The following is a 144,179-nucleotide window of genomic DNA, read 5'->3' as shown; positions in this document are numbered from 1 at the left end:
AAAACTGCTGAAATGAGCTCCCTCCATAGGGCTGCTGGACTCAGCCTTATCATTAAGGTGATAAGCTCCATCATCAAGGGGGAGCTCGGAGTAGAGCTGCTGCTCCTCTGTGTTTAAAGGAGTCATTTGAGGTGGCTCGGGCATCTGATTAGAATGTCTCCTTAATGGCTCCATTTGGAGGTTTGCAGACATGTCCCACTTGTAGACCTTGGGGTAGACCCAGAACTCACCGGAGGGATTTTGTATCTTCTCTGGCACCTTGGGACAAGCCAGAAAGAGCTGGAGAGAGGGATGTCAGGGTTTCCCTTCTAAACCCATTGCCACCGCATCCCAATCACTGATAAGCAGCAGAAAATGGATGACTGGGTGAGAATACAACCTCACTATAGTGTTTTATTTAAACTGTCACAAAATGAGTGATTGCATTAGCAGGTGAAAAGATCTGAGGCTTTGTAGTGAAGTTCCTCAACTCGTTTTTATTTGTGTCTACACAATTACAGTCAAGCTGAGTAACTCAACTATACAACATTTAATGTATATATTTGAATGAATGAATGTGTGTACAGTATTTGTTTTTACATAACACTAGACATTAAAATAAATAGTGTTGTTGGAAGGATGGTAGCTGCTGCTGGTCTGATATACCATCATCCTGTTCTCAGACTGTAAAAGGAAAATCAAAACTGCAGTTGTTCAAATGTCATTTTTTCACATCTTGTGTTTTGAACCATGTATAAACTCCTTGTGACTGTGTTTCATGTGAGAAGTTTCTGGTCTGCTGCCTGTCAAAGATGATCTGTTTCCACCTAAAGAGGTTTTCCTCTCCTTGGCTTTAGGAGCCAATTAAACATTCATGCCACTGGGTTAACCAGACAAACATGCAACATAGTAAGCAACAGTCTCATCACGTCCAAAAGTAAATCAACCCTTCCAGCATACTGAATGAAGATAGGAAACTTTGTTTTTTACGTGGCTTTTATACACAGGGATATCCATTTCAATCACTTATTATCCATTCATCTATCAATCAATCTTGCTGTGGCGACAACCCACTGAAGGGAGCAGACAAAAATAAAAAAAACAGAGAAAACCCATGCAAACTCCAAACAGAACGACCCAGTTGAAAGTCAAACCCAGGACCTTCTTGCTGTGAGAAAACGGGGCTAACCACTGCACTTCTGTGCCATTCTGGGTGATCATTTTACAAGTTTTAAATAACTAACAAAGCATGTGAGCAGGTGTTTAACTTCTGCCACACCTGACACATACTAGAAACATACATTTACACTGAAGACGTCTGTGCATGTGATGTTATCAACACATAACCATTGTTGCACGACAGAACACTGCACTGTCAAGATTCTAGGTCGTCTAAGCTGAATAATTTCACACATCAAAATACGAACAGACATCTATGTGATTTTCTCTTTGAACATTCAACTAACAGATTCATTATCAGCGTTTTACTCATTTGATGTGGTCTCATTTTGCAGATAATGACTGTAATATTACTGAACATGAATTATGTTAAAACTCCAGTTTCCTCCCACAGTTCATGAATATGCATGCTAGGTATATTTGTGATTTTGAATTTTAAATGAAGTGAGTGTGCTAAATTGTCTGTAGTGTCTGTCTCTGTGTTGGTCTTGCAGTGGACTGGTGACCAGTCTCAGGTGTGCCCCAATTCTCACTTGATGACTTCTGTAGCTTGACAACAACTCCCAGCAACCTTGATCAGAATAAAGCAGTTTCAGGAAATAGTGAGAAAGTGAGTAATGTTTGAGAATGTGGTTGTTAAATTATACACATTGAGTTTGGACAAAGAAAAGATGACACGCAGTGTGTCTTTTAAGACAATGTGTTGGTTGTGCTGTGATCAATTATCCACCCAGAGGGCCCCCAACACCAATATAAAAAGCGCATAAGTTGAGTAATTACAGTAAAAGCATTGCAAATAGAAGTATGTCAGTGTAAAACTAATGGATGAGATATTAGATCAGCAGCATAACCACACAACGATGCGTGGTGAAAGCTGCATGAAATTAAATTTCAAGGAGGTAGCTTCAGTGAAAGTGACTGACTGCAGACAGAGAATTTGGCAAAGAAGAAAAACATGAAGAACTACCACTATTAACATTAAAAGCATTTAAAGGTTTTGTCTGCTTGGACCTTAAAAGGTTTCAGTCTTAGATTTTTTTATTTGCATTTTGGATCATGTTGGCTTGTTAAAAGATTTTAAGACTTCTATAAACTTGACTGATTTAATGCAAAATAGATTATCACAGAATCATCAAACAAAACAATATCCAAACCTCTGATAAGTGGTCAAATGTCTGAGTGTTGGTACTGCACACCATGAACGTCTAGTAGCACAAATGAACCAACTGCTAATGGATAGGACTCACCCAAGGCCAGACAGTCCTGATCTTGAAAGACCCCCAAGAAAGGGGCAATTGTTACCAAATACCAATCATTCACCTGCCTCTGTACAACATGGAAGCTCCTGTCAGGCATCATAGTGGCTAAGATGAATAGGCTCATGGGTAAATACATGAGTGAGGTACAGAAGAGAATTGACAGTAGCATCAAAGGAGCACAGCACCACCTACTGGTCAACAAAACTGTAAGACCAGACACACAAACCTGTGCACCGCCTGGATTGACGACAATCAACTGACTACAATGACTTGATGCCACACAGGGATCTTGGAGAGCTTGAAACTGTATAACATCAACAGGATCCTAAGAGCCTTTATTGAGAACTCAACGGGAATGTGGAAGATAAATCTAGAGGCCAATTTCAAGCCAACTGCACAAGTCTGCATCAAGTGCGGCATATACCAAGGTTATGCTCTGTCCCCATTCTGTTCTGCCTAAACCCCCTCAGCCAAATCACAATGGGAGGCTATGGATACCGGTTCCAAAGTGGAACAGTCATCAGTCACCTCCTCTACATGGACATCAAGCTGTAAGCCAAAAATGAACAAAACAGCAGCTCACAACAAAAACATTCAAACTGGATAAATGTGGACAAATGGTATCCTGGAGAGGCAAAGTGGCCCCAACTGAGCTATCTTAAGGCAACATTGCAGATGTTCAGGACAGCCACAACTACCTTGGAATCCCACAGGCAAATGGCGACCATGACGAGACCGCAAGGAAGTCAGCGCCAATCAAATACCTACAGAGAGTAAAGCAGGTCAGGATCAGCTGAATGGTAAGAACAAAGTCCAGGCCGTCAACATGTATAACAGGTTTTCCAAAGGAGGAGATAGAAATTACTCATAACAAATTATTTCAGTTGAATTTAATTAAATATAGTGTTAAATATAAAACACCAGAGTTAACAGACTTTATTATATTTATATATAATTCTGCTTATTTTGATTTTTTTTTCTTTGTAAATTAACATTCAGTGCCTGAAAACTAACTAAGTTATTGGCCTCTTTTGTGAGTCTACAGCAGGGTGTATATTTCACATGTTAACATGCTAACTCTTGCAGCTTGTTGCAAACATTTATTTTAAAACACAAAAAGAGAGACATGTTGCTCTTCTGGGAGACAAGCCATGACTGACTGAGTTATCCACCTGAAAAAAAAAATGTACAACCAACTGACTACTTCTTTATTTAACAAGCTCTAACGTTTTGGGGGGATTCTCTCCTCAGCTACCATATGCAACTGATTGATAGCTTAGAGCTAAACAGGAACAAAACAACTATTATGTCCTGAAGGCCAAGGACTCTGCAGACTTCGAGGCAGGATCAAGTCGGAGTATAAAACTGACAGGTCTGGTGCTCAGCACATAGGGCCTGATAACTGTGAGATGAACAAAGTTTAGAAACATTCACACTATTTATGGTTTGAAATGAGTCAGTCAAACAGAAGTTGATAATTCTTCTACCAACGATGGCAAACCATTTAAAAGCAGAACCTGAAACTCAGATCTTCCACAGAAAGGATAAGAACTGTCATGCCCAGTCGTGCAAAACTTTAAAGCTGCAAATGCTAGCAAAATGTTCAGGCAAAAAGTTATACTACTAATAATAATTATAGTATAATAATAATAATAATAATAATAATAATAATAATAATAATAATAATAATAATAATAATAATAATAATAATAATATGATAATACTGCTTGAATTACTGAGTGTAAACTAACAAAAAATGATAAATTCACAAATTTTGAATTTCAAGCTGTGAAAAAAGGAAAGAAATCTAATTAATTTCTAAGATATATATATTTTTTTTTTATTTCCAGAATTTTAGGCTAAGTATACATCATATGTGTTGTATATGCTTATGGTAGTTGTTGTCTATGCTGTTAACTACAGAAATTGACAGTCCATAAATTAATTGTGTGTTTGTTGCCAACTTTAATGAAGTGAATTGCTTTCACACCCACAAGCTAAACAAACACTATTGAGCTCTGTTTATAATGTCAGAAGCCATTAATTTGCTGCCAGCTTTATATTGAATGTGTTATCAGACACCTGGCAAGCAGGAGAGTGAAGACAAAATGAGCCAATTTAATCGTGTTTCACAGAAGACATCACATTTCAGTCCTGGCTGGATTTTTGTCTGTTCACAAATCTCTGAACTGAATGTGTTCCTCTTCATTCTGTGGAGGTGTTTGCACCTGTGTCTGAATATTATCTACACAGCTTCTATTAGTGCCCCATGATGCAGAACTGCTGTGCGTATTGGATAATTTTCTGTTTTCTGACAAGGAAGCTCATTGTCTGTTAACACTAGGCAATTATAAACAACAACTTTGATTTCAGCTCAGCAGCTACGTGCCCTGCATTTTATTATTATTATTATTTTTCAATTTATTAGGAGCAGGAGCGGGAGAAAGAAGGTTATTCACATGAGTGATCTGAAATAATCTACATTCTGCATTTTGCTCATGTTTCTTATTTATTTATGCTAAGCATTTATTTTGTTTGAACTCTGCAGGTTCTACAGATTAGGTGCCAATCAGAGAAGGCAGTTAATTCAGTTATTTCTTGGATGAACAACTTGTTTTCCTCAGATCCTCTTCACTAGTTTTTAAAAGATTTATAGCAACAAAGACATAGATTTCTGCAATCAAAAAATACTCAAACTTTAAGAAAAAAGTTTTGACTAATTCCTTATTCTTTGCTTAAACCAGGGACTTACTTATCGTGCAAACGGTTCTTCATTAGCCTGAGCTCCTAACGGTGTCTTTTCAAAGCAATCATTTTCCTTGTAAACACAGCACCATTTCTTGAATTTTCTTCATCCACACAGAAACAGAAAATTATGTGGTGCTATAAAGCTGCCACAAAAACACACCAGGAACAGGAAAGAAGGTGTGTGTGAAGCAGATACTCCAAACTGTAAAGACAAGAAGAAAAAGAAAGAGGATGGCGAATACAGGAGGAAAACAGAATCCTTTTTTGCGGACTGATGAGGGAGTCGAACTAATCCTTTGTGTCACATTAAACCCCTATTGACTGAAAGTTGTGTCAATACATGGACATAATGAATGATTTCAGGCCCAGTATCCACAGCAACGGCTGGCTAATTATACACAAGCGTCAGTCTTTTAAAACTATTCCCATTTCCCATATTTTTAAATGTATACCTGGTGTATATTGTCTTTTTTTCTGCAACATTAGTTTTTTGTGTTGTTGACAGTTCACTCCAGTGATTAAAACTTTTTTGACTTGGATTATTTGGTGTAATAATTAGGTTTTTTATGCTCTGCTCTGTATAAGACTGTTTTACTATTCATCAGCCTTGTCTGTGTTCCTCACTCATCTTCCACTGAAAAAAACCCCACTTAGTATCCACAAAATGCCGTTCTTTATGGATAGGTCTCATTATTTATTATGTTGCTGTTACATTGTCACTTATAAATTTGCCAAAATGATGGTTCAGATATCAGTTCCCAAAACTTTAACCTGTTGTAGAACATGCTCAGTGACCAGATGTAGCAGTAATTGGTGAGAGAAAAAAAAAAACGTATATAAGGCTGCACATTTTAGGACAGTATCTGTGAATTTGACTGAGTTATAGCTGCTTTTGTGTCAGCTAATGTCTATTAGCTATGAATCTTGAATTAAGTTTACTTTAAAAGTTAATCAGTTGTAGATGTACATCCAGGGATTACAGTCTGTGATTACACACAGACATGGGCAACAACATTATCACCCTTTCACCTTTGGGTGATAATAAAAGTAGAAGTATGGATGTTAAAAACTACATAAAAAGTACAAAGCACACAAAAATGCTGCTCAATTACAGTAACACGAGTAAATGTAATTAGTGACCTTCTACCTCTGGCTCAGAGACACATGAACTTTGACCTCTCTGTTCCAAGCACTCTTTATAACAAACAGGATGGCTATGTCTACTGCAATCCTTCTAGCAATGTCTTGTGTGAAATTTAAAAAAAAAAAAAGCTCAGTGTGGAAAATTAAAGTTTAAGTATCGTGCCTTGGAGCAGATAATCCCCCTCTTATAAATAATGACATGTAAGAGGATTCCGCCACTTTTAGTTGACCCAGACATTGGCCAGTTGTGTTTACATACAGCAACAAGAGCGAGAAAGTGTTGGGTTCTTAGGTTTACACAGTGAATGCATTTCTGTTCTGTTCTGTCGCCATTATTACTTTTTGTCAGTAAAGGGCGCTGCTGTGGCAGCTTAGGACAGAGACTGTGTTAAAGAAAATAAGATAAGATACAGGAGGGGTGGGACAACACTGTGATCTGTAACAGCATCTGGCGCAGTTAGTGTAATAAAGTTCATGGGTTTAATTGTCCTATTTTCATTACAACCACCACAACAGAAAGCATCAGTGTAAATACTGTGTCCTAAAACTAATCAACCCACTCAGCAACTATTGATTCCATGTGAGAGTCAAATGGAGACACTTCGTTCTGACTGTATTTACCATTTTACAAACTTCCATCAGAGAAAGCTTAGATCATCAGATGAACTGCAGTTACAGGCCATTCTCTCCCTCCCATCAGGACATCCTCCTGTTTAGTCCAAATGAACTAAAATTGCTTGACTCCTTTCATACAACAAGGAGGTCAGGGTTACAATGACAAGAGCAAATTACTCTTTAAAAAACATAAAAGCCTCCTGCATGACTCTCAGCTTCGACCACACCAAATTTAAACTCAGAATCTGTAAAACTCAATGTTGCAGCCATTTTGAATTTAGTTTATTCCAAAAGGTAATTTGTTGTAAATGTACATCCAGTAATTACTTTCTGAGAGTTTCTGTGACATCTGGCTAGTGGTTTATGAGATAATTTGCTAAAAAAAAACTTACAGGTTTAGTCCAACAATTATCACTAAGGTTTTAAGCAAAGATGTCCTGCATTGTGATGTGCTGAAGTATGTGTTGGGGATGATTTTCAGCTACTGCCATACCAAATTTTTGCTCAGTATCTGTAAAATTGGCTAAGTTATAGCCATGTTTTCAAAGGTCAGTTGACTGTGGTGGCCATCTTGAATTAATTCCAAAATGTAATCAGTTGGAGATATCAATTTAATTTTTATTTCGTTAATATTCATTCATTGATTTACAAGATGTTTTACTAAACAAACTTAGTTATTTCCTGTAGTTATGAGCAAAGTTTAAAGCACAGAGCTCAGTTAGTGCTCAGAATGTAAGTTGCAGATTAGTCTCAGCAACTACTTCACCACTGTTTAATTCAGCATCTGTAATTTGTATTTTAGCTGAAGCTGTCTGAAGTGTAGTTTATTAGTCTCACTGCAGCAGAATTTACAGAACTTATTTCAATCTTTCATAATAAGAGTCTCAAACACAACTGACCTCCAAAAACTCTTTTTTTATTGTCTAGCCTGCTGTGTTTGTCTTACTGAAGAACAATAATGGAAGCTATTTTCATAGCTTCAGATGTTTAGAAGCAGTTTTTTGTGGTTAGCACTCAGTGTATGTGTTTGTGGCTCTTATTTTGAAGATTTTAAATAGGTTATGTTAGTCCCACTGCAGTCGGAGTAAGAAACTGCTCCTCAAACTGCTTCAACTAAAAAAAATATTACTATTTGGTAGTTAACCCGGTAAAAGTGTGCCCATTAGTGTCATATGCAAAAATAAAAACAAATGATCAAATACAGTTGATTTCAGGAGCACAGCAGGGTTCCGCTGGTTTGAAAGACTTTGTTTTGTTTGGTTTGGTTTGGTTTTTCAAAAATTCAACTTTTTTCTGTGGGCTGAACATTGTTGAACCAAGTAAGAACTATAGAAGTCTATTTTGGACCCCCATCTGATCATTGTCCATGTATCTGACCACGACCTACAGTCATGGGGAAAAAAAAGTCCACCCTCTTTCAGTTTTTACATTTCAGGAAAGGTTATAATGACTTTAATCTAACCTCAATTGTACAAAAACACACAGCAGATTTCACCATGCCATCATTCATTAAACAAGACTTAAGCTAAATGCCATGTGTAAAAAACCTGAGTCCAGCTTTGCTGCTTGTACATGATTTATAGCAAAAGTATCAGCCAGGTCCTGGTGATCAAATGTATTGATTAACTGATCAACATCAATGGGATCACCGCTACAAAAACAGGAGTTGTGTCAGTTTGCTACTATGGAGCATCCAGGTTTGTGTTAACACAACGCCAAGATGAAAAGACATCAGACATCAGCAATGACCTTAGAAAAGCAACTGGTGCTGCACATCAATGTGGGAAGGGTCAAAGGTCATTTTCAAATGATTTGGAGTCCATCACTCTACAGACAGAAAGTATATTCACAAGTAAAAAAACATTTAGGACAGCTGCCAAACTTGCCAGGAAAGGATGTTCCAGCAAAATCACCCTTAGGCCAGACCATGCAATGTTCAGAGAAATGAGCTCCAAACCACAATCTACAGCCCCCAGTTAGAAGGTTAAAGGTCAAAGTATTGTGGGGATGCTTTATTTTATTTCATTTGTCTAATAATGGTTTCTTGCTGTGTGCATTTAGCTGTGACCCATACAGAGGGAAAGAGGAGTTTTATGTTTTATGACTGGCACTTTGCTTACCTCATCCTGTCACTGTGTGACCATACTGTAAGCAAAACAGGATGGGCCGATAGCCACAGGATGTCTTGAAGCAGTTTTCTGTAAGATAAAGGGGAGCTAACAGTATTGTTTATGCCCATATATAAATGAAAATGCAACTATTCCTCATGTCAGAGAGAAAGGGTCTGTCACAGTTTGTATTAGAAGTTGGACCCAGGAACACAGACAAACACAATGCTTTGAAATTAAACTTAAAGTTTTATTAAAGAAAACAAAGAGCTGATACGGCAGCAATTACAAGAAAGCAAACTGAAATTTGAGATGACATTGAGGAGAACCGGACAAGCATGTATGAAGCACAATGCCAAACTGATGAGTAAGAGCTAAGGGAATAAATGGACTGGGGCTGATGAGGTGACTAGAGACAGCTGATTTAATGGCAACAGGGAACAGGTGTAGGTGGGTGGGGCAGGACAAAGGAGCACAAACTAACTGAGGAAAAGTACTGGGAAATGACAGGATACACAAGGAAGTACAGGAAACAAACTGAACACAAAGAAAATAGAAAATAAACATCACAGGAAATAAACACTAAGAATAAATCTTAAAAGATAAACAAAATGAAATACAAAGAACAGCAACATAAAAAAACTAAACTAAATCCTTAAAACTCAAGAAACACAAAGAACCCATGATCTTGACAGGGTCTTTAATCGTAGTTTAATGTGTCTTTGATTTATTCTTATCCAAGGTTTATGTCAGGAACTCGAGTGTTTCTGTCCAGAGAGCGAAACCAAAACCACACACGGAGACGAGGATAACGGTAAGTGAGTTTATTTACATGTGAAGCTATATACAGTGGTCGGAGTCTGGAGGAGTCTGCAAGATAAGGAGAACTGGGTGAGTCTCGGGTACAATCCTGTTCCAAGATGGTAGCTAGGATTTCAAAGTGTCTTTGTTTGCTTACAGGTCCTGAAGGAGGTTGCGGCGTCGAGAAGGAGAGGTGCGATTCCAGTGTTTCCAGGATACGAGCCAGTTGCAGCAAGGTAAGTGTCCGCGATTTTCCAGGTAAGTAGGTCCGTAGTCGTGGCGTGGCAAGAAACCTGAGTCGTAGGCACAAACAGAGATCGTGATTAGCATAAGGAGCATAAATTAGGTTAGACACTGAGGCGGAGAATCTAACCCAGAAGGTTCGATGCTCCAGCGAAGATTTGATCCCCGCCTGCTGCTTAAGTACTGGCTGGTCTAATCAGTGGGAAACTGGAACACCTGTAGAAGAATGATTAGTGGCTCTACCCACAAGGCGGAGCCAAACCCAGATCCTCACAGTTTAGTAAAGAAATAATCACACAACAGCACAAACACTTCATACCAACTATCGACACGGTGGTGGAGGGGTGATGGATTGGGCTCCAAGCAGTCACTGAGTCGACCATGAACTCTTCTTTCAACCAAAGAATTCCAGAGTCAAATCTGAGGCCATCTGTCCGACACCTGAAGCTTGAACAGATCTGGGTCATGACGCAAAGGTCAGTGATCTCAAACACAGCAGCTGATCTACAACAGAATGGCTCAAAAAGAAAATAATCAAGCCGCTGCGACAGTCCAGTCAAAGTCCAAAACCTCAGCCTGACTGAAATGCTGTGGAGGGACCTTCAGAGAGCTGAACAGAAACCAATGTTTTACAAACCTCAATGAACTGAAGCAACATTGAAAGGACAAGTGGGTCAAAATTTCTCTAAACATGTGAGAGACTGATAAAAGCCGACAGAAAACCAATGCTGAGAGGTATTGCTGCTGAAGGAGGTTCTACAAGCTGCTAGATTGGGGGCTGGACACAGTTTTTCACACACAACCTTTCCATTGGTTTCCGTTTTGCTTACTAAACAATGACATGGTGAAATCTGCTCTCTGTGTTAGATTGGATCATTTTAGAACCTGGTAAAGACCAGATAATTTTTATTGTTACAATGTAGAAAACCCTAGAACTGAATGAGGGAGGACTTTCTTTTTCCAGTGACTGTGTGTAGTATGCATAACAGCTGGGTTACAATAAAAAAATGTTATTGTGTCTTTTTTTTTTTTTTTGCTAAAAAAAGCCTTAAAACCTAAAAAAAAGTTGTGAAATGAGAGTAAAATGATTTAGTTCATTGATTTTGGACTCCTTGGGGGAGTGGATCATTCTTTCTGCACTAATCCAGATATCTGCATATGGGCACATTCTAAATTTGGAAACATCTGGTTTGACTCCAGACATGTGAACATCAGTTAATAAAGTGGGTTAGTGACCTTATTCTATTAATGAGCAGCCAAGCCAGCAGATGATAAAGTTGTTTGCAGGTTAGACACAAAGAAAACCTCACCTTCTTGCTTTCAACTACTAATTAAATATTCCCTTTTCCTACACTACACCTCATATTTTACAGAACAGCTTTCCTCATTTTCCACTCTTCAGGTCTTTTTGCTGCTAAAGGTCAGCTCTGTCACCATGTTGTTCATCAACGCTGTCTAATGGAAGTTCCCAAAGCTTTCACAAAAAAGCCATTTATTGATTCATGTCCTGGAACAAATGCTCTTGCCTTTTCTGAACAAATGCACACAAATTTCTGCTAAGACAAATTTAGACACAAAAAGAAGTGAGGGTGGGCTTTAAATACAAAAACAGGGTTGAGGAGTTTGGTATTGAGGTATGGACATGACAAACAGAAAAGCTAAGTTTCATTCTGTCACAACCAGTCAATTCTACTTTTTATTTTTACACCTTAGTTTGACTTTCAGTCATTATTCAGTTAAGTTTAGCCTACAAAACTCTCTATTTATTACAACAAACCAGGACTGCATCATTGAAAGTGCTGCCCCAATCCATCTGTCAGTCTCCTGCTCCATCCTACCTCGATTCAAGAACAAGATGGTACTTGATCATCGGATACTTGATGTCTTTTACTATGGGTAGTCACTCACACCCAGTCCGAAGGTGACAATCCATTCTCTTTTGGTTGGGGTCCTTGGCTTCAGATTTGAAGGTACTGATTCTTGCCTTGGCTGCTTCACACTCAGCTGCAAACTGCTCAGGTCAGCAGGACCACACCACCAACACAAAGCTACACCGAGATACCTAGAGGTGGAAACTAGAGGTGGATTAAGGCCTCTGCCGGATTTGATGTTTGGGTGTATGGTGTCCCAACCCTTTGCTCAAATGTGGTGTTTGTTTTGGACAAACTCATTAATACAGAACTCCAACGTCACCACTCTGGTTCAGATCAAGCAGACTGTTACTCATGATCACGCCACAGGTCATGTTGTCATTGCCCGCATGACTATTGAAGTTTCCCAATAGGACTATGTAGTGAATAGACAGAGCAGACTTCAGCACTTCTCCCAAAGACTCCAAAAAGGCTGGGTACCCTGAACTGTTGCAATCAGAAACCTTTCCCCCCCACTGGAAGACTTAGAGGAGCCACCTCATCATCCACTCGGAAAAACTAAAACAATTACAGAAAAACTAACAAAAACAAGGAGCTTTAAGTAAACCCCTCCCTTTTCACCTACTTTCACCCAGGGTAACTAAGATTGAAATAGAGCCCAGCCCCTTTCCAAAAGGTTTGTTCCAAAAACCCACGCTGTGTGTGGAGGTGAGTTCCACTATATGTAGCTATAGTATATATTTTGCTAATTACTAAAAGTAAAAAGTTATCTGTCTAAGGAAGCCAGAAGATTGCGTTGTATCCTCACTTCAGTGCAATCCCTCACCCTGAGCAGCAAGGTGAGGATTTTTGCAGTAAAATACGTGTATAAATTATGTGTTTTTTTTTTTTTTTTTTCGATTATTTCTTTTTCCTTTGTGTTCAAATATATGTTTTGTTCCTGAAAACATTCCTCAGAATACACTACAGACCTCTAGCATTACAGCCAGTAGTTCTTGGTTTTATCTGAATGAACACAAGTGGCACTGTTCCAGCCAAATATTTGATGTTGTAAATATTAAAAAATATTTCCAATCTTTTCATTTAAATTTTTGAATAATTTTCTGAAAACCTGCCAAGTTTCAGTGTCCTAGAAAATGTACACAAAATGTACTTTAGATATTTGTTCTGATTCAAATGTATTTTATTTATGGAGGACAAATCTATTTTACAATCTATTGCAGAAATATATAAATATATACAGTCATAAAAAATAAGAAGAAGATAAAAAACACAAGTTACAAGGAAAAGTAATCTTTTAGGATTAAACCTACATAAACCTATTTATACCTCCTATCTTTATTAGTCATTGTACATGTGTATATTGTTTCCAAATGTAGGCAGTTTCAAGACAACAGATCATATGACCTAGAAAAGTGTGATTGTTGTGCATTTAATGAATGTTTATATGTAGTTCTGCTACAATTGCAAACCATTATTTTTATTAAATCCTTTTTTTTTTTTTTTTTTTTAACGAAGCTCTTGCTCATTTCAGAATGACCACTTCCTGCACAACAAAAAAGTGCTAAACTGACTCACAATCACCCCCTGGAAACTTTCTAAATTAAAAAAAAAACCCTGAACTGCACATTAGGTGAAATTCTGTACGGACCAATAGATGACTCGGCCCAGTGGTAAACATGCTTCTGTGCAAATGTTTTTAAAATGTGTTGCTCTAAAAAGATTATTTAAGTTTGAATTAAATAAAAACTTCAAGGAATATCAGATATTCTTTTTTTTTATGTTGTGCTCTGACTCTTGTGAGTGACTTCATTTAGCTACGTAAATTTTCCAAGATATAAAACTTTGACAACAGCTAATTTCTATAAGCTAGTTAGTTTAATGCTGTCATGATCTGTGTTTAGTATTTAGTTTTCTGTTTTAAGGTTCATGTTTCATTTCCTATGATGTTTATTTCTTTCTTGTGCCTTCCTGTGTTTTGGATCTGCTTTCATTTCTTTTCCATGGTCAGCCTTCAATCACTTACACCTGTTCCTTGTTGTCATTAAACCAGATGTCTCCTATCTCATTAGCCCCAGTCCATCCAGTCCACATGTGTCAAACTCCATTCCTCGGGGACCGCTCTCCTGCATGTTTTAGATGTGTCCTTGTTTTACAACACCTGCTTTAAATGAATGACTTCTGCTTCTGCTTCTGGAGAACTTGATTTGGTGAGGAGGTGATTAAACCATTTGAATTAGGTGTGTTGGAGCAGAAAAACCTAAAACTCCCAGGACAGCGGCCCTCGAGGCCTGAAGTCTGACACCCCTGATCTAGTCTCACAGTCTTTATCTGACCTTCAGTCCGTCATTGTGTGCTTCATGCTTCATTTCCTGTCTGTTGCTTAAGTTTCTTTGGTTATTTTGTTTTTGTGCTGCCATGTCAGCCTTTTGTTTTATCAGTTAATAAATCTTTTAGTTTTTAGCTCCCAATGTTTGGTCTGCATTCTTTGGTCTATCTCTCCACAAAACCATGACAGAGTGACAAACTCAGCACAGGACCCAACAGAGTGCCAGGGCCTCTCTGACTTGTCATCTGATGACTTTTTTAAGCTCCACGTGGTCATTAAGCCCTATATCAATGTGGCAGCCACCTACTCTGATATTTGGGCCAGACACTGAGCTGTTGGAGGTGTTTTCTCACCACTGAAAGATTTAACAAAGATGACTGAGATATTTGTGGAGACCAAAATGGACCAAGCCATTTGCCGCACCCTCCTTCTCCAAAGGATCCAGTTCAAGAACCTTTGAGTCCAGCCTTCCCAGGGCCGAGCCACTCTCCAGCGCTGAGCCATCTAAAGCCACGCCAACGCCTTGGCCAACCGAAGACTTGCTTTGTGGATGCATCAAGCACCATGCACACACCTGAGCTCGTCTTCACCGGCCACCTCTGAGAGGGTCCAGGAGGACCCTCCTTCCTGTTCAAGCCCAAAATGTTCAGCCCAATAGTGCAGAGTTCTGATGACAGAGAGTTTGTTTTCCAGTGGGCAGTGAGAGTCAAACAGAAGGTACTGATCTGGTGGGCTGGTTTCCTGTAAACCTCAATGTTGAAGCTTCCACCTCTTTCCATGTGCACCAAACAGTCCAAAAAATGCAGCTTGTCATCATTCACATCCTCTCTGGTAAACTTGATATTGTTGTCAACAGAGTTGGCATTTCTAGTTAACACTTCTACTTGGATTTTGACCCAGGTGTCGTCTGCATATAGAAACAGAAAAGGAAAGGGAACAGAAACACATCGTAAAAGCTCTCCAAAAATGGATATCCTAACTGGGCTTTTGTCAAGTCAGCAAGGAAATCTAAAAAAACACTCCACAGAACAAAACAGGGGGAGGAAGAAAAACAAGATTTCAGCTTTTCAAGACCTATGATGGAGCATTAAGCTTGATACCCAGTCATTTTCACTCTAATCAACACCTTCATTTAAGGGAACAAAGCATCTTGTTTGTGAGTTAGACAAACAAAGACCCCAACGACTCTCCCCTGTGAGGGGAGCGAGCGCAACCTGCACGTGAATCTAGTTTACATAACGAGCATTTAAAAGCTTGGAACGCCACACTGAATTGAGAAATCTCTCTGCAAGGGAAACAAAACGTCTTCAGCTACAGGACAGAAGTCCAGTTGTTTTGTTTTTGGCCTTTTTTCAGATTTGCTGTGTCCCGCACGACTACGCCAGCATACTCATTTCCATGGCAACACCAGAAGTCGACGGGTACTCCGTTTTGGTAACTCGTTCTTATACTTTGTATGGTTTGATATTTTCGTAAAACGCTTATTTTTCGAAAAAGCTTATGCTGTAAGTTACATGAATGAGTCAAAATGTTTTTTTTTCCTACTGGCTTCTCAACTCTCCTGTCCTCATACAGATTTTTGCTGCCCTTACTGTGACCAAATGTGTTTATTAAACAGACTGAGTTGCCAGTGTCTCCATGCCATCTTTTCAGGTTCATGGTTCCTAAGTTTTGGAACAGTTGTAAAGACAACTGTATTTTCGAACAGCAGAAGCAAAATGACTCCATTAAAGCTCACCGGCTTGTCTGCATAAACACATAAACAATAACACAATAACTTCTGACACAATACGTGACTCAAAACCCTGTGAGAAACAGTTCGACTGGGGCTTTGAGTCGAAAAGTGGTGGACGAAGCTGCTACGCGGACAAAATGACACAATTTTTGTCACGCAACCACGTGACTGAGAGCCGACTTTGTGACTTTGCATGGAGTATGGACTGGCCTTTAGATACCTGCCTGTTCCCTGCATACTCCTCGTTGTTTTATTCTGAGTTTTGTTTTTGCCCTGTCGGCCACTTATTTTTGCCATTAAAATCCAAGTTTATTCTGTAGCCCTTGTGTTCTTGTCTGCATACTTGGGTCCATCCAAAACCTCTTTCTGACGACAGCAACAGCACGTCCTTTGACAAGCATCAAACCTTTACACATTGTTCTCCTTCATTTTTTTTTCTTTCAGGAAACAAACCAATTTCAAAACTTTATACAAGCCGTCAGTCCATCACGCCTACATAAGAGCAATGTAGAATGACAGATTAATGTTTTTTGGAGAGGATCTGCCAGCTTAATTTGAGTCAGTATGGGAAACTCACCCAGCCTGGACATGGAGTAGACTGACAAACTGATAGCTGTTTCCAGATTCTGTGGGTGGTGTTGGATGTCTGCTCTTTGATGGGGATTTGTCTAGTTGGACTTTTTTATGTAATCAGAAAACAACTTTCTAGGTACGCTGTTCAGCTTCTTTTAAACACATTTTAAATACATTTTCCAGTAGTCGATGACAAATAGACAAGTATTGCCGGGGATACTCCCTTCCCCAGGATCAATTCTCACCCCAAGCTGCACTCAAAAACCAGTTCTGTGGTCTTTCAGGAACTCTAAGTCCTCCAGGAGGATCAGGTGGCAATTAAAAAAGATTCCCACTGGAATACTATTTTTTTTAAGTTAGCCTTTCAGCAACTTTGATTTTTGAACTAATATTTACTTTGTGTGTGAGTGGATCCAGTCTGGAATATATATTGCACATTTCAGCCTGGCAAACTTTAGCATTGTGGTAAAAGTTAAACTGATGATGATCTAAGGATGGATGTTTGTGTTTCCATGCATACATCCAGCTGAATGCATCCTGTGGATACTGCCAGGCTGGGGCTGCTGCAGGTGCCACTAATGTGCTGCGTTTACCCTGCGGACTGTGCGGGAAAGGTAAAAAGTGGTAAACACTGAGCAAATGCCAAATGCCGCCATGTTTACATTAGCATAGCTCAGGGCAGCATGCTAACTGAGCCGAGCCTCTTGCAGCTCACAGCATGCTGCAGAGCCTTCCTCATTCTGATCTAACGCCTTAGTTTAATGATACCAAAATACACACAAGACCTGTTGTTTAAATCACGCCTTATAAAAAACAAAAAAGCAATTCACTTATCAGTAGGTTATCTAAATTTATCAGCAGAACTGTGTTTATTTTTCCACCTAGATGATATAAATTGGTGAAAAGCCCTAAATGTATGCTCATATTTTGATGCACACATGAGCAAGGTGCCATTTAGGTTTAACTAAGCCGCAGGAGGAATATGGAAACACAAATATGGAGGAGGCTGTAGAGACAAAGAGATGAGAGATCGAAGGGAGAAACTGTACAGCTGATGCTTACACTGAACAATAATGTATTAAAGATGACCAAACTGATACAGAAGGAAGAGGTGGATAAAAGAAGAGGAGTTTTATTGTGCTGTTCCTTTCCTTTTTTTTTTTTGCATGAATGGAATCAGTCAGGATAACAAATGTGTGGCGTTTGAGGCGATGACTTCTATTCAGGGAAATTATGAGCATGTGTGGCTCCCAAAAGAAGGCATTTGAGCTGGATGAGATTCTCACACTCTCCACCTTTTACTGGGTCAGTGAGCATGGTGCTTCAAGTGACGGCAGCTGGACCCAGAGCTCCTCCCAGTGACCAGAGGCGGGCACTGCAGCTCTCTGAGCCCTGCGGGTACACAATAAAGCAAATGCTTGGGAGTTTTTATCCTTTTTTTTCTGTAATATCTTTGGAGAAAAAAACTGAAAGTAAAGAGGCTGGGGACACAGACCAAATAATATTGAAGTGGACAAATAGAAAACTGTAGCTTTTGTTTCACTTGCTTAAAGTTTTTTTTTTTTTTTTCCCCATTCAGTGATTTGCAAAGAACTGATAGTTGAACTGATGAAGATGTGCAGCAACAATGTGGAGCCTGCAGTGAGGGTCTTGACTGATCTTTAGAGGCTGAGATGTTTACTGAGCAGGACTTCAGCCAGAAATTGTTTAATTCTCTGAAAGAAAATTAACTTTTTTGTATGTCTTAAAAAAGAAATTGGTGTGAGCTTTTTTTAATAAGGTATGCACCTCTCAAAACACCTCACATGTTTAAAGAGCTTTCCAGAATTATCTGTCTGTTATTGCTACTGTTATGTGCAATGTGCTGCAAATCAGTTGTGATAATTGCAGTTCTCGTTTTGTACAGTTTAATCACGTATTGGAGTGCAGCCCAGCGTTGAACATTTCCTGATTTTGTGTGTGAGGATTGTTCAGTCACTCTTGTTGTTGATGTCCTTGTGCTAAAAGGGACATAAAGTTATTTTAAAGCTAGCCTCTCACATTTTTCAAGGTGTTTTTGTTGTTGAAATGTAACAAAAGGATTTTACATGTTAGCAAACGCCTCCAATATATCACCACCAGCCGTCACTTGTGAAATGCTAAAAGATGCCAGTGCAAATACAGCCCAACATTTCAAAATAACTTTGCAATAATCTGAGCCTAAAAAAAAAGCCTATATTTTGATGGATATGCTGTAGAAGAAGTGTAAAGAAAACTAATATCAAAAGAAATGTTAAAGCTGCTGCTCGGTCAGTTTTATAGAAATTACTGAACTGAAATCTGGTGTGGTAGTAGCTGAGCATTGTCTCCAATACATACTCTGAATGCTCATATATCTCACAAGCAGGGCCGGAGCGGGACTCGTTTTCAGCCCGGGACTTTTGCCTCAGACTGGCCCCACTTGAGTTTGTCACTTTATTAGGTACCTGCTCAATTGCTCATTAACACAAAAAGCTAATTAGTCAATCACATGGCAGCAACTTAATGCCTTTAGGCATGTAGATGTGGTGAAGACAACTTGCTCAAGTTCAAAATGGGCATCAAAATGAGGGGAAAAAAGGGGGATTTAAGTTACTTTGGATGTGGTGTTGTTGTTGGTCAGATGAGCTCCACAGCCGTCAGATCTCCATCCAACCTTGTGGCAAAAAGAAAGATTCACATCTTGGACGTGCAGCTGACAAATCTGCTGCAACTGTATGTTATTATGTCAATGTGGACCGGAATCTCTGAGGAATGTTTCCAGCATCTTGTTGAATCTATGCTACAAAGAATTAAGGCAGTTCTGAAGGTAGAGGGAGTCCATCCTAGTCATAACAAGGTGTACTGAATAAAGTGCCCCATGCGTGTACATGTATACAGTCCATGCTTTGACCAGAGGTGCTGAAGGACACAAAGAAAACAGAGACAGAATGAACACATGATGTAGCTTTACAGTGAGGGAGAGAAGGGACACCTGCAGCCTTTTTCCTGTTGTTTTCATCTGCACTTCCATCTTCCTCCACGAGAGGGCAGCACAAGTCTGCAGCTCTGCTGTGAACAAGCAAACAAACAAAGTCCTCATCACCTTCCACAGCAGGAACAAAAAGGTAAGGCGACTAAACTTTAAAAAATATTAAGTTCAATATAGTTTGTCTCTGAAAGGTTCGGGGGCTTCTTCATGTTTGTGACTATTCGTTGTATAAATGTGTCATTATGTTTTATTTACCTGACAGGAAATAAACGTCCCTAAACGGTGTATGTGGCTGCCCTCATTCCATTTGTAAAAGTGTAAAAAATAAATAAATAAAAATTTAAATGAGTATATTTTAATTTACGCTTATGCGACGTCAGAAGTACGTCATCAACATGCGCCGCACGAGTTAACGTAGGAGGACGAAGCTGCGGAGGGAGAGTCGCGTGTCCACGTGAAAACCAGCGAGCATGGCGTCTGTTCAGGAGCCAGAGGTTTTTCTGGCTCAGAGACTAGCCTCCAATGAGAAGACCATCCGGACCAGAACCATCAGGAAGCTGAGGAAGTATATCAGTGTCCGATCCCTGAAAGCGTCAGGTAACTTAGCTGTTAGCCTGCTAAGCTAACACCTTCCGAACCCTGCTCACATCTTAAATACTGACTGAACTGCAGGAACATGGCTGCTAAAGTAATACGAGGTTAACAAGTTCAATTTGACCTCTCAGACCTTAAATAATAAGTTAGAGGAGGTGAAAGGGAAATGTGAGAGGTGGTTAGTGTGTGCTTAATGTTGTGGAATAGAATGTAAATCCCAGATTAGACAGGTACTGTGATGGAATTACATAATCAGGGATCTGATTTGAGCCCCGTCTTGTCTGCAGCGGTGATGGACAGGTTGACAGATGAGGTCAGCTGGAGTTCACATGAACTGTGATGTTCACAGACATGTGTAGTGAGAATAGGGAAGAGAGGCTTGAGAAGTATGCGCTGGATAGATGAGGTTTGAAAGTCAGAAGAAGTTAGACAAAATCCACATTTGTGAATGAGAGGGAGACTGGTTTAACAGTGAATCTCCAAAGAGTAGAGGTACTGAAGAGGGGGGGATTTTAAGTGCCATCCAATGTTATAGCGTCTGAGATGGTTGGGACATGTGCAGAGGAGGGACAGTGGGCATACTGACTGAAGGATGATTAACAGATGAGTTCAGATGATGTCATGTGACTTATTTCAGACTGTGTCCTGTTGTTTCAGGTGGATTCACAGAAGATGAACTTCTCAAACTGTGGAAGGGTCTTTTCTACTGCCTTTGGATGCAGGACAAACCACTGCTGCAGGTGTGTGAGAACAGACAACATGCACCGGTGTCGTGGAAACAAGATAAGGAAGACGGGAAGACCCAGTTTGTTGATTTTTAACAATTACAAAAAAAAGAACATTAAAAAGTCAAACAGAATATGTATAGATGAGACAGATCCAAGCAGTAGCGTCTATCTAACGTCAGACTGTCAGCGCTCATTTGAACAATATTCATCAGTCCGACATAACGCCACCAATCTCATTATAACTGAAAGGTCGTCTCACTGGGCGGGTAGCGTGAGCTAACGTTGAATTGTGAACAGACTGTCAGACACTGTGTACAGTGGTGGAACAGTATTCTTCCCGCCAGGGTCTCCACTCCAGCCCTGCAGCTGCCCTTTCACCTTCACAAATCGGTCATGAAGATATCACCACCGTTTATTCTGACTGGGGGCAAAACACAGGACACGGTCTCAGCGGGAGTTGCGAGTAGAAAAATGCACAATTTTCGTCACACATCAACATCAGCAAGATGCGACTTTCCTTCAGTTTTCTAGTTCATTAGTTCTATTTTTATACTTGTACCCTGACATGCTCCAGAGAAGTTAAACATTTCAGATTAAAAAAAAAAATCAAATGTTCTTATTCATATCGTATATCATTCATATTCTTATACCCATCTCCCTAAAAAAAAATATGTGCTTAAAACTCTTATTTTTATTTTCTATTTTTACACCAAGATTCTTAATCATTCGGTGTACAGATGCAGAATAAAATCCTACTCTCTGTGCACGTTCAGTTTCTTTTATATTTAAGTTAATGCCATTCCTACTGTTTATTTTTGTTGTTTTGTTTTAATAAGGAAGAGCTGTCCAACCACATCGCCTCCTTGATCCACGGCTTTCATGACATCGACAAACGTAAGTCACCCACATGCAGAGTACTTTTCATTAATGTAGGTGAATCTGAATGTTCTGTGTTTGGTAACAAAGCTGGTTCTCTCTGCAGAGCTGATGTACCTGGAAAGCTTCCTGCAGACCTTAAAAAGAGAGTGGAACGGTATTGACAGGCTGCGGATGGACAAGTTCTACCAGGTTAGTGGGAGGAGACGGCCGAGGGACCAGCTCCTGCACAAAGATGCTTCACAGCCGAATCAGACTTTTCACTCTGAACCCAAACACAGCATTAAACAGTTTGATGACAAACATTTCACATGAGCAAACTGATTCTACGACTTTGGATTTCAAACCATATTTCTTTTCTTTTCCATAACAACCAAATCATTGCACTTCTTTGACTCTCAGCAGTTAATGTTTCCTAACCAACATCAGCAGCCTGTCAGTCGTTACGTTCAGATTTGATGAATTACTATGATCTTGTGCATTTATTTGTAATGTTAAAGGTTTAGATTAAATAAGTTATCAGCTGACAAATCCTACATGAACTGCTACCTTAAACCCTTCCCACTAACAAGAGTGGTTTGATTTTCTGCCTCTACTTCTAAAAAAGTTGTTTTTAAAAAAGAAACATACACACACACACACTTGCATTCAGCATTTGTTTCTCTTTACTGTTGTTACTGTTTACTGAACTGTGATCCTTTGGTACCTAGGTACGAACCAAACCTAGAATTAGGCAGACCGTTACACCCCTGAGACTAAAATGTTCTTGTAAATGGAGACCATTGATTGAAAGTGACATTCTTGGCCTGATGAGGAGATTCGTATTAATGATTAATGTTTGAACCAGTTTGACAGTAAACTTCTAAATGTCTAGAAAACCTAAATAAATGTGATCAATTTCTCCCAGCTGGTTCGCTTCATGTTCAGACAAACCTTTGAGGTGCTGAAGAGGAAGAACTGGGAGACAAGGTGAGGGAAAACTGTTTTTTTTAATTGTTTTTTTTTTCCACTTTGATGGCAACTTGTTTAAAATGAATAACTCTTTACTCTGTCTTCTTAGCGCGGTGGTCAAGTTTCTGCAGCTGCTGACCTCCGACCTCCTGCAGAACGACACCAAGGCTCCGTCCGGGCTGCAGTTCCACATCCTGAACCTTTACCTGACCGAACTGGCAGCTGTCGGTTCTGCAGAGGTACAGAACCACTCTGTTTATCACAGCTGTTGGTGAAACAGATGTTTCCAGACAAAACTCAAACTTCTAAGCTTTGACTCAGAACAGGTTACTTCCTCCATCATAAATAAGAGTATTTTGTGGTAAACCCTTGGATTTTTACGTCTTTAGTAGTGTGGATATTGTCGTGTTGTAAGGGGGGGAAATGTATCTAAAACAAGAAAGTTGGTGTTAACTGCATGTACAGACTTTCACGTTAACTTTTGCTCTGACATCTCTAAACCTAACTCATGCTCCCTTCCCAAAATAAATAAACAAAAATCTATTTCTCATAAAATCTATCCATCTCATTTCTTTACCTGCTTTTCAGTGTAGGGGAGCTGGTGGCTTTTTATTTGAGCTTTAATGGCAACAAAACGAGTCACGACTCTCTGATTATAAACTTTAAACTGAAAACAACGCCTGCACGTTGAAACCTAAAAACCCTGCATGTCGACTACAGGAGAAAAATAATTCCTCAGCTTCTGATTGATTTTGTGGTGAAACATTTTCTCGTTTTATTATCAGTGTATCTGTTGATGTTGTGAATCTATCAGCTACCTTGAATATTAACATCTCTGACTGCTGCATGTTTTAATTGTTTGTTGTGACATAAATCAAAATCTTTGTTGCACTTTTTGTGTATTTTAGCTTTTTGTCGTCAGAAGATACAAACCTTGTTCTGCTGTTTTCAAGATAAAAACCTCTGTTCCCTTCATTTTGTTATTTATTAAAAATAGACCAGTTAAGCATCATAATAACAGCTTACAGATTTTAATGTGTAATTTGTCATGTTTTTATCTGTCAGGAGGCTGTCTCAGATTATTGTGATCCACATCTGGATCCAAAGGAAACCCTGTTCTACTCCTGATGCTCGTCTTAAATAACATTCTGCTTTGTTTTTGTTTTTTTTTTGTTTGTTTTGTTTTTACAGCTCACTGCCGATCAGAACTTGGTGTTCATTGAACCCTTCTGCACAACAGCAGCCAAAACCAAGAAGTAAGTTTTCATCAGCACCGGTTTTTCTGTATGATTTATGGTACGGCAGTTTAGCTAACCGGATCCATATTCTGTAAGTAAGGAGGTCTGTCTGACCTGCATCATTAGGCTACAAAAACTACCTTTTATGAGTTTAATGCCTCATGTGTTCTTTCTTTTAAAGACTTTCCCACTAAAATCAGTGAAATGGTTATTTCATGCTCAGCTATAGGCTGTATGATTCCAATCTGTGCATCCAGACACTTGCATTGAACTATTTGTACACGCAGAAACCTTTTTGGATGTCAAAACTATCAGATGTAACAAAAATACATTTAAAAAAAAAACAAGAACTGTGAGCAGTTATAACCTCCCTGAAGCCTCTGAGTACTTGGTGAACCAAGTCCAAGGACAGAAAAAGGTTTAATTTTTAGAATAACATGATTATTAAATTTATATCAGGGTAAAGATACGATCTACTAGTTTTAGTAGGAAAAATATCAATAAATGTCCCAAAAAAAATCCATCAGTACATCATCTATGATGTTTAGTAATAGGTAATTTGGGGTGTTATGTCTTAAAGTGCTCAACTTATGCCACATTATCAAGTTTACAAAGTATTAAAAACTCCAAAGGTCCATTTCTAAGATATGATTGTTGCAGTTTTAGCGCCACCTAGTAGCCAAACGTTGCTCAGCTTTGTTACGGGGCTTTTAACTCTCTCAATGAAGTGGAAAAGTTCTAAGCTAATAGAAATCATAGTTGCAGAGGTGACAGTGTCAAGTCTCTACCTACGCTGTTCGCTTCAAGTTTTAACATAAAACATCACCTGCAGTGATTGTTCAGCTAACAGTTTTAGCATAAATCAATGGCATTTTCAATAGTAAACATTAGCATAGCTGTTAGCACCAGTTATGTCAGCATTTCAGCACAGGATCAGAACGGGAAAGGAAAATGCTGTAATTTTTGGCTCCTACGATGAGCAACCCATCTCTGTCCAGGCTGTTTTCACTGTAAGGTTTCACATAGAGTACCTATAAAAAGTATTCACCCCTTGGATGTTATTGCTGTCGTAAATCAGTCATGGTCAGTATAAATTGTTCAGTCTCAAAGGGAAATTTAATTTCTACAGAGTAATACCAATTAAATAAAACTATGTAATATAAAATAAGTGATTGCATAAATAAATTGACTGTCATAAATCTACACAAAGAAGAGATTATTGAAAAAGTACTTGTACTTTTCAGTCAGAGGATGGATGCTAAAGGATTTCCAAGGTCCTAAACATCCCCAGGACTTCTGGTAAATCCATCATCGGGGAAATGGAGGGAATATAGGACAAACACACATTCTATTTAACTGCATTTTGCTAGCAGCCCCGACAGAGAAGAATCATAAAGAGATCTTTTTTTAAACACTACACAAAGCATAGCTGGTTCAGAAGCAAACCCCTGCATGTTTAATTCAAATCAGCTGTGTGGGGAAAACCTCAGTGTTGGTTGGCTGTTGCTCAGACTCGTGTGAGAAGGCTGATGGTTGTTGTTGCCCTTGCAGGAAATAAGAAGTGAACTCGGTCAGGTCTGTTGCAGCCAAGGTTAATCAGCGAGCCTCCGCTGACTTCGAGGCTGGGAAAAGGTTGATAGTCCAGCGCACGGTTGAGTCTTTGCGCTGGCGTGGGAAGAGAGGCAGCTGATGTTGTTTTAACAGCATATTGCCTCGAGAGGAGATGGTGGACGAGGTCCGATAAACTCATCCAGTTTAGGGCTTGGGTTTACCTAGAACAGCCTATAACTTTGTCCAGGTTCTGCTGGTTTTGAGTGAAATGGTGTCAGAAACAAGCGATAAACCCTAAATAGAAGTGAAGACCACTTGAGTGCCTCATGCTCCGCTTAACATAAAGCAGCTGGATATTGATCCAAAAATGGCCGTTTCATCATGCTGCCCATTAATTTTTTTTGTTTGAGCTTGTAAAATTGTTTTCTACGTGCACAGATTGTTTAATATGTGTATGTAGATTACAACACACTCTTGCAATGGACCCAGATTTCCAAACGCGTTGTTCTACACATTTATAAATGATGTAATACAGGTTTATGATTATTAAGGATCTAATTTTCCTTTGTAAGATTCTGCCACTAAGTGATGCAGCTCTCATGTTCTTCTCATGCACTGTTTGATTGGACCACCTCTGTTGTCTAAAGAATGTCTTTAATCAGCCCGTGACCATGTTAACACTTAGATCTGCTCATCCCGTTAACCGTCCCATCTCTCATCTCCAGTCGAACGCTGTTCAGTGCCATCTGCAGCAACATCTTCAGCACCATCATCGACCAGGCTCCATTTGCTGTTGAAGATCTGATGAAGGAGATGAAAGCCTCGGACTCTGATTCAGGACAGGAATCTGAGGAGGAGGACGAGGACGGCTTACATGAAGAAGATAAAACGAGGAGTAAAACAGCCTGCAAGAAATCAGCAGGAAGACAGATCAATGGTACACGTCCATCAGTTACAAACAGAACGAGATAAAAATCACAATCCTGACAGGATTTTAAGGAACTTAAACATATTTTTTCCCCTCCCTGCATAATACACAGTACAAGTCACTGCAGCAAACCTGTTTATTTATTTCAAAGCTAGAATGTGCAGAGTTGCAAACTTTGAGTTGTCAAAACTCCTGAAATTAGAAGTGAACCATCTTCAACTGCAGAAAATAAGTCCAATTGTTTTGATGTTAAACATTTACAATTTGACTTTTTTTTTTAATGTGTACTGGAAAGTTCTGCATTAAACGTAAATTAAAACAAATATTTTTATGACCCAACTGAATTCCTGCTGTAATACAATCTGTGAACCACTGCTGCTCAAATGAGACCAAGATTTGAAATAGTTTGATGAAAAGAATCAGTAAAATTGAAAGTCATTATAAATGGTGTTCTATCTTGAAACGGTAATTAGTTAATATAATTATTGTTATTACAAGTTCATTCTTTGAAATAGTAAAGAGCTTTTTTTGCTTCCAGGCAGGAAACCAAGCGAAGAAGATGATGATGAAGATGATCCGTTTCATTCGGAGGACTCTGACTCTGAGATGCCACGTGATGACATGGGACCGGTTTTACAGGTGACTGGATTTTTCTTCCTAATGACCATTTATAAGCTGAATGTGTAGCCTGTGTACATCAGTGATAAAGCTGTTTGCTGTAATGACAGGCTGTGGTGGGACTAGACATACACCGATAACTGGTTTCAGTGTATATCATGGTGTCCAAAACACTAAAGTTTTTCTCACACCATTCCTACACTTGAAATGCATTAAAACAAGATAACAGAGGCGGTGCAGTCGTTTAATTGTATATGGTAGTCGAAGGGGGACGTCTCTTAAATTTTAATGCTCATTTTAAAAGATGTGCATTTATTCTAATGGATAACCCCGTCAGTCATGGCTTGTCTTCCAGGGAAGCAATATTCGTCTCTTTTTTTTTTTTTTTTTTCAAGGTGACGCTGTTTTGAAACAGATATTTGCAACAAGCTACAAGAGTTAGCAGGTGAAATCTGCTATGGAGGCTAATAACCAGCTAATTAAAATTTAAAACAGCCTGCTGATTTTTCAATACTAGTAAATACATTTTAAAAATTGCCTAGATATTACAAAATAAAGTATTATAAATAAAAAGGCTGACCACAAATTGGTTTAAAATCTGCCCCAAGTGCAGAAAAAAGACGACACACCGATTTTATTTTATTCGTTCAACCAACAATAAACAAACACCCTTATCCCAGCACCTACCTCAACAAACAAAAAGAAGAAAAATAAATAAATTAAAAAAAAATAAAACATAATAAATAATACAGGGTAAAAAAAAATCCATAAATACACATAAACGTCCAGACACGTTAAACATATGGGTATATACACACATCACAACATATCACTGTGGTGCTCAGTACAGGATGATCTGAAGTCCTTAAACATGGGACAAGAAGGGATTTCAGGATATTTCAAATTATCCAGCTTAAGTCAGCTTGGGTTTTTTCCAGTTTAAGACAATAAAGGACCTCTTTAATCCAGCTTGTATATGTAGATGGAGCTGCAGATTTCCAGTTTAGTTGTGTTAAGCAGCAAAGTTGAAGCTACGCCCTGAGACCCAATCGTGTGTGTTGCCTCCTCTGTGCAAAACTGGTTTTGCGCTGCACCGAGCTTTGTGCTGCACTTGCTCAGTGAAGAGCTGAACTTACAGTTCTAATTCAACAAAGTTGAATTTGGTTGAACTTTGGCCACAAAGACGTACATCCAGTAATCGCATCACACTGCTCCCCGCTGAGCCGAAATAAAATTTAATAGCCAAAAGCGAAAGCAGCGAGTCCATCAACATAATACCTGGAGGAGGAAGAGGAGCTTTGTCCATCTTCTTACATGGATGAGCAGGTCACTGTGAAACGAAGCCTCTTCACCAGCCTGAATTCTCCACACCCCACGGCTCTCTGGATCACTCAATCCACATGTGCACTTCAGCTGCTGCATCACTTTCAAAAGGAGCTGAGGACTTGTCGCTTTTTAGATTAAGGGCTCCTTTAGTCTGCAGGCCAGCAGAGTTGTGAAAACTATTGTCCTTTTTAGCAGGAGAGAGATCAAGTGAAGTAGGCCACACCCTTCTGTCCGTCACACGTTTAATGGAGCAGAACGTAGCCGAGTTCTGATGCTCGCTTCATTAAGTGAGAATTGAAAGGAAAAGCTTGCAAACTAAGACACATGACTTAATCCTCTGTAAAACAAAACAAAAAAAAGTAATAACATATGCATTCATTGTCAATGGCATTAAAAAGCATTGAATTTGATTGGCTGATTTCTGCAGAAACCCTGATTAAATATTAATACATATTAAAAAGCAATATTTGATTATATTTAGGCAGCTGTAGTAATAGTATTTGCATTTCTTTTAATAAAATCAAATCATTCATGCTTTTAAATTATTTTGTTTTAATATTTTGCTTAAGGTTATGATGGGGTCAGAATCTCGTACCCGCTAGGTGGGACTGAAAACATGTATTTTATTTTCACAAACATGATCTTTAGAAAGTATGAAGAGAATAACAGTACTTATTCATATTTTATAGTTCAGCCATTTTATTGGCAGCACTTGGTTTCAAGCACACTCCCTAAAAAAATTAAGCACTTGTGAAAATGTGTTAAAAGTTCGGACACGGTGCTGGTGGTCCAGTGTCAGCAGGCAGTCATGGCACAAGATCTCATTGCTGCCCTAGTAAGACGGAGCTCTTCAAGCTGTAGCTTTTCAGCAATTATTGTTAAACAAATATGTTTTTAAAAACAGTTCTTTAAATTTAAACATGGCTTCCTTTCTGTAAACCAAATAGTTGATTAAACAGCTCAGTTTTACAATGGTGACAAGAATTTTTTTTTAATCATAAACCCAAAGAAATTTAAGTCTACTGACTCGTAATTGGTGCTTGAGTTTGAAAAGTGTTTACAATCGTGTAAAAAGGCATTTGTACATTAGGCAAAAGTTTTAAATCCAGACAGTGAAGACAGATTATAATTTAATTACATCCCAGGCTCTAATTTTCAATTAGCTTTGATCTGAGAAAACATTTTCTTGTTTTAGAGAAATGATGTGTATTTCCGTCTGGTGACTATAATGTGTGCAGTTTTAGTCTCCTGATGAAGTATTTTTGTCTTCATCAGTTTGATTATTCTGCTGTGGCTGACAAACTCTTCGAGCTGGCAAGTCGCAACAGCACATCGGGATACAACCGGCAGAAACTCTACAAAATAATCAAAGTGTGAGTAAAAGTGCTGCGTGTGATCGTCGAGGTTTTATATCTGTTGTACTGGATATGCAAAAATAAAGAATCTGAATCTTCTTCTGGTTTTGTTTCATAAGTCAGGCTCACTCTGAGTAAAGAGAATAAAATCAAAGTGTGTGTGAGGCTTAAAAACCTCATGGTAAAGTTCTTTTTAGAACCAAATTAAAGAATAATGTTAATTTCTGCGTTTTGTGATTTAATCGATTATCCAAACTAATGATTGTGATGTTTTCCTGTTGGATTTCAGGCTGCGTGACCTCAGTGAAGGTAAGAAAAAGGGCTTCTTTCCTCTAACTTTCCTCTAAAACACAAAAAGAATAGTTGGTGGGGGGTTTTCTGCCTGACTTCATCCCAGATCGCTCTGGCTTTCCCGTGTCTTCTCTTCTCAGGGATCTTTCCCGGTTATGAGGAGGAGGAGGAGGTCTCCACAGATGAGGATGATGACATGTTCTGCAGCAGGAAGAGGATGAAGAGACCAGCTCGTATGGACAATGATGAGGAGGAGGCACCAACAAAAAAGAAGAGGAAAGATGAGCCAGGTTTGGAGTTTATTCAGGTCGTAAAAGTTTTGTTAATTAAATGCAAAGTTGGGTTAGAGGGGCAGTCTGGATGAACGTCAGGGCACAATGATTTCCTGGATGTGGGGAAAATGACAGAAAATCATGGAAATGGACACTAAAAATCCAGAATGTCACAGAATGTGTTAATATATGGAGGATTTCTTTGTTTTTTTATGTTTTTGTACTTTTTATGTGCAGAATAACTGTTTTGACCCGTGTAGCCTCCTGCCTGTAGCTGCCTGTGACCACCAACATTAATATAACCAGAAACAAAACCGGAAGCTTAAAGTTAAAACCACAAAGGACAAACGCTCCCTAGTGGGTAGCTTCAGAACAGTTTTTAAGTGCACCACTCCATCTAAACCACAGGTGTCAAACTCCATTCCTCGGGGGGCCGCTCTCCTGCATGTTTTAGGTGTGTTCTTGCTTTAAAACACCTGCTTTAAATGGATGACTTGTTGCCGTGCTCCTGGAGAACTTGATGATTTGTTGAGGAGGTAATTAAACCATTTGAATCAGGTGTGTTGGAGCAGAAAAACCTAAAACTCCCAGGACAGTGGCCCCTGAGGCCTGGAGTTTGACACCCCTGATCTAAACCAAAGGGACATTTTTCTGACAAAAAACATCTGAGGATTATTTTTTAAACTGTTGATTTTTGTCAATTCCAGTAGTTCTTCCCATGCTGTATGTTCAAATGTGCAGTTATTAAATAGGTTTAGTTTCAGTCAGTTATTTGAAGCTTAAAAGTTAAAATGTTAAACTGTTATTGACAGCACCACAGCCTGTTAGCAGGACTTTAGTTTTTTGTTTTTTTTGTCTGGTTCTTGTTCCCGAGAACCAGACATGAGTGATTGCCTAAAGAGTAATCACCTGTTTCTGCTTCTTCAGGGAAGAAAAAGGAGGAGCTGAACAAACAAAACCAGAACACTGATTCTGTAGATGGGCCGGTTCATAATGAAAAGAAGAAGAAGAAAAGGAAGAAGAAGAAGAAGAAGAAGAACGCTGAAAACAAGGAGCAGAGCTCTGTTCAAGTTGAGAGTAACAATAAGGAGACTTGTTCAGAAGATTTACCAGAAACGGTTCAGCTGCAGAACTCCTCCTCAGAAACCCCGGAGGTCCCAGCAGGAGCTCTGCTCCTCGAGGCAACAAAGCAGCCTGAAGTCACAGAAGAAGGCCGACCAGAGTCTCAGCCCTCCGAGAGTAAGAATCAGTCTAAGAAGAAGAAGAAAAAAGGAAACCTGCGTGATTCTACACCTGGTGTCACAGATGTAGAGGAGCAGACCTTCACTTCAACTGAGGCATCCTCTGAAGCAGAAGCTTTAGTACAAGTGAAGAAGAAGAAGGGCCTGAAAGCTGGTGATTGCATGCAGATCAGATGTGAGACAACAGCATCCCCTAAGGTGGGTGATAAAACCCCTGCCAAGAACAAAAAGAAGAGTCAAAAGGCTAAAGTGGATCCTGCATCAGTGAACGGTGTGAGTTTATCAGCCGAGGTCACATCAGAAGACCGTCTAGACTCTGGGTTTGAGCTCACGCCTCAGGGTGCAACGTCAACCAAGAAGAAGCACAAAAAGAAGAGTCAAAAAACCGAGAAGGTTGCAGCTGATGTAGGGAGCACCGTGGATGAAATCACATGTGGAGCATCAGAGCACAACAGCACAGTGCAACCTAAAAAGATGAGAAAGAAGAAGAGCAAACAGGAAGTGAAGCTTACCCCAGAGGAGGAGAGTGGTCAGACGCATGAAGAGTCGGCAGCTGCAGATGATCATGCTCCAACACCATCGAAGAAGAAGAAGAATAAAAAAGGATCCACATCTGCAGAGGAAGAAGAAACACAAAGTCCTCTGATGGATGCTCAAACAGGACTACAAACATCAACAAAAAAGAAGAAGAAGAAGATTTTGAAGCAGACAGCAGGCCAGAATCAAGATGGCAGCCAGCTGCAGGTGGATCTTGGTGAAGACACAGACAATGACACCATTATGTCAACTGGGAAACCAGCAAAGAAGAAGAAGAGGAAGATCCCTGTAGAGTTCGAGTATGAAGCAGATGAGGTGGAGGGGATGACGACACCAATCAGCTTGGTTACAGGAGCGAAGACCAAACGAGGCAGTGTGAGTATTTTTTATTCTGTTCCCTTTTAGTTGTTCAGTTTCCTGAAGCAGAAGCCTCTTGTGCTCTAAAACCCGACTGGACTCTTTAGATATTAATATATACCCTTTTAATAGTGACCCTGCAGTTCTGTTATTAGTCACAGAGCACCTACAATGTAAAACCAAAGAAATAAAACTAACACATGAAGCTTTTAAATCCCAACAGAATTCCTTTTATGTATATTTCAGGATGTCAGTGAGCGCTCCACTCCTCTGAGCCTAAAAAAGTCACAAAAGGGGAAGAGCATCAAATCAGACTTTATCACCTTTCAGAGCAAAACTCGTGTCCCACAGCCTCTGTTCTGTAAGACCAGCAGGAGCCCAAATACACCACTTTCCTCCAAAAAGGTAAGCAAATGTTTCAACTTGAACCATCAGTTATCCAGCTAATTGTAAGTTTTAAAAACGGCATCTGACCTTCTGTTTTCACAGTTAAACGTGTTTCACTTCTCATCCAAGGGTTTTTTTAAATCAAAGCTGCATTTGCCTTTTTTAAAACTCTTAAGAAGGTGAACAATCGGAAATGTATGGCTTATTGATTGGCTGCAAGGGTTTAAGTGTTTTTACCGATCATCTTATGACCTGTTTGTAATGTTTAAATATTTTAATTTTAATGCAATTTCATTTAACATAAAAAAAAAAATCAAGACATGAACATGAGCATTTTAGTAACTCTGTGGTTATATATTTATATATTCCTGGGATTAACCTTTGACCTTTTGTGTGTGCCTTTGTGTGGTTTCTGCAGAAAAGGTTTACTCCCATGTCAGAATCAAAGAAGGTGACTTTTGGACTCAAGAATAATAAAACAGCCGGTAAGAAATTCATGTAAATTAAAGAATTTAAAGTTTCAAAGCATTATTGATTTTAGCTGCCTCTTTAAAACTAAATAAAATAATTCAGCAGTATTTGATAGTGGTAAAAAATAAAAAAACATTTTTCTCCCATTTTGCTACTTTATTATACTATTTCGGTCTATCCTATAACATCCCAGTAAATTACTTTTAAGTTTGTGGTTGTACTGTGACTATAAAGACTTTTTAAAGGCACTGTAGACAGAGGCAGTCCTGTTTGTTAGAAAGATGGCCCAGATCAATAAGAGATTTTTATTTTTACTGTATTTCTTCAATTGAACAACATTCGCATCGATGAATGTATGAAACAAAATAAATAACTGTTTCCACTAAAACAAAAAAAAGAAACTGACCTGTTTGTTTCCTGTGTCACCCAGAGTTTAAGAAGACCGATCGCAGTTTACTGCTGAGTCCAGACGGGACGTCACGAGTGCCCTTTGACCCACAGCAGAAACCAAAGTTTGGGGTCTTAAAGTCTCCCATCACCCCCAGCAGCACCAAGAAGACCTGCTCCAGTACGCCAAGAAACAAAGCTAAAAGAAGACCCATGGCAGCCGACTTCTTCTAATTTACCTTCTGACAAAATGTAATTACTTTATTACACTGATTTTTAAAGAAAAGAAGACGTGACTATTTTATGTTTATCTGATATCATTTGATTTGTTTCAGTGATTCAAAGGTTTAATAAAGTGACTCAGTTTAGGTTTCCTGGCTTTTTTTTTTTTTTTTTGGTTACATGATACGTTTGTTCAAAAATAGAAATGGGTTACCTGGATTATGTTTGGGAGTCATCCAGCATCTCCCTGTTTGAGTTGGATACCTGCCATCAGTTCTGATACTACAGCTGGCTGACAGCCTAGGAGGAAATGTCACAAATATATTTTCTATTGTTCTTAATAAAAGACTGAAAAGTTAAAATCCTGAAAATCTCTTTATTCTTTGATTGTAACTTGTCCATGTGGCATTAGATGGACAAAACCCACACTGTTGGGGAAACATCTCTGTTCTGCTGAGAATGGGGTTTTTGTCAGCATCCAGTCAAATTTTCCCTGTGGGTTCTGTTTAAACCCATGAGGGTATAATAAACTCCAAAATAACACGTATCAATCATAACTCCATTCACAATAGACACTTGTTAGAGAGTAATTCCAACAGGACAATAAAATGATAAGATATGATTCGGCAGCAGCAGTCAGGCCAAACACAGGTGTCATCTTGCCAAAGACGAGTTCAATAAAAGCTCAACGTTACGACAGTTCCTCTTCAAATTTAGAGGACAAAGTAGACCAAAGAGTACACTGCCGTGGTCACTGACATGTACATCCTTTACACAGATTTACAAGATTTAAACCTAGGGAGAAGACGAGGCATAGGGTGTGTCCCACCCTGGACCTTGAACAAAGGCTTCTTTGGCAGGATAACACCTGTTTGGCCGGACTACTGCTGCCAGATCATATGTCGTCTCTTATCTTTTTTATTGTCCTGTCGGCATAACTAACAATTATGTCTACAGTGCATGGGATTATGATTGATATGTTTTGTATTATAAAGTTTATGGAGGAACTTTTTCACAGTTCCCACCCCCATTTGAGTGATCTTCCTCCTTACCAGAGTATCTGCTTCTGTTTACCCTTTGGGGTCCTAGCACTCTTAACAAGAGAAAGAGGAAAAAAAGGGTGTAGAGCTGGAATCTGAATTGGACAAAACTGTCTTTCCAGACAGGGGAACTTCCGCCATGTTGTGTGATGTTTGGAACCTGTTTTCCCCCAGAAAACGACCCTACCTTAGCTCATCAACCCCAGCTTTTTGTGCTCCGTGGACGAGACCCTTTTTTGTGCAGTTGGAGACCACAGAACCGCGACAGGCGTTTGCCATCTGTCTCACTAAAACCAGCTCTTGAGGACGCTATCTCGCTGATTCAGTTTCTTGCTCAACACTTTCCCCATCTCAAATAAATCCTTCCTTCTTCACCTGACAGAATATGGATTTTATCATTCACAGAAACATGACAATGAGAGTGGGAGTTTAAATGAACTCCGGCCTGTGCCACGCCAGGTAAGCGTGCCAAGTTTTACATCAAGGTGAATACTCAAGCAGAATTGGCAACAGTGACAGTTTCTCCTCTTTTGAATCACTGGTGTTAAATGTTGGTTTTACTAATGCATTTACTGTTAACTTACAACCATCCTGGCCCTGCAAGCATTTCTCACTGATTTTGACCTCTGCTCTAAAGTTAATGTCTTCTTATCCTCCGTTATCAAACTGCAGAAAGTTTTAATTGTTGGGGTTTTTACTTTTCATGTCAATGATGTCATCTATAATGTAGTTATTGATGATTTTATTTAATTTCTTTTAATCCATCACTGACTCCTAATTTCAAATAATATGTTTATGGACCCCACACATATAGCCTAAATGAGGCCATCTTGTGCCTTGTCTTTTCCCTAGGTTTAAATCTTGTAAATCTGTGTGGAGGATGTACATGTCAGTGACCACAGCTGTGTTCTCTTTGATCTACTTTTTCCTCTAAATTTGAAACTGTCGTAAGATTGAGGATTTATGGAACTAAAGTAAACTATAGATTCATAGACTTCAGCTTAAGGATTTCCTTAAAAGACACTATTAGAAATGCTTTATTAGGTTGATATTTGATGAATAAAGCTGGCATGAGAATTGCATGCTGGTCAGTGAGACTGAAGTGTTTCCAATACGACCTGCAGTACCGACCGGGGAGTCAGAACATCATGGCAAACTGCCTCACGTGATCCCGTGTGAACCTCTAATACAGCTGCAGATCCTGAACATGATTTGATCTTAGAGATAGCTGGAATATCTCCTATCCTATCCTCACTGAACTCTCACTTGCTGATTTTAAAGCTGAATGTGCCGTCTGTCCTGATATAAAGCTGTGACAAATCATCCACTCAGGATGGCCTAAACTGAAGAAGCCGCCTCTGGAAGAGGTCAAGCCTTACTTCTTTCTGTGTCATGAACTGGCTACAGAGACACCACTGATATTTAGTGGAATATGTCTGGTAGTTCCCAAATCGGTGCGAAAAGGCTGTGGCACCTGGCTCATGCAGGACACCGAGGTGTGGTTCGCACTAAACACAAGCCTTAAAGAACTTTACTGGTAGCCATAAATGGACGATTTGATGTTCACAGTCCTGTCATCGTGTACCATCTGTCAGGCATGTGACAAAACCCCTTGTGCTTCACCTGCCCCATTACAACCTGTCAAGTTTCCAGAGGGTCCATTTCAACACATTGCTGTCGACATTGTACATGGAGTTTAGGACTGCAGGTTTGCCATCACCCTTGTTGATTATTTCAACATATGGCCTGAAGAAACAAACACTGTCATGGCTCTCCTAACTTGTTTTTCTTGCATCACAACTGATATTGAACCACAGTTTGCATCTTATGCTTTTGCTGAAAGCAAGTGTAGACCATCCTCAGATGCGCCGAGCGCTTTATTATAGCGCTAAAAGACTTCATTGAAGCCAGTGAGAAGTGTGTCCCTTTTGGCTTGCCATAGTGGCGTGCCCTCGCCGCGTGCCAGTGTGTTTAATCGTGTCGCGGTGTGTGCGCTCAGTGTGGCTGTGAGGTGACAGTTGCTAACAAGGAAGTGGGTCCTGTTTCATTGGTTCCGGTCCTCCGAGCAAACAGAACCGGTTGGCTTTTTTAGATACATACATTTGAGGTGAGTTCGTCCTCGGGATCCACGGTAAGAACGTGATTCTGTGGTGAATTTTGTTCTCGGCGGAATTCAGAGCCGCGGTTCCGATTAAAGACTCGGTTTAGCTAGCTGCTTTCGGACGGCGGCGAACATCGGAAGAAACGCGTCGTTTTTTCTGCCTTTCTTGTCTCTTTTGGATTTGTTATAAATTAATGAGGGGATTGATCATTTCGCTGAGTGATACGGGCTCTGAGAGTAAAGGTTGGAGGATGTTTCGCCTGCGGTGAACGCGGATACGGATGTTGTTCACGCCTGAAAAACCTGATGTCCTCCTGTCTCCTGTTGTCCCAAACAACAACTGAACCGATACTCCATTCAGGTTTGTCTCGGGATCTGGTTCGGGACATCTGAACCGTCAGGACCGTCTGACAACCCGGGTTTTTAAGGGTTAAACTGGGAACAGCCATAACATTATGACCACTGACAGGTGCAGACTTTAGGTGTTAAATGTGTTGGTAACACAGGAAAAAATAGCAGCATTTTGTTTGTTTGAAAGACTGCTTTAGGTCACACTGTTAAAAATGAAATTCTGGTTCTGATAGGAAAGTTTCAGAACCAGCAGAGCATCTCAGGTTGTTGTTGTGTTTGGGTATGCAGATCAGGGCGGCCCCATGCTGGATCATGGAGGCATGAGAGGATGTCTGATAGCCAGGTAATGTGGATGTTTGAGTCTGTGTGGGTCTCCTCCTGGAGTGGGAGGGACACAGCACCAGGATGGGTTCTGTAAAGAGGGTGAGCTGGTGGGGGCAGTGAGGTGAAGATATCTTTAATGGGAAGGTCCTGTGGTTCATGTGGATGAACCTCTTAGATCCTACCTGGTGTAAATGCTGCTCTCTCCTTCCTGTGTCCGCTCGCTGCATTACCTCCAAAGGTTCTGACCCGAAGCAGCCGCTCAGTTTGATGTTTCTGCAACAATCTATTCACGCAAAAACTGGTGACAAAGTGTCCCTTTTTTTTTCTACAGTGCTGCTTATTAAACCGAGCCAACCCTTCCAGTGTTACCTGTTTCAGTATGTTGTGATGACACTGCAAGGAGGAAATACATTTTGTACAACCAGTCAGATCTTAAACGGCCCTACTTTTATGACGGAGTAAAGGCAAAGACAAGTATTGGTTTATGTCTCTTTTATGAAAAATTCAGTTAAATAAATAAAACCTTGACCTTTAAGGCAGATTTCTTTCCTCCCTTGGAAGTGAATGCAGTATAGCTCACTTTATCTTGCAGCACAGATGTGGCTCTTTTCCGTCGGCTCGACTCGTCCCTACTCGGGTAGACCCAGAACCCACGACCTGTGCTGCATCTGAAAAGCTGCTCTCAGAAAGCTGTTGAATCAAATCCTGTAAACATGACATTTTTTACATTCGTCAGGAGAGCAGCATTGAGCAGCAGGGCGTGTTAAACTTTTAGCGCTGACTAAGATTCTCTGTTTTCTTTGACTTTAATTATCTCAATTATCTCTGTTAAAGTGTCAGCCTCTTTTTCTTCTTCTTCCTCACACTTTACCCTCCTCTGTTTTCAGACACCTGACTCCTCCATCCACCTGCACGGCTCCAGAGTCAGCGATGGCTCAGCTTCCCGTTGGTGGCCCCGGGTGTGGGCTGAGATCCAGATGAGCCCTGCCATGTCTGAGCGTTTCCCTTCAGCCTGAGACCACTCTGTTAATCTGCACTTTGATTCAGGCATGGCTCCTGTTCCTCCGGGGATCCGCCTGCTGACGTCCTTCAACAGGGACCAATGGTGAGTCTGAGACAGATTCTGGAGGACTGTCTGCCCTCTTTTGGCGTGAGGCCGCAACTACACCACCAGTTGTCATTTTAGACAATAATCAGTCTATAAACTGTACATTGTGAAATTGTTTCATTCCTATTTTTAATGCGTTTTCTCTGTAGCCTAGGTGATCCTTGAGACAAGTTTATTAACATCTTATCTGATTTTCAAATGGAAATGTTAAAAAAAAATTTATATTAATCACATTTTCTAAGGCACGTACAAGAGCCGATATTTTAAAATAAAATCCTTTAATTTCATATCTGTAATATTTTTCTTACAAAGGCAAACGGCTAAATCATCTTCCTCTAAAGCAGTAATCAACAGTGGTCATCAGTGATCCACGTGCCACAACCAGAACTTTATATTTTAAAATAAAAAAAACAGGGCAAATTATTCTAGTCAACTCAAAATTTAAAAAAGCACAGCTAATGTCATCTGTGTGTGACACTATAAAACTCCTTCAGAGATAAAGATGATAGAGAGGAACATTGGTTTGGGAGAGGTCTAAAGGAAGCCATCTTTGTGAAGAGAACCTGTCCATCATTAAACGGATGCGGAGGCCTCCGTGTCCAACTGTCTCCATCCTACAATGCTGCTATTGCGAGTATCGCTCAGCCCTCTGGGAATAGCAAGCGGCCCCTAGGCGGTCGTTAGGCTGATGATCCTCTTTTGCATGTGAACAACTAGCTTTGGGTGTCACACCCAGCTGGTTGATTCACCATGGGAAGATGCTGATTATAAGGCTAAATTTGCTTGCCGTTCCTCAGACTGAGGAAGTCTTTTGAATAAAAGACGAAACATTTAAGAAGTAATCGTCCAGAGGACCTGACTCAACCTTGTTAGATTTTTCTACTTGGATTACTGAGCATGCATCAGGATAATTTGTGTATTATAGTAGTTTTATTACAAAAAAGACATGATGTTGTACTAAAATGTGTGATGAAGTCCATACAGTCATGAGGAACACAGGTAAAAAAGTGGTATGTTGTTTTCTGTTGTCCTTTTTCTGTATCCAAGTATATTTATGGCAGGAACTGGAAATACTTGTTCTTAAAATAGCCTAAATATCAATTGGGACATCTGAAAGTTTGAGTCAGGAACTTTGAAATCTGTATAAACATCTAAATGCTTTAAACCATCTTTTTGTTTTACATATGAAATTGTCTCTGTGATGCAATCTCTGCGAATACAAAACTATGGGAGATAATTACTGTAATGAACTTGATTTGTAGCATTTTTCTTTTCCCAAGGACCAACTTTTTCTGTGTGAAACCAACACAAAGCTCCCTCATTCCTTTTTTTTCTTTTTGTTAGTTTCAGTTCACAGTAATGACAGTGATGTTGTGCTTGTTCTGCAGGTACAGAGCTCTGACCTTTGCCCTCACCTTCCTGCTCTACACCAGCTTCCACCTCTCCAGGAAACCTATTAGCATCGTCAAGGTAACGTAGGTTAGACTTGCTGTATTTGTTGTACACTGGTTCTTCTAGGTGTATCTGAGCCGTGAATCTGACTCGGTTCACGTTTTAAACTGGGTGACGCTCTGAGCCGTGCTGCTCTGTGCGATCACTAAACAGTTTATGTGAGGGGTGTTTTTCTTTGGAAGAGAACAAAAGCAAAGCGCTGAGTTTACACTAAATGTGATGACAACACAGACGTTTCATATTTAGTGTAAAAAAAGGGTGTAGGTTTACACTGAATCTGATTTTGTCACTTCCCGGGGTTAACTGACTGGTGCTTCTCTGTGACAGAGCGAGCTTCATAAGAACTGCTCATCGGCCAATGAACTAGCCACTGTTGGGTCAGGCGGCAGCGGGAGCCAGGAGCCCCCCCCACCATCACTTCACACCAACACGGACTGCAGCTGGAAACCTTTTGGTTGGTATCTGCTCCTCTCTTCATCTGTGAGGGGTTTATAGTTCGAGGTTTTAGTCTAAAGTAGCATGTGACTGTTGTTCTGCTTTCCTTATTGGTTTTATCCACATGTCACACTCACATTTCATTCACATTCATCTAAACAGGAATCAAAGCATATCTGAAACAATAAGAGCAAAGTTTACTTAAGCCACAAGCAAGTTCAGTAAGGTTGGGCTTTGTTTCCGTAGCCATGCTTGACGAAACCTAAGACCTTCACTAAGCGATAACCGGTTCAGCAACCCAGGTTTTGACGTTGTTTCTGTGCACATACGTACGAAAAGGGGGGGTTCACACATCATTTGATGCTTTTAGTACTATAAACCTCATCAATGAAACAAATAAAGTTATAAAAAATTGAAATAATGGAAAGTGAAGAATCTAAAAATTGTGACAGAAAAGCACGGCTGGATCAGAACCAGAGAGGAATGTCACAGAAAACTTATAGTTTTGTAAATCGATACATTCATACCTGCTGCTGTTTAGGTCAGGACAGAAAGGAGATCGGAGATTGAAGTCCACCGGATAAAGGATTTTTAACTTTATTTTAGCTAGCTTAAATCTCCTTTTCAAGAGTTTTGACTCGTAAACGACTGTATAACTCAAACTCAAACACAATGTAATACACCCTGATCCTGTGCGGTCCACCTCATTTATTTCCAGCAGCAACGTCTGTAATCTTCAGTCAGGTGTCGGTCCGATCCGCCGTCCAAAGCCTTTATTTGTATTAATTAGCAACGATTTCTGTCAAAATGACCAATGACAGGATGTGGTTAAAAGTTGTTTTTAAGGGAAAAATTGTTTTAAGAAAAATCACACAAGTCAGTAAGCAGCTGCGTAAAGAACCAAGGAAAAAAAAAAAGAACAATCATCACTCCTTTGTTGATTAGAACAACTCCCTAATGACTTTAAATGTGAGATATGGACTCTGGCATCATTTTAATTCCAACCAAAGCATAAAATTCAGGAGCATAAAAGAAAAAATTATGTACAAATTTTTTTTTATTAAAACACGATTTCAGCTTGTGGTTAAGATGCACTTTTTCAGTCGCCTGATTTATGTCTTGTCACAGACAACAGCCGAATATGATACAACAGACCATATTTGTTGTAAGAGCCAGATAAATTGAAGCTCCCCTGTGGTTCAGAGTTCCTCCTTATAGGCGGTTATTCATCGCAGTGACGCGTCATGGCAGCTGTTTCACAATCATCTCTCATCTGGTAAACACAGACTTTCTGACTAATTAAACAAAAAGACTTGTTTTAATTATGTATTTAATTACAGTTATCAGTGACAGCTGCCTGTGGCAACTTCCTCTTGCGTCCTGCAGCGCTCACAACATACAACAATGGAGAGGCTTTATGGGTTTAAGGCCTCATTTTCTCAATCGGCGCTTATTCAATTATTTTTGCATTAAGGTTTTGTCCAAAACGATGAAGCCGAGGCTGGTTAAGGTTTCTAACTGAACTAACAATATTTGCTGCAGTTTGTCAGGAAAATAAGCTGTTTAAAGACTTTTTTTTTTTTCTTGCAGGTTCCAGCTTTCAAAAATATCTCTTGTTTGGGCAATAAGGACATGTTAGAAGTTACCCACATGTCCGTTCTTAGCGTTATAAATGTGTCTGCAGCTTTTAATTTCAGCCCAGAGCTGGCTGCTCAGATCTCTCCTTATTTTAAAACCAAAGTAATAAGTGACGGGTTTTTTTGTTTTTTTTTCTTCTTTGGCCACAAACAGCTGGTTTCCACAGTTGAACGGAGATTGCCTGGTCCGCCCTTCCTTAAAAGAGGGGAAAAAAAGGCTTAAAAGTCACATGTGCGAATCGAGTTAGGCCAAAACTTTTCCTTTGGCCATCATTAGTCTATCTCCCAACCCTACTGTCTCCAAAAGTCCCAGGGAGGTCAGGGTACCCTGCCCCCCCTTTAGATAATCCTAAAAACAAATAAAAATTTCACTCCCCTCAAGACTACAATCATAAAGGACGGCATGTTATATGAATGGAAAGTGAAGAATATGAAGATTTTAACAGGAAAACATTGTTAGAATTGGAATATGAGAGGAATATTCCTCATATGTTGCTGAAAAGTTTTAGTTATAAATCAAAATATACAGCCTGCTTTTGTTTAGGTCACATCAGAAAGATCTAAAATTTTTAACTCCACAATCAAAAGGTTCATTTAACCCAGACACAGTTTTATATTGGGCTTCATGGATCAAATCAAATCTGTTATTTATTAAATATTCTTTGATATACGTTACTAACACATTAAATCTAATAACTGTTTAATAGACGTTTCAGCAAATCCAGACAGAATATTTATTGTTCATCACCAGCATGTTACACAATCCAGACATTTTTGTTTTCTAGCTGCAGCTTTTAGTGGCGCACATCAGGAAATCAGTCTTACGAGTGTATTCGAGTTTCCAAGCATACTTTTCAGCTTTTTCTTCTGCTGAACATCATGTGAGGTGATTTTAAAAGCTTCTGGTCAAATAGGAAGATTTGTATTAAAGATTAGAATCCTTAGAATATTTTTTTTATTAGACTGAACAATTAAATGAAAATATATCTCTGAATAAACACCTAAATGTGGGACACGGACTCAAGAAGATAGCAGAATTTTTTGATTTTGTGTTATTTGACCATATGATTGTTTTAAATTTTGCATCTCCGGGCAGAACTGCGATGACATGAATGCCCTTACAGTTTGATTTTTTCTGTAGAATCAGTCAATGAGCTGAGCTACAAATCTACCCAAAACTCTTAGTTCATCACCTGGATGATGAGTTCAGCCTCTGTTACCACTGTGGTCCAGCCGCATTTCCTCGTTTGTGTTACAGAAAACTTTGACTTTCAGCGTAGGGTTAGCTGTTTAAGCAGGAAATCTTTTGTTGTGGTGTTCCTGTCAAGTCCATGAAAACTGTTGCATATTCAGTGACTTTGTGTTTATTATACAATTTAAAAAAAAAAAAAAAAAAATCTCAACACATCAGAAAAGTAGAGTTTTCACTTGCTGAAACAAGGTCTTTTCTTGTAACGTGTCAGTGCACAGCTGTTCCACACGAAGGTTTGTGTCATCACCACTCTGAAGGTCGAGTTGGTCGGTGAATCAGAAATAACTACACCTAATACAAACTCACTGATTGAACACTTTCCTGTTCTCAGATAAAAGCAACTACAAACAGCTGCTGGGAGCCATGGACTACTCCTTCCTCTGTGCGTACGCCGTTGGGATGTACGTCAGGTGAGATGGGAGCTCGGACGCAGTGGTTCTGCTGGGTCCAACAGGAACTTCAGCTCATGTAAAACAGGTTCAAAATATGAGGAGAGGAAAAACTCTTAAAGTGCTCTAAACTGTGGTTAAATAAGCCCGATGCAGGCGAGGCATTTACCTTTCATCACTGTGTTACATGGTTTTTAAAACATTACAAATCATATATGTCAAAATATGTGATTTTTCAATGTTTTTGATTACAATTTTTATGATAAAATAACCACTAAATATGCGTATATCACTGCCAAACGTCTACAACATAATTTGTAATAAATGAGCGAAACAGGCATAGTTATGTTTTGTTGCCAATAATTATGAGCCGTCTGTTTTCATTCAAACATTGATGAGTTCACTTCGGAGAGATCATTGGATTTAGTTGTAAACAAAGGCGAGGAATATTTTACTACCTTCTACTTCAATTTTTACAAAGTCCCTGATATGTTTGAGTTAAATTTTCCTCCAAACAGTCATTTAATGAGATAGAAATTATTATCAGCATAGAAGTTTAAATCAAGAACTGTGAAAATTTGCATTTTTGGCCGCTATTATGGCTTTAACCATTAAATCCAACTATTAGCTTTGTCTTATTTACCCAAATTCACCTACTTCTCTAAAGCTCTTTCATCTACAGTCTGATCTATTTAAAATTTTATTGTTGCAGATGATGAATTTTCAACATTTTTTAATAATTTATCAAACTACACAGACCACAGGTAAGATTTAAAAGAGAACTATGAAGTTCATTCAACTCTTCCTACATTTAATATCTTCACATTAAAAAAATCTGTCTGTACAGAATTAAAGTAGCACTTTATTTTTGGTAATTAAAGGGAGTTTTCAATTTTTTTTTTAGAGTTAGGAAAGTGTCTTTTCAGTCAAGCAAATATTAATTGTTTTGTCTGTCTGGATCATGATGCCTCTATAAACTAATCTGTGAACTTTGTCCTTGTTTATCTTTGACTTGACTGTGGGATTTTTCATCTTCAGTCATGGTAAAAGTTAATTACCTCCACCCTCTGTTGGATTAGAAAGGTATATGTATCAGAACGTACAAGCATCTGGTCCTAAAATTACAGTCAGACAAGCAGCACGAGAGAGATTTTAGCTTTTACACACTTCTTCCTCAGACATTAGGAGTGTAACTATTACCAGCAGGTGCTGCTGATGAATTGATCATCATCAGTCTGACCACCTCCATAAAATTAGGAGTTTGCTGGAGGTGCAGGTGTGTGTTAACACAACACAATGACCTTAGAAAAGCAACTGTTGCTGATTACTGATGTGTTTGGAGAAAACCAAACGCCTCATACCAGCTGTCAGCACCGGCAGGAAGAGCTGCTGATTTGGCCTTTTTGTCTGCATTTGTTCATCTGAAGCTGTTTTTACATCAATCAAGACCAGATGAGTTTTTAATGTAGTCATACCCTTAGAATTTAAATAGTGAGCTCCTTGGTTTTAACTTATTTGTACATGTGATCTATATTAGTGTCCAACAAATTTAAAACATTTTTAGCAACTTTCCTTTCCATAAGATACTGAAGCCTCCTTAGAGTCCTTCCACTCCAAGTTATCATCACCCTGTAAGGTTTTTACCCTAAAATGACTGGATTACCTCTTTAAACTAATACCATATTCTTTGGCGTTTAGTGGCATCATTGGAGAGCGGCTGCCCATTCGGCTTTATCTCACTGTGGGAATGCTGACCAGCGGACTCTTCACTTGTCTGTTTGGGCTGGGCTACGTCTACAACGTTCACAACCTGGGCTTCTACATCTTTGTCCAGGTGAGCTGTCGCAACAGGACCTGTAGTTGGAAACCAGTCGTGTAAGGAAAACATGAAGCGAACATTAGGGGTGTAACGAGGTCTAATGGCACAAGATCTCACAATAATTGAGTGTTTTAAAGCAGAGGTCACACAGTATTTTGTATACTTTGAAGCTAAGAAAATAAAGTTTGAACCTCTTAATTTGTTTGAGTTGAGAGAGTCAGTCCAGCTCTGAGGAGAAGTAGAAATGTATTCATGTCTCTAAATATTTGAGGTTCTAAATTTCCTTGTGTGAGCCTCAGAGGATTGGCAGTCTTGTCGCTTGAATTTTGACCATGTTCGGAAAACTTGTGCCACAAATTTTCTCTTAAAATAGTCTTAGTTGTCGCGGGTGTCTCCAACCCATCGCAAGAACGTGAGAGCTGCATGTTTACACCTGCAGGTTTAGCCTCAGGTCTAAAAACCAGACTAATGCTAATTAATTATTGAAAAAGTGGTCAAAATCTGCCTGAATTCATTTAAAAAGTGTACTTAAGTAAATTGAATCATAACTGTGAGGGTGGCTGCCAGTGTGGGTACAAATTGGGCAGAGTTGTACTAAATGAAGGTGGAGGAAGGCAACAAATTAATGTGCATGGCCTAGAATACAGTTTAAACCACAATATTCAAAAACTGGCTTTGCAAAATGTGTCTGCACGGGTCGCTGGTCGCAAACACATAATTCAGTGATACTGCAACTAGAAATTTGCCCTTTTTTTGTCATCAAAGTGTTAAAGTACTAAAACCTTGTCCTTGTCAGGGTGTATCGATACACCCCTGTTAAACTCACAACACCTTCTCACTCTTGTGTTGGTGAATGTCTTTAAAAGTTTCCATTGGAGGCAGAAGATCAATGATGTGTGTATTTACTCTCGGGTATAGATTGCTTTGCAGGTTAAATGTGAGTTTAAAGTGTTGATGCCCTTTGTGATGTTGTAGGTGGCCAATGGCTTGGTTCAGACCACTGGCTGGCCCAGTGTGGTGACCTGCATAGGGAACTGGTTTGGAAAGGGAAGGTAAGGAGGAGTTATTCAATACTGTAATGGGTTTTCTACCAGCAGTTTCATCAAAAACTGACATAAAGTCAGAAGATGAGGAATGAGTCCAGCTGCTAACAGATGTTTTGTTGTGTTGCTGCCTCCTGGTCGTCCTGTCAGACGTGGACTCATCATGGGCCTGTGGAACTCCCACACCTCAGTAGGAAACATCCTGGGCTCTCTGATCGCTGGCTACTGGGTCTCTTCTAACTGGGGCCTTTCCTTCATTGTACCAGGCCTTATTATCGCAGCCATGGGCGTGATCTGCTTCCTCTTCCTCATTGAACGTAAGCAAAGCTATTCTATGTATTTTTTTTTTCATTTATTGTCCTTTTAAAATGTTTTTCTTGTTTTGGAAAGGGCAGTCATTGATAAAGAAATGTTTTAGGCTGTTGGTTTCTTGGTCCACAGCTGAAAACGGACGAGTTTCAGATTTCACATCTCTTTTTTCCCTCCAGATCCTAATGACCTGAAAAGTGTGTATGCTCAGAATCTGTCTCCGACTAAGAGCGTGAGTACAAGTGCTTAGTTCTAAAATGTGATTGTTCCCATGGATTTATGTGTAATTTGTAACAATTTGTTTTTATCAGGTTTCATTTAAGAGCTGGAATGGAGCAAATGGACACTCTGAGGTTTATCTGCAGTACAAGGACAACAAATACCAGGTGTGTTTGTCTCACTGTGTGAATCGGTGTGAAAGTGTTGTCCATGTGATGACGATGCTGCTTCTTCTCATTTAGTACCGACATGAACACAGGTGGATTATATTTCTGTGAAAATATTACAGGAACAAGATTAAAGTGAAGCTGTAGCCTGCTGAAGGAACTTATTACTGGGGTGGTCACGATTTAAAAAATGCATCTAAACTTGGTGCAGATACTAAAAAATATCCATGTTAGTACCATTTTGGGCACTGCTGGGGGAAGAAAAACTAAATTAAAAAGCCATGAAGTTCTAATAAGAAAGATCAGAACAATAAAACAAGCAACAACAATATTTTTAGATTGTTTTAATTGCCTTAGATTGTCATACACCTCATGTTTACTTGTTAATTTCCATTCACTTTCCCTATGGCAGGTAAACAAACAATTCAAACACATTAAATCTGTTAAAAATACAAAATGAAAACATTTTCTTTCATAAGGAATTAGCCACGTGTTGTATTTTCACTGAAGCTTAATTCAAAATGTCATCCCTAAATCATAATTTGCTTTTGGTTTAAAACTTAAAGTTATTTTTCTCTTATCGACTAGTTTATTGTTTTTGATTTATTAGAAAATAACCGCGGTGTTGTCGGTGTCTGTCTGTTTTTATGTTTCCCCCTCCTGGTTCAGAGCTCTGACACAGAGCTGCTGTTGCCTCGGGACTCGGTGTGTGTTCCTGTGCAGCCCGTCGTCGTGGTGAAGAGCGAGTCGGAACCATCCGCCATCAGCTTCATGGGAGCTCTACGAATACCCGTCAGTTCTCCATCTCTCTGACATTTAAAACCACGTCTCAGTTGTCTCATACTAATGCGAGGAAATTTTATTGCCCTCTGCTTAAACCAAAGGGGCGGTTACGTTTTTGCCAGTGTGTGTTTGTTTGTTAGTAAAATATCTCATAAACCACTGGATGAATTTTAATAAAACGCTCAAAGTAATCATTGTATGTACATCTAAAACTCATTAACCTTTGAGGTTATCCCAAATTTTGATGGCCACCACAACTAATTGACCTTAGCAAACACAAAAATGGTCATAATTCAGTTTAGCCTACAATTATTGGGCTAAAATTTGTCATGTTAGTCATCCTTAACTCATACTAGTGCTAACACATCTTGTCATCTACAAGGTTGAACCAAAACCAAAAATTTCTCAACATAAGATGATCTTAGTCCATTCTTGCGAGTGATTTGCCTTCATTTAAGGAAGGTTACATCTTTAATTTAAGCTAGATATTTAGCATACATTTTTGTTGAACTTGGTTAATTATTATGTAACTGTTTTTCAGGCAACTTTCTAACAAAGAGATTTCTTTCTTGCAGGGAGTGATTGAGTTCTCTCTCTGTCTGCTGTTTGCCAAGCTGGTCAGTTACACTTTCCTCTTCTGGCTGCCTCTTTACATCACCAAAGCAGGTGAGGAACAAACTGAAAACACTGTCAGCTCCTTACAAACGATACTACCTTTAATATACATCAGTGGTCGGACTAATGTCCAAAAATATGTCAAGTGTAGATCCGATAACGGAGAGGTTTGAAACCAAACAAGCTGTTTTAGCTGAACTGAAGCTCAAATTCTACAATCCTCTCCACTGGGTTGTTTCAACACTGATTCAGACTTTCTTCTTCAGACTCCATGCTCATGAAATGATCTTTATTCGGCACAGAGAACTCTGACCTCCTGATACAAATGATTAGATTATCATCTTGATCTGTCTGCTCTCTATAGTTATTCAGAGAAGCAGATTGATCTCAGTCACTCAGGTCTTGAGTTAGATCAAAACTGATTTTATTCTGTTTGTATTTCTCAGCTCATCTGGATGCAAAGAAAGCTGGAGATCTCTCCACACTGTTTGATGTTGGAGGAATCGTGGGTAGGACCCTTTTTTCTTTTACTCCTCTCATCTTGAGACGTGCAGTTGAACACTTTGTCCTGAATTTTCCCTCTTTCAGTATGACTTGTGCATCGAGAGTACTGATAGAATGAGTCTGTTTACTGACTTTGTCTCTATTTTATTGTAGATAAGTGTGCCTATGTTTACTATTAGAGTTAGCTCACAATCATTTGGGTACAATACATAAATGGGTGATAATAAAGGTGTGTTTTTGTGTGTATGTCATGTTAAAACAGGGGGGATCTTGGCTGGAGTGATCTCTGATAAACTGGGGAAGAGAGCTACTACATGTGCAATCATGTTACTGCTGGCTGCTCCCATGGTGAGTTCCCACGGTGTTTCTGGATGAAGGTAGTATCTCACTGGGTTGTAATGGCTGGAGACTCAGAATTCAGTGAGATTGCAACAGAAAAATTGATCTTTTTTCTTGCAGTTTTGAGTGTTTGTAACCAGCAAGTAGTGCAGCTTTTTGTTCGAGACGCCCGAGTCGACTCTGACTATTTTGAGAGCAAATCAGTCACGCAGGTTTTTTTTGGACGTGTTCAGAACTCAAGCAACAGGACTGCACACCTTTGTGACTCACACGAGGAAATTGAAAACATCCACAAACGACTCCCTCGTGAATGCTGTTCGCCGACTTGCTGCAAGCCATTGAGATACTACCTTCACAAAACCATTTTATGTTCTTTTAGGACTCACAAAAACCTTCAAGTTTACGGGGGTCTGGGTCTGTACTGTTTTTGCCAGACTGTGGACAGATCATACTGCATGTTTTACTATTTAAACAAACATCATTTTAAACCACAGGGTTAATAATTTAAGATGTCATATCCTCTTTTCGCTACATGTAACATCAATGTGCTGTGAGTTTGGTTAGACCAGTGACTTTTATTGATTTTCTGATTGTTTCTGTTCTCCTGCAGCTGTATGGTTTCTCCATGATCAGTCAGTTTGGTCTGGGCCCAACCATCGGTGAGAAAACGATCTGAAATCTGAAAGAATATTCAGATCCAGTCATGTGGACTTTCAGGGTCTAATGAGTAACAGCTATCTATAATTATCTGGTTTTATGAGCAATATTTTAATATGTGCAAACAGTAATGACTTGTTTTAATGCTGCATCACTGTTAGAGAGTCTTAAGCATTCAGTAAATTAGAAATGTCTTCATTTATTGTTACTTTGTTTCTTATAATCTAATGGTTAATAATAAGTTAATAACTTCATCTTATTCACAACCATGTTTTGGTTTCAGATCTTTGTCAGCCATGACCCAACATTACACTTGTTTAATGTTGAGGAACTACACAGCAATCTGCTGGGGTTTTCAGAGTAGGAGGAGGAGAGAGCTGTGATGCATTAGAAGTACCTAGGAAAAGCTAAACTCATTGTGAATTAGATGCAAAAGCTAAAAAACAATTGCAGTTTAAATCTATACCCAATAAATGCAATATAGACGTTTCTGATATCACACAAGAAGAAACTTGCAATTTATTGAACATACTCAATATATTGCCCAACTCTACTGTACAGTAGGGTTCATATATACTCTACATTAAGTGGTGCTGCATCACTCAAGTCTGTGTATGTACCTGGTTTTTGTTACCTTCAGGGCCTTTTCTGGTGTACACACAGACCTCGTCAGGACCAGTAGTTCGTTTGGGGACCAAAACCCAGTCTTAATATGTTGAAACACCATTTTGGGATGTGAATTGAGTTTAGGTTGAGGTTGGGGTTAGCTATGTACTGGTAAAGGTTAGGGTAAAGGTCAGGTTTAGGCTACAGAAAGGATTGGAACTCAATACATGGTCTTAATAAAGATAAAAATACAAATACTTTTCCCTCTTTGTGTTTCCAGTGATGCTGTTGGTTTGTGGTGGACTGGTCAATGGACCATATGCTCTCATCACTACTGCAGTGTCTGCTGATCTGGTAAGCAGTCCAACACCGATCCAGTTTTAGTTTGAATGGTTTGGAAATCACATATTTGTGTACACAACCAGTCCCCTTTTCTGTCTCCCAACTACTTTTTTCTTTTTCCCTGTTTCTGGCTTTAGGGGACCCACAAAAGCCTGAAGGGCAATGCCAGAGCGTTGTCTACTGTCACTGCCATCATTGACGGAACAGGGTCTGTTGGTCAGTACCTCTGACAGAGACGAGTTTCTCTTTGAACATTTCTGACCTGTCCTATTATATTAGTTTCTTCAGTGGGTTTAGCCCAGTACCTGTCCCATAATAGTCAGAATCTCTTGAACTATTTATAATACTAGAATCTGAATTTTCTAAAACCAGTACCTTCCTAAAAAAAATGAAACTCTGGGCTTTAAGAAAAGACTTGTTGCGATCAGATGTATGAAATATCACCAGCTGCATTTTAAAAGAACATCTGTATGTTTGTTCATGTAGGTGCAGCTGTGGGCCCCCTGCTGGCAGGGCTGTTATCTGCACGTGGCTGGGATAAGGTCTTCTATATGCTGATGACCGCTGACTTCCTCGCTCTGTTGGTGAGTGTGCCCAAAAAAACTGCAGCAAAAGAATCCCCTCAGTGTAGTACAAATTCTGCCACTACCTCAGACCCTCCTTCACCTCCTACTTTTTTGTTTACGGTCCCCAGTTTACTAAAACTTTGTGAAACGTTCTTTAAAGCCCCTGGAAACCACAAAATACCCAAACAAACAAGAACAGATTTCTCTCCTGATTCTTTACTGCTTGCAAGTGAGCTGTACTGCGGAGTTTTATTTATTCAGAAATTGTAATGTGTGTGTGTGTGTAGCTCCTGTTACAGCTTGTGATGAAGGAGCTGGCCTCGTCTAAATCCCGTCCCATCTCTGCTGTTGAGTAAGTCCTGCTTTTGTCTTCGTTATCATTCCACACAGCAGCTTCATGTGATTACTGCTCCTCAGGCTGCAGTTTTCACATCAAACTTGTCGTGCCGTGTATTTTCTATAAGGGAATTCTTCTTTGATCTCCTGCTGATTCTGTAAGTTTGCTCATTTCCAAAGAAATGTCTCTCTTTTCTTATGGTAGTTTTCACTTTATTTGACTGAGACAAAACTAAAATAAAAAAAAACATGTTGCACGAAAGCTACAAAGTTATTTTGTCCCACTCCTTCAGCTCCCTCCACTGATTTCCTACAGGACTGATGTCTGGAGACTGGCTTGGCCACTCCATGACCCTAATGTGCTTCTTCTTTAGCCACTCCTTTCTTGTCTTGGTGGCATGTTTTGGGTCATTGTCCTGCTGTAAGACCCATCCTTGACCCATTTTCAATGTTCTGATTGAAGAATGAAGGATCTGGTCCAAGATTTTATGGTACATGGTGCTTTGTTTCTTTAGTTATGTTGTATCAGCAGAATTAGCAGAAAAACAGTGATGGATACAACAGTCCTTACTGTCAAGCATCACTTCCACCAATTTATGATAAGTCTGTCCATGGGCCTTTTTCAGAAGGAGGACCTTCAGTCCTTTACAGCAGAGCTCCCCAACCTCCGGGCCATTTGGTACCGTTTAATTGACTTAAATTATTTCCTTTTTTTTTTTTTGTTTGGAGTCTGAATGACATTTATTTTGGAAAATGACCGGATTCTCTCCACAACATCCGTATATGACTCACTCTTGATGCGTGTCAAAACGCTTATCTAGGTCACGTGATACGTTACCGCTAAAAACGAACCCACGAGCAGCAAAATGAGTAAAAAACAAACGTCTCTGGAAGCCCTAGATGGGACCGTCTGGTTACTGAGAAACAGGCACAGAGCTCCCACTGATTCAGCGTTATGGTGAGTTGTTTTCTTTGTGCACTTTATATTTGGGGTGCATCTTATTTTAAAAGGCATGTTTAAACACAGAGAACATCAGGGAGAGGAGAGGCTGTTATTCATGTTGATAACGCAACACCAGGATGCAGCTAACAAAATTGTGAGTGCACGTTGGATTTACGTTTATTATGATTTAAAAAATACCCCCGTTTTCATGCCGGTCGTATCATTTTACTTTGTTGTATTTATCCGCCACACCTTTAAAGGCCGGTCCGTGAAAATATTGTCTGATAAGGACCAGTCCGTGGAACTAAAAAGGTTGGGGACCGCTGATTTACAGCATAGCGTGCTATCAGTGACATTCTCTGTGACTGTGGCTCCAGCTGCCTTCAGATCATTAACAAGCTCCTCCTGTGTAGCTATGGGCCAATCGCTCATTCTCATTATCACCCCTTGAAGAAGAGCTTCCATTGAGCTCCAGACCAAGGGTGACTGATGGTCATTTTATATTTCTTCCATTTCTGAATAATAACACCAACCGTCGTCACCAAGCTTCCTGTTGATGGGTTTTGTGGTCCTTTCCAACTTGTGCAGGTCTGCTGTCTGGTCCCTGAAGTCCTTTGACAGATCTTTGGTTTGTGGTAGTGGAGAGGTCGGAATGGAAGAAACCGATTCTGTGGTCAAGCTGAAATCAGGAGGGTCTGAAACTGACTGATATGTATTTCTCTCAATGACATTCAAATCTTTTAGTAACTTTTATGTAGTGTTTTTCTCAACATTTTTAGTTTATATTCTGTCTCTGTCTCTGAAAACTACCATTAAAAAAGAAACTGTTCATATCTGTACATGAACAAACTCGCAGAATCAGCAGATTATTTCCTCCACTGACTTTTTTCTGACCTGATCAACATAAGAAAACACTTGTAGTCTATTAATGTGTACAAACATGTGTACAACTAATGTGTTCACACTGCTGAGAGAACTAGAGATGCACCAATACCACATTATTTTTCAAGCTGGGCACAAGTACTTACATTTGAGTACTTGCTGATCCTAAGTACACATACGAATGCTAATAAATGCTATTATACTTCTTATAATAACTGTGAATATGTTTAAAAATCAGAGATTACTTTTTATGTAACTCCTCAAATAGAACCAGGACAGAAAAGTCTTTTTCCAAAAACACTCACTGGTTAGTGGTGAGATTGTCAGATCCGTATATTCCCAGGATCATCTTCTGCTCAATGATGGACTGAAGCTGTTTCCTGCTTCTTTTATTATTTGTTATTTTAGATGTTACCAAAGTGCTTGTGTTGATAGTGCTAGATTTTGTCCCTCATCTTAACAACTTTGTTGACTATAATTTGCAGTCCACTTTACTTTTGTCACCGTCGTTCGCTTTGAAATACCTACACACGCACACACAAAAAACCGAGCTTAACATTGCTAACATTGCTGCTCCTGCTACCACTTTACAACAGGATGAATTTACTTCTCAGTTGTGCCGTAAAGTGGTAATCAAACACAGATACTGCTATGAGTGCATCCTTAGAAAGAACTGATTGATTGTCTAAGTTTGTCTCTCCCTGAAGTTCTCTGACAACAGGAAACAAAAAAATTGTCCTTAAATTGTTCTAAAATGTGATCAAAGTTCAGTGTCACTGTTAATGTTTCTTTCTTCTTTGCAGGTTTAAGGAGCATTGAGCACTTTGATATGTTCAAACACACATGCATCGAAAGCACTTGTTTAATTTAAGTTTGAAATGCCTTTCGGCATCGCCAGAACCTGGACTGTCCTGGATAAAAGACATTGAGCACAGGAGAGCCCCCCTCTGAGGAAGCGCTGAACCCCCAGCTGACCAACCAAACTGGATGTGAATCCACTCAGCCCCTGTTCTTATCCTAACTCTACAAACTTCATGCTCGACACTGGTCGAATACAAGCGACGCTCAAATTTAAACATGCCCATCCCAACTGTAACAACTTAACAACTCAAGATATTTGTCTCAGTCCTTCCTGTTTCCACGTCAGTGATTTCTCCAACTTCCGGCAGCTCAGTTAGGTCTGATATATGGGCTCTGTGGGCTGAATAAACAAGTGCCTAACAGTGCTTTTAAATCTTCGTCTGTAGACTAAAATAAGTCCGACGCTGAACTGTAGCTGGTAACAAACTCACTAATATTCCAGTACAAGGAACAAACCTAAACAACCACAGCTTTTGCGAAAAGAATGTCAGAGTGGAGTTACTCCCTCCTTTCAGAGATGGTTTGAGAAACTTTAAATTTAGCGCTATGATGTGCTTTTTACTTCTGACCAGATGTAAGTATGTGACTTTGTCCGTGATGGGATTCACCGTGGAGTCTGGGAGGTGGATCGTTGTTTCCAGATGTCACAAGTGAAGTTCTGCTTCACTGAAAACAGCTGGAGGATGGTTAGGAGGGAAAACACTAAAGCTGCTGTAAAAAATCAATCAGGAGTCGGTTGACAACCTGATAGGAACGCGGTTCTGTTTGGACCTGAGCCTGTTTGTTTGCTCTGAGGAACAGAACATCAGAACAGGGTTTCACTTAGTTTTTTACAGCCATGTTATCATACTGACAGGATAATACCTTGATAATGGTAAATAATTGTTAAAAATATGGAGTTGTTTGTCACTTTGTCTGAAAATATACTAATTTACAGCTCTTCCTGCCATATTGTGACCCGTCTCAGAGTCGTACGCATCCAGGTTTTCTCGGATCAGAAGCGGTTCTCTCGTGTTCACATTTACAGACACAAGAGTTCTGCTGGAAGGAAAGAAACACTTTACATGTTTGTGGAGTTCGGTTAATTTATATAATCTTTTACACGTGCGATCAGGTGTTTGTATATTTTTCCTGCCCGCTGTGAATGTTTCCGGTTCTTTCTGTAAATGTGGACCACCAGGGCTCCTCTCTGAGCAGAAGCTGCTGTTCGTCGGTGCCTTACTGAACCAAAGACATAATGGTTTGTTTTAGATCCGGTTTTTTATTTTGTTTATTGTTTGTGATTTTTGTTGGTAGTGTAATGAAGGCTAAAAGCTCTATTTTTCTAAGCTGCTGACATTTTTGTTTTTTCTTTGTGGGTTTTTGGGACCTGGTATTTTTTGTGAATGTACTTGACAGATTAGGAACTTGACCTGGGAGACTTGGATTGATTTATTGAGGTAGTTTTATGTAAAAAAAATAAAAAATGAATTGGTTTTGGTAGTTTTGTGTCATGAGTGCATATTGTAACTAAAGTGCAATATTGGATTATTTTTTTCTTATTTGTGATCTTGTAGGATCTTGTGATTATTTCTTTCAATGAAAATTGTAAATGAAGATACAATTGTTTTATGTTTTACAAAGTTTTTGATTTGATATTTATTATACTCTGTTAATTTATTGTCTATCTACAAATACAGTCTCTTATTGTAAGCTAGGGGATCTTTTTTTTTTTTTTTCGTCCTCGGTTGAAACATCTTTTAAAGAAAACCACTAGAGATTTGCTTATTACAGGATAATGCATCAGTACTTGAAACAATGAGTGCCTTGTTAGTTTGAAAGAAATGTAGTCTGAAGTTGATCCTTTTTGACTATAATTCTTGAATTAATAAAATAAAATATTTGTTTTTGGATTTGTGTTGTAGCTTGTTTTACAGCAGGCAAAAGGTCTGTCTGCATGTTTGCTTTTTCTGTCTGTTGGCAAAATATGTCAGAAACCAGAGCATAAATTTTATGGAAATTAGGAAACAAGCATTTGATGGACGTTTGCAACCGATTCACTTTGGGAGTCAGACACTTTAAAGATGCCCACCATATTTAAGCATTCTTAGGAAACAAATATTGTTTTACCACAGTCAAATTTACAATCATTGATGTAATTTATGGTGTGGTAATAGCTGAAAGTCATCTCCACCACATACTCTGATCACTAACTGATCACACAAATTAATTATTGGAGTTAACCCTATCTGTCTGTTAGCAAAATAAACTTACATAATAAGAGAATTTAAAACAAAATGTTGTTGACGGAGCTTTAAATTTGTGTTTGACATTACTATTGCACAAAATAAAGCAGCAATATATGAACACCCAGAAGAACATTTTAACTTTATTTAAGTACCATTAACGGAAGAAACAGTGAAACATAAACAGCCTTAAGAGTGAGGAACATTGAGGTTCTGCATCTGATTGTGTGCCGTTCCTTACAAATAATCCGACTGATGAAGTCTCAGTTTAACTCATAAACATGACAAAATGTAGTAAATTGGCCCTTTTTTTAAAATGCCGTCTGCTATCGAAGGCAAAGGTGGAGTGGTAATGTTTTTACGCATGTCTGTGCATTTATGTGTTTGTGCCATTAGCAAAATAACTCATGAATCACTGAACAGATTATAAAGGAACTTTGAGAAAGTAATCACTGCATGTGTCTTTAACTGATCAATATTTGATGTATTTTTGATTCAACATGGCCACAACAGCAAAGCAGCCTTACCAAACACAAAAATGGCATTTGCAGCATCGGTCCTTCCTGCACGGTGCAGGAAGGACCGGACTAAAATCTGAGAGCAGTGGAGTATTTTTAAATGCTGCTTCCACTTGGCATGCAGTGGTTATAGCTTTGTTCAGTGTGAGGCCCTCCTCAAGCAGTAACCTATCCTTCACAGCCTTCACAGCACTGAGATGAGCCTTAGCAATGAACTGATCTCTAATAAGTTCATTTTCTATAAGTCCAAAACCTTGCGGTGCAGCCACAGCTCTGAGCTGGACGACATATTGGCTCACGGTTTCATTAGCATGTTGCACACGTCTGAATCTGTGTCTGCACCCCAACACATTAACTTTGGGGAGAAAATCTCTTTCAAGTGCCACCATGGTCTCATCAAATGTTGTACCTCGTTCTGGTAGTGTGTAGAACAGACGCTGTCCCTCTGGACCCAAGCAGTGTAATAAAACACTACTTTCATTCAGCCACTCGTCTCCAGTAGCATTTATGACAAGCATGTAACTGTCACATATTATCCGCCACCTTGTAAATGGTATAGGAGGCTGACCAGCGTGATGCAAGAAAGGAGGTGGATTCAGTACTGTAACGCTCATCCTCAACGCCAATTTTGCTGTGGTGGTTGTTGTGAAATAAGACCGTTAAACGCACAAACTTTATTATAGTAACTGAAGATGCCATTACATATGGTGTTGTCCCATATTTTCTGTATCTTACTCTGTTATTATCTTTAACACAGTCTCCTGTTCTACGCTGTCATATTAGCACCCTCTGGTTACAAGAAGTAATAACAGCAACAGAACAGAACATAAATGCATTCACTGTGTAAACCTAAGAACACAACATCCATTTTATTACTTTCTTGAACTATAAGTTAGAAAATCCACGAGAATAGAGACCGACACCTGTTTGGAAGCAAAGATGCTTTTCTATAGACAGACACAATCATTTTTCAAGAACAAATGGCCAGAAGGTTTTCCAGGGGTGCGAGTTGCTTCAAAGCAGGACCAAAATTTCCTGGAAATGTCAAGTAAGGCACTGCTGTCTTCAGTCCACTCTGCTTGACAGCCTCTGTAAAACCTTTGGTTTAGGGCATCTTTTGCTGGTAGTTTTGTTGTCAGTAATTTAAGGAGTCTTAAAAGTGAGTTGTGCAGATGACCTCAACTGTTGTGGACTGTTCTTTAGCTGACTTTTCTTCGTCCTTCAAAGGGGCTTTGGAGCGCCAGGGACACCTGAAACTGTAAGCCAGACGAAGAGAGCTGCATCATCATTCTGAAGACACTTGTGGCAACTAAATTCACAGTCCCCTCAGCTCTATTTAAGTCTTCCTATAAGTCAAGCCGTAACACTGAGAACTCTGTGCCTTTGGCGTGCTGTGAAACAAAAGATCGTTTGGACTCACCTCTGCGTGAGAGACACCTGCTGGATGGTGTCAGGCAGCGGCTGCCTGAACGTCTCTGGCAGGAAGATGCAGAGAAGAACACTGAGAAACGACAGAGCACCCACAATGATCCATGGCAGAAGCGGATAGAAGACAGCTGAAACAAAAACAAGACACGTCATATCAAAAGTTACGCTTTTTTTTAAGTTCATCTGATCCGGGATTTTTGTAAGCTAAATGAGATCAGTAAAAAAAAAAAAAGAACTTTCAAAAGACTAAACTGAATGCAACTTCCTTTGTACACTTTAGCCAGCAGTATTAATCCAATTGTTTTCATTCTTTGCAGCCAAAAAGTTGCAAAATGCAAATTAAAGATAGGATTTAAAGCATTAATGAACTGACTAGAGGAAATCGGACTGACAATTCATACATGTCAGACATTATTTCTTATTCATAATTCAATTTTCACAGGATGATGTATAGATTTAAAGTGTCTCACCCATCTCCAACAGATAGGGGGAAACGGAAGAGCCCATTCTGGAGAACATGGCACAGGATGACATTGCTGTATTTCTGATGACTGTAGGAGACAGCTCTCCAGAATATACGTATAACACACCGACGCCAGCCAGCACACCGAATTTACCCAGCAACACCAGAGCCATGGTGATAGCTGGATGACCTGCAGGAAAAACAGGTTAATTTGTTTGGTTATTAAAGGTTTTATGTTCAGCAACTCCAACAGTGTTTACAAGGATGTGCAAAATAGGCCAATTTCTTGGTTTTGTTTTATTTTTTAATGTAAAAATAATATAGGAACTATTTTCAGTCAAAAAAAAGGGGTTGGTATTTGCTTTGCATATTTATTTTTTTTGTAGACTAGTCATTTTTCCAAAATGCTGTGTCTGCTCTGACTAGTGTGTACTTATTTTTCCAAATCTTTAGCAGATATTAAGAATTTGTTGGCAAAAACCCCAGGCATAAAGTGATGTTTTACAGAGACTTTAATGGATGGATGTATAAAAATAAAAATAAAAAACTTGTTGAGAGTAAAATCTTACTGCTCATACTCACTGTCTATGGTGAACTGCATAAAGAGGAGCGCTAGTGACCCCAGCAGGGCAAAGCTGATAAATGAAAGGCGCCGAGGGAAGTTCCGTGTGGCCAGCCAGCTGGCAAAGTAACCTGGGAGCTCAACAGCCGTCAGCAGGATGTAGTTCAGAAAAGGGTTGCCATAGATGGTGGACATATTGAATGACAGTCCAAAGTAGCTGATGCTGTTAGAAATCCTGAAACAACAGGAGAAACAGACTTAAAATTGAAATGTATGTAGGAATTAGCAAGCACTGTGTTGGAAAGGAAGTACATTTGATAGAATGCTTTAATCTTGTAGCAATGACAGAGTTGCCTAGAGGGGTGTGAGGAGGAGAAATGACCTGTCTAATATGAATCTGACCAGTGTTTGGTTGTTGAACTTCTGTGTTAGTAATGGGTTGTCCTCCCTGAGTCAGGTGTTGATGATTAAAAGTTTAGTCATGTCACCAGACCTGCAGCAGTATGGACACTAGGGGTCAAGGTCCTGCCCCAGGATCTCACTTAACCAAATGTTGTAGAGAAGAAAAGCTTGTTGTAGGATCTGGTTGTCTGGTTGTCTCTTGGTGAAACCAGAAGAAAGCCATTAAGCTAAAGAAAGAAGCCTGGGAGCGGTTTACCTGTAGGATGTTTTTCTTTTTGGTACAAGGGAGTGGTACCAATCTGCTAAAGGGGCTGCAACTTTGGCAGTGGCTGAACTTAAAACCTGAGTGTTAAATTAATTCAAGAAGGCCATGGAGAGGGAGTTTTGGATGGTCTTAAGGAAATAAATGTAATCAATTCAGCAATAGAAAAAGGGAAGCAGAATGAGTTTGGTTTAAGTGGAGAAGTTTGGAACTGGATTGTGAACAAGCACATTGAGGATCTCCTAGGTCCGCTGAAGATGCAGAGTCTGAAGACTGGAAAAGACTCACCCATCACCAAGACAGGGGATGCTAAATTTGGGAAAAAAATCTCCCTGATGGTATAACACCTTGGCCAGACTGAGATGCTGAATGTGGCAGTGCTATGATGGTGGTAGTCACATAATTTTAAAAAGAGGTAGGGGCTCTGTATTCACACTGCTCAGTGTACCAGGGAAAATTTGCTCCAGGAGTTTGGAAAGAGGGCTTCAGCTGACTGTCAAACCTTGGATACAGGAGGAGCAGTGTGGTTTTCATCCAAGTCCTGGAACAGTGGTCGGGATCTTCACACTTACAGAGGTGCTGTGGGGGTCATGAAAGTTTGGCCTTCCAGCTTTCATGCGTTTTGTGGACCTGAAAAAAGCTTACAACAATGCTCCCAGAGGGATTTTGTGGGGGGTCCTGTAGGAGTTAGCGCTACCAAGATTGCTGTTGCTGGTTCTTCAGTCCCTCTATGACCAAAGCAAGAGTTGTGTCCACATCCTTGTCGTAAGGTCATGCGAAGGACTAAACCATGCTTTCCTCTTGGTCCTGATCCTGTGAGTGGAGTTCATTCACTCTCTTAAGGTGCAATTATAGAGAAAAGGTTGTCTCGTTTGAGAATGTCAAGGTTGCATCTTTAATGTTATTTTCTTGGCATCTTCAAGCCATGACCTTTGGCATGCACTATTTAGAATCACTGGTTAACATTCAAGACTTTTTGACTGTGGGTGTAAACTGAATCCATTTGTCCATTTCTCAGTCTGTCCCACTGTTGTTCAGAGAAAATCCACTCATGTTCAGGGAAAACAGGCAAACTCCACACAAGAAGGCTGCCATTAGGGTTTGCAATAAGCACTTGCAGCACAGTGTAATCATAAAATCTATTCATAAATCATAAATTGTAGAAGGAGCTGGAGTTTTATGGTTGATATTCTAAAGATTATAAGGTTATAAGCTTGGGTTAATTCCCTAATTGCTAAAAGAATGTTTGTTGATTGTTTCAGACCAAAGAAAAAAGATAACTGGTCATTATTGTCTCCAATAGAGTTAATACTGTGTCTTGATCAAGGACAATCAAAATGACTAAGGACAAATAAAGTTTAACAAGAATTTGTGTTAAAAAATACTTAAACTCACCAAATAAGCCAGAGCTTTATTGTAATACGTCGAATGTTTGCCGTCTTCAGCAGATCCAGGAAATTGAGGGACTGTTCCTCCTGGCTTTCTGTTTTTTCAGTCTGAAAAGAGACAAACATTTCAATGCAGTGACCACAGTTTGGGTTTATTCTGCAGCCCGAACGTGAGGAAAAAGTTTTTACTTTGGCAGTGGGGAAAATGACTTGTGGAGCTTCTACTCGGTTCTCCAGAGCTGCTGACCTCAGCACAAGGTCTGCCTCCTGCCAACGGCCCCGAGACACCAGCCAGCGAGGAGACTCTGGAATCATCCTGGTGGACAGTCAGACACAAATATGTAGATCTGGGCAAGAAATGGTCTGAACACTATCAGAAAACAATAAATTAAAATACTGTATTCTCTATTCAGTACATGTGTGCACAGGAACATGTCCAAACAAAACATAAAGTCACTCTTTCAACACAATGGAGGTTTCTTCAGTGAAATGAGGAGGTCTTGTGTTTTCTTCTGTCTTGGCAATTACAGGGCTCACAGGAGGAAATCTAAATGTTTTGTTGCAATGTTATCTTTCAGGAACTAGAGCTTGGCTGAGTTTGATTTAGATTGTGCTCAGTCGTGTTACAAATGAAAAATGAGTCATGAGTTAAATGTGTTTATGGGGAAAATCTTGTGTCTTTTATCAGATGCTACTGTTTATTTCTTCAGACAGTCGTTTTATCTGTGTGAAAATTACTCCAAAGAGAATCTGTTTATTCAACATTGTCCCACAATTTTAGCTTTAGAGTAAGAGTCGTTTTACAGTTGAATAATTTCCTCTACTAATTGGATGATACAGTGTATTTCATTTCACTATTTAAGCAAAGCTAAGAAAAAATCACGAGCTGCAGAGAATCTCATCCTACCACCAGAGGGGGATGCAAGCCAAGCCAGGCGTGGCCATCATCAGCGACAGGTGCCTCCAGCTCCTCACCACGTATGCAGTGGCAGGGAGCAGCATCATCGACACCACATAGACAAAATTAAGGCACAGGCTGCAGAAAAGGATTCTGGTGGAGCCCACGAGGATCTCTGAGCCTGCGGAGAAAACACCTCATTTACAGAAAGTCAAGCAATTATACAAAATGCCCTTAAAATGCTGTGTAAGTACAAAATACATCATCTATGTTAAAGAAAACTTCAGACCTTTTGAAGTGAACTTATGAAAAGCTCTGAACAATTGTTGTTTTTTTTAATCTGTTGTCAATAGTTCTTAGAATGACCTCTGATGACAGAAAAAGAGTCTAATTCTGACAGGAATGCAGCTCTCTTAAAACAACTCCAATCTCATAAATGTCATTATGGTTCATGTGAAAGCTATTTTATAAACTCTGCTGTTAATATATCGTCATTACGGCCAAAAATGCACGGCAAGTTTGCTTCAGGCTGCATCAAAGAGTCAGAGCTAGCTCCTGCAGCTGTTTGCATATGCAAATTAACATAATTATTGTTAATCTTACTTCTTCATATATTCTTTTCGACACTTTAGGAAATCTTTGTATGAACCTTTATATTTGTTGTTGCTGTTAAACCTGTTTATCCCTTTTCGGGACAATAAAAGCTGTTTCCATTCTATTCTATTCTTAAAATTCAATAGAAATAACAGCATAATGCAAGGTTTCCATGAACCACTATGCATTTTTTTAATACGTCAGCAATTCATTTTAGATATAGTCACTTTTAGATTAGCTGTTGGTTTGTCAGTCCAGTCAGAAAAAACATTTTTCCAAACTGAGGCCGTTCAAAGCACTAGGTAATATATTAAATGTTCATTACTTTTCCATATAAAGCCTCTTTAAACAATCTGAACTTTCCCTTTATTGAAATGTTGGCAGGCTGACACAGAATATAACACAGGAACGCACTGTCAGTGTCCTCATTTATGTAAACAAGGTGGCATTCTGTCTTCAGATAAGGCAAATTAAAATGAAAAAAAGAAAAGAGAGAAAAGGAGGATAACAATCCACAAAAAAACGTACCGAGTACAAAACTAGCTATGTAGCAGGTGATCTGACCCAAGCCCAGCAAGAAGAAGAGCAAAGTGAAGACAGACCAGGACGGAGCGAAAGCCAGTGCACTGCTGAAGACGGTGAGGACAGCAACAGAGCCGAACAGGACAGGCTTCCTGCCGAACCTGCCACACAAACACAAGGGAGCAGTCAGCAACACCGTGGTGAGAAAAAGGAATGAAACTCTCAGTCACTTGAGGGTAACACAAATCAGAACATAACAAGAATTCAAGTGTGAGCATATCTATAAAGGGAGAATTTTGGACAATTTGTTGGTCTGTAGCATTCGTGTGTGTTTTATCTGAGACATCACCAGAGGGATACAAGATCCTTTTTTTGTCTGCCCATCAATCTGGAGTCTTTGTACAGTAAGAAGGATAATTCAGTAATGGAAAAAAGATGGGGGAAAGACTAGTCTTCCCAGGATTGGGTGACCCAGCAGGTGTTCACCCTGAGGTCAGACTGTACAATGCATATAGAAATAAAAATATAATAAACAAAAGCTACATTTCAGACTCTACAGGCTTTAGTTAATGTGATAAATGTTAATGTTAATTACAGGGAAAATCATAAAAAGACTGAATAATTGGCTGCATATAGCTTAGGTTTGCAAATTTGCATCTTAACAAACCAGAAGGCTTGTTAAACCTTATATTTGGAACCAATGGACATGTTTGGCCATAATGCACAGTGCTTTGCTTGGTAAAACTAAAATATGATATGATCACAACAGCAATCAAGCCCAGTAGTGGAGGGTTGATAATTGGGTTTATTTTGGGGCCTGTGGGGCTCATTCCAGCCTTTGGGTTACCCCGAATGCTTCCTCCATAAACCAAATTATTCTAGAGCCAAAAATGAGACCACCTGTCCTACAGCTAAAGATTGCATAGATTATATATCTTTCAGGTTTGGTCCAGATGCTTCCTTTTTTATTTTTTCTGTGTTAAGTACCGGTCAGAGAGTTGTCCAGAGATGAAGCATCCACAAAGCCCTCCAAGGAAGTAGACAAAAGAAGTCAGAGGCTGTTTCCACTGCTCACTGCACACCAGGTCAAACTGAAAGACAAATGTGAATATTTACATTAAATCAATAATAATATAACAAACAGAAAGTACAAAAAAAAAGGCACTGGTAAATTCACTGAACCAGGCAAATCCCATTGAGATCCCAGATCTCGTTTTTAAGGGAGGTCTGGGCCTGAAGACAGCCTAACATGCATGCTTTTAGACTGTGGGAGGAAACCAGAGTGCTCAGAGAAAATGAGGAGAAAATGCAAACTCCACACAGAAAGACCCCAGGTCCAACATGGTGCTTGAACCAAGCTGTAAGGCAACAGCGCAGACCAATAATCCATCGTGCTGCCAAAATACATCTGCATTTGATTTATCTGAAAGTTTCCACTCAGCCCCTGTATTCCCTCACCCTTTTGAGCCTGGACCTCCAAGGTTCCTGCTCTCTCAGTCTAATTCTTCAGTATCTGCAAGATATTCTTTAGGTGGTGGTAGTCAACATCCAGTTCTGAGCCTGGTTCTCCTAACTTCATAAACTCCCTTTCACACCAGCTTTTCTGTCCAGGCTACAGGTTTTTGCTTCCTCCACGTTGCCAGGTTGGGTTTATGTCACCCAGACGAGGAAAGCCATTTTCTGCCTGTTGATTTCCTTCTTAATATTCTGCAAGAATATCTAAAAATATTTAAGCCATCTCTGTACCACAGTAACCAATGAGCTGAGCTGTAACCCAGATCCAGTCATTTCCAGTCTGCCAAGGTTGATTCCTGCAGTTTTTGAGGCAAGTCAATGATTGGTGGACTCAGAGGGATGTCACAGAAGGATTTTATGCGTAATTTAATCTGAGCAGACTGTTTTTTTTTGTTTTTTTTTTGCTAAATAGTCTAAACAGTAACAAACTCCACATTGACAGTAACATTACCTCAGTGACTACAGTAGACTGGAAGTACTCAGTGCTGTAGGTCCATCCATCTTCACATGCTTCCTGCTTCAGGGTGGATATCAGGACCTCTGGACTGGATCCCAGCAGCACAGATTGGTTCTGAATCCAGTTCGGGCCCGGTCTGGCTCCCATCGCAGACAGATTCTTCACCTGGTCGAGCTCAAACCGGCTGCAGCTGCTTCTTCCCAGCTGCCCGGCCACCTGAACAGGAAACAGAGTCGTTATGTCCCCCTGCTTTTACTTCAGCTGAGGACAAGAGGACAGTACCTCAGCAGGCCATATAAGATCAGACTGGAACAGTTCTACCTGACACAAAACCTGTTCCAATTTATCAAAGGTTTCACAGAATTTATTGTTAAACAGATGCGACACAAATAAATCCAAAAATACTGAAACTTGAAGGTTTGTGGTATACAAATGCTTGAGTAAAACAAGAATGGCTTAAATTAGTATAGTTGGTATTTGAGTATTTTCGGCTAAAAGATCTAAACAATCTACAACAGTATGCCATCGCTTTCACTTAGTACAGTGAAGAAAAGGTTTGACACATTTGGCTGCTGAGCTTTTAAATTAACATTTTATTATCTTATCTTTGGATTTCTCCTGAAGAAAATGCTTGAGATGTTTGTCAGACTTTAGTAGCAGTTTTGTGTTTCCACCACTTCATCAGATATGAACTAAGCGGTCCAACAAACCAAATACTTTCGCTGCTTTAATTGTGACTCAAACCCTAATGAGGAAATAAGTGACCTAAGAAATTTACAAGTTGAAAAGTTATCAAAACTTTCATTACAAAAACAAAAGCAATCTTAACTAGACACAAATGATTAAAAACTGTGCTGTCTGCTCATTAATCTGATTCAGAATCACTCGGCTTCACGCGGCTCCAGTTCTGACCTGTACTGGGATGCTGGCCTGGATCCACTCCTGGCTCAGGTTACTTTGGACGGGGATGTGACAGTGGTGTGGAGGGGTAGCCAGCAGGAAGATGACCGACAGGAGGTTGCTTCCAGCTGGAACGCAGGTGGCACAAAGCACAAAGAAGACCTTCCTCTGAAACGGACCCCAGCTGCCCAGAAACGACACGGTCTCCTCGTAATCCTGCATTTTTAGTGGGCTTCAGATTTGCTCTGTTGAGTTCTGCTTTGCTGAGGCTAAAGTTAAAACTTTAATTTAGTATCACAAAGGAACAAGAGACTGTTTATGCTATAAATGCTTGAAGGAAACCTGTCTGAAAACTGAAAACAACCTCAGTATTACACCTAAATTAACCTGCCACAATGATTGTTGTTACAAAAGCTATAAATTTCACCCAATATCTGCCCCGTCAAGATGGCTTCAGTATAATTTGTCTGTCTGCAGATAAATACAAGCAGCGTCTGTCGGCAGCTCCACACCTCATTTATTCCCGCCAGAACTCCACCTCTCCTCCTCCCACTCACATGTCCTCCTCTCCTAAAGTTATATTGTATTAGTTTCAATATAAACTACAGAACCAGAGTGCAAACAGTACAACAGGGCACGAGCTGACCTACATGTAGCAAATGGGAAGTTCAATCTTCAGATTAAACTTACCATTTATCAGAACACCACATTAAATCGTTCATCACAGGGAACTCTTTATCTTAATGTTTACACCGGACAAGGAGGAAACCAAATGTTGTCTTTACGGTTTTATTATCAACATAAAACTAAATCAAGAAATAGAATCAACAATAAACAATTAAGACGACGCAACAAATATAAGGCTAACACTAAGAGTTTAGAGAATATCTTTGTGAGAAATGACTATTAAGTAATTACTTTGAGGTTTTATCAAGATAAAACAGCAACAAGTAATACTTTTATAACCTAAGGTGAAAGTAGCAATTATTAGTTTATCTAAACCAAAAGAACTCTTTGAACAAAATGTTTGGATTTTAGGGTTATTGTTTTCGGTTTCTTATTCGTGCAAGAATCTGGGATAGTTTAACATACATATTTTGGTAAATAGATCACTTTGATGAAACATCAGATTAGATTAGTAGATGTTATTGATCAATTTGCATAAAATTAAATAGCCAACCCCAAAATGGCTTCTTTTATCTTTCTCATCACACAGATTCATAGGTGCGAAGCTGCGAAGGGACCAGTCGCCTCTTCGTCGTCGAGGAACTTGGAGGCTGCTCAGGCCTTGACAGATCCACAACAAGGAGGCAGGTTAAGGCCTAGAGCCCATTGAGGGTCAGAGGTCAACGTTCTGTCAAAGTCACCTGAGGTTGGGGTGATGTTTGAGAGGGTCAGCGAGGAGTCAGGAGACAGGCAACACGCAAACTGGAGCAATTCTTTCCTAACAGTATGAAAAGTTATTTCTCAACTTAAGTATCTCTTCACAGTTTTCTCTTTCTTTATTTTTTGTCTGCTGGACTTAAAACACTGAGCACAAAAAATAAATAAATCTCAGGTTGCGAAACAAAAGCAGCGAAACAAGGGGAAGAAGGAAGGTCCTCACACGACAAACACAAAAAGGGCATACAAAACGAAGTGACTGCAAAATGAACTGCATTGCAATCACCCGCCAAGGCTTTCTCTTCCGTTTGTTATCAGACTTTAGTTGATAACAACAAGAACATTCAGACCTTGGGGGTGAGCAGAAAGGCTTTATCTCACTGTGTCTGAAGACTTTTTCACTCAGACCTCAGTGCAGTTTCCCTGTAAGACAAAAGAGAAAAAGGTTTGTTCAAACACTTGAATAATTTCTCATAAACATTTTATTTTAACAATGAATCATGGTTTTCGTCACAAGCCTTAGGAAAGCATGTAAACATTCTGTGATTACCTGATTCAAAAATCAAGATTCACTCAGGTCAGAATGAACTTCAGAGAACAGTTTCTGAAAGATGACAATAGGTCAGAGGTCATGACGTAGTGGTGCCTTTTCACGGCACATACAATATGTTGCTTTTGCACACTTTCTAACACTGCAGTGGCAAACTACTCCTTGAAGGAATGCATATCACTCGTCGCCTTTTAATGCCAAAGTTTCAAACAAAAATCTTGCTCTCGATCTGTTAGCGCTCCGAATATGTGATAGGGAAGACTCTCCACTGCTACCACACTCACTTTACGTTTTGGTAAAAAAGAAACTGTTTGATTCATCTCCTGCTTATCCCAGAACATTCTGACCGCTATTTTTTTTTAAAGTTTTGATTAGAATATTCATACATTATGAATTAGGGGCCGAAACTAATTTGGCTTTGATGAAGTTCAAAACACAAGTCTTTGGTTAATATTTTTACCAGCAATTAAATAAATCTTTTTTCATCTGTTACAAAAAATGGGACTGTGGTTCTGCTGAAAATAAATGCCGGTGACTGTTGTTATCTGGCCTTCTTAGGAAAATAATATCCTAGCTCAAGAACAAAAACACAACAAATATGGTTTAATGTGACTCCAACGGTAATCCATTTTCCTGTTTGTGTACAAACATCCTGCAGAAGGTCGGTTATTGTGTGTCTGATTTTTTTTTTACTTTTACGTTTGTGGCATCTGAGTGAGACGTCACTGGACTCATTTGGTTATCGTTTAACTGAACTTGTAATTTCTTTCCAAGGGGCATGAAAAGCTGAGTGTGAGTAAATGATCAAACCAGCAAAAAGCTTCTAGTCCAGTCCAGTTTTCTGCCCAGCCTCGGCAGGACCAGTTTCATCAGGTCGGGGCAGTGTCCTTAAAGGTGCTTTAGATCAGAAGATGTTAATTCAATTCAGTTCAGTTTATTTCAGGTTATTATAGCGCTAAGTCACAACAAAAGTAATTTTGGGGCTCTGAACAAAAGCATTCACATTCATTATAAAAAGCCAATTTGTACAAAGGATCTATCTGAGGAAGCCAGCAGATTGCACTGAATCTTCACCTCATCACAGTCTCCCATCCTGAGCAGCACATAGGCAACAGTGGAAAGAAAAAATAAACTCCCTTTTAACAGGAAGACACCTCCAGCAGAACCAGAACCAGAACCGGGCTCAGGTTGAGCAGCCATCTGCTTCGACCGGCTGGGGCTTGAGAGGAAAGTAAAGAGATACAAACACAGAATAACACAGACAAACACAGAATGTTACAATGTTGTTAAAAACAAAAGCACAAAACTTGCAGCTTAAACTAACTTGAAGTTGTATTTTTAGTTTATCTGACCCTTATAAAGTTATCTTTTGATACAGTACAAAGTTGTTCGGATGGTTCTTTTCAGAAGCCCAGTCTGCAGAGTCTAGAATAAAGGGGAGGAGCAGCTTCTCATCAGGGCTCGCTGCATTTTCCTCCCAAGGTCAAGTGTGCAACATGTTGTCAATCCATCACTCTGATTCTGTGAAACAGACCCTGGTGAGAAAAATAAACTGTCTAGGAATAACCTAGCTGAAAAGCAGTGGAAAATGGAGCTGTTTGTAAACAGCAAAGCAGCTACTCTTTGCATCATCATGATCTTCCAAACGACCTGTGGAGGGCTGCTGAAACCGGCTGTCACAGCCACCAGTCTGTGCCTTCATGTCAACGTCAGTTCAGTAACCATTACATTATTTGGGGACTCGCCGAGGGTTAATTTTTGACATTCGTGGTGAAGTTAATGGATAAAGAACCAAGTTGCTGAACACAGAAAAGGGACAGGATATATTCAAAACTGAGATCAGACATTGGTTGTCGTTAAACTTACCAGACAGGAGGCAGGCAAAGAGACTAAAACACAACAAGAGCCTTACCATCTACAGACAGATAAAACAAGTACTGAAACCAGTCAGGAATCAAAAACGCTACAGTCAAACAAAATATCCGAACAGGAAGAAGCCGAGGTACAATCTGACAACTGGGCAGTGAATCACAGAGTTACTTGTATTAGTGTTAAGCCTGGAGCAGATGAGGTTTCAAGAGGAAGGGTGACCTTCAGTTTGACAGTATCTACTGCACTTAAGACCTCTTCCTGTTATGATTTCTAAAAATGATTTAGATTCAGGTCTCAAATGCTGATCACAGAGGCAAGGCAGTGCACAGATCAAGTCAAGGTGTATTGCAAAAGCCACAGAGGAGTTAAGAGGGGATACAGGTTAATACTGATCTTAATGAAAGAGTCCACTTGTAGTTAAGATTCACGGGACAATACTTATTGCTTTTCTTCCCTTTTTGCAGGTTCTAAGGGAGACAAGGATTTCAGGGATTAGAGGAATGTAAAAGGAGAGATCAGCGAGGAGGTGGAGAGCGGGTAAACAGGTAAGTTTAAGTTCAAATTGCTGAGTTGATCTGTTTGGTTTAGAAGGAAGGAATGATTGATCTCCATCTGAGGGTTCAGAGCACAGAGTAGTCAAGGAGCCGATCACAAGAGGAGACTTTGGAGGGAAACACAGTTTAAGTTGAGGAATATTTTACAAAAAACTCTGGGAATCACTGAGCCCAAATATCACCATTATCTTAAAAGTTTCAGGCTAAACTGAGTGAAAAATTATACATGTGACTTTTTATTTCAGTTTGTTGAGAAACAAACAGAACAACGTTTCACAAAATAAGTTTGATCATCTTCAGACATGGCTTTTTACTTTATATGCAGGTAAACAAACAAGTCCAGGGCATGATGTACAGGCGTTTTTATTGAAAATCAACAAAATAAAATTACAGAAATAAAGTGGTAACCATACCATGACATGGTCTCAACCTGACAAGCATCTATTTGCATATTTGATTTTCATAACCACCAATATCCTCATAAAAAAAATAAGTTCAAATAAATAAATACTCTGAATACGCTTTGCAATTATATTGTCTAATTTGGTTTAGAGTTCCTTAAAAAAATCTTTTTTTTTAAAATAACCTTTGATTTACAGTAGATAATTTAAAAGATAAAGCTGTCCATCTCTTTATAACACAGCTCAACATGATGTAATAAACTCTGATGCGTTAAAAAAACTAAAAAACAAAAACGGCACCTGCAGGTTCCCAGCGAAGCTCTGTGTGTGTGCAGTAGTTTGGGTGAACTGTTCTAGCACAATATTTTACTGCTTGCATGGCATTTGAGTTCATGGAAGAGAAGCTTTTATTTTGAAAGCAGCAAGATTGCACAACAGGATGAGGCTCATTCAGAAACACATAAAGTCACAATCTCAGTTTAACCCGTGCATCTCTGCTAACTTCACTGCGGTGTTGGAACTGGACCTTGGTATGGAGCCTTTCAGAAATCACTTCTCCAGATAAGTAAATGAAATATTAAAACAAAGCAGCAGCTGATCTGTACATTATTGCATCATGATGACATTATCGGACCGAGGAGGAAGGTTACGTGAACCGAGAGTTTTATTTCTGACAGGTCAAACTGAGTGGAGGTAAATCATAATGAGCATGGATTTGTCCTCTTGGTGCATGTCACATGTTGATGAAAGACATCAGGGGCTAAATAGTGCATAGAGAAACACACAGACACTGAGTGTTTAAATGTGTTTGTTCAATACTGGAAGACTGAGATGCTTCAAGTTGTTCAGGAAGAGGCAGGGAAAACAGGAAACAGCAGGAAAACCAAAGAAAAAAATGCCTGCTTTAAAGATAGTTTCATTGAAAGGTGACGTCATTAATCTAAGAATTTCTGCTCATTTTTTGGTATGTTTTTGACCCAATGTTGACACTGTACGGCACAGCATTCCTTCATATCTCCAAGAGCTTTTTTACATTTATATCATATCTTTTCAGAGAAAGATAAATGTTTATGCAGAAACGTTTTCCTGACAGTATTTATTTGTCAGACTAAAGCTTGAAGATTAATCAATGTTGTGCTCCCTCTATATAAATCCTATATTTACAGCAGGTATGTATTTAAATGGAAAACAACAGGTTCAAATCCAGGTTCAAATAGTCTGAGCAAGCCTTTTTCCACATTATACAGCAGGTTAACATTTTTCCCAAAAGATCTGGAAAGAGTCTCATGCCCATCCATTAATCTGATGAGTTATTGCTCCATTTAGTTGTTGTTCTTGTCTGTATTGTCAGTGCAGACAATCTGAACCTAAGTTAGGGGGTTAAATTGGCCTTTTTTTTTTTCTTCCCAACTAAATTCTGAGCATCTCTGCTTCAGTTTCATACACCTGATTTTCAACACCACGGACTAAAGTGGAAAAGTGCAGCGCCCCTTGCAGGCTTCAGTGTTTATTACGGCGGCATCGTAAAGGTGTTGGATAAAAGAAGCTGCTCACTGATGGGATGTATGACTCCGGTATCAGCATGTATGGCAGTATCAATACAAAAGCTGCTTTCTCACAGAGAAAGAGACGTAAAGAGTTCAGTATTTTTTAAATGGGAATCTATCTATTGAGGAGGGTTATGAACAGATAGTATCTTACCTGTTATAGATAGCTCTTTGAGCAACCTCAGTTTGAAAAAAAAAAAAGTGCTTCATTCTGACTGGAATGACAAGCAAATGGCTAGTCTGAGTGGTCCCGAGACAATACAGGATGGCTAATGATAATTTATGCAAAAGCTGTTTTTTAAAATGTTTACACTGAAGTCAATTTCACATTACAATATTATTTACGTAGAATTTGGTGGTTATTTGCAGCTTCAAATAGCTGCAGCAGCATTTCTTGTTCAGAGTGTTCTTGTTCTATTTCTACTCTAGAAATAGAACATTTTTATCAGAAATAACCATGAGCTACCTACAGCAGGTAAGATACTACCTGTTCATAACCTTTTCACAGAAAAAAAATAAAATTATCTTTTTAAGTGATGAAGGCAGCTATAAAGATGTAGGAAAACAATACTTTGAAATACTTTGAAGGCTTGTTTAAATGTACTGAAATTATTTAAATATTCAACTTCCTTTCATGCAGCAGCCTATAAACATCTCTACAACCAATGGAAAAATTTCTTTTTTCGCTGCAGGTTTATAATTTTGCAGGATTTAAAAAAAAGTTCTGTGTCACCACTCTGATTCACATTTGTAGCTTCATTTTAAATGAGCAAATACAGAGTAACAATGGTTGGAAGAGCAAGCATGTCAAGTTTGAAAACAGCAAAAATACAAAATGTATTTTGAAGCCAACGTCTTGCAGTAAACCTCTGAAATGTTGCTGAAAGCTCGGAGTGACGATATAGACGGAGTTCTGTCATTTATCAGATATGATGAAGAAACATGTACCCGCTCTGAGACATCTAGGTTTAGATTCAGGAAAGAAGTTTAAAAAGAAAGAAGAAACTTCTTGATCATATTTACAGCAGAAAAAGTCAAACCAATTGTTTTCCAAAATCATTAGAGAGTTTGTAATAGTAGTGAATATGCTTTGTTAGAGCATGTAAATAAATTTGAGCTTAAGTAACTGAGATTTTTTAAGTGCAATTATGTTTTTATTGTTATTATTATTATTATAAAATTGACTCTCTGGGAGAAAAGTTTCAGTCTCTGCTCAGGTGCTTTAAACTCAGACAGTTCGGTGACAACAGGAAGATTAATTAACATTCGTTCATCGTAAAACCGGGAGGCGAATCGCTCCAAAATGAGTGTAACAGATAGAAGAAGACAACAAGGACGACATCAGGGACATAAAGGAAACACCAGGTTCAATCAGCAGGCTGTGACAGAATAACAAACTGTCCTGAAGCAGCTGATTTATAAAGTGAGTCCAACATTTATTGCTTCAAATTGTGTCCGACTGGTTGAAGCAGGAATTTAAGCTTATTGATTTTATTTTTTCCGCAGGACGGCCGTTCATAAATCGTCCTGCTTCCTCTTGACTCTCTGAGGTTGTAGGTTTCACTGAGGACAACGAGGTGATAAAGAGTGGTGTTTTGGGGCCCGTTTTTAACATCAGTTACAGTTTATGATTACAACAACCGATGTGAGTTATTTCTTAGCTAAAATGCACGATGACTGGGTTAAAATATTGAACAAATAACATCACCTATCTAAAACTGGCCAGTAATGTGGCATAACATCATACACAATGAGCAGCTGATGTTGCTTTTGTTGTTTTATGTTCCTGTGTTGTGTTTAGAATTTTGTTAAGGCAGATTTTTTAAAAAGTTAATACTCTAGATCTCATTGTAATTGAATTAACTGGAAATTATAGGTCACAATGTTTTTCATCTACAGAAACCAGCACAGTTCAGTTTGGTTGAATCGTAGAGGAGTGGTTATCGACTGCACCTGGGTGTCTTTTAAAGCAGATAATGAACAGTAAACCAGTACATCTGAGTCCTGTTAGCAGTGAGTTCATGTCCAAATTACAACAACAGGAAAAAAAAAAAAAAATACCTACTTCAACTCTCAGCGTTTTTACCCCTTAAGCATATTAGAAACGTGAGCTCAGGGGTGACATGAAGACAGCAGCAGCAGTTTTTGTTCATAACAGACGTTGTTTTAGACATCATCTAGTTTATCTGACATCGTGTTCGAGCTGGTTTGTCCCGTCAGCAGGAGGAAAAACAACTCCGACATCCTTCCTGTTTAACTTTGGACCTGACCTGAGCTGGGGCTCTGGGTCAAGACCTTTTCTGCTCATCTTTATGTGTATTTTTAGTCTTTAAAACAGCAAAAAAATTGGCATCAGTTCACCTTCAGTGTTGCTGTGCTGCTTTCGATTGAATCAAAATTTGTTGAGAAGTTTCTCCTTTTTGTCGGTCTGAGGCTGTCACAAACACTCAGCTGTTTGTTTCTGATCACAAGTTGAATCTGCACCAAACCTTCCTTGAAGTCGGACCCCCGGTATCGACTCAACCAGGAGGATCACAACGACTTCACTGAGCTGCGGGCAGACAGTTCAGGAACCCTTATTGCTTTCTAGATAATGCTCAGTGATTTTTTTTTTACCCCAGGAACTTTTCATGAATGCATAATAGATTTTCTTGTTTTCCTGTTTGTGTTAGAACCTTTTAGGTTCTGGTTCTGTTTGGGTTCAGGTTTCTGGATCATCAAGACTCCACTTCCACTCTCTGTGGAGCCGTCAGGTCAGAAGACGTCTGATCCAGGCAGTCCTCTTGTGTCTCTGTAAAGCCTCGAGTCAGCTGAAGAGGCTGTAGCCATGATAACAGGGCTGATGTCTCCACTGTCCCCGAAGCTCCAACAATCAGTAGGTCAGAGGTCAGAGGTCGCTGGTTCTACTCCCCCGCCGCTCCCAACATCATCAGTAAGGCGAGAAGAGAATGGACCCTTGGCTCGCTCTGATGGGTCCCGGAGCCGGACGCAGGAAGGAGGCGGTGAAGAGGGACGACGACGGCGAGGGGCGAGGATGGAGGGAGATGGTGGGGGTGAGGGGTGAGGAGGTGGGCGAGAGGAGCGGTGAGGAGGAAAGAGAGGAGTGAGGGAGGGAGATGGTGGAAGGGAGGGGGGAGGAAGGAGAAGCAAAAGGAGTGGTGAGAAAGGGGGGCGAGAGGGTGGGCTTCACCAGCTCCTTCTGAGGAAACGAGGAGATGAAACAAAGGAAAGGAAGAGAGGAAAATAAGAAAAAATGGAAACAGGAAAATCAAAAAGAGAGACAAGGAGACAAGTGATAGAAAGCAGATGAAAGGTGACACAAAAAGGGAGGACAAGAGGGTGACAATCAACAAGATTAAAATAAAAAAAGAGGTGGAAGATGAGTCGATGATGGAAGAAAACAAGAAAAGAATAAACAAAAAAGAAGAAAGGGCACAGGAAAACAAGGCAGTTAAGTGAGAAAAGACAAATAGAAGTGATCAACAAGAAAGGAATGAAACAAAGAGGGAAAAAACGGAAAAAAATAAATCAAATATGAGGGACGGTGAGTTAGAGAAGAAAAAACAATAAAAACAGGCAAACGAGAATATGGACATTAGACAGAAAGTGAGGAGAGCAAACAAGGAGACAAGAAGAGAAGAAGAATTTCAAAAAGAAAGCAAAGAACATGAGACAACAGAAACAAAAAAGGAAACAAATAAGAAAGTTAAGCAGAGTATATAAATACAAAATAACAATAGTATAAATAGATTTATGAACACATGGTCTCTTGTTATTGATTTATTGATCTGAGAAGGAGAAAAAAACAAGTTCTCACAGTGAGGGAGCTGCGCTGCTGTTTATTATAAGGGCTGTATTTGGGTTTGCTGGGCTTTCCTGCCACTCGGTCCTTGTGCCTCCTGCTGGAAATGTGCTGCAACACGGAGAAGAAGAACACCGTCAGGCTGAAACCAAGGAGGACTAAAGAGGCAGACAAGAAACAACCAGGGGTCTCATCCAGCTGCTCAAAGGAACCTTAATCTTTAAAGACTTTATGTTGAAATCAACTCACAGTGACAAGAATTCAAAAACTTCGGGAGAAAAGCTCAAGGTTTGTGTGCAGCTTTATTACAATCGAGCTCTGAAAACCTTTCTCAGCTTTAAACCCCATACGTTTGATATTTCGTCACAAACAGAGGAGAAAAAGAAGCATTTTTTTCATCTCAGTAGATATTTTGCTCCACGAGTTCCTAACATGATGATTAATGAATCCGTTCAAAAGTCTCTGAGAGCCTCAACAATGATGAAGTGAATCGATACAAACAGCAGATTCCTGACGCTGCAATCGATTAATAATGTCAACATGTCCAGTGGGGGGAAAAAGTCCTTTCTTTGGTAGAGTTTATTTTATTTTTCACATAATATGCTGAGATGTTAAAGCTTCACTCCAAAGTAAACTGGTGAAACTGTACAACTTGCATGAACAAATCAAAAAGAAAACAAAGCATATGTGCATTTTTTTTAATAAAATGAACTTTAAATAGCAATTAGATGCTGTTTGAGTCAAATTATTTTATAATCTGATATATGAAGACAAAAAGAAGACTAAACAAATGTTTGGGGGGACTTTATGGGTTTGTAAGGCTCTGTTTTTTTAATGTAGTAAATATATTGCAGAATCTACAACATCTAAATGTTTTAAAGATTAAAAAAACTTTTACACATAGCTTAAATGTCACTGCCGGAGATAAATGGTCCCTTCAGCTGAATAATGAAAATCTGAAATGTTACAAAAGTTACACCTGAGTTTAGTATAATAAAACATTTTTGCGTAAACAACCCAGAGAAGAACTCACAGTCACATCATTTGACAGCATCTACCTGTCGTGAGCTCCCACCTGTTTCAGCTGGATCTCCGAGTTGACGTGGACGTCACAGATCTGACAGTGGAAGGTTTTGTTCTGCAGGCCAGAGCCCTTCGGTCCCGAGCTGCTGCCGTTCTTCAGCTTGGCTCCGGGTCGAGGGTAAGCCTTGATCGGCCCCGCGCCGCTGCGGGCCTCCAGCATCGTTTTGTGCTTTGAACCTGAAAAGGAGTTTTTAAAAAAATGTCAAGGATCTCGTCTGTCTTTCCCCTTAGGTCACCGATTTATGCCTTTCATCCAAATACTGCACTTCAATGCACTAAACAGCAGATTGATTGACTTTAGCTCCCTGCGGTTTTCCTCAAATAAACTTTGAATTTTTACATGAATCGTTTTTTCTGAACCTGTCTGGAAGTAAACGCAGGGGTTAGCCACATAAAGCACGTCATTTTCTAACGGTATTTGAAATCTCCACTAAGGACCTGCCACCAATCCTGGAGCCCGTTTTAGGTCTAAAGTTGAAACTTTTTATGCAATTTCTCCTGCAGGATCTCAGTTCAAATGATATTTGAGTTTAATCCAGTGAGGTTTCTTTTAGGTCTACATTAGAAATATTTACCAGAAGTGGACACAGTTGTACTTATAGTACTTTCTTTGATAGTCTAACTGTTTTGCCTTTCCCAGAAACCTTTTTAGTGTTAGAGCCTGACTACGAACATTAAAATCCTGTTTGATTTGGAAACTTTACGGGCGGATTTTTATTTATTTTTTGTCTCGTTCTAAACTTGCACACGCCACAAGTTTCCAGATTTGTAATGTGCGCAAGAGGATATTCTGAGGATTAATGTCCACGAGCAGGCAGTCAGTGAGAAAAGCACCGACTCGTATAATCCCACCAGGAAGCAGATGTGAAAATAGGAGACTGAATGTGGTCCAAAAACTGACTCTGATGCACTTTGAAGCAGAAACATGAATACTTATATCAATAAAGATAATTCAGTGCGGACGGAAAATATTACAGATAACGAGTGCTTTTTGTTCTACATTTAAAACAAAAATCAAATATTCAAAATGTGTGACCCAGTTTGTTTCTGAACCTTCGATGTGATCCGTCCTCACCAGCGTTATGAGCCTCCAGCTGAGACAGAGAGTTCACAGCCACTTTACAGAGAGAGCAGTACAGCAGCTTCTTGGCCTTCTCCTCCTCAGACTCCGCTGAGGGAGCGCCATCCTGGGAGCAGGAGGTCTGCGAGGGAGGAGCAGAGGAGGACGCGCAGGTGACCGGAGCTGGGGGGGAAGATTTTGACGAAGAGGAGGGCGAGGAGGACGAAGACGAGAGGCCTGGAGCTGGCAGAGCGGAGGGGGGGCTGGACGGAGGAGGCTCACTGCCTGCTCTGCTGCAAGAGGAGGAGGAGGAGGAGAGCGGGGAGGTGGAGGAGAAGAGGAAGGGTTTGAGAGGAGGCGAGGGGTCGTTGGGGCTGGATAAGAGTTCTGGAGGGAGGAGCAAATAAAAGAAGGTGAAACTAAAAAAGTCCGTCTGTGGCAGTCAGATCAGAGGTATCTGAGGATGAACCAACCTGAGGGCAGATTGTTGCTGCTGTTGGAGGAGACAGGGTGGGCAGGGCCAGCAGGAACACAGCCGCTCCCATTGGTCTCTGCAGTGACGGACAGCTTGGCTTTGGCCTTGTTCTCCTGAGATTTGAGCTTCTTGGCGTGGCGGCTGCCTCTGTAATGAGCCTCTGCCTGGGACTGAAAATACAGAAAACAAAACATGTTTGAACATCGCCCTTTGATTTTTGTCCTGAGGTTGCTGATGTTATGTTTCCTCATGTGACATGTGTTCTAGCTTAAAACATTTCCAGTCTTAAATGTTTTATAGCAGTTATTTAAATATAATTCTGTGGTATTTTGCAAATACATATAGCAGCAGCAGCTACCTGTAGCACTTTTGGTGCAGCCTGGGACACTTCCAGCAAGAACATCATACTATTTCTGCCTAATAATGCAAAATCAGATTTGGTCTTGGCCTCGTTCTGACTAGCCATTAGCTTGTCAGTCTGGTCTATTCATCCAAACTGAGGTCGTTCACAGAGCTATCTACAACAGAGTTATTATTTGTTCACAAGCTTTCCAAAGAGCCCCACTTCAGATATAAAATCTTAGCAAACTTTGTGTTTTTTTATTGTTCAGCAATGTGTAGTTAATATGTTCTGTTGCAGTTTTTGTTTTGTATGACATGTTTTAAATCCTGTTTGACATGTTTAAGATACAGAATTAGAGACCCAAATACACACCACACAGTTTTTATGATTCAAAATCCTAAGAATCCTAAGGCTCTATTCTAATTTATCCAATTTCTCCCCGTTCTTCTCCTCATCCTCCTGCCTGTGACCCAGAAAATATTAATCAGTAAAAAAAAAAAAAAAACTGGAAGGATGTCTCATTTCCTGAGGTGCATTTTGCAATGTAGTGATGGGACTTGGGATGTTAATTCTACATTGGAAATTGAAAAATGAAGAGAAAACACATATATGTAAATATTCATTGTCCCCAAAACCCCTCCGGTGCTCTCCTGTCAGACAGCGTTAACTCCAGCAGCAGGCTGTAATGAAACAATATGAGATGATGCAGCTGTGTCACCTGTCAGTTCATTAGAGTGGCATCAGTTTAAAGTGATGACGCTGAAGTGAAGGTGCCACATTTTGTTAAATACCTGTCACATTCACCGCTCTGCTCACAGCTCTGACAGCGACTTAGACAGGAGGAGAGGAGATGAGGACAGGAATGCAGGACCTTTTATTCTGGTTCAATTACCATAAAACAAGCTGAGGTGAGGGAATATCACGTTAGATTCTTCCTCTGTTTGAAGAATCTCCTTCCTGTCTGTGGCTTTCATCACTAGTTTGCCCAACTGTGTTTCCAGCAAACGCATTTTTATTTATAGTCATGCAGGAAAATTTGAATTTTTTACCCAGATTTCTCTCAGTTTTCTTCATTGTTGTTTCCCATAGACTTACTTAAGTATTGCTGAATTCAGCTATATTTTGTGTGAGATCCCTGTTTCATGAGGATGAGGACCCTTCAAATGTTTTACCGATGGTTCAGAGAAAAAAAAAGAGGATGTATTATGTTTGAGGAACAGCACAGACCAGTCTCTAAGTTCACAAGGAATCACATTTTTAACAGCTTACTAAAGGGTTAAACTATCTTTGGTTCTTTGGGTTTAAAAGGTGAAGCAGAAACACCTTTGGCCTGCTTTCCTTCTTACAAACAGCAGAGGGTGACTCCACTAGCAAGGATAAGACTACAGTAAATTATTAAATCTGTTACATCCTTTCCTAACATTTGTTTTAAATCTCAGTCACTGGTTCAAAGTCTTTCATTTAATATGATGTCCATTTTGGCTCCATTTAGAGTAAAACAAAAAGAAAAAAGTCACCTTAACATCTACATAACCATTACTGTGTGCATAAATTCACTATTACCTTAAAAAAAGAGGGCAAAACTGCAATCTGCAAACCAATCAGTGAGATGTTCATTTTTTTAATAGAGTTTAGGGACACAAAAGTCCATCTGTAACTGTATCACAGCACAGTCTTTAATAATTAATTATTGAAGTATTAAATAAACTAATTATGTCTAAAAAAAGACTCACTGAGGCTCCTTAGCAGCAGCCCTGTGGCTGGAGGTTCTTCTGGGATAAAACTCAATTCACCTGTTTTCTAAAAGCACGCAAAGCCTATCTCTGTAATTACACACATGCAAAAACATAAAAAAGATTTGACGCGTAAAAGTAAGCTTCGGGTTGAGTTTTACTCTAAACTGTAGTGCACATCAAACACAAGCTGTTGTGCCAGCTGAGCAGACGGCTGAGGGGGAAAAAAAGTGTATTTGCTCTGGTAAACGGACATGAGGTGATGCACACACTGATGAGGCACAACGAAGAAGAGGAAAAAGTAGCCCTCCTTTTCATTTGGAGGAAGTTGGAACATCATTTCTGCAGCGATATCAAAGAGCCTGAGGTTTGTGATGTCAAAAACACAGGAGACACATTATTTCTAAAGTGTAAATATAATTTGACAATAAATGCATGTATTGGGCGAGAGGTGAGGACGGGAAAATGAGACATGATTAATAATCTCTCCAGGTACTCAGATGAGTTTCATGCTGTAAATATTGTGCTTGGTGTTTTCACACAGTGCAGGGAGCCTGGAGTAACAGTGTGCGTGACACTGTCCTCATATGTCTGAGTCAATGACTCAACTTCTGCTCAGCTTGTTATACTGAGTTAATGCTGCTCTTTTACTCCTCCCTCCTCATCAGCAATGACTCCTCTTTTCATGTTCACTTATGAATAATTACACCAGCTCGTGCATTAGTCATGTTTGATGGATGTGTCACTAATAAGGCAGCTCATTCCCTCTCTGCAGACACACTGTAAAACCGCAGAGTGTCATTCGCACAAGCCTGTGTTAATTCAGGGCTGAGGAATACAGACCTGCTGGGTTCAAGGAGCAAAAACAAATAAGCCCCGCAAAGCATCAAATTAAGATCATCTCAGTCACTTAATGTTTGTGCATTGTTCTGTTCTACAAGAATATTTGAAAATCTGCTCAGCAAATACAAACTGGAGTAAGTAACTTTTATCAGGAACAGATAAAGAAAAGAGAAACACTCAACCTTTTCATCTATCTCAGTCAGGGTGCAAATATTCTTTCTGTTCTGTTGCCTTACAAACGAGGGAGCCCGCCTAACATTAATCAGGGAAACAACCAAGAGGCCAAAGATTACCCTGCTGCTGCTCCTCTGCAGAGATTTGAGAGTCTGTTCTTAGGAGCACTATAAGCTGCACAGAGCTGGACTTCATGAAAGAGTGGAAGGAAAAAGCCTCTATAGAAAAAGATAAAGCAATTTTCTTCCCTAAATATGTAGAAGAAGGCACTGTAGCCAGATGGGACCATAGTCAAACTTTTAGGCCATCAAGGACAACACCTATCATCATGCTGTGAACACCATCCCTACAGTGAAGCATGGCGGTGGCAGCATCATGCTGCTTTCATCAGTAGGGATTGGGAAATTGTTCAAAGTTAAAGGCAAAATGGATCATTTAAAATGTAAAGAAATTCTTTTTAAATTCCAGGTTGTAGGGCAACAAACCAGAAATGCCAAGGGGGGCAGGGTATTCATACTGTTACTATCTTAAGTGACTGTCTGAAAACACCCCTCAACATATCTCACACATCTTTTGTATAATGGAAGATTTTATGTTTCCATGAGTGCTGCTACTATTAAAAAAGACCAGGGAGCAGGTGTCCTGAGCTTCTCCTGTCTATAAATATATCTAACCCTAGTTACTGTGCACTCAAACTTACATCAGAGTTGAACCTCAGTTGGCAGACATTACAGGAGATGACCTGCTTCTTTTTAGGTACCATGGTAACACCAAAGGTGTGATTGATGACAGCCTTCTGAACCGGGTCCATCTGTTTGAGACACATAGAGGTCAGGGGTCACCAGCTGCACATGGATGTCTGAACAGTGACGTCAGGTTCACAACACGCTGCTGCTGCACACAGATTTACGTACCGTGTTGAAGTTTGGGAAGAGCCCGACTGGTGACGTTGTCTCTACAGGAAAGGGCAGGAATGGTTTCACCATCACAGAGGAACCAGAGGAACCGATGAGCCCTGGCAACGCCCCGCCCACTGCACCATTTCTGCTTCCTGTAAACATAAACACATTTAAACATACACTCACCGGCCACTTCATTAGATCCACTTGTTCAGTCGCTTGTTAACACAAATAGTTAATCAGCCATTTATATGGCAGCAACTCAATGCCTTTAGGCATGTAAACATCATGAAGATGAATTGCTGAATTTCGAACCGGCCATCAGAATGAGGAAGAAAGGGGATTGAAGTGACTTTGAATGTGGCATGGTTATTGGTGCCAAACGGACTGGTCTGAGTATTTCAGAAACTGCTGATCTACTGAGGTTTTAGCACACAACCATCTCTAGGGTTTAAAAGAATGGTCCAAAAACGAGAAAATATCCAGTGTCCACGGCAATTGTGTGGACAAAAAAGACTGGTAATGTCAGAGGTCAGAGGATAATGAGCAGACTGGTTTGAGATGACAGAAAGGCAACAGTAGCTCAAACAAACACTCGTCCAACCTTGAAGCAGATGGGCTACAGTAGCAGAAGACCACACCGGGTGCTACTTTTGTCAGGTAAGAACAGGAAACTGTGGCTGCAATTCTCGCAGCCTCACCAAAATTGAACCGTATAAAATGTGGAAAACCATTGCCTGCTCTGATAAGTCTTGACACCCTGGACAGGTTACCAGTCTATCACTGGGCCACATACAGACAAACATTAACACCTACTTAGGGACAATTTAGAGCTGCTAATAAACCTTATGTATGTTTCTGAACAGTAGGAAAAAAAACTACACATGCATGGAACGATCAGCCAAAGTCCATACAGAAAGATCACAGAAACTGTGCCACCATAGAGCTCTTTCGGCATCCCTAAGCTTTAATTTTGTTGCCCCTTTGCCTTCACAAGCAGGCTTTAAAAGTAACTAAATGTAAACTGATAAGTTAATACACGTAAGGCAATATCAAATTACAATAATTCAGCATAACCCATTTTTTTCAAACAATTTAAAACATTGCATGTCATAAAGAAATGTCAATATTTGAGTCAAAACTTTGCAATATTAGAGTTTAGAGATATAGGATGATTAAGAGAAAAGATAAACACATTTAGGGTAAAATATGGACACCAGAATATGTCTCTAAAACTTGTTTGGTGGCTTTGACATTCATAGAATTACATTAGATACAGGGACTTTTTGCCAAAGCTTCTTAAGATCAAACTGAGGAGATCTCTCATAAATATGGTGCTACAACTTAGAGACCTGAGCAGCTGATTTGGGGACCATATTGATAAAACCCACATGGAGCTGCAGCTGCTGGAGACAGACAACAGCAGTGATGTAGAGAAACTAGAAGAAGGTGCATAAAAATGCTCCCAAAAAGAGCTCATGTTGTCACAGGAACAATAAGAGCAGCTCTATACTTTCATTTTCGTTAAACGAAAGCTCAAACATAAACCAATGATGACCACATTGGCAGTCAAACAGAACACATTTGACACTTTTTTGTCTTCACATACATTTTATATAAATCATAATCCAGACTGAGTTATCTTGGTAGTATTTGTGTAAGAGGCGAGCCACTTGAGCCGAATATGGTGCACGATCTGAAGTGTGAATCCACCTGCCACCGGCTGTTTGTTCCCTCCTCACATGATGAGGCGTTTCATCCACAGTTCATGCTGCAAGAAGAAGTATGCATCTGATGGGGGACTTCTTCTATCTGTGTATCGCAGTATTCACAGCTTGTTGAGGCCCTGCAGTGAATTCTTTCATAACAACAGAGTGTGGGTGGAAACACTGATGGCAACTGAGTCAGTCCTAAGACCAGAGGACGAGGAGGAGGAGGAAGACGAGGAGGAAAAGAAGGAGGAGGAGGAGGAAGAAGTACTATTGGTTTTCAACATATGTCCAGCTTAGATCCAACAGAACAATAACAGCTCTAAATGTTATTTATACAGTTTCAGTTCATAAAATAAAATAAACCCCAATAATATATTTTAAATTTACATAATTTAAATTCATTTGAAAAGATGCATAACTTTTTCTACCAAACCTAAATCCACTTCAACCTGCCTTAAGCTAATTTTAATGTACAAACTATTCAGTCTAAATTAAATCCAACAATTTATAACTGAACTGAAGACTTTTTTTTTTTACACACCAGTTTAACTCCTCTACAACTCTCAAATGTTTTAGTACATGTATTTGGGATCTGATCTATCTGTTATTTCCTCTTAGCCAGTTTTCATTCATCCCAGCCTGTTTTTAGACCTTCACAATTAACTAAAACTTCCTATAAACGAACAATACTTCAAAAAAATAAAAAAAAATACTTCAAATGTATATAATTCTTGCTAATCTACTTTAAACTCCCTATAAGAGTTTATCCATGACCCACTATAAATGCTTTAAACCCATTCTTATTTCTTCTAACAGCCTTACAATTGACTAAGATCCCTTTTCAGACCACAATCTATTCTAAAACATACTGTTAAATGCAAGGGTAGACCATTTAAAATAACCTTATGAGCCATGATAATCTTTGTAAATGCACTATAGCCCAATGTAATCAGTTTTAATTTTATTATAGCTCATCAGAACCCAAACCTAATCTTCTACAATCCATGCTAACATAATCAAATTGCACTACGCACCAAGTTTGAAATCCAGTTCTAACCAGCAAACCTCAACTTCTGAGACACTTAACAAGTAGAAAAAAATAAACTAAATTAATAAATTTGGTTTACTTGTACATACATATGTGTGTGACAATATGTGCTTGTGTGAAAACAACAGAGATAAGGTTGTGGAATTAGTTGGGTTGGATTCTTTGTTTATCCTCATATAGCAGATCTGACTCAGAGTCTGTATCTATCGCTGCAGCTCATTATTAAGATCAGAAAGCATGACACAACACAGTGTTTTAATCAAACACATGTATAGGCCGGCACATGGTACCTCAGATGGCTGTCTGGACCAGCTGTTATTAGCTGAGAGATTGTTCATGATAGTAAATACAGATTAGTGTCTATTTTTACTGACGGGGTTGAGTATCAGCTTGGCAGCCTGACCGAAAGAAAAGCTGGCTCATAATAAAAATGTAACACTGGTCAACCAAACCTGACAGTCGAGCAAAGAGCTCCTAATCGGCAGATATCATCGCTGCTTTCATTTTCATCACTGTGAGTGAATAAAATGTCTTCCAAGTTTCAAGCATTGTGCTGTGATACATAGACACAGTTTGTTGTTATCTTTTGTTAAGTATTTTGAAAACAGATTATATTTCTTTGTTCAAATATAAGTTTGGGTGTTTGGAATATTTAGATGTGTTGCTGATTTTCCACTCTTGTCCAATCATTATTAATAAACATCTTAATGGCAATTATTAAGGCTCGCATTAGTAATCAGCACACCTACTGTTACCATCTCTTCACCCAGTTCATACACACCCAGATCTTTCTGAATCCATGTCAGATTGCCTGTTAACATCCACGGATTGCCAGTTTCTGTGTCTACTTGCTGAGTTTTTTTGTTACTGAAAAGTCCAGCTGAGATCCTCAACCCGTTTCTTCCATGCCTGCATTTGGGTACTTAAAACAAACCGGCTGCTAACTGTGACAAAACTAGTGATTGGGCTTACAGCTCTTTTCTGGGATCCAGCTCATTTGGCTCAGCTCACCAACAAGACCCGGCTTTTAGCTCACAAATGGCTCTTCACTAAGTACTAAGTGAATGGGACCCTACTTATGTAGCACCTTTCTAGCCAACCAGACTACTCAAGAAGCTTCACAACACAATCTGTGCCCTCATTTATCCATCCACACACACAGTCATACAGCACTCTGCTACAACTCTACAAAGCTAATCTGAATAAATCATTTTATAGAGTCTAATCAGAGTTTTAGATCACATCAGTGGCAACGAGGGGTTTTGTGTCCTGCCCAGGAACATTTCAATACTGCAAACTGGTAGAATTGAACCTCCAACTTTCTCATTGGAAGATGGCTACTCTAACCACTGAACCACAGCCCTCTACCTGACTGGTTCAGCTTCCAAATGCCTCTTTAAGAAGATTGCTCTCAAAGCCTGGAACTGGCTTTTTGGGAGCAGACCTGTTACAGAAACCCCAGCAACTTCCTGAAAGGAGACTGGAACAGCCCAAAGGATCATTTGTACCATCTTAAAAATCAAAAAGACCACTTTCACAACACAACCTCATCAAATTACCTCATCAAGAAACACTGAGGCCACTGCATGAACAGATGAAATATTAGGCTACAAAGAACCAGCACACGTCAGCTGAGTGTTTAATTGTTCCTTCAGAACTTCTTAATTATCACTGAAATAGCATGACATGAAAACAGATCCTCCCTAAATTACCATAAAATACCAAAATAACAACCAAAAACATCAAAAGGACCAGCTGAACCACTGAAACATCACAAGAAGTAATTCAATGACTTGCATGGCCATACAAACAAATAAATGATCCGGAAAGTCTTCTACTGAGCCTGAGCAATTTCCTTCAATCAAAGTGTCACTTTTTCACATTTTAAAGCCCCATTTTAGCGCCGTTGACCCCCAGATGGAAATATTCCAGTCTCAAGGTCAGAATTTAGAATAAAACAAACCTTTTTATAAACTTCTCAAAGTTTCTATGTGACATCTTAAACCACTTTAAGGACAACCAAGCACCCCAAAGTACTATTCCTGTCCTCTTAAATACCATTTAAGCCTTTAAAAATCCAGTCTCCAAGGTCATATAACTTCTGTGTGACCTCTATCAACAGCAAATCCATCAACATCGCATTTGAATAGACACTCTCTTTTTTTCTATACAGTAGTGACTTTATGAATTCACACCACAAAAACACACTTACTCTTTAACATTGGCCAGTTTTATTTACGATCTGTAAGAATTGAAGGTATTTTTTTCAGCATGTATGATAAATAGCACGTTGACAGAGTCGTCTTAATTCTGTCCTTCTGTCCTCCGAGCTCCAGTTACAGCCACAGACGCACTGTGTCCCTTCTCTCTTACGGTACGTTTCTCTTCTAAGAAGCTGCTATAAATACTGATCTACACATCTAATGCTTCACATGGAAACAGTCTGTAAAACCAGCATGAAAACCAGCCAACAATGAAGCAACGAGCCAGTGTGCTTTATTTGAAGTCGTTGGTAACTGGCCAGAAGATCTATTAAAGGAAGCTCTGCCTGTAAAAATAAAATTTAAAAAACCCTTTAGTTTCAACTCTTTTAGTTTTGCAGCCAGGAAATTTTGAACTGAACCAAACCTCTTAAGATGGATTTCAGTCTGCAGTTTGGGGAAATATGTGTATATATTTGCCATATTGACTGATCTGGATCATGAGAAAAACTTGATGATTTTATCACTATATCTGGATGTGTGTGTATGGGGGTTCATTTGATTAAATAAATTCAATAAATTCAGAAATATTGTTAAAACAACTATAAACAACTATAACATGGGTGAATAAGAAGTTCATTATTCTCTTCAAAACAGTTTTGAAGGTACTGTCACGCCAATAATCTGCAATATAACACAAAGCGTCCATAATAACACCTCACATATCCTGTTCTTTGAATTTAACCAGCTTGGAGGAGGCTACAAATCTCAAACCTACACAAGTCAAAGGGATCATCTAAAACTTTCATTTGTTTATAGGTCAGCCACCAGACTCAAAAAGGAAACACTCTGAACTGGTGACACACCATTCTTCTGCTTTCATGCTTGTTTTTTGAACAGAACGTTTGTTCTGGTTTATCTCTAATCTTTGTTTCATTGTCACTTTTTTGTCATGTTTCTTCACAAAAACATTAACCCTGTGCTCTCTGTTTTTCTTCAAAGAAACTACGCCTGGCTTGACACTTCTGTTTTTCTATGTCTCTTTTCTGCCTCTCAAACCTCCCGCTAGTCGAGGTAGAAGGCCTCCCATTCTGGTTCTGATTCTGCTGGGGGTCTCTTCCTGTTAAAAGGGAGTCATTCCTTTTCACTGTCACCTGATGCCCTGTGCTTGCTCAGGATGGGCTCTGCATTGATGCAATCTGATGGTTCATACTAAAATTTATATCCTGAAACTGATTGTATTGCATTATAACTGGACTGAATTCACTGTATACATGTTTTATATAAATAAACTGAACTGAAAAAAGATTTTAACCAAACAAAACTATACACTGGAGACAATAGTGTGGTAACTTTTTTAATAATTGGGTATGGATTCTAATAGTATGATCCATGTTGTCACAGCCTTGGCTCTTGTAGCATTTGTTTGTGCTGAGGAAATAATTACTGAGTCTATTGATGAGTGTATAAACCTTATGACTTAATTTTGGTAGTTTTATTGGCAGCCATAGACTATCATAACTTGTCTGCTGCTGTGTATAAAGTGCTTTGATACATACCGATGCCATTATAAGGCCAAATTGTTCCTGTTTCCAGTTCAATTCACCTGCAAAATAATGACTGAATGATGGTATTTGAGGCCACACACAGATCTAAAATAACTGTGGATGTGCACAAATCTGGCTTATATTCGAATCAATAAGCAAATAGGATGTTACCTTTGATCTGGGGCTCACTGAGAGCTCTAGTCTCAACTCTTGAGCCGAGTTGTATTAAGTGTTGTGTTTGCAGGCAATCAGAGAACATGGTGGCTCTGCATGTTTCTAATCCTGGGAAAATGTTAAATATACACCTTTGAAGTTATGGAGAGTTTAGAGACCCATTATAACAAAGCATATATGTTGTGTTTGAGCCTTTAAAGCTGGAGCCCATTTTGTCCCCTGTGCATCATTATAACCACATTCCCAATAAAGCTGCTCTTATTTACACGTTTTTGCATTTCTATTTTAGTCAGCAAAACAAGTTAGAAAATCAGGCTGTAAAGCAAATGAATAAAAAAAAGTGAATTTTCAGCCACTCTCACAGAATTTCTCGACAGCGGTTTTGTTCTGACAAAATCCTGGTTTTGTTCTAATAAAAATACTTGTTTTTGTAACTTTAACATAACCTGAAACACCGATTGAAATCCTGTGAATTTTGCTGTGGTAAATCCATGTAAAAATCAACCTACTTTTTCAGTTCCGAACATTTTAATGAACACAGCATCCCTCCTGACGTGTCCTTTCCTGACTTCAGCAGCCGCTGAGATTAAACAACCTATAAACTGTCTCAAATCCTTTTCTCGTTTGCAGCATCCAGTGTCCTGCTGCTCAGAGCACTTTTCTCTGCTGCAGTCAGATTTATGATTCTGGCTTCGGTCACAGCCATTTCTGGCATTCACACCTCTCTCGCTCACACACACACAAACACATATTTACACCCGCAGTTAGCTCGGCTCGAAGGCTCACATGAAGGAAAATCTCACGCTGCGTTCTGCTGTAGTGCGAGGTGCAGACTGAGCCTCCTGTAAGTGATCTGACCTGTATGGCTCTGTATCCAGAGGGCGTGGTTACTGAGAAGTACGGCCAATATCTTATAACTCACAGCACTCAAGTGTATAAATCAAAACTGGCTTACTGGGTTTCATACAACTCTTTTAATTAGAACATAGAGTAAGTGATAAAGTGAGCATCGTTGGAGTCTGCAAAATATTAGACACGTTAAAATAATCAGCAAAAATTTGACTGTTTTTTAATTTCTAAATTTGTTATACTACTTTCAGTACTATTTCAGTACTTTCATATTTGGATGAAAGAGGTATAACATGCTCATGACTTCAGATCTACACTGTGGGTGCAAGAAACTGCAAGTTGCGACAAACCGATTACTATTACTATCTTTATAAAAGAGCATAGTATTTAAAATTTCTTTTGTTTCGACAATTAAAAATTTTCTCTTGAAACTTTACCTTTACACTAAAAAAAATCCATTCTTACATGCAAATGTGCACTGTCTCTGTTTCAATCACGTCTGGTAATTTAAACCACCCGTATTATTAAACCAAAAATATAATTATTTTGTTCTGTCATAGGCAGACATTCATGCAAAAAAAAAGACAATTAAAAAAACATTACATTTCAACAGATTTGTTTGTAAGTAAAAAGGGGTGTGGCTCAGTACCCCTGCAGTAAGTAGTGTACACGTGGTTAAGAATAGCAAATATTTAATCAAGCATGAAATCTGGTTATTTTAGTCAAGATAATACTAAAATATAATTTTATCAGCTATATTTAAAATCCTTGTTAATACCTGATAATAGCTCTAATTTTTTTCATAAATTTCCATTAATTCCAATGGAAACTTTCCAACTTTGAAAAATTCCTAGAATCCTGAGCTGGTGTCCAGCAGTCATTAAATGAGAAGTGAGGGACAACCTGGGCAGGATGTCAGTCCATCACAGGGACACTTGGGGACAAACAGGCTGATCAATCCAGAATCTTAAGCCAATCTACAAGCATGTTTTTGGCCTGTGAGAGAAAACCGGAGTACCCAGAGAAAACCCACACAGACACAAAGTCAAAATGTAAACTCAATGCAAGAAGGCGGCAGCTGAGCTTGAAACCCAAGGCAACAATGTTAACCAACTGATTTTGAGTCCTTCACTTCAAAATCTGACTTCTTCTGTGCACTTAAAAAACTTCTCCTAGATTTTCTCTATTTCTTCTCAGACTTTTGTGAACCGGTCTTGCTGAAATGCCCCCGAACTGATAGAATGCCCAGTCTGAATTGCCATGAACCTGCATGTAAATTCGACACATCTGTAGGCAACTACAAAATGATTTTTAGTACCCAGAGCTTTATAGGATCTCTTTGTGGTTCATTTATAGTATGATCAGTCATATCTACTGTATCATCTCTGTATCGGCTCTGTGGTCGGCATGAAGCTGGACTCTATGGTGCCGGTGGCAGAGAAGAGAACTCTGGACAAACTGCTGGATATTGGGGCGGCAGAGGCTCAGGCTGTAGGGGTTTGTCCTGTAACTGGTGGGTTGCCGGTTTGAGCCCCTGCTCTGTCTGTCTCAGCTGTTGTGTCGTTGGGCAAGACACTTCACCTGCCTTGCCTGCTGGTGGTGGTCAGAGGGCTCGGTGGCGCCGGTGTAATGGCAGCCTCATTTCTGTCAGTCTGCCCCAGAGCAGCTGTGGCTACAATGAAGCTCACCACCATCAGTGGATGAATGGGTGAATCATTGAATGTAGTGCAAAGCGCTTTGGAGTCCTCAGATTTGATAAGGTGCTATACAAGTGCAGACCATTTACCATTATTATGGTCAATGACATGCAGTCACCCTCTGCACACTTTCATCATCAACCAGAGGAGTGTGTTCAGTGACACACTGCTCCTTCCTAAGTGCAGGATTAACAGAATAAAAAACGGTTTTGTCCCTCATGCCATCAAACTGTACAACTCCTCACTGGGAGGTAGCAGGAGGACAAAGGACCACCACAACTCTAACAATAGATAGGAACCGGTTATACAGTATTATTTATTGTTAAATATGTATGTGTGTATATCATAATATTTATCTTTACTTTGTTCACATTTTTTTATTTTTGCTAACTGTTACTATTGACACAATGTGCTGCTACTGTTATTTTTTATCACCTGTGTGATGCTGCTGGAATTTTTATTTCCCTGAAGCAGTCTTCCCAAGGGATCAATAAAACTCTATCTATCTATCTATCTATCTATCTATCTATCTATCTATCTATCTATCTATCTATCTATCTATCTATCTATCTATCTATCTATCTATCAGACAGAGCATTTTAGAAGTCTTTTGAAATGAATCTGCCTTTGAAAAAACTCGGCTGGGATATTCACTGGCTATATTAAAGCTCCATCAGACGAGGACGTGTGGGATTCATGCACAGAGCTGCATTTGGAGGCTCAAACATCCAGGAGAAACATTAACATACAATCAAGTGTCTTTGAGCGGAGGTGGAGGGCAGGGTTCAACAGGAGCAACTCACTACATGATGTGCATATTTATCATTAGGCATAATCAGGACTGAACCATCCTTAAAAATCTTGTTTGGAAACTTTGAGTTTGCTCAAATTCATACAATTCCTCCTTGCCTCATTTGCTACAGAGAAATGTTTTCTGTCATATCAACATTACACTGTTATTTAGGCCTGATTGTACATCTATCCAACACAGAGAACAGAGAAACATCTGGTGCTGCTAATCAGACTGTAAAATGATTTGAACAAATGGAGTTAAAGTGAAACAAACAGCAACAAACACAGACAGCTGGAGCTGATGAAGGCTGAAGATGAGAAGGAGTGTTTAGTTGTTGTTTTTTTTTTATTAAAGCTCCTACCTGAATCAGAAGTCTTATTTTGTCTTTATCTTGATCCATATTTTAACTCTCAACTTTTTTGTTCCTCTTCTGTTTTTATCTCTCCCGTTCCTTCCTCTGTCTGTACTCTCCCCCTGTTCCACAGCTGTCGTTTAACAAACCAAAGAACAGGCCAACACGCCCAGCGCTCACGCCACGTGTTTGTTCGTTCGCGTGCGTGTCTGTGTGTGTGTGTGTGTGTGTGTGCGTGAGAGAGAGGGAGAGAACATATCAGGTGACCGGAGCAAGAGTGGCATGTGTCATCGCCATCTGAACCCCTAAAACCTTCACCGTCAGGTGTGTGCCTCTTTGAACATGCGTGTGTGTTACCTCCTAATCCCCGCTGCCATTTCCTCCAGAGAGAGGAAACTCTATCCCTGGGGAGCAGGAGGCAGAGAGAGAAAAGACGTCCACACACTACTTACAGATTATACTGGAGGATTAAAGATTAAATTACCCCGGTGCAGACGCTGCTGTATGTGTGATGTGATCAGAGAGCAGTTGTTGCTGTTGCTTCACGAGTCTCTTCTTACAATCTATATGTGTGTGTGTGTGTTTGTGTGTATTGATATTGGATTACTAAGACTGTAGAGACATGAATTACATTGAGGGCAGGTGCCTTCCTCGAAGAGAAAAAAAGCAAATCATCTGTGATGTAAGTAAAGAGTGAAGGCACGGTTCGATAATGAAGAGAAAAAGTACAGTGTAATGTATGTCAGTATCTGTATGTACATGGTTCTGTTTATGTGTTTATGAGCAAAGAATTGTAGCATCTTAAGAAAGTTGGAATAAAAACAAAACAAACAAATAAACAAACCAAAAACTGGATATTGTTGAGAGGCTGGCATCTCTGAAAAAAAGTGAAGCCATAAATTTGGCAACCACTTGAGAGATTAATCTTTTGGGGGGTGGTTCTTTTGATAATGCATGTGATCAACGGTAGCTAATGCATTTAAGCAGACAAAACCCAGAATCTCCCTGGGCTGTGGCTCCTGGAGACTAGCTGGTGACTCAAAATTGCAAGAAAATTGCAAAAAAAAAATCATGTTTTCAGTCTTGTTGAATTCTGATTGTTTGCAACCAAATAACCAAATGCCAATGTTTGAAAATAACAGCCTTGTTACAACTTATGTTTCCTGTTTCAGGTTTACCCTGTTTACCAGTATGTTTCCTTCACCTTGTTTATTTCTGCCAGAGTCCTTTCATTTTTTTGATAGTCTTAGCCTTCTGTTTTTCTGTTTAGGTTTTTGTATTCATGCTCCTTTTCATTGTTTTCCCTCAGCCTGTGATGCCTGTCACACACACCTGTCAGTCATCTGTAACCACCCCAGCTGTTCTCATTTAGTAATCACCCTCCTCAGTTACTTATCCCGCTGCTTTTTACTGGATCATTGGCAAATCCTTACATGTAAGTCCTTGCCCTTGTTCAAGCTTTGTTTTTGTTTTTCTGTCTATCTGCTGCCTGGTTGCTTGGATTTTTGGGTCAATCACAGACACAGTTTATAAAACTTCACATTATTTTGTTGCACACCTCCATCCACAAGCCTAACCCTAACCCACAAAGGCAGATAATATATAGTGAGTGCTTAAAAAAATAATAACCTCAGGTCAAATGGAAAATGATTCACACTTAAAAGTCTTGTGCAATACTATTTATGCTTTTCTTTAAAATTTGAACAAAACAAAGCTTTTCATTGTTTTAAAAGACAAAATAAAATTTATATGCCATCGTCTTCATTGGTCATTCATTTACCCAGATGCTAGAAACTGTGAGAGTGCAGATTGTATATACGACGTAATGACAATGATTATGCAAATTATCATGAAACGTCACCAACAAACGTTTAACAACTACTTTTAAAAGATTTTAGTGCTTGAAAATAGACAAATTAACCCAAACTAATTCATTTTGGGGCTAACCTTAGTTCATAAATTCAAATGTTGACATATAAACATGACCTCATTCATTTTTAATCTGTGTAATTTAAACTTTAAACCCAGTCCTGTGAGCTGTGACCCTACACAACACGACTCATACTACATGATCCTGCTTCACGCTGCAGAAAGCCGCAGCTGAAACGACTGTAGCTTCAGATAGTTTCAGATGAGCACCGCAATGATCCAACAGGGAGGAGAACCCGCCTCACCGCCTTCATCTGCTTCCTAAATATTCCTTATTTACGGAGAGCGAGCGGCCGAGACACATAGAAAGATGGTGGATTTGCTGATAGCAGCATTAGACATCACTCTGCATTATTATTATGCAGAGAAACACACACATTAGCATAACAAGCCTGTATGTGTGTGTTTCTAAGTAGGTCACATTCACATCCTTTTCATCCAAAATGAACACACACACACATAAACACACCCAAACAGCAGACCAGTCAGGAATATGCAAGCAGACAGGAGCGCTCCCGTCTGAGTCTCAGCGAAAAACAACAGAATCCGGACAGCGCAGTCACCTGCAGTAACAATTCACAAGAAATGCAGTAATACAGCATTTAAACGTGTTGCAAAGGATCAGACCAAAGCAGATCCATGACTAAGCAGCCTCATCTAATGTGAGGCCAAAACTCTAAAGCTTGTTCCTGGGTTGGAGTGACAGAAAATGTGATACAAATGTACAAATCTTTAAGACCCAGGAGGGTTTTCAGGACTTTTCAGGATTTCTCCTGAGCTCAGGAGTGAACTTGAGATGTTAAACACTTTTCCAAGAATATTTAGCCTTCAGACAAAGCTGCCCAAAAGTTCCATCATTTCCACAGCCTTCCAACTTTATCATGAGATTAACTCATCGATGCAATAATGAATGTCTGTTTGACAGTATTCAAGCTGCCAGTGGATCAGAAATAGATATTATGTAAACACAATTCCTCCACTTCACACATTTTCCATTCATCTGTCATTGCTACCTGATAATGCAGCTCAAGAGTATGTTATAGGGTTAGAAGTGGTGTGCACTTCTTTTAAAATGTATTTATAATGTGCCAAACAGGTAACTGCTGTATAAACCTTCCAATTATGTACTTGTACGACATTAATATTTGATATTCAAACAGTCTGAAGCTCATCATGCACCAAATTATGAAAGCTAAATACCCATCAATGCCCAAAAATCTAATAAAACATAAGTTGTTTTGAATTAAGTTTTCCTACCTCTATACTTACAAAACCTGTCTTAGCTTTGATAAAAGGGCTGACTTTTTATGCTTCAACTATTCATAAAATCTGGGGTAAAAACAGAAAAGTTTGAAATCTCTGAGTTTTTCGCTGTGTGTATGCACCTTGTGTACACACAAAAGGATTGCATTTTTGTATATTTTTAAGAACAAATGAATAAAATGTAAGCTTAACAAATAAATAAATGGATAAAACAAACAGCATCTCAAAGACGTGAAGATGAACCAAAGATGTAATTACTTTTTGAAGCAACTATTATTAAAAACCCAACAAAACTTGTAACTTAAACTGTGTAATTAACCAAATATTAAGGCTCCACTGACTGCTTCAAACATTAATTGGACCTCCCATTCACTTATGAACAAAACAAAGATTTTACTAAGAAAAATTTATAAAGATTTTTTTTTTCCTGTGGAGAAGATTTTTCAAAAGTCACTTTTTAGTGGATCCCTGTGGACTCAAGATATTGACTGCTTTGTTTCAAAAACTACGACATAGCAGTCTATTCTGTGCATGCCCACTTTTGTGCTTTACAAAAACCAAAACAACAATGGAAGTATTTCTGTTATTTCTTCTTTTTTGTTTCTAATCTCTCTTACTTTATTATGACCCTGCCACTGTCACACTTTGTGTGCTGAAATACTTATTAAAAGAGAGGAAACTGTAAAGCACATCAAAGTAAAAAGCAACTTTTAGGCAAATGTTTTGCTGTACTACACCTCTTCTTTCTCTGAATTTTGATATGTCAATATTGTCAAAGCTCTCCCCATCTAGAGACATACCATGGGTATATTAATGTTTTTGTTAGAATCCTGTGGACTAAAATGTTTTCCTTAATTTGGAAAAACAAATCTTTTATGATTGATGAGGCCTTAAATTATGTAACTGTATCAATATATTTGATGATTTGTGTCTTTGTGACAAATATATATGTTTTTAATTTTCATATATTGATCAAAAAGATTGAAAGCAGTTCTTATTGCTCTAATTGGAAATTTAAAAACTGAAGAAAATGGCTGAAACATGGCCATAGTGCACTTCTTTTGTTTGTTTTAAACTTTAAATTTGAAATGTTTTATGGCATAAAAGTTGCAGTTATTTTTGAGATATACTAGGAGGAAATTCAGCAGAGTTCTGTTTCTTGCACATGTTTTGGTCATGTAAACAAACTACTGTCAATACACCACGGGGAACTTTTAAAGGGGAGTAAATAAAATCTGACATCTAAACAAGACAAGGGAATCCACTGTGAGAGTCTTGTGAATGCAAACGTTGCTCTGTGGTGATGAGCAGCAACATGTAGGTAATCACAGCAGTCACGCTGTCGATAATGAGGGGAATTTCATCGAGACAGACGGGAAGAAACCCATTGGCCCAAATGCAACCAATGTTCTGTTTTTGACGTGAAGATGCACTGCGAGGATTTTGAGTCGATCTCATTAGTTTGGTGTGCTGACGCTCCTGGAAAACATCCTTCTCTCAGTGAACGGAGGCAGTCTGATTTCCAGGTCAAGCTCACATAAGAAGATCATCGCAGGAAATGAGAAACTGAGGCAGGGAACGCTGCACAGCGTGCTGCAGCGCTCGTAGCTGAGATCTGAAGAAAGGCTAATTTTCTCGTTTCCAAACGACTATTCGGAGAAGGAAAATTCCCTTCTTGGACACGTACGTCCTGAGGAGAATATGGTGGGAATAAGCAAATCAAAAGACAAATTGTTGCCCATTTTATAGATTCAATTCAACTGCTTGAACAAATGTTTATGGATGAGTGAACTCCCTGAAACAAGGCTGACATTTGTGTTAGTTTGTCACCCCAGAGGAAGAAAAAACCAACACATTCTGGTTGACTAAATAATTTATAGCATGCTGGAAAATATCTGAAAAGTAGCCATCGTCACAGAATACTAAAACAAGCTTTTATTTTTAATGCAAAGTCTCATAACAGGACATTGCTGCTTTGGCTGCTGTCACAATCAGTTCTCTTCAGCTGTCATCACGTCTTCTTTTCAAACTAACCCTCCAAAAAATTGCAGATATTGTATCAAAATGTTACTAAAAACAGATCTAGAAAAAAGATCATGTCATGTCATGAAATAATTCTAATAATTTATTGAAAAGCTTAAAGGTCTTTTGAGCAATGCAAATTTTAACAGAGGTGTCAATTTGAAAACTGAAGCAGCCTCAGTTCAAGGTTCATGCCGAGGTCATGGCCTCACACACACACACACACACACACACAGAGGAAAACACCACACTAACAAGTATGACACCTGTCTGCACACACATAAAATAACAAAACCAGATAGGAAATAGACATAATCACAGCAGTGGGTGTGCATTACAGGCAGAAATACCAAACAAAGAAAAGAAAAAAACTGCATGTGGCTCAATGCATGCTGAATGTGGAGCTCAAATAAACAAACAGTAAAAAATAATAGAATTTCCTACCGCGGCTCTGGAAACTACTCCACATCATGGACAGGGAGACAGCTGTTTCACCTCCTCTGCCTCCACCCCCTCCCTCTCCGCTCTATCATCTGCTCCCCAAATAAGTGGGAAAGCGTCGAAGAGAAAACCCAAAACAAACAGCAGAGGCGCGCCGTCTCACTGCCTGCGCGCGTGGGGATGTAAGAGAGGCACACGTGTGTGGGGGGGCGGAGGAGGGCGACTCACTGACATCCATCTACAAAGACACGGAGTGTACGCCGAGAGTGAATCACTGAGGTGATGCTATTCAGGGTGAGCCGTGATGACAGCCTTTCTGCCTCAGTGGAAATCCCTTTTTCTCCCTCCCTCTCTTGGTGTGTGGCTTCCTCGCTCTCAGCCAGTTCATGGTATCACGGTTTTTTTTTTTTAGGAAAGGAAAGGAAAGCAATTTTACAGAATTACAAAGCAAAACACAAACAAAAACAAAATAAAAAAGTATGTTTCAATCATTGTTGAATGTTTTTGTGCCTTTTTATACTTGATCATTATTATTTCTAGTAATTTTATTTTCCTCAGGTTTGAAGTAAACCTTTCTTTAGCTCACAGCTGTGACACGTTCTTCACTTTCACAATCCAGTACATCAGAAATACCACAATCAGTAATATCTATTGTGATTTCTAGTAATACTGCGAGTTTCCCATGATATGTTTAACCTAAAAGCTCACTGATTTCTGACTGGCTTTCATTAGTTCCCCAATTTTCTGTGTAAACTTTACAAGTTCTATTAATAATTATTTTGTTCCACTGGTCCTTTTTCCCTGACCTACATCTGTATCACAAAACTCTCATTCATTAATTCCTGTTTGGTTATTTTTTTCTTCTACTAAAATGAACGCTCAACATTTTTTTAAATTATGCCCAGCTTTTAATAGTTCTTACTCTTTATTTTATTAACCAATTGCACGGGTCTTTTGTCTGTCAAGTTCTGTTCTAGTTTGCTACTTAACCTTGACTAGTCTTTCCTGTCCTATGGGAAGTTTTCCATTAGGCCTTGGCCGACGTTATCGTCCTACTTCAGTCCTTTCAGTCCAACCAGTTGTTTTTGTTTGCCCCCAATCTTCTCTTCAACATCCACATCCCAACTAAATCCCTACATTTGGGTTCTGCTACAACTAACCTGCTTAAACATGAACTTGGCATAAATTAAACACGTAAGCCTTCTTGGTTTCATTGGTTTTATCATTGTGATTAGTCCTAATAAGGGTCCTGCAGTCAATTTCAGATGTCCACAGCTGGTACTTTACTGTTCTTCACGGTGTACTGTATTCACTATGTCCATCAGCTTTCTGATGGATCCTCAGTAGTCCTTCCAGTACTTTTACTTCTGACTTCTAGTATAATTGTTTAACCAGTTTTTTAGTGACTCAAAGAACACCTGGACCTCAACTTGTCCTTTCAGTCCTCTGGTATAACACCTTTTTCTTAAGGCTTCACTCTCTGCTGCATCAGATATCAATCACTCAACCACTCAAAGTGTAATATAGACAATAGCTCTTAAAATTAGATTTTACTCAAGCTTAGGTCCTGGCACGAGTAAGTTGTGATGTCAACATAATGGAGCTGCCTTTCATAACAACGCTTGAGATGTGGCCTCTCATTGTAGATCTCCTCTTAGAGTAGCTGCCACTAATGAGAAAAAAAGATTGCTATGCAGCAGCAATGCTGCCAGTAGAAGAGTTGCACAGAAAGTATATTCTTTACACACAGTTTTAACTTGCGTGCTTTGGTTTTAAAGCAAGCGTTGTTTTGTTTTTTAAAGTTTGTTACATTTACATTCACATTTGTTCAGTTTTATAGATGTCTGTAGAAACAAGCACGCTCGCAGACTGTTGCTCTTCCTGTTCTACAACGCATCAACAGCGCAGCACTCAACAAGTTACAAAAGGTGGATGTGCACAGCAAGCTCAAATGACAAAGCTTCTTTAGTACAATATGTAATTGACATCCATGTATCAACTCTAATCATGAAGCCAAGAGCAACATAAATATGGCATTAACCTGCTACCATTGCCATGTTATCTTCACTTGGCAAATAATCTTCATTTGCATGTGATTTCCATGATCTATTGCCATATTCTCACTCTAGAATGTATGTAGCAGATGCAATGTTGTGATATTTCCTGCAGGTAGACCAGAAAGGTCTTAATGTGTTCTTTCAGTCTATGTCAACCAGTCACCTTGAGTTTCCCCAATATGTTTGATATTTATTGTGTTCAAACCAATGTTCAGAAAAAATTGTAACAATCCCTCTGTGTTTGGAGTTTTTGCCTCAAATGAACGAGTTCAAGTATCTGGGAGTCATGCAAATGTTCACAAATGATGGCAGGTTGGTGCGAGAGATAGACTGATGGATCAAGGCCTCAGTCTGTCAGAGTAACGATGTGGCTGAGCTGAAAGGCACACTCTCAGTTTACTGGCCCATCTATGCTCCAACCCTCATCATGAGGTTCATGACTGAAGGATCCTGAATACAAGCAGCTAAACTTAGCTTCATCTGTATGGTGGCCATGCTTAGCTTTAGAGATAAAGTGAGGAGCCCAGCAAACGCTTGGAGTAGAGCTGCTGCTTCTCCGCGTCAAAAGAAGTCAGCTGTGGTGGTTGAAGCATCTGATTAGCATGCCTCCTGGCTACCTCCCTCTGTAGGATTTCGGGGCACTTCCTACTGGGGGGAGAACCCAGGGCAAACCCACAACTTGCTAGAGCGATTATATATTCTTCCTAGTCTGGGAACGCTTTAAGATCCCCCAAGAGGAGCTGGAGAGTGTCTCTGGGGAGAGGGATGTCTGGGTTTCCCTGCTGAGCTTGTTACCTTAACAACCCGACCACAGATAGGTGGAAGAAAAATTTATTATTGGAACCCAAGTAACCTGAGTCCTCCCTATTAGCAGCCTCTACCGGTAGTACTTCACTGATCCACTTTGGCTAGCAGTCCTTCTAGTTCTGTCAGCTTTGCCAAAGTTTATTATTCATCTTACTTGTTGTCCTGTAGGCATCAAGGCCCGCCAGTCTTTTTCCACATAACTCAACCCCCACAGGTTTATTGTCTCATCAATTTGACCACTGGTCTGTAAGAGCTTCGGTAGTCATAAGGGATCAGTACTAGATGTGCTAGTCACCACAAATCTTATGCTGTGTCTACAGCAAGTTTGACAAGTTCATTTATGTTCATGAATGTCAGGTAGGCAGAGCATCATTGGCTTTAATGCAGTCATTCTGTATAACGTCACCCAGCCCCTGTTGTCATCACCGCATGGTACTTTCAGTGTGAGAATCTGTCGGCGGGATCTATTCATACACAGCTGAATACATCAATAAAAGACTACACGTCAACACCTGCTGAGTCCTTCCATCGAACACACACAAACACACACAGTGCAGCAACACGTGTCTATTAATATCCGTCCATTTCACAGCTCATTATGAATGAGAAATGAGCAGGACCACAAGCTGGCCTATATTAGCCCAGTAGAGCTACTTCACGCTAACTCGTTCGTACACACACAGCCCTACAAAAAGACGAAAGACAAGAAAAGGTGAGCTGACCATTTTCACAGTAAAAAAAAATTTAAAAAAATCTTCCAAATAGAAATTCTGAGGGTTTTCTGGGCCAGAGGAAATGAGGATTAAAAAAAGAAGAAGAAAAAAAAGTGATGTGAGGCAAGGAGAGGAAGGAAAGTGAAGCGGGCAGAGGAGCTGTAATATTGTAAACGTTATCGGCCTCATGTGAGTTAAGCTCTTTATTGGTACTGAGCAAGTGAATCATGGGAATTCACTTCTTTCATTAGGGACTCAGTTTGTGTGTAATAAGGGAGTGTGTGTTTTCTGGAGTTTGCTGCCTCCTGGAGGTCACAAGGCAGAAACTGAAAGACAAAACTGGTTTAAAGCACTGATGTTTTGTCTCAACTAGCCATCATTTTGTTTTGCAGTTTTCACCTTTTTATCCTTTAAAATTAAACCACAGCCAAAACAGTCCTCATTACACTAATTTGAATTTAATCCCAGCATTTTTAAAAATGCAGCTGAGTTCACAAAGAACAGAAAAAGCAGACGTGCTGCTGTCTGGAACAAAGATTTTTTTTTATGGCTAAAATTTTGTTTAAGTCAACACAATGCCAAACCGCTGAGGTGTTATTGAAACTTAAAAAAAGACATAAAAGCCAGTAAAATGTTAGGCATTTTAATAAAAATGGAGGGAAAACAAATGTTTTACTGCAACAATACATGGATTGTTTTCAGTTTAATATGAGGTTTAACTCGCAGACCACTGCACTGTGTGCTTTCTTGAATTCCAAGTTTTAGAGGTAAATACATTACACTGAAGGTTTTGCATCATGCCCTGTTTTTTTTTTTTTTTGTTGTTGTTGTTTTGTTTTTTTACTGCATTATACGCAGCTTATAACATTCTGCTTTTTTTTGCCTCCAGCTCTCAGTGTAAGTTGACTCATCTGTTGCCCATGGCGACAAAAGTTACAGTTTGAGTATCAGCTGCCACGCTGACTCATCTGTTGCTAAGCAAATATTGGCAACCATTTGATTTTATCAGGTCAAATTATCAAGTTGAAACAAAATCTGGGGATATGATTTACAATTTGCCTTTTAGTGATTTGAAGGATTTTTTATGAAGCCACCTGTCTTAAATGTATGTTGATACAAGTTGTTGCTTCCAGTTCAGGCTGTATGCTGTCATTCTGTTCAATTTACAGACATTTTTACATTATTGTGCTTCAAAGTACAAGCTGTTTAAAGTGTTTGGTTCTGATTCCAGATTGTGTATTTTAATTGACATTTTTCAAATCTACCTGTGCTATCCACACGTAATGAGCCTCATTGGTATATTCACATGTAAAGTGTCAAGTGACTATGTCCTGTATCTTATACAACAACACTGTACATTTTACAACATTTTTTTGACATCTGCACTCAGATCTTTACAGATCTGAGTTTACAGACCAAGATTTTTATCCTCAGGATGTTAGTGTCAAAGCCTCTGGCATCTCAAAAAACCTCTTTCACAAAACACTTTCAAGTCAGGTCTGAAATACTTTTTTTTTCACATCTCAAAGTGCATTATGTAACAACGAGGTGGCATGGGGGGGGGGGAGTTGACGTCAACCTGCTGCTGTTATGCCTCTGATTTGCCATGGGAGGTAGTCACAGAACTGAATTAGCAAGTCAGTCACACGCTGGTTCTGTGATGCCAGCTTCATTGTTGCATCTTTGAGAAGCCCGTGTTATAATAAAATACAATATTTAATGATGTTTGATGCACTCATGTAACCTTTAAGAATGTGTTTATCTGTAATTTAGTGTTTGTGCACAATTTCAAAATTAAAACACGGTCTGTGCGTCTCCTTCCTGACATGCAGAAGACTGATTGTGCAGGTGCAGTGTCTAGTGGAGTTTCTCACATTTCTGAATCAACTGGCCACTCGGACACAAGGGGAGGTCCCAGCCTGCAGTTTATAGAGAAACTTTTACTTTGTTAGTTAGAGCATTCTGATTATCTGTTGAAGATTGTGTTTGCTCTCTTTTGTCAACAAGTGTAATAAACCTTTACGCTTCAGAAGATTCTCAGTTTGAGCCTGGATTAATTCATTTTTCCACAAAGACCCGTTCATGTGGTGCATTGTGAAGAACCACAGGAACATTAGAGAGGGTCTTTTTGACTTTGAGACAATATTGCCGAACTGAATCGTGAAAGGGGCTTGAGGCATGTTTCCTGATGTCGGTGCAGGAATGTAAACAGCCACTTCACTTTGACAGCGAGCACCGTTCTGAACTGACACCAGCGCCCACGTGGAGAGAAAGGCTGGGTGAGTGTTTACCTAAGAAAAAGTTTGCGAAAAGGAGTGTGTTTTTCACAATTTCACCTCGGAAACTGCATTTTGAGACTCTTGTGTGTGTGTGATTTTTTTAAGGTTTTGTTCTAATTGCTGGCATGGGTACCCAAATAAAGTAGGCTAACGAATCTAAGTGCTTCTACATCTCTGAATATTTATATCTATTGTGAGTATTGCCAATAAATCGTTCTAACAAAAAAAAGAGAAAAAAATGAAACCATTATTCTCTAAAGTAATAGATATTACCCACCACCTTGCCTGCCAAAATATTAAACAATAATTTCATGAAACCTTTTTGCACTCGGAGTATGGGTTGGAGATGATTCTCAACTACTACCACACGCTTGATTTCTGAAAACCTGAGTTATAGCCATTTTTGTGCTTTCTATGGTTGATTAATGTAACATCTAATAATAATTACTTTCTGAGAGTTTTCATTAAAATGTGTTCACCGGTTCATGAGATGTTTTGCTAACAGATAAACAAACACACATACATGCACAAGCACTTACGTGATCACTCGCCTGTCGTGGCAGCGGGCAATAATGGTAAAACACTGATACACCTGGACTTTACAGCCACGAGTGATCCAGACTGTCTGATCAGGAGCTACTGGAGCTCACAGAACACAAATACTGATCCACAGCTACAGAGTTTCTGGAGTTTCATGTGAAAAATTGTCACTGAGGAATTCAAAGACTCACAGTTTGGCCTAAGGCACACATGTATGTATTAGCAGCGATGTCATCTGACCTGACTACAGATAGGCTGCTTAGCCAGGTCATTGTCGCACGTGCACTCACACACACACACACACACACACACACACCCCGCCAGGCCTGGAGTAGCACTGAGTTCAGGCCAAAGAGCTTTTCATGGCAGAGCAAGCGTCACATAATGGACAGAGAGAAAGAGAAAGACACACTCATTCAGACAGTGTGCGTGTGTGAGTGTGTGTAGAGATTTAATCTTTAATCAGTGTTATTGTAGCTTGCACACTGATATGGAGACACAGTATGTAATTACAGCTGCTGCTGCTGCTGCACACACTCACAAAAGGTGTGTGTGACAGTGAGAGGTTGTTGTGTTTTTTTTCCCTGTTTCTTTCATCTCTCTTGACATCACTACCTCACATATGGAAGAAATTAGTCATGTGTATGTTTCTTGCTCTTCTGAAAGAGTGGACTTTCTGACTTCTGATACAATCTGTAACACTCTAGTTTAAGAAGATTATGATAAAGATGTCATGGCAGCAGATCTGCATCCAGATTATTATGTTACCCAACTAATGAAAATATTAGTGATGTGTTTCACTAATGTGTGTGCTGCGTCCCAGTTAAGTGACCTGCTGCTGCTTACTCCACTTTAACTCCTTTACATCTCACAGCATGCTCTCGCTCTGCTGCCCAGCATTTTGACTCAAAGGAACTGGGTCGGACTTCTCAATGATGCTTTGAAGATCTTCCAGTCTCGTCAAAGCAAAGAGCAGAAGAGGGTTGGGAAATGTGAACTGCTTTAGCTGTAATTTAACCACAGGAGGATTCTCAAAGTCACTTTTTTGCTAGTGAACACACTGTAGATGGTACATAAATACAACACTTTTAAAAAATAAAGGCAGTAAAGAGGTCTTAGAACTGCAATTGCATCAAATAACCGGCAAGAGGAGACCTCTTTGTTAAAGCAATAGTTTGGATCTTTTTCAGTGGGGTTTTGTAGAAAGATCAATGTCTGATTAATGTCTTACCTGCTATAGATAGCATTTTAAACAACCTCAGTTTGGAGAAACAGAATTTGATTCTATCTGAGGTTGTTCAAAGCGCTATCTACAACAGGTAAGATATTAACAGTTCATAAGATTTTCTACAGAACCTCATTTTAGAAGATCTGAACTGTTTCTTTAATAGGGAAATTTAATTTTATATGTTGTCTTTTAACTTTTTCTTTAATTTTCAAAAGAATTGGCAACCTTGTTTTATTTTTATCATTATTTTAAAAAAAGAACCTCTGTTAGCCACATCTGTCCAGAGACATGCAAGAGATTTAAAATAAAGCTGCTGCAAAATTGTTGGAGGGTAATGTTTTTATTTCTTATTCTTATCTTAAAAGAGAGAATTCATATAAATCCTGCAACATGTCTTTTACAGTTTTTATATATATATAATTAATCTTAGTCACAAAACCAGGTTTTAACCTTGAAAAATCCCATTATACCTTTGAGACTGCAATTTGGGCCCCCACATTCACAGGAAGTCTCCATATGCTGGTGTCCTGTTGGGTTTTGAACTCAATTATGATAAAATACACTGACACACACACACACGCACACTCGCTCTGACCTCTACCAGGAGACAACAGCTGTTAACTGTGGATGAGCCAAAGTCACTCTCATATGGCAGATACAGTGCTGTATAGCTCACAATTTGGCCTCTGGTTACCATGACAACTTGCATGTCTTTCATCAGTGGTAGTTGGATTTGTCCGTTATTTCAAGTGCAAATTTTGACAGTCACATTGCGGGTGTTGTTACATCTTTGCTGAGCTAGTCACAATCAGTGCAGACGACTGGAAGTGATCGTAACATGAGCAGCTTTTGTCCTACCTGCAGTTGTGCTGGAAGGAACCGCTAGGCCTCGATTTAGTCCAGGAGTCGTAGTTAGTCCTGCAGGCTGGGAACTAAACCCTCTGGTCTGGGGAAGGGACCTGGTCTGAGCACCTGCTGTGATCAGACACAATAAGTCGAGCTAGCAAAGAGCTGATAATATTCCTCTGCTGGTTCTGCTAATGTGGCTATGACTTGTGTTGACACTACAGCTGACTGTAACATTCCCACAAGGGGATTACTCCGAAGCTGCTACTTAAGTCAAACAGCAGCATTAACCCACCTGCTGCTTGCTGTCCTGCCTCTCCAGCCTGGAGCTGTCTCACTCTCCGGAGGTGAGACCTGCCGTTGTAGTGCAGCTGGGCCTGAGCAGCCGAGGTCAGCTGCAGGTTACACACCTCACACAGCGAGTACGTCCCGCCCTGACCTGCAGCAAAACAGCAGGGGTGAGTCTGACTGCAGGAGGATTGTTTTTTTTACACATCACTGATCCCAGTGCAGGTCAGTCACCTGGGGTTGGAGTCTGCTGGATGGAGAGACTGATAGGTGTAGGTGTGGATGCGTCCATCAGGTCTTGGCTCATCCCTCCAAAGGCAAAGATCTGCCCGCTCTCCAGGAGCTGAGAAGGGCTGAGAGGAGTCTTCATGACCTTAAATGAAAGAGATGAAGACCGTGAGCAAACTAAACTTTGTGGCTTAGAAGAAGTGTTCATTGTCCAATTAAAAGTTCAGCGACTCATTCACCAACTCTAGCAAGAGGACACTGACAATGTAGTAAGACACCAACAACCTTTTTTTACCACTTATATGCATATAAATGTGTGATTGAAAGAACAAACACTGCATATAGATAATGAAAAACTGGGATTGGATTACTTCAACCTAGATTTTGAGAGTCCCCATGGCTCTTAATTTGAAGTCAAAGAAATAATAATTAAAATATTCCCTAGTGGAAACTGGACAGCCCTTTTAGTAGTCAATATGGGATCAGTTGTTGTCCTTTTATATAAACAAATGCAACAAATTTGCTGCATAACATTATCTAGCTTGTAATAGACTTTGACATACTGTACATGAATTTTTGCTTGTTAAGAAGATTGATAAAGGTACAAAATGTATTTTAAAATTGATCAAACTAGATAGTAATGGTTGATGTGACAGTAAAAACAGTTTGACAAAAGAAAACATTTTCATTTGTTAGTGCATAGATTGTTTCCTTGAAAAATGAATGAACAAGGCACACCTGTGCAATACTCATGCAGTCTAATCAGCACCTTGATCCGCCACACCTGTGAGGTGGATGGATAATCTCGGCAAAGGAGAGGCGCTCACTGACACAGATTTACACACATTTGTGAACAACATTTAAGAGAAAAAGCCCCATTGTGCACACAGAAGAAGTCTTAGATCTTTCAGTTCAGCTCATGAAAAATGGGAGCAAAAACAAAAGTGTGCATTTATATGTTTGTTCAGTATATATTGCCAACTTCTACAGCCAAACATTTTGCACACACAGTTAATTTTGCAAATTGCAAAACAGAATTGCTGGCACAGACCTCACATCTGAAAATGTATTGGAGATTTCCTCAAGCACTTCAGCAAATAAAACCTGAGAGGGGGAAAAAAAAAAACAGCACCTGAGTGAAGGTGACACCAAAACTCTTCATGACAAAAAAAGGAGACGCCAAGACAAGCGGACGGACGGACGGACAGATGGACAGCAGGGAGTCCTGAATGACACCGGATGCATTAAACGCTCACAGGGAGAGTGATGAAGTAATGAGTAAGAGGAGAGAGGAAGGATGACATATGCACGTGTGTGTGTGTCCAGCATATAGTGTGCATGTGTCGGTCAGTTCTTGACTGTGTCCATCTGTTGTCCTGTCAGCTCTGCCAGGTCACGTGACCGCTGATAGGACACACACACACACTCGTTTTCTTCAAACTGCTGTATTTTTATATTCACTCTGGGGGTTGTGGGTCAGGTTGGAGCCAGCTCGTTAAAGCTTTACCGTCGACAGAGAAAACCTCATTGATTTTGGTTTTATAGACCGGTAAAGCAGATGCTGCCCAGATGTTTCGATGAGAAAATGACGATCTAACATGAAGACGATTCTGTAACTTTGCTTCGAAACGGTTTGACAAACAGCTGCTGCGGGCGCTGGATCCAAATAAATGATAATAATTTAGAAACACTAAGACTGCTTCTGAGACTTGAAATTTAAAAAAGCAACACAACATGAGTCAAGAGTGTGCAAGAAGTCTGACTAAACGGACAATTAAACTTTGTAAAAGCTTGAGACAGCATAGCAATACTTTTCTAAAGTACCTGCTACACCTTTGGCCCATGAACTCAGAACATAATTCATTATGTCCAGCTGGAGCAACTGCAGTCAGACGTTTACCTACCTTCATTATGGGCATGAATGTCATTCGTTTGGGGCTTTTAATGATTTATTTAAAGTGTCCTTTTTCCACAGTGGAATGATGATACAGCATAAAACTTCAATGTTTTTTTATAAAAATAGGAGTTGGGTTTATAAGTTTGTGTTTAGTGCAGATTTTCTTTTTACAAGTTGCACCTCAACTACACCTCAGTTCCAGCTGGATATGTGACCACTTTTCTTGGCAGATTTTACAAAAATCATTTAAATTGGATAGTTTCCTGGAACGGGTATGGCATTTAAACATAGTCCACAAATTTTCAATGGGTCTGAATATGGGGTTTTAGGATGGCCATTCCAAAAGCTGCATCTCATCCCCAACACATATTCTGAGCTCTACAGATTGTAAAAGATGCTTTTTTTTTTTTTCAAATCTTCGGCAATAACTGTTAGAGACAACCCTGTCTGTCAGGAGCAACTTATCTCATAAATCCATCTCAAGGATGGATTTTAATGAAACTCTCAAGAAGTAATTACTGGATGCCACCTACAACTGATTAATCTTTGCAGTCAACCACATTCAAGATGGCAACCACTGCTAATAAACCATAGAAAACACAAAAATGGCAATAGCACAGGCAATTTTACAGATATTAAGATCAAATGTGACAGGATTTTGATCATAAATCAAAACAAATGTTTGATATGTTAGAACAGACATTGATACACCCGATATTTATGTTAAGTTCTTCCTGTCCATCTTTCTGTATTCCAGCTGGTTGTTTGCATTTACCTGAGTTCCACAGACAGCTGGTTAATCTGCCACAGTAATGAATTAGCTACACACACACATACACAAAAAAACATGTAAACACACACACAGCCACAGAGCCAGTTGATGCTGACATCAGCTTCAGCAGAAAAAGGATTAAATATATCTGCTGCATTGAGCTTGGAATTACTCACACACACACACACTTTTGCATGCACAGGTAAATACAGACCCAAGTACACTGCACACACAGAAATATGCAAACAAAGAAAGAGTAAGGCAGTGATCCAGGGATTCAGAAATAAAATACCATGAAATGTGTGCATTTACCTTTGCTTTCTGTCATGTGTGTATGTGAGTCTAATCCAGGCTGACCTGGCAGTCAGTAATCAGTGAGGCCAGCTGTGGGTTATAATCCCGCACACACAGACACACACACACACACACATAAAACTATTCAAGGATCAATATAATTCCTGACTGAAGAGAAGAAGCAGAAAAATCTCTTCCATCAATGCTTCTCAATGATATGAAGACTTCAGAGAAGCACCTGACTGAGTTTCAGCCTCATCTCCATGTCTTTCATGTTACGGTGAAATAGAGTTCATCACTTTTATCGAGAGAGTTGATACCAGACCGCTCATGGACGGCTAAATCCAAAAGACCACAACCCTGATCAATTTGTTAAATGTTAAAAATACAATTAAGTCAAAGTTGGTTCCTACTCATTTATAGTCACTGGCAAAAATGGTTGAGCATGCAGAAGAAGTGGTTGAAATCAGATGAAACTGCACAAGTTGAAAGGTCATGTGACTGTATTGCAATGATTATAATATCCAATCAAATAAATAACAGAGTTGGCCATATGGACACACTGCTGGTTCCATATTTTCAAGTTGTGACACACCCTCAGGAGTGGATATAAGGAGCAAGCTCAGGCAGAACATAATCATACAGTCATTGTAGCTTCCATCGTGTTGTCAGCCCACAGTGGTTGTTCTGCCCTTCAAGAGCCACGGTCTGAGTTGATATCTGTGCGTGCTGATCTCTCACATTCGATTGGGGAAACATTGAGGAACCTGGCTGTCCACATTAGGACCACAATACGATGTAGGCAGTCCTTAGACACATTTAGCATGGGAGGACAGGTGTTGACTTGTCAAAAGACCCTATCAAGAAGGTTAGACATGAGGACACAAGGTCAGTGATCTAAATCTATGCTCTCAGGGTCCCACGAATCAGGACCAGAAGTGACCTTAAGTCATGCAGTATGGTTTTCCACAACATTGGTAAAATTGGTCCTCTTCCTTTGACACAACCATAATCACACATAATGGCCATCCATGATAATAAGGAACCGATATACATTATTAAACATGATATGTCGCCACTCATCATCAGTTCATGCTTCTCAGTTGGCACCACTACAAATGCGCCCTTCTATGCTCAGATGTTAACAGCAGCCTACACATGAGACCGTGAACCTGTAGGCTAGGTCAATGGTTCCCAACCCTGGTCCTCAAGGAACACCATCCTGCATGTTTTCATTGTTTCCCTGCTTTTCAGCAGGCCTTTTATGTCTGCAGAAGCCAGTTAATCACTACCTCATTCAAATCAGGTGTGTCAAACCAGGGAAACAACTAAAACATGTGGGATAGGGACCCGGGTTTGGATTCACTGGTCTAGTTGATGCCAGCTGTTAAAACACAGTGTAGGGCGACATGGCGTGTTGTCATTAGACCAATATTTGGTATGTATGGAATAAGTAGATGCCATCAGATTCTGTAATGCTTTCCGCACAATGCAACAATCATTCCTTGGTATGATCTATTTTGAGAGACTGGAACCTTTGTGACCTGTGCAGGTTCTTTCATGTACCAATTGGTTCCTACATTGAGTTGCTGTGACATCTGTACACTCCACATGAAACCATCTGACCTCACAATTAGACTCTTATCAAACTCCCTCAGGTGGTGATGCTGTCTAATGTGTCTACTGTGTCTGGTGACCTGTACTCACTGTATTGGCTGACTGTTGAATGTTCCAGCAACTGCCTGATAACACTGCAGACATGATGCCACCACTTATGCTCTCTGGTGCCCACTCTAGCTCTTTGAAAATAAAATCATTTACACACCTATAACTGGTCTGAGTGTGGACCAAATCTAATTCTGTTCTTCTATCTGTATAATAAATATAAACATAAAACCAACTCTTATTTTGATTAGTTATCTGTCATTGTTGTCGTGAAATCAAACTTTTTTGTGTTTCTCATGTTTTCCTAGAAAATGATTTCTTTAGTGCTTCAGTATTTTGTATCGGACACAATCAGAAGTGTGGCTTCCAGTATTGTTTTGATGAGTTAAAATGTTTTAGGATTTCAAACTTGCTGTACAGGCAGGAAACTACTTTAAAACCATAAAAGCCAGGAATCCTTACTCTAAATGAGTCTAAACACCATCAGCTCTACTCGTATACTTATGCTGACACTACCAGGCACAGGGATTCTTGTTCAGTGATGTATGAAATGTTTATTGATTTTTTTTTTCAACCTAAAGATGTCCTTCAGTTTATGTGACAACACAGGAAATCACTAAACACAAAGATACGAGGTTTTTCTCATCAGATATTTTCTTTTTCTTTTTTTTATGTCGGCAAAAAGAATGTTGAGAGCTCCATCCGATATATTGAAAACTCTAAATCCTGCTGATGTTAAAGATAAAGGAACAGAGGGCACTAATGTATGGCACTGTTCCCTGAAAGAGATGGTTCACCACACACACACACACACACACACGCTCAAACACACACACACAGCAACCTGAGGGGATGACAGGACAAAGAAACTAATGGAAATGTGACAAGACAGAGAGGGTTCTAAGAGTGGCTCTCTCATCCTGAGGCCAGTAGCTGGTAATAATAGTGACCACACACACACACACACACACACACTGAACAGAGCTGTGGCCAACAGCAGCACAGACAAACTGGAACAAACTACAAGATACAGTTTGATGTCTGTTCCTGCATAAACCTGAGTTACCACAATCACGAAAATGTCACAGAAAATAGTTTTTAAGAGACAAATCATTTAATATAGTTAATATCGTTATATTTTTGAAATGTTCTTGCAATAAAATTGGTACCCCCACCCGCCTTTTTATTTATAAATTATTTTTTTAAGATGACTTATGACTTGTCTATTCACATTTTCATCTAATTTGACACTGGGTGTCCGCTGTATCCTATTTGCATAAAATGTAGAGCTCCTGAAACATTTTTAGACAAACTATTGCCTCATACTGTTCTGTTTCTGGGGCATTGTGTGCTGATGGATTTCAGCAGAAAGAGACCCAATATAAATAAAAGAAAAATCTTCTCTATTTTTCACATAAACTTATCTTTTCCAAATCAATTAAAGGGGAAAAACGAAATCAGGTTTTTTTTTTAAATTAGACACCAACATATCTTAATAACTGATCAAGCATTATTTACTTCTTTAACTTAGAGCCTCCACTCAGCCTGTGCATGACTTTCAACATGCTTTATGGGGTCAAAATATCGTGACTGCAGTTCTGACCTCAAATCACAAGTTTAACAATGGATTTATAGAACTTGTTGGGACGAACGGTTTCCTGTCAGCCTGAATTTAAGACAAAAAGACATCCTACTAAACAACAGCCAACCTGTTTGATGTGATCACATTCACGCTGCACTAAATCTGAAGACCTGCAGGAGGCTGAAACCTGAAGACACTTTGAGGACACATACTGTGATCTCCATTCAGATAATGAAGCCACCTCCTTCCTCCAGACTGCAACACACAAGCTGAGGTTATCGAGGACGTGTCTTAAAGTGCAGCAAGGTGTTCAAACTAATGGAAGCGATACTTAAACATTTATGTTATATATATATACTGCAAAACCCCTAAAATATAATAAAAATTCTGTTTTTACAAGTCAGTTCATCAAATAATCATGATTTGTACATTGAACTAATTAAATATTTGAACTTAGTATATTACTAGTGTTAAGCGCATGTTGGTTTGTTGAATTTGTGTAAATTTAAAACCCTTTTTTTCTGACAATTACATTTCTAGACACCACAACAAAGCAGCGTGAAAGCAATGATCTAAAGGTAAAAGACAGAAAGACAATAAAGACGAGAAAGAAGTCATGTCAGCAAAATGGAAATCTCAACACAAACAGCTGCATTTCCATCACTTCAGACAACATTACATTTTCATATATTGGATGATGAAAATAGGACCCAAATGCAGACGTGCAGGATGGAATCAGGAACTTTCATTATCAAGAACCTAGCATTCTTTGAAAGAATGCATATCACCTGCCACTTTTCATTAGAAATGATGATGTTAGGGACCTTTTGGTTAAATCTCAAAAATAATGGCACACCCATTTTCACATATTTGGACAAAATCTATAAGCACTCAGTGTTTGTGTTGGGAATGACTCTTCGCTACCACATTAAATTTTAGCTCAATATTTGTAAAACTTACTGAGTTATAGCGATTGTTGTGTTGAATAAAATCCATTATTTGTGGCAGCCATCTTGAATTGTGTTGACTGTGAACCCAGTGATTCATTTCTGAACGCTTCATTAAAATCCATCCAGTGGTTCATGAGATATTTTGCTAAAAGACAGACAGGGTTGACTCCAACTGTAAATTGGCAGGATGTGGGTATTTTCGATTTGTTTTTTGGTATCATCTGTGCTCGAGTTCATTTATTAGTCCTGTGTTGCGATCCTCATGGTGTTCCCGGATTTATAGATTATTGTATAATGCCTGCTGTGTGTTTTGTACCATCATTCACTCTCCCTCAGTAGTTTTCCAGTCTTCCTGCCACACCCACTTCACCTGTTCCTTACGACATGTCAGTCAATCTCCCACTCACCCTCAGCGCTTTATATTCAGTCACTTCCATCTCATCGTAGTTGGTCTCATGCCGCGTTTCAGTTTGCTTCTTGGGTCACGTTGTGATCTTTCTGTATTTAGTTTCTTATTCTTTTGCTGCCATGTCAGCCTTTTTTGTTAAATAAATCAGGTTTGTTTTTTTTTTAAGAAGGTGAACCTGATATAATGACAAACTTCTTGTCATTATAACAATGATGTTGTTCAGAATATGTTTTGGGGATGACTCTCGGTTATTACACTAAATTTTACTTCATTCATTTTAGTTAATTCGCTCATATTTTGACCCATGGCACTTGGTGGGCTCTGTATATTTTCTAGTGTCATGTTTTGAAACCTCCCTTCTAACCCTATCCTAAATTGTATTAGAAGTTTGAGTCAGACTATGTCCCCACATTAAAAACACATAAAAATGCTGTACTGTCCAAGTGTAGAAACAAAGGCACTGATATCCATTTTTTTTTAAATAAAAAACAGTTATATAACTATTAAAAGCATGAATTGGTTTCTTATAGATAAGGGAAAAAATGCAGAATACAAAGTCCCTGCATTGGTTTTACATGTGCAGACAATCAGATTATATCAAAAATATTCATGCATTTTTATATTTAAAACTATACCCATGCTTTTAAAACCAATCTTTCTGCCACACTTATTTTTTATTTTGGTTTGCCAATAAATCATTTTTATTTTACTCATTTTAATGTCATAAGTATTGATGATAGTCTCACCACCTGTATTTACATTCAGAGCCAACTTCCCTTAAACTGATAGATGTCCTGCACCAAAGTGAAGTTGTCACCTTTTGTTCTGGTAACTTTAGTACCATTACTGTACTCCTGCTAGAGCATTGATTTTAGTTGTAAATTTACTTCGACAATAGGTTTAGGTCATGGTAGGAAGGACTTCTTGTGTTGTTGGGTGTAAAGTCCATTCACAAAGACCACAGATCTTCCCAGAGGTGGGACATGACCCAATTAAGAGGTAATGTAGTTTTGATCTCTTTCAGGGTCCAGGAGTTTCTTTATTCAGCCTGAGTGAAGCTAGGCAGGCTCAGCTTCGATTCCCTGCCAGGAGGCAAAATAAAGTGTGCATCACACCTAAAGGAGAGAAAAGGGATGATATGGACTTTAGCTGCAAGATTTAAAGACATCATGTATCCTATAGACAAAAGCCAAAATCATGTATGATTTAAACACGCACACGCATGAAGACAAAGAAAGCACGAGGCACTTCAGGACACAGTGACTTCACTTCTGTCTTTAAATAGCTGCTCCGCTCCATCACGATGTGACTCCTACTGTTCAAGGTGAAATCCTACTCTTTTTCTAGAATCCAGGACTGAACTGTCAGAGCTAACCGCTCATAAAGGCGCCCGAACACCCAAGGGCCCCCCTCCAGCGCTAACGAAGCAACACTCTGCTACCCTCGCTGAGAAAGTAGAGTTAGAAATCTAACTGAAATCATTTGGCTCATTGACACATTTATGAGCAGTAATGAGGACGGGTAACGAGTTCAAACCCTTCTCTCAACTTCCTGTTGTTTTGAACAGATTCTACAACAGGCAGTCAAAGGAGAAACTAAAAACATGTATTAAATGCTAGCGAGCCACATTCTGATGTATGAACATATATAACCATGTTTCTAGAAACATAATAAACTGTGTCACCAAGACTGCACACTTTTAGAATAGAACAAGAAACCTTTATTGAACAAGAGTACCTAATAAAGTGGTTGATAAGTGTATATATATATGTGGTGTTTACTGGAGCTGTCATAAAACATTTAAGATTGACTTGTTTTAGATAACTACCATGTGTTTTTCTTTTACCTCTGTTTTGATTACCTATTAATGTCACTTCTTCATGGGAAGTTATCTTTTTTTAAACTAAGATTGCTTTGATTGTTGCCTCTTAGTCATAACTCCTCACAACCCCAGCTGACATAAAACAAATTATACTTTTAAACCTTTTCATTTATTAAAATGACAAAAGCACTTTGACAGAGGCAAGAAAAGACTTTCAAGGGTTTCCTTCCAAAAAATATGAAAAAATAACAAATTAATATGAATTTCTGAAGCCTTTTTCTGTTTTTCTTTCTAAACAGGAAACTCTGGCATCACAGAGATAAACCAGATGTTCCTCTATTACAGACTGTCAGAGATTAACACACACACAACCTACCGCATGTAGGTTACCCAGCAGGCTGCGCAGCATTTGGTAGGACATGATTGGTCGTGCCAGAAGGGGATTGTGGGATTGGGATTATAATCCAGAGATAAATGTGTGTTGGTGTCTACGTGTGTGAGTTTCAGCTCAGTTGGTATAATCTGTGGTCTAATAATAGAGATTACCACTTGCACTCTTCTGAGAGCCCGTCGTCTGACCTAAACCCCTCCCTGCTGAAAGGGTCCTCAGAAAACTCCTCTGACCTCTGACCTCCACATAACTGTGTGTGTGTGTAAAGGTGATACACACTTCATAGAGAACATTCATTTTTGACCTTTAGGAACATGCAGTGCTACAAACTAATTTAAATTAAAGGCCTATGATTCTTTGAAGGAATGCATATCAGCCACTGCTGTTCATGCTAGAGCTTTAAGATAAAAACATCTTATCATGAGAAGGGATGGAGTTGTAGATGTTTTGGTCAAACCTTATAAATGAGGTTATAAGAGGTCATAAGAGATATGATATCTTAGCTCTGAAAGTATGTGTTGAGGGTGACTCTCAGCTATTATAACATCAAATTAAGCTCAATATATGTAAAACTGATTGAGCTTGTTGCTCCAGCAGTCAAACGGCTGCGGCGACCATATTCAGTTGGGTAGACTCCAAATGTTAATTAGCTGTAAATGTACACCCAATGATTACTTTCTGGAAGTTTCATAAAAATCCATCCTGCGGTTCATGAGATATTAATAATAATAATAAATATTGTCTCTATGTTGTAAATGAACTGGTGTCTAATAAAACCCAAAAGACTGACATCTCTTTTGCCTGTTTTATAGCAGGAAAAGACTCAACACTGGAAAAAGTCAAAAACAATGTTTAGTTTAGATGACAGCTTGATGAACAGGAAATATATCCACCTTCTAAACATATGTCAAATGGATTACCATTCATGATTACCAGAAAAAGGTTGCAGATGTAGCAACACCATCACTGATGTTTACCATCTTCAGTGAAATCATTTTAAAAGGTCTGCTTAAATGTCCAAGAAAGCTTGTACACGACTCTCACTCATTATAAATTTGTACAACATTAGGATCAGGACTGCAGGTATCAAGAAACAATACCAGAAGCACATATTAGCCTGATACGTTTCATTGTTTTGTTCCTTTTCTATTCCTTCATTACCCATCAGCCCTCTGCAGCCCTAACTGCAAAGGGCTAAAAGTTATCTGGCACGAGGGGAAGTTCACCAGCAGCCCTGAACCTGAAAGTCCGTCACAAGCTGGCGTAACAACAATCAGAGTGCATGTCTGCTGTCTGCACAGTAGCAGTTACGGACAGCAGCAGCCGGAAAACATTGACTCCGACCGAAAGCCGAGAAGACGACTATGACATCACTTCCTTCTCAACAAGCTGACTTATCAAACATTCAACAGCTGCTCCACTCAACTAATGGAAGAAGAAACACGAGACAAACACAGAAACACACACCTCGGTGGGCAGTTTAAGTGTCTGTAACCTCTGACTCAGTAAATAATTTAAAATAACTCAAAAGTTATAGACCAGTTGCTAGGTTCGGCAGGATTACAATAGAAACTAATGTAAATGCAAAATGAATTGACTGGAGGCAGAAATGAGCAAAAATTCTTATTATTATGTAGAAAAAAATAATATAGAATAACAAGTCAACAACACAGTTCAACCAAAACAATAACCACAAGCCGGCATATCAAAATCAAAACCCCAGTCCAATTGAGCTCAGAATCTCAGTTTGTCTTTATAGTCGTCGGTCAAGTCAAAACATGTTCTTAAGTTCAGCTCTTTCTTTCTGTTCAGTGGTCGTATTGTTACCACATGGATGTTCACAACTGGAGAGAAGAATGAGGTTCTTCAACAGATGTTCAGTTTTCCTTTGGGCACAGGCTCGCCATCTCCGTCCGGAGAGAATCCAGGAATCCGATCCAGCTTCTTAATCACCAAAAGAAACCTAGCCTACACACAATAATTATATTATTGTATACAGCTAAACAATCCTTTTCCCTTATCCATTCATACAGCTATAGCTTAGTTTTTATCTTCAAGTTTCATATTACCACAGTAATACTTTACATGCATGTTTCTTTTAACTCAAAATATCCTTAGTAGTACATGAAATTAATTTTAATCACATGAAACAAATAAATGAAATTCTCTTTTAACCATAAAATTATGATTACTATTTTTAATCGATTCAATAATCAATTAAACTTATGTAAATCATAACATGAATTACAATTCACCTATCACTTTACCCAGGAGCATTTAATCTGGTTAGCTCCAATATTCTACCTTAGTCATCTTCTGTACCAGTAAAACCCATTCCGGTTTATCATTACAGAAGTAACTTCCGTTTTATAACCAATAAAAGATACATTTAACAGCATTAATCAGTAGGTTCAACTAAAAAATAGTACAAAAAGAACTTAAATATTATTAGGTGAAATCATATCTTAACAGAAATAACAATTTTAGACATTTAAACAGAAATAAATCCAACCGCCATTTAGCGCTAGCCCAATGCTAATTGTAGCATGCTTTCTTCCACAAGCACATGTCTCAACTCACCAAGATGAAGTTTCAATATGGACACGGCAATGGACAGCCACACGGTTTCTCTACCTCGTGCTCTCTTCGACTTAACATAACAGATATTCCAAATTAGCTTCTGAAAAGTGCAGTTACTTGTTTAAAATGTTTTTCTGCCTTAAACTCACCAAAATGACAAAGTTTAGCACCAGGCGTCCATAACCGACCTCTTTCCATTTTCAAAGTGCAGCAGAGCGAATTCGGCGTCAAGTTAGAAAGAAAAAGATCGCACTTCCTGTTCAACCGGAAATAACGCTAGAAAGAGATACTTACACTTCCTCTTTTCAAAATAAAAGTTTTGCTTATTCTTTAAATAAAATAGCGCAAGTGCTTTGACAGACGTTTTCTGTTCTGGGTTACACACTCCCCTGCTAAATGTCATGCACGTCCCGTTGCATGTGGACCCAATACTGTCCATCTTTGCTATTAAGGGACTCTGAGAAGGCTGTACTCAAACCTTGAAACAGTGACGTCACTACTGTCACTAGTGGATTTCCTAAATTAGGATAGTCAAGTCTTTTAGAAGGTTGTCTGATTCTTTCTGATCGTCTAATTGGTTGAGTTGCAATGGGACCATTACTGTCGATGTCATTGTGCATATCGACTGATTGGTTCGCTGGGTCTTTAACGAAATCCCCAGAAGGTTCATTCACCATGCTGGTGGTTTCACTTTCCACCTGTTCGTCAATTCCTGTATTGTCTTTATCAGGTATGTTTCCTACAGGTAAATAATCAGTAGCTTCACCTTCATTTACATCTTTCCCCATATTTGGTTCTGTACTGACAGTGGTTTCAGACAATTCACAATCAGGTTTGTTTGTCATGTCTGGTTTTTGAAAAATCTTTGGGTATTCATGTACAGTGATAAATCTGCCTATTTCTTCACATGGAGAGTTCTCCACCCATGGAAGCAAAAGTTCATTGTCAAGCTCTGTTAACCCTTCATGTTCGATTAACTGTTCATGGTCATTATTGTGTGAGACAGTAGTTCGACGTGTCTTGGGATGGTGAATCGGCTCTGGCTCAGATAAGTATTCTGCAGCAACAGGAAGAAAATCACAGGGAAGCAAAAGGTCTCTGTGTAAAGTTCGGAAAGGACCTTGCTTAGACTCTGGTTTGACAGTATAAACAGGTAAGTCACCTGCACGTTTCACAACCACATGAATGTCTGCCTCCCATTTGTCAGCAAGTTTATGCTTACCACGCAGTCGTACATTTCTAACTAAAACCCGGTCCCCAGGTTCAAGTTCAGAAACAGTGATTTTGCGGTCAAATCTGTTCTTATTTTTGTCAGCAACTTTTTGTGCACTCTTTGAAGCTAACTTATAGCTTTCCTCTAGCCGTTTCTTGAGATTCTCAATATACTGTGAATGTGTCACTTTTCGGTCTTTGTTGAGAGGAAGTCCGAACGCAAGATCAACGGCCAATTTGGGTTTTCTACCAAACATCAATTCGTAGGGAGTAAACCCTGTTACGTCATTACGTGTGCAGTTATACGCATGTACTAATGGCATAACATATTGTTTCCAGTGAGACTTTTGTTTGGACTCAAGCGTTCCTAACATGCTAAGTAATGTTCTGTTGAATCTTTCAGTGGGATTACCCCGTGGGTGGTATGGAGTGGTCCGTATTTTCTTTATGCCCGAGATGTCACATAATTCCTTTATTAGTTTTGCCTCAAAATCAGGACCCTGATCACTGTGTAGGCGCTCAGGTATGCCGTAGTGAACAATAAATTGGTCCCACAGGCACCTGGCAACTGTTTTTGATTTTTGATTAGGGGTAGGCAATGCCAAAGAAAACTTGGTAAAATGATCCGTTATTACCAAAATGTTACTTGTGTTACTGCTGTCTGGTTCCAGACTGAGAAAGTCCATGCAAACAAGCTCTAGAGGTCGTGTTGTGGTTATATTGACCAGTTTAGCTGCCTTTTCAGGTGGACTCTTCCTTCTTATGCAGCGTTCACATGTCTTTACTTTCTGTTCAACTTCCACTGCCATACGCGGCCAAAAGAATCGTGTTCTAACCAGATTAAGAGTTCTGTCATAACCTAAGTGGCCCATGTCATTGTGCAAGCTTTGGAGTACTTGAGCTCTGAGCTCCTCCGGAAGAACAAGCTGGTGGGTCACTTCGTCTCCATCTTGTCGTTTCCTATATAACACCCCATTGTGCATCTCAAATCGATTTAGTTCCCTAAGCAAAATAGGGAGATCTGGGAGTTCTTTTCTAGCAGTTGGTGGAGGAGTTACACCATGTTCAAGTTTTTCAATAACCTGTCTGATTGTCGAGTCTGCTCTTTGTTTGGCCCCTATTTCTGACTGGGACAAGGCAGGAATAGTTGGCAACCCATGGTGTTCCTCTGAACCATATACGTCTGGGATCGCTTCTGCAGAGATGGTAAGTGACTCTACAAGGGTAATACCACTATCATGACAGTCACTTCTGATTTTGACAAGATGGTTTTGACATATTGCGTGAACAACTTCACTATCTACAAGCTCTGTGGTGTTGGTGTCTTCTAGGTGACACTCTACGAACCGGCTTACACGCTCCTGCTCTTTTCTGGACTGGACATCATTTACAAGTTCCCCATGAGGGCGTCTAGACAGTCCATCTGCATCTAGGTTTTGCTTACCCGCCCTATACTGCAACTTAAAGTTGTAGTTCGACAAAGCGGCAAGCCACCTATAACTAGTGGCATCCAGTTTAGCAGAGGTCAATATGTATGTAAGTGGGTTACTATCGGTAACTACCGTGAACTGACCACCATACAAATAATCGTGGAACTTTTCAGTTACTGACCATTTGAGTGCTAAAAATTCCAACTTGTGAGCTGGATAACGTGCTTCACTCCTTGATAACCCACGGCTGGCAAAAGCTATGGCCCTAAGCTGACCCCCTTGATCCTGATAAAGTGCCGCGCCTAAACCTGTGGTGCTGGCATCGGTATGCAGTACATAAGGCAGTTTCGGGTCCGCAAAGCCTAAAACAGGGGCTGAGGTTAGCTTTTCGATGATCAAATCAAAAGCTCTTTGACAGTCTGTGGTCCATCGGCTCTCAAATGGCAGTCTGGGGTCAAAGTAGGTCTGATTGGTTTCTTTGAACTTTGAGTTTTTGCGGAGTGGTGGATACCCACGCGTGAGGTCATTGAGTAGGCGCACTATGGACGAGTATCCTTTTATGAAACGTCTGTAGTACCCAGAGAATCCTAAAAAAGACCTCAGTTCCTTGAGATTCTTGGGTCGTGGCCAGGTCTTTAAGGCCTGAATCTTTTCGGGATCAGTTTCGACACCATGCTCAGAGATTATGTGACCAAGGTACCGGACTGTCGTTTGGAAAAACTTACATTTTTCTGGTGATAACTTTAGCCCATACTCCTTAAGACGGTGGAGTACCCGCATGAGTCGTCGTTCATGTTCCTCTAGACTATCTGAAAAGATGATGAGGTCATCTAAGAAAACTAGCACCTCATGCAAGTTCATATCGCCAACGCAGCGCTCCATGAGTCGCTGAAACGTACTTGGGGCGTTTGTTATGCCCTGTGGCATTCGGTTAAACTCCCAAAATCCAAGTGGTGTTACAAATGCAGTCTTTTCTTTGTCATCTTCTTCTACCTCAATCTGGTAATACCCGGACTTAAGATCAAGGACAGTAAACCATTTAGATCCTGAGAGGGCTGAAAATGTCTCTTCTAGATTGGGAAGAGCGTAAGAGTCTTTTATTGTCTGTAAATTAAGCTTGCGAAAGTCTATGCAAAGCCGCACATCATTGTTTCGTTTTCTCACCACGACGATGGGAGATGAATAAGGTGACTTTGACTCTCTTATCACACCTGCTGCAAGCAGCTCCTGTAGGTGTTTCCGCACAGCCTCAAGGTCTTGAGGGTATATAGGGCGTGCACGGTGCTTAAAGGGAGTCGGATCGTGAAGTTTAATGGAGTGTTTTACTTTGCTCGTACACCCAAAGTCCAGATCATGGGATGCGAATACTTCGGGAATGTCATTGAGTTGCTTGGTTATCCTCTCTTTCCACTCAGGTGGAATCGGAGAGTCTCCAAAGTTGAAACTCAACTGTGTCTCATTTGTAGTTGGCTTAGTTTCACTGTTGACGCTGTGCTGGGACAGGATACAATGAAGAGCTCCAAGCTCTGCGATGACACAAGTGGAAGGAATGGTGACATCCTGTTCGGTTTCATTTGTAATCATTACAGGCACTTTGTGTGGAGCTCGTGAAGGAATTGTGACCAAACAAGTTTTAACACAAAGTCCACCAGGCAAGGAAGAATGAGAGGGATGTTCAACCATGGCACATGTGTCAACTACTGTACGGTGAATGTTAGCAGATCCTTCCAAAAACACTGTTTGGCCTGCAGGAACAACAGCTGCAGTCTTGTCTGACAGGGTAACTAATCCAATGTTCCCATCTTTGTTTTGTGTGTGCCTTAGTTCAAGAGTCTTCAATAGTGCTCTATACCCACAAAAGCTAGGTAAGTAATCAGTGTTCTCAACATCTAAAAACTTCCCATAAAGGACATCGAGTGTGTTTGTCCCCACCAAGACTGGTGTTTGATTACTCGAACGAGTGTCTGGAACAACAAGGGCTAAGGTTGACACGTCAATCTCTGCGCCTAAGAAATCTTTTGGGAAGGTAACACACATCTCTATATAACCCAAATATGGGACGGGCTGACCTGCAGCACCCTCCACTTCCAAAAGGTCATAGAGCGGGTTAAGGGTTTGATCTGGAAAGTTTTGTTTGTAGAAAGTCTCCGTTACAGTAGTTACTTGTGATCCAGAGTCAAGAAGGCAATTCACATTAACACCTGAAATGCTAACGACAGCTGTGCACTTAGATCCAACTAATCCTTCTGGTATATTGTACTTCCGTGGCTTGGTGACAGATTGTTTAAGGTTAGCTCGTTGCTTGTACTTAGTGGGACATGACTGACCGCATACAGCCCCCATTTGCCCCGCAATAGGAACTGTTTTCAGTTTAAATGTTCTTTAACAGCTGAGGGATTCTCAGCTTCCCATTTTCTCTGTTTTTCTTTAAACAGTTTGCGCTTTTCAGTAACTAGAACTGGGTCTGGTTCATTTTCGCAGTTTGGCTTGATGTGACCATCTTCTCCACATCGGAAACAATACCACGGCTTGGGTGGCGTATTCTGAGTTTTAACTGTTAGTTTGGTGGGTTCTATAATCACCTTTTCCAGCTTTCGTTTCTCTTTCGGCTTTGTATTGAATGGACTGATTTTATTTTGTGTTTTTGATTTTGTAGTCATTTTTACTAGTTGAGACTGGATTTCTGCAACTTGCTTTGAGAGTTCCTGAATTGAGTTCAAGGTAAGTGCGCTATCGTTTCCATTTGAGAAACCTTCTACCGTTTGAAGGTGAGATGTCACCTTTTGTTTTGTACTGCTCAGATGTTGTCTCATTCGCATATTTTTGGTAGCATTTTGGTCTTCTTCGGTGCGCAATAAGAGAAGCAGATCAGGAAAGGTTGGTGGGTTTTCTCGCTTTTGTTTTAACTGGAGTGCAGTTAGAAGGGGATCATCCCAACACCCTCGACAAAACTGAGTGATGAGAAGTCTGTCAAAATCATTGCTCGAGGCACCACCCCGTTTCACTGTGCAAGTTAAGGCTACCTGGAGGCGTTGCAAGTAAGACGATGGTTTTTCACCTGTATTTTGGAATGTGTCAAGAAATTTGGCATATAGCTCTCCGCCATCTTGAACTGTCCCATAAGCAGAGTCTAGTAACTTAAGGTATTCTGTGGGTGAGCTGTTAGGATTCAAGTGCTTAACTACATCAGCTGCTGGGGGTAAGATAGACTCAAGGATCTTTCGAGATTGTTGCACTTTGGAAATGGAAGGATCACTCATGAGCAGTTCTACACTAGAACGCCAAGCATCATAATCTGGCTCATATGTTGGTCGCGGATCTTTGCCAGAAAAAACTCTGAGTTTTTGTGAGAACTGTTGCCCTGAAAAATCTTCTCTTTTCACAATGTGTTCAACTACCACACGCTGCACTTCGGGAGGGTTTAAATCATGTGCGGACATGGTGGTTAAACTATGAGCTGGGCTACTCGCAGTGTGATTTGACTGGCTTGATCGTTGTGCACCTTGAATATTGGGGTCAATTGCTGAAGGCTGAGATTCGACCCTGGGAGATGTAGGTAAGTTCTCAGGTAAGTTAACCTGCTCTGTTTGGTCATGTTCAGTTTCTTTGATTGACTCAGCAATCTGTGACATCATGTCCTTCAGAACATCTGCAAAATCTCTGCCACTCATCTTAGCTAGGTATTTAATGTCAGTGAGATATGACTTGGTTGTATCATTCCCCACACATTGAGTGTAAACACTTGCAAGGGATTGTATCCTGTAGCTAACCCCGCTGTCGGATACATGGTTACATGGCAATGGCTCAAGAGCATTAACGGCAACACCCGTGTTGTACTCAAAAATAATGCTTTGGAAAAACTCTGACTCCATATCATCTACCTTTATGACTCGTGAGATTGACCCAAACCGTTTTAAGAACTCAGTTACTTCCTCAATTTGCTCATCTCCAGTCACTTCACTTATTATAACCGCATTTGGGACCTTCACTGATTTACGCTCAATAATGTCCATTTTCAATTTCTTAAGGCTTAAGATAATGTCAGGAAAAAAAATAGTACTCCTGGCTGGCTCGCCAAATTTATTGTAACCTCTGACTCAGTAAATAATTTAAAATAACTCAAAAGTTATAGACCAGTTGCTAGGTTCGGCAGGATTACAATAGAAACTAATGTAAATGCAAAATGAATTGACTGGAGGCAGAAATGAGCAAAAATTCTTATTATTATGTAGAAAAAAATAATATAGAATAACAAGTCAACAACACAGTTCAACCAAAACAATAACCACAAGCCGGCATATCAAAATCAAAACCCCAGTCCAATTGAGCTCAGAATCTCAGTTTGTCTTTATAGTCGTCGGTCAAGTCAAAACATGTTCTTAAGTTCAGCTCTTTCTTTCTGTTCAGTGGTCGTATTGTTACCACATGGATGTTCACAACTGGAGAGAAGAATGAGGTTCTTCAACAGATGTTCAGTTTTCCTTTGGGCACAGGCTCGCCATCTCCGTCCGGAGAGAATCCAGGAATCCGATCCAGCTTCTTAATCACCAAAAGAAACCTAGCCTACACACAATAATTATATTATTGTATACAGCTAAACAATCCTTTTCCCTTATCCATTCATACAGCTATAGCTTAGTTTTTATCTTCAAGTTTCATATTACCACAGTAATACTTTACATGCATGTTTCTTTTAACTCAAAATATCCTTAGTAGTACATGAAATTAATTTTAATCACATGAAACAAATAAATGAAATTCTCTTTTAACCATAAAATTATGATTACTATTTTTAATCGATTCAATAATCAATTAAACTTATGTAAATCATAACATGAATTACAATTCACCTATCACTTTACCCAGGAGCATTTAATCTGGTTAGCTCCAATATTCTACCTTAGTCATCTTCTGTACCAGTAAAACCCATTCCGGTTTATCATTACAGAAGTAACTTCCGTTTTATAACCAATAAAAGATACATTTAACAGCATTAATCAGTAGGTTCAACTAAAAAATAGTACAAAAAGAACTTAAATATTATTAGGTGAAATCATATCTTAACAGAAATAACAATTTTAGACATTTAAACAGAAATAAATCCAACCGCCATTTAGCGCTAGCCCAATGCTAATTGTAGCATGCTTTCTTCCACAAGCACATGTCTCAACTCACCAAGATGAAGTTTCAATATGGACACGGCAATGGACAGCCACACGGTTTCTCTACCTCGTGCTCTCTTCGACTTAACATAACAGATATTCCAAATTAGCTTCTGAAAAGTGCAGTTACTTGTTTAAAATGTTTTTCTGCCTTAAACTCACCAAAATGACAAAGTTTAGCACCAGGCGTCCATAACCGACCTCTTTCCATTTTCAAAGTGCAGCAGAGCGAATTCGGCGTCAAGTTAGAAAGAAAAAGATCGCACTTCCTGTTCAACCGGAAATAACGCTAGAAAGAGATACTTACACTTCCTCTTTTCAAAATAAAAGTTTTGCTTATTCTTTAAATAAAATAGCGCAAGTGCTTTGACAGACGTTTTCTGTTCTGGGTTACACACTCCCCTGCTAAATGTCATGCACGTCCCGTTGCATGTGGACCCAATACTGTCCATCTTTGCTATTAAGGGACTCTGAGAAGGCTGTACTCAAACCTTGAAACAGTGACGTCACTACTGTCACTAGTGGATTTCCTAAATTAGGATAGTCAAGTCTTTTAGAAGGTTGTCTGATTCTTTCTGATCGTCTAATTGGTTGAGTTGCAATGGGACCATTACTGTCGATGTCATTGTGCATATCGACTGATTGGTTCGCTGGGTCTTTAACGAAATCCCCAGAAGGTTCATTCACCATGCTGGTGGTTTCACTTTCCACCTGTTCGTCAATTCCTGTATTGTCTTTATCAGGTATGTTTCCTACAGGTAAATAATCAGTAGCTTCACCTTCATTTACATCTTTCCCCATATTTGGTTCTGTACTGACAGTGGTTTCAGACAATTCACAATCAGGTTTGTTTGTCATGTCTGGTTTTTGAAAAATCTTTGGGTATTCATGTACAGTGATAAATCTGCCTATTTCTTCACATGGAGAGTTCTCCACCCATGGAAGCAAAAGTTCATTGTCAAGCTCTGTTAACCCTTCATGTTCGATTAACTGTTCATGGTCATTATTGTGTGAGACAGTAGTTCGACGTGTCTTGGGATGGTGAATCGGCTCTGGCTCAGATAAGTATTCTGCAGCAACAGGAAGAAAATCACAGGGAAGCAAAAGGTCTCTGTGTAAAGTTCGGAAAGGACCTTGCTTAGACTCTGGTTTGACAGTATAAACAGGTAAGTCACCTGCACGTTTCACAACCACATGAATGTCTGCCTCCCATTTGTCAGCAAGTTTATGCTTACCACGCAGTCGTACATTTCTAACTAAAACCCGGTCCCCAGGTTCAAGTTCAGAAACAGTGATTTTGCGGTCAAATCTGTTCTTATTTTTGTCAGCAACTTTTTGTGCACTCTTTGAAGCTAACTTATAGCTTTCCTCTAGCCGTTTCTTGAGATTCTCAATATACTGTGAATGTGTCACTTTTCGGTCTTTGTTGAGAGGAAGTCCGAACGCAAGATCAACGGCCAATTTGGGTTTTCTACCAAACATCAATTCGTAGGGAGTAAACCCTGTTACGTCATTACGTGTGCAGTTATACGCATGTACTAATGGCATAACATATTGTTTCCAGTGAGACTTTTGTTTGGACTCAAGCGTTCCTAACATGCTAAGTAATGTTCTGTTGAATCTTTCAGTGGGATTACCCCGTGGGTGGTATGGAGTGGTCCGTATTTTCTTTATGCCCGAGATGTCACATAATTCCTTTATTAGTTTTGCCTCAAAATCAGGACCCTGATCACTGTGTAGGCGCTCAGGTATGCCGTAGTGAACAATAAATTGGTCCCACAGGCACCTGGCAACTGTTTTTGATTTTTGATTAGGGGTAGGCAATGCCAAAGAAAACTTGGTAAAATGATCCGTTATTACCAAAATGTTACTTGTGTTACTGCTGTCTGGTTCCAGACTGAGAAAGTCCATGCAAACAAGCTCTAGAGGTCGTGTTGTGGTTATATTGACCAGTTTAGCTGCCTTTTCAGGTGGACTCTTCCTTCTTATGCAGCGTTCACATGTCTTTACTTTCTGTTCAACTTCCACTGCCATACGCGGCCAAAAGAATCGTGTTCTAACCAGATTAAGAGTTCTGTCATAACCTAAGTGGCCCATGTCATTGTGCAAGCTTTGGAGTACTTGAGCTCTGAGCTCCTCCGGAAGAACAAGCTGGTGGGTCACTTCGTCTCCATCTTGTCGTTTCCTATATAACACCCCATTGTGCATCTCAAATCGATTTAGTTCCCTAAGCAAAATAGGGAGATCTGGGAGTTCTTTTCTAGCAGTTGGTGGAGGAGTTACACCATGTTCAAGTTTTTCAATAACCTGTCTGATTGTCGAGTCTGCTCTTTGTTTGGCCCCTATTTCTGACTGGGACAAGGCAGGAATAGTTGGCAACCCATGGTGTTCCTCTGAACCATATACGTCTGGGATCGCTTCTGCAGAGATGGTAAGTGACTCTACAAGGGTAATACCACTATCATGACAGTCACTTCTGATTTTGACAAGATGGTTTTGACATATTGCGTGAACAACTTCACTATCTACAAGCTCTGTGGTGTTGGTGTCTTCTAGGTGACACTCTACGAACCGGCTTACACGCTCCTGCTCTTTTCTGGACTGGACATCATTTACAAGTTCCCCATGAGGGCGTCTAGACAGTCCATCTGCATCTAGGTTTTGCTTACCCGCCCTATACTGCAACTTAAAGTTGTAGTTCGACAAAGCGGCAAGCCACCTATAACTAGTGGCATCCAGTTTAGCAGAGGTCAATATGTATGTAAGTGGGTTACTATCGGTAACTACCGTGAACTGACCACCATACAAATAATCGTGGAACTTTTCAGTTACTGACCATTTGAGTGCTAAAAATTCCAACTTGTGAGCTGGATAACGTGCTTCACTCCTTGATAACCCACGGCTGGCAAAAGCTATGGCCCTAAGCTGACCCCCTTGATCCTGATAAAGTGCCGCGCCTAAACCTGTGGTGCTGGCATCGGTATGCAGTACATAAGGCAGTTTCGGGTCCGCAAAGCCTAAAACAGGGGCTGAGGTTAGCTTTTCGATGATCAAATCAAAAGCTCTTTGACAGTCTGTGGTCCATCGGCTCTCAAATGGCAGTCTGGGGTCAAAGTAGGTCTGATTGGTTTCTTTGAACTTTGAGTTTTTGCGGAGTGGTGGATACCCACGCGTGAGGTCATTGAGTAGGCGCACTATGGACGAGTATCCTTTTATGAAACGTCTGTAGTACCCAGAGAATCCTAAAAAAGACCTCAGTTCCTTGAGATTCTTGGGTCGTGGCCAGGTCTTTAAGGCCTGAATCTTTTCGGGATCAGTTTCGACACCATGCTCAGAGNTTGGACAGGAAACTTAGGTAGGGGATTAGAGGCGTCTTCCCCGGGCTGGACTTCGTGGTAGCGATCGAAGAGAGGAAGGAGCTTGAGGGAGCTGGGAGCTAGGAGTGCAGAGGGGGCGGTGGTGGGCTGAAGTTTGGCAGGTGGACGGACGGAGCCGTGATGCTGGAGTCCTTTTAAGCAAAGGCTTGCTCGCAGATTGGATGTGATGGAGGCCTGGATGGATACTGATAGGCTGAAGAGAGGCGCATGATGCGACGATTAGAAGATGCAGGCGAGGCCGGAGCAGGTCTTCCAGTTTGAATTTACGCCTAGGCATCATTAGTGATCCTCAACTCACTACAAACATGTCCTTTCTTAAAATCAGTCAAACATTAACTATGCAATCTCCTCTGACAATCTAGGAGATCTAGCCCAATCTACTCCATCATCTTTTTTTATTTTTGCTAAATCTAAAAGGTAAAATCAGCTCTTTTTTTCATATGATACCATTATTTTGTGAAATACTAAAGACGTGTATTTTTTTTTAGATGACAGTAAAACATTCAATCCAGCTGGTTGAAGGGGGTGCACCAAAACTATTGACTGCCCTCAACCCCCCAGCAACTTCTTCAGAGCATTCATGTTTCATGAACTTTTAGTCAGAAATCACCATCAATAACCACTGAGGTGCATCCTGACTGTAGGAAAGAGCCTGAATGTTCATAGTAGCACACAACAAACTGGGCTCAGACTTGCAAACAGCAAACTGTTCTATAGTTTAGGTATTTTCCTATGAAGTACACGTTACACTGTTCCATGTTGTTAAGTACTACTATAAGAAAACCACTAAGAAGTAACAGCTGTGCTACCCAGCTACACTGCACACATTCTTTTGTCTTTTTTTGTCTTCTTTAAGTCTTGCCTATATTGTTATGTCATTTATTTGTGTGTCTGTTTTCTCACAGTTTGTTATCTGCATCGTTTTGTGACAGCTGATGAGCTACATACAACTCTCTGGATCTTCTGAAAGTGAGTAAAGACCAACACATAAGTAATTGTAACCTCTGACTCAGTAAATAATTTAAAATAACTCAAAAGTTATAGACCAGTTGCTAGGTTCGGCAGGATTACAATAGAAACTAATGTAAATGCAAAATGAATTGACTGGAGGCAGAAATGAGCAAAAATTCTTATTATTATGTAGAAAAAAATAATATAGAATAACAAGTCAACAACACAGTTCAACCAAAACAATAACCACAAGCCGGCATATCAAAATCAAAACCCCAGTCCAATTGAGCTCAGAATCTCAGTTTGTCTTTATAGTCGTCGGTCAAGTCAAAACATGTTCTTAAGTTCAGCTCTTTCTTTCTGTTCAGTGGTCGTATTGTTACCACATGGATGTTCACAACTGGAGAGAAGAATGAGGTTCTTCAACAGATGTTCAGTTTTCCTTTGGGCACAGGCTCGCCATCTCCGTCCGGAGAGAATCCAGGAATCCGATCCAGCTTCTTAATCACCAAAAGAAACCTAGCCTACACACAATAATTATATTATTGTATACAGCTAAACAATCCTTTTCCCTTATCCATTCATACAGCTATAGCTTAGTTTTTATCTTCAAGTTTCATATTACCACAGTAATACTTTACATGCATGTTTCTTTTAACTCAAAATATCCTTAGTAGTACATGAAATTAATTTTAATCACATGAAACAAATAAATGAAATTCTCTTTTAACCATAAAATTATGATTACTATTTTTAATCGATTCAATAATCAATTAAACTTATGTAAATCATAACATGAATTACAATTCACCTATCACTTTACCCAGGAGCATTTAATCTGGTTAGCTCCAATATTCTACCTTAGTCATCTTCTGTACCAGTAAAACCCATTCCGGTTTATCATTACAGAAGTAACTTCCGTTTTATAACCAATAAAAGATACATTTAACAGCATTAATCAGTAGGTTCAACTAAAAAATAGTACAAAAAGAACTTAAATATTATTAGGTGAAATCATATCTTAACAGAAATAACAATTTTAGACATTTAAACAGAAATAAATCCAACCGCCATTTAGCGCTAGCCCAATGCTAATTGTAGCATGCTTTCTTCCACAAGCACATGTCTCAACTCACCAAGATGAAGTTTCAATATGGACACGGCAATGGACAGCCACACGGTTTCTCTACCTCGTGCTCTCTTCGACTTAACATAACAGATATTCCAAATTAGCTTCTGAAAAGTGCAGTTACTTGTTTAAAATGTTTTTCTGCCTTAAACTCACCAAAATGACAAAGTTTAGCACCAGGCGTCCATAACCGACCTCTTTCCATTTTCAAAGTGCAGCAGAGCGAATTCGGCGTCAAGTTAGAAAGAAAAAGATCGCACTTCCTGTTCAACCGGAAATAACGCTAGAAAGAGATACTTACACTTCCTCTTTTCAAAATAAAAGTTTTGCTTATTCTTTAAATAAAATAGCGCAAGTGCTTTGACAGACGTTTTCTGTTCTGGGTTACATGTCTCTTAAACAAGTCTTTCAAACCACAGAGTGAAGTTTGAAGCTGACAGAGTGACGAAACAGAGGAGAGAGCACGTGGAGACTGAAGTCACGTCTCCGCTTCTATAAAAAGAACAACCTGTCACCTTCACATTTTGGACACGGTGACTTTGTGTTTGACCGGATTAACTTTTCCGAACTTTTCCCGATGACGTGCAGGAGGTGTTTGTCTTTCTGACTGACTGACTGAAAATCAGGTCACAGAGCCAACTAACACTGAAAACTGATCCCTATTGTTCCTGTTACTGGTCTTCTTTCAGGAGAAGATGAACAAGTCACACACAAAAATCTCAATGGTGCATAAATCTGAAAGAAAAACTAAACTGTAAAAAAAATGTATACAACATAAGTTTGTTAGGTTATAATACTTGTTGAACAGACATCAAAGCTTGCTATATCTCATTTTTTCCTGTGCTTTGTACACAGAGAGTCACACTGATACACTTCTCTTTCATTTTTACAAACACAAACCGATGGTACATTTGTATGCCCATCAACCATAAGTATAAAGTAATAGATACAGGTGTGTAGTTGTGCGACTTTGGCAGTGGATCCTTCGGGGATGAGGGTTGCAACATAAAGTCACTGTGCTTCAGATATACTTTAGTGCATTTCAAAGATACCCGGCCACTTTTGGATCTGGACGGTTCAGAGGTACGCTCAGGGCTCTTTATTATGTTCCTCGAGCCATGAGTTTGCAATTTTTCCAGAGTTTTGTGGTTCCTGCTGATTCTGCCATCAGGGAATGTAGTTGCCACGAGTTCTGTGAGTTTCATCAGTCGCACTATATTTGCATAAAAAGACATCCTTGTTAAACTGTTGCTGTTCACATCTCAATGTTCGTACCGGACGAATTTGGGCGTCTCAATGCCATATTAGTGTGCGCATACAAATAACCAGCCAACATTGTAAAGTTGCCTTCAGTTCACCTCTGAAGCGTTCTTCATTTCTAGCTCAGAGGCATATCATCAGGCTCCAACATCAACACCCCGTTGTACCTCTATTTTTAAAACAGGACACTGACACATAATTAGGGCTCATCAGTCCTGTCTTGAACAAGCAAGAAATGGAGCTAATGTTTCCGAGTCAAAACAACATCACCAGGATGGTGGGAATTTGGGGTTTTTCAGTAGCAGAAAAAAAAAAGGGAGACAGGAAAAAAGTCAGCTTGTTGATCTTTATCGTTTTATTACAAAAGAAATGTCAAGCAGAAAAATCCCAGGGATGAGACAATAGCAAGCTGCAGAATATGTCTAACCTAAGATAATAAGACGATGCCTTTTAAATGAGCTCATTAGCAAAAGGGAACAAGGACGCCAGTCTGGTCAAAACTGGAGAGACATATCACTTAGAGGGCAGAATGACCTAGCATCAAACTGTGAACTGACATACTCTACATGAATAATTTTAATAGATCAAATGAGGACATATCAGAAGACCTATATTTGAATTTGTTTTTCCATAATACTCAGCAAAACATTGTGCTGTAATTTTGATTATGAATGGTCTCCACTTTACTTTTTTTAACTATAACAAAGGCAAAGTTGCTTAATAAACACAAATAAAATGTAACTAATGACATTCTGTGTCTCATTTCGGACATCACATATGCTAAGCTAGGTTCAAGTGGCAGATATGATGGATCTCAGCGCTATACCAGTTTTTCCTTTTTGTTTTCAGTGTTAACCAGCTGACAGCAGAGGAAGCAGAACCCGTATGTCAGCTGTTATGAGTACAAACACCAAAATACTTCAGCGAAGGAGATTTAGATGCTTTTCTTGCTGTTTCAGCTATTTGGTGACAAAACGCAGACATCATTTTCAGACCTAATTTGGCACAAACGATAATCGTTTGTCTTACAGCCGAAACTTCTCATAACTTCTAGTGGCCTTCTGTGCGATGTTTCAGTGTGCGGGAGTGTGCGTCAGAGTGACCTTCACAACCTGAGTGTGTGTAATACCTCAGAGACAGGAGTCGCGGGCAAACACTTCATCACTGCCGTCCTATTTACACACACACACCCTTTCTAGCCCAAACAAACTCTAAGTTGTTCTTTTATACCCTTTACAAACACACACTTGCTCTGCTTACCACGTGAGTGTATTTTTTTTTTAATAATAATCACAATCACTTTTCATCATTGTCATCAATTCCTTTTTGTCACATGACGGGAAATTAATTACATTTTCTTGTCTGACAACAGGGAGCAGGTGCAGACGCACTCACACTTGCACACAGGTAGCTCCATAAATCACAGCAGACAGAATGGGAGTAATCATGTGCCTCGCTGTTAGCGCTCTGTACTGTAGGCAGCAGCAAAAGCTCCTGCACACGCTGAAATACTTTGTTACAACCACAGTGATAACAAAAAAACGCTTATGATGGGAAAGAAACTAGGTGTTTCATAACTGTGTGAAAGCAAACAAGGTGAAGTAATCAGTGTGAGTCCATATTTTCAAAGAATGCTGATGGCTGAGTCCAGAACGGCTGGATTTATGGAGACTGAGAGTTGAGATTGGTGTGAAGTGCGCCCAGCTATGATATGGTTAACTTAGCTTAGCTAAGACTTGAAAACAAAGATTTGTGCTGTAAAAACAAAACAAAAAATCCTGCATCATGTTCTTCTTGTATTTTAGGTGTCATTTTAATTAGTTGCATTCAACAAAGTCCCATGTTAGTAGTCCCTAAAATACTCTAAGCCAGTGGTGTCCAATCCTGGTCCTCGAGAGCCACAATCCTGCATGTTTTAGTTGTTTCCTTGCTGTTCGGCAGATATTTAGGTTCTGCAGAAACCTGTTAATCACTCAGTAATTCAAATCAAGTGTGTCATACCAGAGAAACAACTAAAACATGCAGGATAGTGGCCCTCCAGGACCAGCACTGAACAGCACTGCTCTAAGCTATCCGCTTGCTTGTATCCACCTGGTCAGGAATAAACCTCACTGCGCATTTCTGGGTTGAAACAATGACTTTGAAAAGCCTCATTGACATGCAAAACTGGACTTAATTCAGCCTAAAAGTAAAAGTTTAATAGGCGTCTAAAATCAGATTTAGAGATGTCTGAATTTAGATGAGATTGGCAAGAACAAATAAACACTGGCAAGATTTCAAGGTTTTCATTTTGCTATCACTTCTTACTTGCTGCTAAGCTAACTACACATAAGTTCGCAGAGAAATCGGTCCTTTTTCCTTCTTCGATGATAGCATCTTGTTATCAGCGTTCAGAGTATTGCTTGATGCTATGGGATATTAAATGAAGTGACGTTCCTCCTGTTTTGTTTCCATCTGCTAATAAAATATAAATGTATCTTCATAGGCTATTAACCTCTAAACCACCGTCTTTGATATACAGCTCATTTGAACAAAGAATTTGTGTTTTTGATGATAACATTGACATTAAAACCACAACACTGGCGACTGGGAAGCGGATGAAAAAGTGCTTAGACATTCAGACCGCATAAAAACCTTTGCAGCATTTTTGCATAATTTACAGATTTGAGTTGAGTACACGTTTTCAGTTGTGTGCTATAAAAACTATAAAGATGAAACTGCCTGAGCTAAATATGGTCCAAATTTAAGCTGAGATATGCAGGGTTAAATTGGGGCTATGACCAGACTAAATGTTGAAATCATGTCTATTGCGCAGGGGGATATCATGGATCCATGCCCAAAGAAAAAGACCATGGTTGTATAACATGTTACCTTGAATTAAATACAGACGTATCATTGCTCCAACAGTACAAGAATAAAGTCGCTAGACTGAACTCATTACATGTGTCAGTCCATACACAAACACAAAGAGCAACAATAAATTTAGAGCAAAAACAACAGTTTGTGTGTGTGTGTGTGTGTATGTGTGTGTGTGCCCTCCGCAGGTTTCCGAACTAATCTGCCCTGACGTAACAACATGCTGCTTCTCAATCTGCCCACTGCTGGAGTCCTGGCACACACACACACACACACACATGCACACAGACACTGTGTGGAGTAATGCTGTCATAACCTATAAATAGGTAAAATTGATTTATGTGGAGGAGAAAGGAATGAGTGTGTTTTACAGCAGGACAAATCTAACTTTACTGCTTTACTGTACAGCTGGACATTACAACTGAACACCCCGGTTCAGTGAATTTAAATGCAAAATGTTGTCGCAGTCTGTGACTTATACTGGAGGTTAGCCCAGGTTAAGCTCTATCATTCGGTTAATATTGTCTAGCAGTGATTTAATGCAGGCTATCAGCTGGTTGTAAATGGCATTAAAAAAATAATACAATCATGCAAGGTATTAGTATAGTCCAACAGATGATTAGCAGATTTATGTATTTAAGGGTCCAGGGTTTTTAAAATGCCAGATTTGATCGACAGAATCACTGGGCACTATTAAAAATAAAAAGAAAATGTGGTCGCCTTGCCCTAAAACAAGACAGCTGAGGATAATAACACCATAAAGCTTATAGAGGTCACTTCCTTCCTTGTGGCTTTTTTCCCTTTTCTGTTATGAGTTATATCCAGTTATCCTTATAAAATGTCTAAAACTCAAAATCTATACCAACTGCAGTATCTTTTATATACCATAGAAAACACTGCTCTTTAAGCCAAGCTCAGACTTCAAGCTTTTCACTGAAGTCTTTGTTTTGCACACACTCCACATCCGGTTTGTCTTGTGATAAAGAAGTTTGAACTTATCGGATGACGCTGCGCTTTTGATGAGCAAACAGGGTTCATATGTCACAGAGGTCTTTGCCAGATTTGTCTGTCTGGTTTTTCAAATTACACACTGCCAAAAAAACACACGTGGGAAGTAAGCTGAGAAACGATGCAAGTCCACCCCACCCATTCCACAACTTCTCCTTGTTGAGTCTGTTATGAAACATCGCGTGAGTTTTGATGATATTCTTGTTGTTCGTTCGATCAGATTCTGTTCAATTTGCTGAATCAAAGCAGGCCACGCTTTCTTCGTTTTTATGTTTGTTTTATAGGACACCCTGCCCTCCCACTGTTATCACCTTAATCTTTGCGCTCTCATTTAGCTGTACCTCCCCCATGACCCCCCTTCTCTGAGACATGTTAGCAACACTTCTAAACTGTTCACTCATAGACATCAGTGACTGCTGATCGTTTGTTTCATCCTCATTTTTTCAGTCAGTTGATCAATCAGGGCAGACTACTTTTGAGAGAAAAAAGGTCTTAAGAGATCGAAAAAAAAAACATCATTTTAAAGTGTTATATCTGTGTTTTGTCCAGTACTGAATGTCCCTTCTAGAAGTCCTTTAAATAAAGATCATTATGACTGTATGCAAGATAGATGAGATGTTATTTAAAGCTTTAATTGTTTGGTCTAATGACTGAACAGGAGCTCCTTTCATTCCTCAATTCCCAATACTACTGCAATTTGATTAAAATAATTGAACCAAATGATCATTTTCCACAAAAATATTTTGACATTTCATGAAAAGTAACCAATGGTCTAATCAAAGCAAGGGGTTTTGAACATCTAGGTGACCACTGGGATGAAACAGGAGCAGAAGCAGACTAAATAATGGAGGACATCTACCTCTGCAATTTGGAATAAGTGGGCCAGAATCAGAGAAAGCAACAATAATCACTAATCCAGCATATGGAAAGTGCTAACTCAGGGCTAGCTGAAACAGTCTTTGCAATTTAAGCTAAAAACCTTCATCAGGTTCAACCTTCAGCCTCTGCTTCGTTTCCTGAACCTTGAGCTTCACGGAAACGTGCTCACGCCTGAGAGTGCCAGCATTCCCTCTCTGTCTCGAACACAAGACTTCTGCTTTAATTAAGGTGAAGAGCGCTAATTAGAGAAAGCGAAGCCTGAAATGGAAGGGGGGGGGAGAGCACCAAAAGGACAGAGTGATGGACGTCCTGTTCATTTCAGTCAGGAGGATTAAAAAGAAAAAAAACATCAGCTTTCACGTTTTAGATGAAAAATCAGTCATTGATTCACGAACCAAAGCTCTAGTTTGTGAAAGCAGTCCAGAAACGTGTCTGTGGGAGGTTCCAAAAATGCTGCTTTGGCTGTTCAGAAATAAGCAACACACACACTCAAGCGCACACACAGCCTGACATTGTGTCACCTGAGTGAAAACTCCCAAAATATTCACGACGAGAGCGTTAGACCGAACACCACTCTGGATGGTAACGGATTATCGACCGAGAATAAAGCAAAAACATACATAGAAGATGTGTGATAACTCATCGAACTCATCAGAAGTAATAACAGATAATGAAACTATTACTAATTGAAGGAATGCCTTTCACTCACTGCCTCGAATGCCAAAATCTCAAATGAACCTGTTAGAGTACGAGTTGGGACATTATAGCTCAATAGCTATAAACTGACTGATCATAGCCATTTTTTGTGTTTGCTCAGGTTAATTATCTGTGGTGGCCATCTTAAAACAAGTTGTCTCCTAAAGGTAATCACCAGTAGCTGTCCAATGGGTCATCAGATATTTAGATAAACAAACAATAACAATAGCCTCTATTTATCACACCTTTCATCTAATTATCATTAAACAGAGCGTTAGTCTACACATTACAAACCTGTAACAGGAGTCCTGAGGGGAGGAGTTAGTCTGGTTAATAAAACATTCTCTCTTTTTTTTTTAGATATACGAGGTAAAAGCGGTACAATCGTTAGCACTTGAATAAAAGTTTGCAGTGCGGTGTGGGGAATGCAGAGCAGGTTGGTGTCAGAAGACCTGAGATTCTGGGACTGGGTGTGAAGGTGAAGGAGGTCAGAGAGACCAGATGTACTGCCAGGGTTTAGCAGCACATTTTGTTGAAAGAATTAATAAACAAAAAAACTCTCTCAACATTTTTGGGCTGTGCTGATAGCATCATAACCTACATCTTTCATTCAAAGGTGGTCATTGTCACAAAAAATCCTTTACTTTGTCTTGTTTTCTGTTAAATGAAGGTTGATAAAATTTGGAAAATACACATATATGAGTGTTTTTAGCATTTATTTAAAAAGCTATTCTAAAAATTGGGTTTAAAGGATTTCACCCAGCATTTATGTGTTAATGTGCTCTACTTCTGAGTAAATGTTAAACCTTTCGCTCTACTATGTGTCGTTCATAAATTCAGTTATTTAATTTTTTTATCCAACTCCCTTCATGAACCTCTAGACAAATTTTAATGAAACTTTCCAAAAGTAATTAGAAGAGATGTGATTACCTTCTAGGGCCAATCTGATTCAAGATGGCCACCGCAGTTAATCAACTTAATAGACATTTAATTCAAATTTGGCGAGGTAGTAGCTGAGAGTCATCCCCAACACAAACTCTGAGATCTTTGTTTAGAACTATGTCCTGCAATATGCAGTTCTTTCAAGGAAAGTTTAATTAAAGTGAGTTTGAGAACAAAACACATGAAGAACTTTAATGTAATTCAATCAGCCACTGATAATTAGTCCATTAGAATAGTTTTGTTGTTTGGGGGGTGTTTTTCCTGTATAAGCAAAATTATTTTAATGGTTTCAGCTTCTTCGTCTTCTTCTTCTTCAAAAGAAAGGTGTTTCTCACCTTGAACAAAATATGTAACCAAATGAAAACAAAGAGCCTCAAATTAATCTATACAGAAATTCAGAAAGTCCTCATTTACAGAACTAAACAAACTATGAAGAGTCATTTAAATATATTTACTTCAGATAGATGCATTTCTTTAGGTTTTTATTTGGATTACAAAACAAGCCATATCTGAAAATCCACAATAAAAAATTCAAATGAGTCAAAGCCATAGGTAATATACACACATAGGTAATTTAATTGAAGCTACTTTAATTAACTGCATCTTCATTGAAGGTTAGTTTAGATATATTGTTACTTTTAGACATTAGATGCATATTCTTACAATTCAGCTAAATTGATCTAAAATACTTCAAATTCAAAACCAAATTTTGTGTGTTTTCTTGTAAAAGTGAAAGGTGTTTCTTGCACCACTGCAGCGTCAGCAGGCATATGCTCGGGTTAAATTAAAGCTTATAATTGAACCTTTTCAGTCCAACGGGGGAGACTGCAGATTGCAGAGAAATGCAGAAAAAAAAGCTGAGAAACTCAGAGGTGATGAGTTTCAGACGGACAGGTAGTCTGAAAGTGTCGCTGATGGGGTTTCTGCTGCAGCTGCTCGCTTTTTTTTTTAACCTTCAACTACCTGAGAACAGGAGAGGAGGCGCGGAGGAGTTGGGACAGAAGGAGAAGAGGAGCAAGGTGCCTTACCGGAGGAGGAGGAAGAGGAGGAGGAGGAGGTGATGGAGAAAGTAGACTCCTGTTGGTCTGGAGCGCTCAACTGGCTGATCGGGTCACTGATAATCGATACTGAACCGATCAGTCTGTGAGCTCGCGCGAGCTTTGACTCATCAGTCATCGATCATCCTGGACTCTCTGTGGACACTGTGGACACTGAGGACACTGTGGAACTCTGCCGGAGACACGGGGAGCCGCGCGCTCTGCGCTGCACTGAGAGCGGAGCGGAGCGGCGACACTGCGCATGCGTGGGCTTCACCTTCCAAACGCACACATGTAAACAGGGAGTGAAATTGCTGGATGTTGTTCACATGGTGTGTGTGTGTGTGTGTGTGTGTGGGTGTGTGTCAGTATTTTTCATCCCCTCCCTGTATTTACTGTCAACTGGCTGTGACGTCAACAGTTGGCATTATAGGATTTTCTTCTGTTTGTATTTTAGCCTTTCTCTCTCTTGGCTTTGGAAATGTTTTCTTGCCATCCTGAGTATTTCCTCTTGTTTTAACAGGAGGTATCAGGACTAGTTCTTGTCTGTTGGTTTGGACTTCAGCTTCTCACACTCCAGCTGCATCTGGACCCAGGTTTTTTTCAGATGAAGTTTTGCCCTTCATCTGATGTGTTTTCATTATGGCCCACTGCCATGAAAGATGTAGCAAATTTACCCCCAGAGAGAGAATGGAAGCCTTCTTGAAGCCATCTAGAATTCACCTCAGTTCAGTGTCCGAGAGAAAAAATGAGACAACTTTGGGCAGTGTTGGTGACCTGGCTCTGACATCAACTTGTGATTCATTGGAGACAAAAAAAGAGAATAAATTGAGGCTGCGACATAAAACAATTTATGACTAAATTTGCAGAAATGTGCTGTATTTTCTTGCAGTCTTTGTATCTCCAAGTCACAGCAAAGTGAGATGCTTCCTTGAAAAGAGCGACTCCCTCCCCAGGTGCGCACACACACACCTGTAGTGTACTTCTGTGATCTCAGCAGTTTGGACAGGTGCTGATGACCCCCTTGTA

General features: G+C 39.6%; 4 protein-coding genes across 6 annotated transcripts; 2 read left to right on the top strand and 2 right to left on the bottom strand.

Annotated features, from left to right (window-relative positions):
- Positions 1 to 19,968: 19,968 nt before the first annotated feature.
- LOC108232336 (ribosomal RNA processing protein 1 homolog B) lies at positions 19,969 to 34,050 on the top strand. The gene is made up of 16 exons (XM_017410072.3): positions 19,969 to 20,169; positions 20,824 to 20,906; positions 21,731 to 21,788; positions 21,877 to 21,962; positions 22,678 to 22,739; positions 22,831 to 22,960; positions 23,913 to 23,977; positions 26,236 to 26,447; positions 26,977 to 27,077; positions 29,658 to 29,755; positions 30,027 to 30,046; positions 30,169 to 30,318; positions 31,228 to 32,453; positions 32,682 to 32,840; positions 33,241 to 33,307; positions 33,724 to 34,050. The coding sequence occupies exons 1-16, from the start codon at positions 20,043 to 20,045 to the stop codon at positions 33,912 to 33,914; spliced, it is 2,835 nt and encodes a 944-aa protein (XP_017265561.1). The 5' UTR covers positions 19,969 to 20,042; the 3' UTR covers positions 33,915 to 34,050.
- Positions 34,051 to 36,892: 2,842 nt separating this feature from the next.
- On the top strand, positions 36,893 to 56,874 carry slc37a1 (solute carrier family 37 member 1). 2 transcript variants are annotated; one of them, XM_017410052.3, is made up of 20 exons: positions 36,893 to 37,049; positions 38,606 to 38,823; positions 40,215 to 40,296; positions 40,606 to 40,732; positions 43,934 to 44,012; positions 45,690 to 45,825; positions 46,786 to 46,862; positions 47,004 to 47,170; positions 47,342 to 47,394; positions 47,474 to 47,548; positions 48,218 to 48,340; positions 48,907 to 48,997; positions 49,393 to 49,455; positions 49,713 to 49,798; positions 50,400 to 50,448; positions 51,333 to 51,406; positions 51,532 to 51,610; positions 51,881 to 51,978; positions 52,248 to 52,312; positions 54,925 to 56,874. In XM_017410052.3, the coding sequence occupies exons 2-20, from the start codon at positions 38,768 to 38,770 to the stop codon at positions 54,938 to 54,940; spliced, it is 1,596 nt and encodes a 531-aa protein (XP_017265541.1). In that variant the 5' UTR covers positions 36,893 to 37,049; positions 38,606 to 38,767; the 3' UTR covers positions 54,941 to 56,874. The 2 variants fall into 2 exon arrangements, with proteins under 2 accessions (XP_017265541.1, XP_017265542.1); XM_017410053.3 differs by having other exon boundaries at positions 36,931 to 37,073.
- A 302-nt stretch (positions 56,875 to 57,176) lies between these two features.
- On the bottom strand, positions 57,177 to 67,573 carry LOC108232438 (solute carrier family 22 member 4). Its single transcript, XM_017410212.3, has 11 exons — positions 67,129 to 67,573; positions 66,211 to 66,432; positions 65,232 to 65,335; positions 64,251 to 64,405; positions 63,138 to 63,309; positions 62,420 to 62,546; positions 62,238 to 62,338; positions 60,199 to 60,413; positions 59,624 to 59,806; positions 59,146 to 59,281; positions 57,177 to 58,981 (listed from the first exon to the last, which is right to left on the bottom strand). The coding sequence occupies exons 1-11, from the start codon at positions 67,336 to 67,338 to the stop codon at positions 58,879 to 58,881; spliced, it is 1,728 nt and encodes a 575-aa protein (XP_017265701.1). The 5' UTR covers positions 67,339 to 67,573; the 3' UTR covers positions 57,177 to 58,878.
- Positions 67,574 to 71,822: 4,249 nt separating this feature from the next.
- znf385b (zinc finger protein 385B) lies at positions 71,823 to 143,346 on the bottom strand. 2 transcript variants are annotated; one of them, XM_017410378.3, is made up of 11 exons: positions 143,142 to 143,346; positions 108,856 to 108,994; positions 108,629 to 108,772; positions 108,346 to 108,462; positions 83,851 to 83,987; positions 83,637 to 83,747; positions 79,842 to 80,013; positions 79,384 to 79,755; positions 78,301 to 78,485; positions 77,241 to 77,336; positions 71,823 to 76,622 (listed from the first exon to the last, which is right to left on the bottom strand). In XM_017410378.3, the coding sequence occupies exons 2-11, from the start codon at positions 108,989 to 108,991 to the stop codon at positions 76,353 to 76,355; spliced, it is 1,740 nt and encodes a 579-aa protein (XP_017265867.1). In that variant the 5' UTR covers positions 108,992 to 108,994; positions 143,142 to 143,346; the 3' UTR covers positions 71,823 to 76,352. The 2 variants fall into 2 exon arrangements, with proteins under 2 accessions (XP_017265867.1, XP_024860457.1); XM_025004689.2 differs by having other exon boundaries at positions 71,823 to 76,619.
- Positions 143,347 to 144,179: the final 833 nt, after the last annotated feature.

The sequence above is a fragment of the Kryptolebias marmoratus genome, linkage group LG6 (genome assembly GCF_001649575.2).
Source record: "Kryptolebias marmoratus isolate JLee-2015 linkage group LG6, ASM164957v2, whole genome shotgun sequence".
Taxonomy (NCBI): domain Eukaryota; kingdom Metazoa; phylum Chordata; class Actinopteri; order Cyprinodontiformes; family Rivulidae; genus Kryptolebias; species Kryptolebias marmoratus.
This window is presented reverse-complemented; position numbering and strand designations above follow the sequence as displayed.

Coding starts and splice junctions, on each gene's coding strand:
- znf385b (XM_017410378.3), bottom strand. CDS start 108,991: ATGAAGACTCCTCTCAGCCCTTCTCAGCTCCTGGAGAGCGGGCAGATC. Junction 108,773..108,855: donor CCAGCAGACTCCAACCCCAG/GTGACTGACCTG, acceptor GTTTTGCTGCAG/GTCAGGGCGGGACGTACTCG. Junction 77,337..78,300: donor CGGAGATCCAGCTGAAACAG/GTGGGAGCTCAC, acceptor TCCGTGTTGCAG/CACATTTCCAGCAGGAGGCA.
- LOC108232336 (XM_017410072.3), top strand. CDS start 20,043: ATGGCGTCTGTTCAGGAGCCAGAGGTTTTTCTGGCTCAGAGACTAGCC. Junction 21,963..22,677: donor GGATGGACAAGTTCTACCAG/GTTAGTGGGAGG, acceptor AATTTCTCCCAG/CTGGTTCGCTTCATGTTCAG. Junction 22,961..23,912: donor CAGCTGTCGGTTCTGCAGAG/GTACAGAACCAC, acceptor TTGTTTTTACAG/CTCACTGCCGATCAGAACTT.
- slc37a1 (XM_017410052.3), top strand. CDS start 38,768: ATGGCTCCTGTTCCTCCGGGGATCCGCCTGCTGACGTCCTTCAACAGG. Junction 40,297..40,605: donor AACCTATTAGCATCGTCAAG/GTAACGTAGGTT, acceptor TCTCTGTGACAG/AGCGAGCTTCATAAGAACTG. Junction 51,407..51,531: donor CTGCAGTGTCTGCTGATCTG/GTAAGCAGTCCA, acceptor TTCTGGCTTTAG/GGGACCCACAAAAGCCTGAA.
- LOC108232438 (XM_017410212.3), bottom strand. CDS start 67,338: ATGCAGGATTACGAGGAGACCGTGTCGTTTCTGGGCAGCTGGGGTCCG. Junction 59,282..59,623: donor CCCCTATCTGTTGGAGATGG/GTGAGACACTTT, acceptor TTTTTGTTTCAG/CTGTCTTCTATCCGCTTCTG. Junction 58,982..59,145: donor CAGGTGTCTCTCACGCAGAG/GTGAGTCCAAAC, acceptor TCTGGCTTACAG/TTTCAGGTGTCCCTGGCGCT.